General features: G+C 32.6%; 1 protein-coding gene and 3 long non-coding RNA genes across 5 annotated transcripts; all 4 read right to left on the bottom strand.

The window, feature by feature from the left end:
• Positions 1 to 29,397: 29,397 nt before the first annotated feature.
• LOC126888093 (uncharacterized) lies at positions 29,398 to 33,367 on the bottom strand. Its single transcript, XR_007699383.1, has 2 exons — positions 31,212 to 33,367; positions 29,398 to 30,583 (listed from the first exon to the last, which is right to left on the bottom strand). It is a non-coding gene; the product is annotated as an uncharacterized LOC126888093 (long non-coding RNA).
• A 5,923-nt stretch (positions 33,368 to 39,290) lies between these two features.
• LOC126888094 (uncharacterized) lies at positions 39,291 to 41,307 on the bottom strand. Its single transcript, XR_007699384.1, has 2 exons — positions 41,107 to 41,307; positions 39,291 to 40,476 (listed from the first exon to the last, which is right to left on the bottom strand). It is a non-coding gene; the product is annotated as an uncharacterized LOC126888094 (long non-coding RNA).
• Positions 41,308 to 41,878: 571 nt separating this feature from the next.
• On the bottom strand, positions 41,879 to 43,665 carry LOC126888092 (uncharacterized). Its single transcript, XR_007699382.1, has 3 exons — positions 43,400 to 43,665; positions 42,908 to 43,312; positions 41,879 to 42,198 (listed from the first exon to the last, which is right to left on the bottom strand). It is a non-coding gene; the product is annotated as an uncharacterized LOC126888092 (long non-coding RNA).
• A 29,971-nt stretch (positions 43,666 to 73,636) lies between these two features.
• On the bottom strand, positions 73,637 to 131,568 carry LOC114340991 (alpha-tocopherol transfer protein-like). Of its 2 annotated transcripts, XM_028291772.1 has the most exons (6): positions 131,383 to 131,568; positions 121,038 to 121,197; positions 113,741 to 113,993; positions 100,743 to 100,853; positions 83,183 to 83,285; positions 73,637 to 73,846 (listed from the first exon to the last, which is right to left on the bottom strand). In XM_028291772.1, exons 1-6 carry the CDS (start codon positions 131,522 to 131,524, stop codon positions 73,701 to 73,703), a joined length of 915 nt encoding a protein of 304 aa, XP_028147573.1. In that variant the 5' UTR covers positions 131,525 to 131,568; the 3' UTR covers positions 73,637 to 73,700. The 2 variants fall into 2 exon arrangements, with proteins under 2 accessions (XP_028147573.1, XP_028147575.1); XM_028291774.1 differs by lacking the exon at positions 100,743 to 100,853.
• Positions 131,569 to 141,980: the final 10,412 nt, after the last annotated feature.

The raw sequence follows: 141,980 nt of genomic DNA, 5'->3' as shown, positions 1-141,980 counted from the left end.
TTTTAATACATAAATAACTACTTATTCATACAATTTATTATGATTTTAACATTCCCATGCTATTATTAATCTATTTTTGACCTTTCTCCCCACTATAAAACTTAGAAACTTAAGCATAAATAGAAAAGGCATAAGAAGTTGTTTGAGGACAAATTCGCCGGTCCAGAAGAAGAATGACGCAACCGAAAAATGCAAGATTCCTCAAAAAAGCAAAAAAAAAAACGATTTTTAAATATTTAAAATATGGATTAAATGAAGAGTAATCGTCCAGGAGCATCGGTATGGCGTTTGTTTTTTGACAACGATGGCTTTTATTTTCATCGATATTGGTTCAAATTTCATTATATTACTTTAATCGCCCCATTTTCAAACCTATCTACAGTTGCGTCATTATGCATCTGATAGGCTATTGATTATGTACTATAAAAAGGAACTACAACGTTAACGGGGTTTCATTATTTGATATGGTCAATGAATCTTTATATATGAAAAAAGCGCGGAGTGCTACCATTTAAAGGGGTGCGTTTTTGCGAAATGGGTGAAGTAGTCCCTGGGCACAGGTTACATTAGGGTGAGTTCTATGCACTTTTGGTACAAATACGTCTACACAAAAATTGTTCCTGGTTAAATTTCCTATCCAAATATAACTTTTGAAAGTCAAAGATACTTTTTTTTACAAAAATATATTCAAAAGAAAAAGCACAAAGAAACCCAAAAGAAAGAAATTTTGTTTGTTGTCCCATAACTTTTGTCCACGGGGATATAGGTATAGACATTGCTTCACAGAAAAAAAGTTACATATTTTCTCTTTAAAATGATGTTTGGTAGAGGTCATTAGGATTTACAGTTTTCGAAATATAATTTTTCAAAATTCGCCACTCACAGCAATTTTGGGCAATTTTCCTTGTTATTTCGCAAATATTGTTCTGTAACTGTTTTCTACGCAACTTTAGGCATATGAAATGGTACATGTAAGAGGAATAGAAATCAATTACCTTTAAAATGTTCTACTGTATAATGTTGTACGACTTCTTTTAAAGAGGTTATCATTTTCAAGATTTTATACTTTTAAGGAGTTTTTATATTTTTTAAGATTATTTTTTAACTTTCCCATTATAACTTTTTTTTCTACATTTAGGTATATATTACATGTATAATAAAAATGAAAGCTTATTTTGTTTTATAAGTATTATCAAAAATTCCAGGATTATTTTTGAATAAGATATGCTTTTTCAAAATGTAATAAGTAGGTACTTGCAACGATTTTTGATTTTTGGATTATTTTTTAAATTTCTCATTATAACTTTTTTATGTGATTGTGTGTTATGATTGAATCTTATTTTTTATAGGTAATACTTTCGATCCACTTGACTCGGCCGGGAAAACTTCAAAATATGGATTAATTTCAATATTTGCTGTCAAAGCTCCTGCACCACAAGCTTTGCTTGAAAAAATAGCATGTAAATGTACCAAAGGATGTACAAAAATCTGCGGTTGTAGGAAGATAGGAATTAGTTGTTCAATATTCTGCAAAGGGTGCATGTGCATGGGTACTAATTGTGGGAACTCTAAGATAACTGAGGTGTCAGAGGAAGATATTGAAGCTAATGCTAACGAAGAGATGGACTTTGATTTTGAAAATTTTTTAAATGTCAACATTTAAATAATTTTAACTAAAGTGATGTTTTCTAAGAATAATGATTATGTAATTTTTGTAAAAGAAATAATTTTAAATAATACAGGTAAAAAATATCAAAGAATCACTCGGTTTCCATTATTTAAATATAGATGATACACCATTTTAAAGAACAGAAAGCAAGCTCTCTCTATTGAGCAATATATAGTATATTCATGTACAAGAAAAAAAAGTTATAATGAGAAATTTAAAAAATAATACTAAAATCAAAAATCGTTGGAAGTACTTATTACATTTTGAAAAATAATATCTTATTCAAAAATAATCCTAGAATGTTTTGTAATACACCATTTTAAAGTAAACAAAATAAGCTTTTATTATTATATAATATAATATATACCTAAATGTAGAAGAAAAAAAGTTATAATGGGAAATTTTAAAAATAATCGTAAAAAATAATATTTTTTATATTAGGTATCATATAGTATATAATATAATAATATATTATATATACTATAATATATAATGTATTATTACATAATATGTAATATATTATAATATAATATTATTTTATTTTTATATTATATTATAAAAATCGGTAAAAGTATAAAAGTTTGAAAAACCATAATCTCTTTAAAAAAAATCGTACAACGATACACAATAAACCATTTTAAAGGTAATTGATTTCTATTTCTATTACGTGTACCATTGCATATACCTAAAGTTACGTAGAAAAAAGTTACAGCACAATATTTGCGAAATAACAAGGAAAATTGCCCAAAATTGCTGTGAGTGGCGAAATTTGAAAAATCATATTTCGAAAACTATAAATTCAAATTACCTCTACTAAACAACATTTTAAAGAAGAAATATGTAGGTTTTTTTTCTGTAAAGCAATGTATATACCTATATTATCGTGGACAAAAGTTATGGGACAAAAAACAAAGTTTCTTTCTTTTGGGTTTCTTTGTACTTTTTCTTTTGAATATATTTTTGTAAAAAAAAGTATCATTGACTTTAAAAAGTGATATTTAGATAAGAAATTTAACCAGGAACAATTTTTATGTAGGTATGTTTGTACCAAAAGTGCATGGAACTCACCCTAATGTAACATGTGCCCAGGGACTATTTCAGCCATTTCTCAAAAACGCACCGCTTTAAATGGTAGCACTCCGCGGTTTTTTCATATATAGATGTCCATTGACGATATGAAATAATAAAACCCCGTTAACGTTGTAGTTCCTTTTAGCTATCTTATTTTGAATATAATCAATAGCCTATGACTGAAACAAGGTTTAACATAGCGCGTATTTCAGTAACAACGCAACTACCCTATAGTGGCTCAGCACATTTTTACAGTTCGGTCGTTTTTGTATCATCTGTACAAAGTATTTTAGAAGTTAATTTCGCAATAAACAGGAATTGACAAAATTTGCAGTTACGTCGTTCTTCTTCCGTACCGGACTGAATATCTGCCTGCTATTACTGTTATTATTATAATTTAACCTAGGTGGCACAGCAGTCGGTTCCCCTCTACTTAACTTATTCTTACAGTTGTGCTACCTATTTTTCCACGTGCAGTCGTATTAAAAATTGTGAAAAGCATTTTGAGTTTTATAGATATACTATTTTTGTGATTGGATAAGCATTTTGTGTTTTTTGTAAGCGCGCATCGTCAGTGGTGGGTATTTTATTTGTAAGAAACCTCTGGGGAAAATTATTTGTCAGTGGGAAAGTCAAGCCATCTTTACCCACTGTTGTCGGCGAACGTTTTTCGTCTCTTTATATGGCGGAAATAAAGATGATTCTCTGGAAACCCTGAGATACAAATAATTCGCTAAAACAATGACAATAATGCATTTAATCTATTCTAGTCTAAGAGCTAGAGCCGAAAAATCATCGTCATAAGTAGACTTAGGGCCTAAGTCTTAGGCAAATATACAAATAAAAACAAATGAAATATGCGCATAAATATGCAGCATTTTACACAAAAATATGCATGTTTATCTAGAAAATATGCATAGAAATAAAAAAAATAGAAGACCTACAGTAAAACCTGTGTTACCGGCCACCTGTACTAACGGCCAGTTTAAAAATTCTCCAAACCAATTATATGTAGACTACAAAAACTGACAATACCGGCCACCTTTCTATATCGGCCAATTACTCTTTCATTTTTAGTGGCCGTTACTGACAGATTTTACTGTATATATAAATAACTCATATTGTAGTATACGTTTTATTTACAAAAATATTTAAAATATTTTAATTATATCATAATTTACAGTAATTAACATTTATTTATTTTACAAACTAAGCTTATAGGTCTGGATCCCGCGTATGAAAAAAAAGTTGATTAATAGCAAGCTGAAAATTTGTTAATAGCTTAAGGGTGTCTAGTCGAATAAACTTTGATATGTGTGAACACTGGAACAGGGGTAGTTTTAACTGTGAAACAGGTTAAAAATTTGGAACGGTCACAGCACGAAAACGGCACATTTATTTTGTCCGACAGAACAGACTTAAACTCTTCGAACAGAGATTAAACTCTCATGCAAAAATCAGACTGCTATTTATCACCAAATGGGCGTTTTAATGAGTGGAACATGTAGAATATGTCAAATGACAGGAATTATGACAGGTAATAAATAGCCGTCTGATTTTTTCATGAGAGTTTAATCTCTGTTCGGAGAGTTTAAGTCTGTTCTGTCGGACAAAATAAATGTGTCGTTTTCGTGCTGTGACCGTTCCAAATTTTTAACCTGTTCCACAATTAAAACTACCCCTGTTTCAGTGTTCCCATATATCAAAGTTTATTCGACTAGACACCCTTAAGCTATTAACAAATTTTCAGCTTGCTATTAATCAACTTTTTTTTCATACGCGGGATCCAGACCTATTAGGTATTTAACCATTTAAGTATTTTAACAAATAAATGATATTACTTTGAATTGTGCTAACACTAAATCATTAACGGCTGTTTAAATTTTTCTAACAAAAACTTATGGTTTCTGATTAGGTACAATATATTTGTACATGAAAAAACTTCTTTCCACATCAACTGATGTAACTGGGGCATTTTTCAAATACCTATACGGTAATCTTTGCTTTCAAATTAAATGGTTCCTAATAATGTCCCATCTAGTACTTGAACTAAGTAATTCAAAAAGGACCTGGTAACTATTTGCATAACAATTAAAATCAGGAATCTTGAAAATATCAAGCTAATATGACTATGAAAGCAGGAAGATCCCCCAAATATTTACAGGAGATTCTTGGTTTTTTTCTCTTTATCTTAGAAAAAATACTATGAGCCTAAATTAGAAGCACGCAACTGGCTATTGTACGAGAAAACACAGCGTTTATTTTCGGCAGTTTCAAATTGCAATTCACAATAATATTACAAGGACATGTGATACCGGTATCAAGTTTACAACATAATAATTGATTTCTAAAACTGACCATCCCAATAAAAAATTTTTACCTAGAGGTATAAACTAGCAGATTTTGGAACCCTTATTCAAGGACAAAATTACAATAAATATCTAGAAATATGGAAACAAAATATATTCGGATTTCCAAGCTCTTCGTTGATTTTATTTCATGAATATATCTATACACCTGAAATTTCAAGTTATATGCACTTTATGCATACTTTTATAGAAATATGCAAAATTTGACATTTTTGCATATTTTATGCATAATATGCAAAATATGCAATTTGCATATTTGCCTAAGTCTAGTCATAAGTAATTTGGAGTTTGGCATGTGAAATGTGTCTCTTGTATACTGACAATTATGACCCCTTTTAGGCTGACACCTCAGTAGACACAGGAAGTAGCAATAAGGGATGAAAGGGGAAAGTTAGTGCAGTCATTAAAGGTTTTCACCTCCTATTTTGTTAAACCTCCATCGATTTGCATGAAAATTGGTGACTAGTTAGAGCATACCTCAAGAAACAAAACTGATTTGGTGCCAACTTAAAATTTTACCCTGGGGGTGGATACCACCCCTTCTCGGAGGTGAAAACTATTTTATTAAAAATAACCCCACAAATCGATAAAGGGATAAATTTTAAGTACAATTTGTTATATCATTTTATTAAAATAAATCAACACTTTTTGAGTTATTAAAGGTCAAAGATTTGAATTTTTCGTGAAAAAAATGCACGGTGTAAAGCTGTTTTTCATAAATAACTAAAATACAACCATCTCAGTCTGAGCTATACCAACATCACTTCCGAGCAAGATATATTACAAGTTTGTGGTTGAATGCCTATAAAAAAATCCAACAGAGCTGGTTATTGAACAAAATGGTTGGGAACTTGCTGAAGATAACATATATAAATTCAAATGGTTTGAAGGGTCTCAAATGCCAGAGATTGTTAGAGATATTATTTTTGAGAATGAAACAGACGATGAGATGGATGATCAGCAAGCTGATGATGAAATTTATAATAGCGAAAGTGATGGAAATAAGTATGATAGCGATTTTAGTGAATGTGACAGCGAAAGTGAAAAATACATAGTATTTTCAACGAAAATTTTGATTTCGTTTATAAATTCACAAAGTCTGTTCGTTCCTTCGTTCGTGGGTTCGTGCGTTGCCGCCCCTGAAATATCTGGAATCTCATGATTGTATATATTAATAATATAGGTGTATGCAAAGTCCGCAGATAGTGTGCTACTTTTTTTATAAACAAAATGGCGCCCGAAAATCGTGTTTTTCAATTTTTGCTCTATAACTCAAAAGATTTTAACTTTATATTAAAAACACCCAAATAAAAATTTACCCTAATTAAATTCTGCATAGAGACGCGCTTTTCGCGATTTACTTTGACGAAAATTTTCCTCGGAAAATGCAGGTTTTTCCAACAAATATTTAATTTTCAACTAAAATTTTAGGTAAGTAATTGTCTACCAATAATTAAATATCTTATTAGTATAAAAGCTCCTTACGTATAGATTATAATTCCAGAAGTCGATGAAAATTGAATGAACAGTTTAGCAACAATTGAATTGTTAATTAAAAATTTACGGTCGCTATAATAACCACAATAATTACGACACATAAGAATAACTATGATTTTTGTATAAAAGGATACTGTACCTATCTAATGTACATTACAGAATTGAAATTGGGCTATTTAAGCGGCCTCAGATATATTTTAAAATTATAGACAATTTTTTGGCCTAAAAACAAATAGAATATCTCGGGAAATGTTAAATTAAATTAAATTATGAAAACTGTATTGGAAAAAATGTGGCAGGACACTTCTTCTAAAAGAAAAAATGTTTAATTTTGATAAAAGGTTCCTGAGATACAACCGATCAAATTTGACTGGCATTTACGGCAAAGATATAAAAAATAGGATCATAATTTTCCAACCATCACCTTTTTAATTTTGTCCTCTTTCTCCACACCAACTTTCATACATCTTTAAAATACCCATAACATATTATTATAATAAAAACTATCAATATTACGAGTGAAAATTGCCAAAAATAGCAATAGACCGGGCAGTATCGTCGCCCCCGCTAGCGCAATTATTCCGATTCGATTTTTTTGCAAAAACTTACTCAAAACGAGGTCCTTATAACATATCCACAGGGTGCAGGGCGGTGCCGTGGTCGAAAAATTTTTTAAACATTTTTTTTAAACAAATTCACAAAAATAATTTTTTATTGCCAACAATTTTTTTTAGATATTTTGGGTCATTCTGAGCATAAAAGGTCTCTTGTTATTTTTCTCTAAAATTGACTGTTCTCTAGTTATACGCGATTAAAAATTTGAAAAATGCGAAAATGGCCATTTTCAAGGCTTCATAACTCGATCAAAAATGATTATTATGAAATTCAAAAAGTGACAAAATCAAGATTCAAATACCTTATTCAGCGTTCTGAAGAGATTTTTGTCATTATTTATTACAAAGCTGTTATTTTTAGTTATTAACAATTAGCGCTATAGTCCAACTGTATGACGATACATGTGTGGTGACGATACAGTTGGACTATAGCTACGGTGACCATATGTACTTATTTAAGTAGGACAGTACTTATTTTTAAATATTGTCCTAATGTACTTTAAAACCTTTCTAAGGACACGCAAATGTACTTATTTTTTCTAAAAAATGAATTTTTTATCTTTTACTATTTTTAAACAAATTTCTTTGTATATTGTATACTGTTCCAGGTATTGCAGCTTTTGTGTCTTGATGGCTTTCAATATTTCCATTCTTTTGTTGACTCTTCTCATGACTTCGTTGTTTGTTACATGCTCGGTCCATGCTATCTTCAGGTTACCTTCACCCACAGTTCAAATGCTTCTAACTTTTTAGTAGTCGACGCGTTAATTGACCATGTTCTATCCCGTAAAAGCAGAGTCGAGAAAATATAACACCTTGCCATTCTAACTCTAAAGTCTAATTATTTCAGTTCTCTTGTCTTGCACAATGTACCTTTCTCATTTTATTGAAGTTTGTTGTGGCTTTCTCTATTGGAACTTTGATTTCTTTGGAGTAATCGTTTGTGTGATTAATTATTGTGCAAAGATAGTTGTAGTTTTCAACTTGTTCTAAAGTTTTACTTTTAATTGTCAGGCTTTCATCATTATTTTGGGTTTTTGATATCCTCATAAATTTAGTTTTCTTGATGTTTATTGATAATCCATATTCTTCTTCATACTCACTATTTTGTTCATTAGCTTTTAGAGGTCTTGGAGGTTGTCCGCTATTATGGCAGTATCTAATGTTGTTAATTGGCGTTCCATTACCATATAGGTACCTTTATTCCTGCTGTTTCTCCCTCAAAAGATTTTTTCATAATTTCGTCAGAGCATCCATTGAATAGTAGTAGTGACAATACACACCCCTGTCGCACTTCTCTTTTAATTTCGAACTCTTGTGATGTGTGTTCGTTAATGCGTATGTGTACCTGCTGTTAATAATATAGATTTGTTATAATTCAAAGGTCATTTGTATTGTAATTGTTTTGCTTTGAGGACGTCCATTAGCTCTTTGTGACGGACTTTATCGAAAGCCTTGTTGCAATCTATGAAACAGACGTACATCTCCTGGTTCACATGTTCACATCCAAGCATCTCTGGATTAGTACGTTGAATGCAAACAGAGCTTCACGGGTAATTACGTGTTTGGTAAATGCGTTTATGAATGATCTTTAAAAACATTTTTAACACCTTGATGGACAGAGACGCTGTGCAGCGTCTTTTTTTAAAATTGTGTTGTGGCAGAACGCTGTGAAGCGTCCTTAACAAAATCTAATATCGTGGCAGAACGCTGTACCGCGTTATAATTATAATATAAATACATGGTAACACGTAAGCCACTGTCATAGAATACCTATCTATACCTTCCAATCTGTTACCCGTCTGGTAAATTCCACCTCTCTATTTCACCCCACCCATTTAAAGTATCTAACCGGCTAAGTCACACGCGAAGCTGTACAGCGTCGCCAGTTATATTGAAGTATGCGGTGTGTGTTGTACTGTGCCGCAGATAGTAAAACACGTGGTTAGGTTAGGTTGAATACGAGTTTTACTCGAAAAATGTAAGTAAAAAATAAATTTATTTAGTGTGATATTTTTGTGCCTAATATTTTATGTTATTATAGTAGGATGTATAATTTAAAATATATTATTTTGCTTTCAGATGGCGGACCGTGACCCGTATAAGAGAGAACAGCAGCGGTTGATTCAGCTGTATGACGATATTACGTCGGATGAAGAGAACTCAGATGCTGCTTATGAGGGAGAGTTCAGCTCAGATGAAAACTATGTACCCAGTGAGTCGTCTGCCTCGCAGTCAGATGAAAGTGAAGACTCTGATTTAAACGAACTCCCCGAGCTCTCCAATGTAGAGACGTCTAATAATACTCTTCACAATCCCCAGCAATATAATCTGCCAGAGGAAAGTGAAGTAGAAGAGCCCGACGCATTGGACCAGGATTCCCAGAAAATTATTCAGAAATCTCAAGACAGTATACCCCTACAAGCACTGCAGAATCAAAATTCTGATTCTTCAGATGACATAGATACAGAATGGGAGTTTACAACTGCAGATATACCAGATTTCAACTTTGATGAATCCACTAATCGTCTGAAAATTAATTTAAATGCAGAAGATAGTCCAAAAGATGTTTTTGAATACCTATTTACCGATGACATAATGAGCTATTTGGTGGAATGTACCAACAATTATGGAGAAGATTTAACAAGATCTAATAGACCCAAAACAAGGAATGCTCGAGATAATAGTTTTAGACCTGTGACTATCGACGAAATGAAGAAATTTTTGGCACTGTGTTTATTGCAGGGTCAAATTACAACTTCAAACATGCGCAGGTTGTTTTCATATGGAGATGTATTGTACTTTCATCCAATTTTTAGTTACATTATGTCAGGAAGAAGGTTTGAAAAAATATTGAGAACTTTAAATTGCTCTTCGAGAACCGCAAAACATAAAGAAAAGATTCAAGCATTCTTAGACATGCTTATAGCCAAATTCCACAATGCTTATGGACCGTCTAAAGAGTTGTCTTTAGATGAATCCCTCTTACATTTTCGTGGCAGGCTTGGATTTAGAGTTTACCTCAAAAATAAAAAGGCACGTTACGGCATTAAGTTTTATGAACTGACAACCTCCGATGGGTATCTTTTAAATACTGAAATGTATAGTGGGGATATTCAAAACGCTTCCGATGTGGGAACTACAAAAGTAGAAGCTATAGTTATGAGGTTGATGAAGCCTTACCTCATGAAAGGACACGAACTGTTTATGGACAACTTTTATAATAGTTCTATATTATCTGAAAAGTTATTAAGCTTAAAAACTCATACTAATGGAACTCTCCGGTCAAATCGCAGGAATAACCCCAAGGAACTTATAAAGAAAAAACTCAAGAAGGGTGAACATTTCTGGATGCGTAAAAAGAATGTCTACGTTTCCAAATGGCGTGATAAGCGCGATGTTCTTGTTATCACCACAAGAAATCACCCACGATTGATACAAGTGAAAAACAGATATGGCCATGAGAAAATAAAACCTGAAGAAGTTGATGTTTATAATCGTCATATGTCAGGCATCGACAGGTGTGATCAGATGACCTCAACTTATTCAACGCCAAGGAAAACGATACGTTGGTATAAGAAGGTAATTTTCCATTTATTAGATGTAACTGTATGGAACTCTTTCTACTTATACCGAAAATATTGTAAAAATAATTCCAAGACGTACAGATATTTAGAGTTCCGTGACAGTCTCATTAAATCCTATTTGAAGTTACCACCAGGTTTAGAAGCAAAGAATTTAGTTCGTCGAGAAAAACATGATAACAGGTTACCGGAAAATTCAAACTACGAGCCTGAATGTTTCACAAATGAAACAAACTTAGCAAATCATTGGCCTGAAAGAAATCCAGGCATTCCAAGTGCAAAATCGAATAAGAAAAAAGTGTTTTTGAAGTGTAGACTGTGTGCCAAAAAAGGTCAACGGAAAGAATCAGGATATAGATGTAAAGGATGTCCCCAGAAGCCTCCGTTATGTCCAGACTGTTTTGAAGAGTGGCACGAAATAACAAAAAATCAAGAATAATTTTTTAGATATCTTTGTATAAGTTAGCTTTATGCGTAAACTATGTTGATATAAATTAATATTTTTGACTTCTGAATACGTTTTAAGAATCATTATGTCTTTTTGGTTTCTTTAAATAAATATTGCTTTATTTAAATACGTTTTCTTAATGAAAAATATTTCGCTGATAGACGTCGAGTCACTGCATGTATTAGGTTGAAAACGACAATAGGCACAACGCTGTATGACGTCGAACGCATATCAGCGTTCCGCCAAGATAGACTTAATACTAGTCTTATATTGTGGCAGAACGCTGATAAGCGTTAAAACTTAAACAATATTTTCTGTAAAATTTTAATACTTGGAGTAAAATTTCAGGTCGCCCTAGTTATATTTCATCCTTTTGAATAATAATATCGACAAAAAGGGCACTGTACAAATTGACCATTTTTGAAAAACTTAGGTGTCCGTCAAGGTGTTAAGTGTGTGAGACATCAGGCTTATGGTGCGGTGGTCGTGCACAAAACTGCACTGCACAAGTGCACAAGTCACAAGTGAAACATTTTTACACAAAATGTGTAACCTACCTAGAAAATTGGAGTACAAATTTTCATGAATTTAAACTATTCAAAAGGATAGATCTAAGAAGTGAAATAACATGGAACGATGTTTGTTATTCTCTCGAAGTGTGTGAGACATCAGGCTTATGGTGCGGTGGTCGTGCAAAAAACTGCACTGCACAAGTGCACAAGTCACAAGTGAAACATTTTTACACAAAATGTGTAACCTACCTAGAAAATTGGAGTACAAATTTTCATGAATTTAAACTATTCAAAAGGATAGATCTAAGAAGTGAAATAACATGGAACGATGTTTGTTATTCTCTCGAAGCTTTTATATTGTAATATTGTATATCAAGGCAACCGTGTTAAATGAAGATCAACTCTTTGACGAACTGGGAGTTTTGAAAGACGTGGCCTACAAGTGAAAAAATTGCTGAGTGGAACAGAAAAGAAAAAAATAGGATCGATGGCTTGAAGTTTTTAAGTGTGTAGATCAATTCAAACTGAAAAACTTACAAATATTATGCGAATTTATTTTTTGTCTTCCGGGTACTAGTGCGGCTATCGAGCGTTTATTTTCTGTAATAAATAATTATTGGACGTCGGGAAAGTCACAAATGTCCATATCCACCCTCAAGGCAGCGATGCATGTGTTCGCAAATTTTGATGAGACTTGTATGAAATGTTTCATTTACTTCAGTCGAAGCCGGACCTTCTTAAATTAATTTTAAGTTCAGAAAAATATGAATGATGCAAAAAACCGGAAGAAGATGAGGCTATTCCAGGTCCCTCTGCCTCATGTAAAAACTCTTAGTCACAGGCTTGTAAATTTTTCAAAGTTAATATAATGTGTTAAGTGTTATGTTTAATTTAATTGATATAATTTTTTATGTTTAGCTACACAGTTTATTTATTTTTAATGCCAAAAAGTTATGTTTGTCCAACAACAAGATACATTTTGCGATTTTAATACATTTTTGTTTTTTGTACTTTTTTTTCTTTAAAAAGATATGGTCACCGTAACTATAGCGCTAATTGTTAATAACTAAAAGTAACAACTTTGTAATAAAATAATGCCAAAAATCTCTTCAAGACGTTGAAGAAGATATTTGAATCTTGATTTTGTCACTTTTTGAATTTCATAATAATAATTTTTAATCGAGTTATGAAGCCTTGAATATTGCCATTTTCGCATTTTTCAAATTTTTAATCGCGTATACCTCGACAACAGTCAATTTTAGAGAAAAATGACAAGAAAACTTTTTTCCCCAGAATGACCCAAATTATCTAAAAAAAATTGTTGGAAATAAAAAAATTATTTTTGTGAATTTGTTTAAAAAAAATTGTTTAAAAAATTTTCCGACCACGGCACCGCCCGGCACCCTGTGGATATGTTATAAGGACCTCTTTTTGAGTAAGTTTGTGCAAAAAAATCTAATCGAAATAGTTCCGTTAACGGGGGCGACGATACAGTTGGACTATAGCGCTAATTGTTAATAACTAAAAATAACAGCTTTGTAATAAATTGATGACAAAAATCTCTTCAGGACGCTGAAGAAGGTATTTGAATCTTGATTTTGCAACTTTTTTAATTTCATAATAATCATTTTTGATCGAGTTATGAAGCCTTGAAAATGGCCATTTTCGCATTTTTCAAATTTTTAATCGCGTATAACTCGACAACAGTCAATTTTAGAGAAAAATGACAAGAGACCTTTTATGCTCAGAATGACCCAAATTATCTAAAAAAAATTTTGGAAATAAAAAATTATTTTTGTGAATTTGTTTAAAAAAAATTGTTTAAAAAATTTTTCGACCATGGCACCGCTCGGCACCCTGTGGATATATTATAAGGACCTCTTCTTGAGTAAGTTTGTGCAAAAAAATCGAATCGGAATAATTGCGTTAGCGGGGGCGACGATACTGCCCGGTCTACAAAATTCCAATCAAAAATTATGTTGGAGAAAATGTAATCTTAAAGTTCAAAATCGATATACCTACGTTAAAAAATGCATTTTCTCGGCTTCCCATGGAGCAATTTTCTTCATTATTTTTTTTTCTTCCCAAGTGACTCGAGTAGAGCCATCTAACTAACGTATTATTAAATGTAAACTTTTATTTATTTATTTATTATAACAATAGTACATTGATTACCGGGTAGGAAAAGCTTAACATTCCTGGACGACTGTGAAGATTGCTAAGTCGAGGCGCAAGCCGAGACTTAGCAACACAGAGTCCAGGAATGTAGCTTTTCCTACGAGGTAAACATACTATTTTTCCGCAAATCGTTTAAAATTCGACAGATATTGATTGATTTAAAAAAAAACGCGATAATTTTATTCCCAAATAAATGGTGCTTTGAAATTCCTAATAAAATTACTTGGGTTACTATGGAAACGTATTGAGGTTGAATTGTCAAACTTGACGCTTATAAATTTAATTGCTGGTGTTCTCGAAAGTAAAATGATAAGTGATGATGAAATTTCCATTCCTGGGACTCCTCCAGAGCTGGTTGAGGCAGTGAATACTGCTTCATTAGAATTATTGCCAAAGAAATCAAGAGAAAAGTACGAAAATGCATACAGACGTTTTATGGATTATTAATAATTTTCTATCATTTATGTAGAACACTAACAACTGTACGGAAATATCATTTCCTTACAGTAAGGAAATGACATTTCCTTACAGTAAGGAAGTCCTGACTTTTTCTTCAAGAAATTTGGACAGGAATGTCAAAATTTCCTGGCGATTTGCGGAAAAAATGTTTAATTTGTTTAAATAAAGATTGTTTAAATAATTATACTTACAGCTATCAAATAAGAATATTTGTGTTTTTAACGTTAAAACGTACACTTCTAGTAAGTTTATCTAAAAAAAGTCTACAACTGGAAAAAATATGTAGTTTTCTTTTCTTATAAATAAATTAATCTACTATAACAAAACAAAAGCAAGTTTGACCTTTAATAATACGTTAGTTAGATGGCGCTAATCGAGTTACTTGGGAACAAAAAAAGAATGAAGAAAATTGCTCCATGGGAAGCCGAGAAAATGCATTTTTTTTAACGTATACCGATTTTCAACTTTGAGATTACATTTCCTCCAACCTAATTGTTGATTGGAATTTTGCTATTTTTGGCAATTTTCACTAGTAATATCGATAGTTTTTATTATAATAATATATATTATGAGTATTTTAAAGATATGACAATTCTTGTGAAGAAAGAGGACAAAAATAAAAAGGTGATGGTTCGAAAATTATTATCCTATTGTTTATATCTTTGCCATAAATGCCGGTCAAATTTTTTGATCAGTTGTACATCAGGAACCACTCATCACAATTAAACGTATTTCTTTTAAAAGAAGCGCCCTGCCACATTTTTTCCAATACTGTTTTCATGATTTAATTTAATTTAATATTTCCCGAGATATTTTATTTGTTTATAAGCTAAAAAATTGTTTAAAATTTTAAAATATTTCTGAGGCCGCTTAAATAGTCCAATGTTAATTCTGTAAAGTACATTAGATAGGTACAGTGTCTTTTTATACAAAAATCATAGTTATTATTATGTATCATAATTATTGTGGTTATTATAGCGACCGTGAATTTTTAATTAACAGTTCAATTGTTGCTAAAGTGTTCATTCAATTTCCATCGCTTTCTGGAATTTTAATCTATACGTAAAGAGCTTTTATATTACCAAGACAATTAATTATTGATAGATAGATAGATAGATAGATAGATAGATAGATAGATATGTTTATTGTTTCTAATGAAAAATCATATAACAAGAGGTTGAGTACAAATTATTACACATAAATAGTCGACGCTTAATGGAGATTTAGTTACAATTATTCATTTAATATAAATGAACGCAATCTGAGTGCATTAATAAAAAATGTACACAGTTCCTTAATCTCAGTGGGAGAATCGGTTGTATTTAAAAACAGAAAAAAGCTCTCGGTATTCTCTACAAATGATCGAATAAGGGGTGATCTAAAACACGAGTATAATGGACATTCCAACAAAATGTGGGAAAGAGTCTCTAATTTGTGTAAATTACATATTGAACAATTTTCAGTTTGGTCGATGTGATACGAAATCCCTTTATAATAAAATTTTATGTAAAGTTTAGAGCAAAGTCTGATTTGTGAATAAAGTCTTGTAATATATATGGGAGTTTTTATTTGTAAATAGCTTTGCGGTTGCCTATTGTGTGAGAAATGTTTATAGTACAAAGAATAGCGAGAACTTGTTAATGCTGATAAGTCATCTTGGAAGAGTTTTTCTTTCATTTTTAATAACAAACCGTTTCTTTGATGCCTCAGTAACCCCCATGATAAATGTTCCCAAGTTTCTTTTGCATCAATTTCAGAAAAATAATTTTTTAGCTGAACTACCCAGTTATAATTCTCATTATTGTCATTATTGTTACATAGCTGACGAAGCCGGTTATAACAAATTCTTGGATACCTAGAGGAGTCCATAAGTAAAATTCTCTCAAGCCAATTAAGTGATATTTTAAAAATTAAGTATTTTAAGTGAACTTGGCCAACTTCTAGCCTAACATAAGTATTGGGGGTATTTTTTGGTAGATGCAGCAGTCTCTTAAAGAAATTGGTTTGAATTTGTTCTAGAGTATTTGAGTAGCGCAGACCCCAGACAGATATACACTGAGAAAGACAGTTTAAAATAATGGAATTATATAATGTAATTCTCGTCTCCCATGAATTTACTATTGCATTAGACAAGAGGTTCATTACTGCTCCTATAGACTGCTTGGCTCTAGCAATCGTAGTAACGGCCATCTCTCGAAATAACGAGGAACCACTAAACGTTACACCCAGATAATTAAATTTATTAACGCTTTCAAGTTTTTGACCATTTAGTAGGAATCCTCGCTCTTTGGAGAAATGGCCACCCCTCGAGAAGACTAAGATTTTGCCTTTGGAAGTGTTTATAGTCAGTTTATTCTGTGAGGTGTAGGTTTCCAATATTCGTAATTTGCGGGTCATGTCAACTTCTGATTCTCCTAATATTATCAAATCGTCGGCATAGAGTAATAGAAGGATATCAGTATTACCATTAATATTAATTCCCTTTGCCCCTGCCTCCCTAAAAAAGGCCTCCACATCTGAAAGAAAAATTGAGAACAAAGTCGGGCTTAAGCATTCTCCTTGAAGAACACCTTCCGTTATTTTATATTGTCGTGACAATTGTGAATTTGAGCGAACCTGGAAAGTAGCCGATGCGTACAGGAATCTAATTAATCTAATATCTAATAAATTTAGCGCTAATGCCACACTGAAAAAGTTTGTTCCATAACAAGATATGTTCGACTGAGCAAATGCTCTTTGGAGGTCTATAAAAGCAGCGAAGACTTTTCTTTTCTTAAGTCGCAGTTGTAGCTGAACAGCTGAAGTGAGGGTAAATATATTAGCTAGACATCCCCTGCCTTGACGAAACCCATTTTGACATTCTGGAATAACGGAAGTATTGTCCAGCCATATCGTTAATCGATTAGATAATATCTGCGTGAATAGTTTAGTTAAACAGTTTACTAGAGCAATTCTTCTGTAATTCTCTGGATCTTCACGGGAACCTTTCTTGTGCAACATTGTTAATATAATATTAGACCAGGCTGAAGGCATAGTTTCGGTATCTAGAATACGATTGTACAAGCAATTTAAATATGATAGCCAATTATTTGGGAGGTGTTTCAAGAACTCAAATGTAATATTATCTAGTCCGGGGGCTTTGCCATTTTTGCATTGTTTTAGAGTATTGCTAATTTCTTTAAGAGATATAGGGGCGTCCAAAATAGGACAACGAACGTCAAAAAAAAAGAGTATTATCGACAATTTTCTCTTGCGAAATATTATTTAAAAATAATTCCCACGTGTGAATATCTAGATTAGTTTAAACTGTATTTCCCTTAAAATACTGGATCGTTTTCCAAAAGTTTTTTTGATCGCGAACGTTACTTAAAGCCTGCGTAAAATTGTTTATATAAGATTTTTTCTTGTTATCAATCATTCTCTTATACTGCTTTTTACTAATAGTCCAAGTAATGAAGCTTAAAATGGGACAAAACCTCGCAATTTTTACAGAATGGATCGATTTGCTTAAAAATTTGAGAATAAGTAGTGGATAGTCCAAGGATCAAAATCTATATGAGGCCGAAAGGCGCTTTAACCATGGGGGTGGTTGCCACCCCATGTCGGGGGTGGAAAGTTTTTATTTTATTTTTGACCACCAAAGTTGTTAAAAACATTCATTCTAAGCAAAAAACGTTCTATACATTTTTTGATAAAATTAATAGTTTTCGATTTATTCGCTATCGAAAGTCTTAGTTTTATAGCGAAAAAATCAATGTTTTTAATCAGTTTTCTGCTAATAACTCAAAAAGTTTTCGTTTTATCAAAAGAACTTTGCTTAACAAAAATGTACCTTTAAAAAAATAGACAAAACGGTTTTTTTTATTTTCTTTAAGACCAATAGTAATCGAGCTATACTTTATTATATGTTAGCTCTTCTTCGTCAAATGCTAAATATTGTATTTTCAAAGTCAAAAGACGAGAAAACTATGCATTTTTCGAGGATAACTTGTTTAAACTAATTTAAAGCATTTAGAAATATCTATCTCCTGAAATAAAAAGGTAATCTCTAGCTCAAAAATTAAGTGACTTATAATAAAAATAATGTCAGTCCCTATTTTTTTCAGCGAAAAAGTGATCGGAAACTTCACTCTACTCACCACCCTAATTAAAATTAGCCATTGGCCTTATTTGGTCTTCTTTATTTATGTATTATTAATAGGTTTTAGGGGTTTGACCGGCTTATAATAATTAGTTTTAAAAAAATGGAGTTAAAAGCGAATAACGAATTTTTGTAGTTTGGCAAAAAATGCCTTTTCTTCATAGTAGAAAGATTATCATCAGAGATACGAAAAAATATTTCAATATAAAATTATAGATTATTTAATTTCTAAGAAAACGGTGTAAAAATTTTTTTATACGGAAAAAATTGAGGGAGCTATTGATAATTAAAACTTATAATAACATGCAAAAACCACCTTTACCAACCCTTTCAAGGTCACCTCTTTTTGCGACTGATGATTTTAAAAGGATTTATTATTAATATCCTTATATACCTTACAAAAACCTACAAAATTCTTTTTTAAAAAACTTTCTAGGATAAAAAATAAAAAAGCTACGGTTAAAAAATCAATATATTTTTTTGAAAAAAAAAAAGGAGAATTATAATTGGAAGCATAATAATGTAAGTTAGCGATATTTTTAGTCATTGGCCTTATCTATTCTTCTTTATTTATGCACTATTAATAGATTCCAGAAGTTTGACTGGCTTAGAATGATTAGTTTTAAAAAAACTGGAGTTAAAAACGAATAACCAATTTTTGTAGTTTTGTAAAAAACGCCATTTTCTTCAGAATAGAAAGATTAGCATCAGAGATACGAAAAAATGTTTAAATATGAAATTGTAGGTTATTTAATTCCTGAGAATTTGGTTTAAAAAACTTTTTTCTACGACAAAAATTGAGTGAAACGTAAATGAGTATATTATCGGAAAACATTGAATTTTGCGATATTAAACTAACACTTTCGATAGCGAATAAATCGAAAACTATTAATTCTATCAAAAAAATGTATAGAACATTTTTTGCTTAAAATAAATGTTTTTATCAACTTTTGCGGTCAAAATATAATAAAAAATTTCCACTCCCTAGATGGGGTGGCAACCACCCCATGGTAAAGGCGCCTTTTAGCATGATATAGATTTTGATCCTTGGACCATCCACTACTTATTTTCAAATTTTCAAGAAAATCGATCCATTCTGTAAAAATTGCGAGGTGAAAAGCTTCAGTTCCTGGACTATAACCAAATAAGCATTTTTATAATTTGGTAGAAAGTTGTTGATTTTTGCTATTTTCAAATTTTGCTGAACAAATTTTTGTGAGTTGTAACATTCCTGATCAAACCAAGGTTTTTTATTTTTTCTGGAGTTTTTTGGAGTATTAAATAATTTTTTCGATAAGCCAAGAAGCAAAGAGGTGTTAGTAATTGTTTCAACAAGCTTTTGGTATGAGTTTTTTAAGTCTGGCTCAAGCATACAGTTTAGTGAGTTTTTTAAAGTATGATAAAATGCTAATGCGTAGTTTTCATTCCAAGATGGAATTAATGTGTATTCTGGATTGTTGGACTGCTGTGTACATTTTTTACTTATAGCTGACGGTAAATTTAATATCAGCCTTAAAGGGAAGTGACTTCCAGAGGAGGCAAAATATTCCAAAACCTGGAGACTTTCTACTAAAGAAATTTGAATATTCTGCATCCATAGCAAGTCGACAACACTATTACCTGCAGAAGCACAGTAAGTAAATTGACCCGGTATGTCACCTTTAGTTCTCCCATTCAAGAGAGTGAATGAATTTTCGTCCATAAAGTTGAGAAGAATTTCACCTTTGCGATTAAAAATACCGTCACTACTTATTCTATTAGCGAAAATATTACTGTAAGAAATTAGTTCTAGTGGTACTTCACCAGAAGACCCCATTCGGCAATTAAAGTCTCCACCTGTCAAAACAGGAGTGTTTGGATACGCATTGTTTACTTCTTGCAAAGAAAAATTGAAAAGTTCTAAAATGCTATCAATGTCTAAGTTAGGCTTAAAGTAAACATTGCTTATAATTATCTCCCAACTGTTACAGGATATTAAACAAGTTAACCAGTACAGTGACTTATCTAAAACACACACATTTAAAGGTTTTTTCACAAAAGTTATTAAACCTCCACTGGCCCTGCCGCGAGATTTATCACGAACGGCGTTAGAAAAACAAACATTGTAATTGTCCAAAAATATGGATGATGGCTGATACAACAACCATGTTTCAGATATGCAAAAAACCGAGATGTCCCTAGAAAAATTAGAATTCACGAAATCTTCAATATGGGAAAAGCCAGTAGAATTCCAAAAAGCAATTTGTAATGATTGCTATTTTTCCTGTGAAGTTGGGGTATTTTTTGATGATTTTGATCCTCGGTCTCTTGGTGGTGATATTTCTTCATCCCTGCTTCTTTTGGAGCTGTTAACGTTTTCATTGGCTGCGACAATTTTTGGAACATTGTTAATGTAGCGTATGGTAACAGATTTTCCACCTCGCTTGAGAGAATCCAGTTCTTTTCTTAAATTGTTCAGTTCCTGCATTTGTAAAGGTGTTTGGTCTGCTTTAATAGATATATTTGGGTATGTTTTACGACAGAGGTTATTTTTATTGCGTAGTATGTCCCTAACAATATATTTTTTACTCATTTCGGCTCGAATTGGTCGATTTTTACCATGCACTGGTTTTCCAATTCTACTAACTGATGAAATGTGTACTTCTTTGCCGATATTTAACAAATTTAAAATTTCTAGAGTGTTAGCCATATCTGAATGTGAAGTTGCATTAAGCTCTGGTAGTCCGATAACTCTTATGTTGTTTTCTCGCTTAATCCTTTCACAAGTTTCAGCATACATTTCAGGCAGAGAAAACCCCTCGGGAGAACCACTATTGGCTATTTTTTCAACTTTTGTAGCTAGATGATCGTGTTCGATTTTTAATTCAGATATATTATTGATACATAAAGCAATTTGGCTGGCATGTGTTGCAATTTGTTCATTTAGATTCGAGATAGATCGTTGGCAAGCACTAATATTTTGTTTACATTCCGAAATTCCATTTTTTAGATCATCAAGTCTCCCCATAAGTGCATTAAAATTAAAATGGGATATATTGAGTGATTGTGTACAATCAACTTTACAATGATTGCAAATATGCTCCTGTACGAGTTTATTTGACGGATTTTCGCTAAGCGATGTACACTTTCTGTGAGCGACGCTTTTACATACTGAACATGAGACTTCATCGGGGCCTGTTAGAATCGAGTTCGAGCAAACAGAACAAGTGGGAGGCATTGTGGTTGACCGTGAATTGATAATAATGGCAATGAATGATTGATATCAGTATAAAATGTCAACAATTTTGATTTGGCTAAATTAAATCCAGGTTTCCTTTTTGGTATTCGAATGGTTTTCACTTGTAGTAAGAAAAGTGTAACTTACAGTTTGTAGTGCAGCACACTGAGTGGCCTTTTTTCACTTTTAAATACAGAACTGTTAAATTTCTTGACTTTACGCACTATACTTAACAACATACATGTGTTCACGTCTGCGGTCGGCACTCAACTCCCCCAATTAATTATTGATAAACAATTACTTCTCTAAAATTTTAGTTGAAAATTAAAGATTTTGTTGGAAAAACCCGCATTTTCCGGGGAAAATTTTCGTCGAAGTAAATCGGGAAAAACACGTCTCTATGCAAAATTTATTTACGGTGAGTTTTTATTTGAGTGTTTTTGGTGTAAAGTTAAAATCTTTGGAGTTATAGAGCAAAAATTGAAAAAAACACAATTGTCAGGCGCCATTTTGTTAATAAAAAAGTAGCACACTGTCTGTGGACTTTGCACACATATATTATTAATATATGCAATCATGAGACTCTTCTGGTAAATAACTTTTCCTTGTATTTTGCTAATTAACCCAGAGTAATTGTAATGTTTTAAATAATACGAGCGGTTCGTATTTATATACGGCTTTATTTATATAAATGTACAGACGAATTTATCTTATAGACTAAATACTCCTAAAAATTTACATGCCTATATATTTAATACAAAAATACCAGCCATGTTCTTGAACGTTCCAGAAAAACGGAACCGCCCATCCCTAGTAGCGAGTAGCCTTGACTATCGAACTTGTTTACTTGTTTACTTGTTCACCGAACATCAGGCAGTTTGGTGTCTGACCTGTAGTTTCATTCACTGCCGAGCGCTAGGCCATCAGGAATAAATGAATGTGCTGGTCTTAATCTCGCTGATGTTCTGATACAACTTTGGACAAGTGTTTACTCATCGTTCGGTTCATCCTCTCGACCATTCCATCTGATTGAGGATGCAGGATGTTTTGGAAAAGGGCTGACTCAAAGTTTCGCCCTTGGTCGGAGTGGATCTCCAAGAGAACACCAAATCGGCTGAAGAATTCTTTAACAAGTACCTCTGCAACGGTAGCAGCTTCTTGATTTAGTAATGCATAGGCCTCGGTCCATTTCGTAAAATAATCCATGGCTATCAGGATGTATTTTCTTCCATCATCGGTTTCTGGAAATGGACCTGCAATGCTGATTGCTACTCTTTCCATAGGACTGCTGACGTTGAACTGTCTCACGGGTACTTTCTTTTTACTAACGGGACCATTACTGGATGCACACAGTTCAAATTTCCTGCACTATCGTCTTATATAATCTTTACAGTTCACCCAATAGAACCGTTCACGAACCTTTTGCAGAGTCTTCGCAATACCAAAGTGTCCACCTGATTTACTCATGCAACTGACGCAATGCTTCTGATACTTTACTTTTAGGTACAATCAACTGAAGCTTAGATTCTGTACCATCATCATTCTCAAAGGTTCTGTACAGAAGATCATCTTTTAGTACCAGGCAATTCCACTGGCTCCAGTAGGCCTTGACTTCCGGACTACATGCACTATTGTTTTGCCAACTAGGTCTCTCACGTTGACGCATCCAATCTAATACTCTTTTTATACATGGATCGTCTTCTTGGGCGTCTTGTAACTGTTGGTGCTGCCATTGCTCATTACCTACGGTTGTTCATCTCACTGGGCAAAATCGTTGCTCTAATTTGGCACAGTGATTACAATTTGCACTGCATGGTCATCTCGAAAGGGTATCAGCATTTGAATGAACTTTTCCGGCCCTGTGTTCTATCTCGTAATCATATTCTTGTAATCGTTCTAACCATCTTGACATCTGGCCCTCTAGATTACAGAATTGTATGAGACATTTTAGAGCAGCGTGATCTGTTCGAAGAAGGAACTTTCTGCCATAAAAGTATTTATGGAAATGTTCGCAAGCCTTAACTACGCCCAGCAGTTCTCTTCTGGCAACGCAATAGTTTCTTTCTGGTTTCGACAGGACTTTGCTGAAATAAGCGATGACTTTTTCCTGTCCATCCTGGATTTGTGAGAGAACAGCTCCTATGGCACTGTTGCTAGCGTCGGTATCTAAAAAAAAATTCCTGCCTGTCCCGGGTAGATTCATATCGGTGCACTGATCAGAGCCGTTTGTATTTGTTCGAAAGCTTTTTGACACTCTTCTCTCCATGTAGTATATTCTTTGTTCTCCTTCGTCAAATTTGTTATGGGCTTTGAGATATTGGCAAATCCTTTGACAAATCGTCGGTAATATGTACATAGGCCAAGGAAACTTCTAGTTTCATGTTTATCTTTTGGTACTGGCCAATCTTTAATTGATTCAATCTTTTCAAGATCAACTGTTACACCGGTACTCGATACAATACATATTAAATGTCCCAAGTACTTAACTTCTCGTCAAAACATGTGACATTTCTTCGGATTTAACTTCAAGTTCGCTACCCTCAATTGTTGAAAGACTTTTCTGGCATGTTCATCAAAGAACATTCCAACCACAATAATTACATCATCCAAATAAACCAGGCATGTTTTTCATGTTAGACCTCTTAAAAATGTCTCCATTAATCTTTCAAATGTGTCAGGAGCATTACATAAACCAAAAGGCATAGCCGTAAACTGCCAAGGCCCTGATCATATCGAAAATCCGGTTTTCCCCGATCGGCTGGCTCCATATCTACTTGCCAATATCCACTCTTCAAGTCGAGTGTTGAGAACCAAGGACCGGAGAGAGTATCCAATGTATCGTCTATTCTGGGCAAAGGATAACTATATTTCTTTGTTACCGCATTGAGCTGGCGGTAGTCAATAAAAAAACGCGTTGAACCATCTTTCTTCTTTACCAGAACTACTGGTGATGTCCATGGACTGTTTGATGGTTCAATTGCCCCTTGTTTGTCCATATCCTTGATAATCTCTTCGGCTTCATTTATTTTCTCAAATGGGAGTCGTCTAGGCCGTTGTTTCATTGGCTGAGCGTCTCCGGTATTTATTGTATGCGTTACTATGCTTGTTTTGCCATTATTTTTCTTATCGACAGCAAGAATATCTTATATTCTATCAGCGTTGACCTCACTTTTTTCGTTCCTTCATGATCAAGATCTTGGCACCTTTCAATGACCATCTCAACAAGCTCCTTTGGATATTTCGATTTTGATGATTTCTCATTGGCATTCAGAGAGCAAATTGAAGTCACAGGAACACACTGTCAGATAAAAGCTCCTTTACTCAACTTGATAGCAGTTTCCTTTAAATTCATAACTCTTACAGGGACGACATCTCGAACTCTCACCCAAGTTTTTACCGTTAGGAACTCGACCTTGTCCACATTTTCGACCATCCTTAAACTTCCTTCTCGGCAGTGTTCACCAAGTTTGGTCATTAGAATTTTCTCACTATTACCGGGTATGGTTACGTCGCATGTAGTTAGTAAGCGGATGACATCTTTTGTCGTCGTGAAAGGGCAACCCTTCACCATTGATCCTAAGAACTCCATTTTGAACATCCAGTATTGCCCCAAATTTTCTTAATGTTGTTCTGAAACTATTTTCTTGTGGCATTTTCGCAATTAACTATTTTTAATGGGAAATAAGCCACAATTTTACTAAAAAAATGATTTTATTAACGTTTCGACGTCCAAATTGGATGCCGTTATCAAAATACAAAAAATATTAATACTAAACAAAAATGTTGTTGCTTGGTAAAAAATTCTTCTAATAATTTTTTTAATCTGACTTATTTATATCGGCAATTCAGACATATATTTTACATTTTAAAGTACAAGACTTTAAAATTATATTGCCAATATTTATGAGTTGCCTTCCTGGGACGACTTTACTGAAAGATAGTTCATTCGATTACATTAAATTTTCTTAGTACGTCCATCCCCAATATTAACTTGTCGGAGAATTCGGCAATTAATACTTGGTGTTTAACTGTGGTCTGGCCAATGGATACTGACATATTAGCCTCGCCATATGTATCAATTAGCTCACCAGTCTCTGTTCTAAGCCTTACTGTTGCAGGTGATAATTTAGGATGGCCTCAAACCTCTTCTGGATCTGCGATAGTTCTTGTTGCACCTGTATCCACCAAAAACCATCTACATCTATTATTGATACGACCTTCGATGTATAAGGTGTGAATTCCACCGGAGGACGTAAGGTTGACAGTTGCTATGGGGGATCTATTTAGTTCTTGATGTCGGCAGTTGCCCCTTGGTTTCGGTGTCGACCCGCTCTAGTTTTCCGACTGTTGTACGATTTTCTTTCAATTACGAGGAATATGGCCTACGTCGCCGCAATTCCAAACCTAGGGTCGCCTCTCTTTGGCATCTCGTTACGAACTACTCTCCGTATCATTTCCTCCAGAGGTTCATCGTTGTGTTCGTCACTTTCTTCAATGGTTCTTACTCTATGGCTTCGTGAAATTTGACTAGCCGTTTCGTGTTCCAGTGCAACAGTAAGTGCTTCGTCTAAAACTCTCGGTCTTGCTAGTGGTAAAGCTTTCTGTAGTTCACTCTCTTTCAACCCATTGACGAAGGTATCTACCGCAATTTCTTCTAAATCGCTGTCTGGTACCTACGAATAAGCCAACTTCACCACACGAGCAACATCTGCTTCAAATTCTTTCAGATTCTCACTTGCTCGTTGACTTCTACTTCGCAGTTGTGCTTTGTATAATTGTCGTAGATGGGCATCTCCATAGCGTTTTTCTAAACGAGTGAACAAGTTGGTAACATTTTTCTTGACCCTTAGGAATTGACCTTAACATATCTGCAGCATGACCTCGTAAAACAGGCGGGTTTGACGGCGGCAATTACTTCAAATTGTCTAAGGTATATGGACCAAGAAGACTTTCCATCAAAATGTGGTAATTTAAACCTCATATGATGCGACGTTTCGTCTCTCGGTGATTCTTCTTTCACTACAGGATCTAACACTACTGCAGTAACTAGTGGTTACAACTTCGTATTGGTTATTATGCTCTCTAATTCTTTGATCTTTTCTTCTACGGTCTCCAATTGTTTGATCTTCTCTTCTTCTAACATTTCTTTATTGTCTAAAACATCTATTAACTTATTATTTAATAAGGAAATTTGGCCACCTGGTGTTAATATTGAATGGTCTATAGAATCTTCCAATTCTGAACCAACGCTTTCATCTCAGTCACATAAGGATCCAAAGAATCTCAGAAGCCCTGTCACCTTGGAAAATCCAATTACCAATTCTCGTAAGAACAAAGATGAAGTAGAAAACACAAACATACGTACAGACAAGCAAGCCATCGAAGTTTGAAGATCTAAGAATCCGTTCCATACGCCAATAAATTTCGTTAAGAAGGATACTTTAGAACCATCGATAAATCTGGGTCCTTTGACCCCACCAAGAGTTCGGTTAACCAATAACTCTAATAGTCGATATCTTCTAGCCAGATTAAGGAAACCGGATATCTTAAAAGCGATTAAACTTCATCTTTCTTATCTACATGACCAACCAGCTTCAGTGTTTTACGATGGATTTACCAACACAAGCGTTAAACTTTTTGGCTTCCGAGGGACTTCCCACTAAGACAGAAGATCTACGACAAATTCTGCTAGACTTCAACAATGCCTATGGAATTGGTCCAGATGAGGTGGAAGCTGATCTTAATGCTTATTGGTCCTTTCTCACTTCTGAAAGAATTATACACCTGCAAAAATCAAGGGAATGTCACCGAAATTACTATTCCGCTGCCTCTCCAAAACGAAATTTTTAAACATCACGACGTGTTCTGAGGGACTAGAATCCTAGAAAGCAGTTTATACGAAGTTTAATATCTCCAGCAAACCCTCCTCGAAAACCCGACATTTAGGCAGGATTTTTTCCACCCGGAACTTTCGTAAATTCCAAAATTTATGCTTAGCCTCTGAGTGGCGCTTTCCTACCATGGACGTGGATAATAATTTCAGTGAATGCTTATATAAGCTTGTCTGTATCTTCAATAAAGCATTTCCTTTAATTGCAATTAAGCCAAAACATCACAAATCCTTGACTACTGAAGGTATCCAAATATCTTCCAAGAATATGCGTTCTCTTCTCTATATCAAGAAATTTACTACCAACGTCTCTATCACTGAATATATCACCAAATACAGGGCAACCTATCTTAAACTTATAAAATCAGCTAAAAAAGTCTACTACCAGAACCGTCTGGGAAGCTCCAAAAGTGTTGCAAAAGAAACTTGGTCCATAATAAACGATCTTCGAAATAAAACCCACACTGCTCAAACATTTTCCCTTCCAGACCCTGAAAATCTAAATGAATGCTTTGTTAATGTGAGCAAAAATATTACATCAACTATTTTGCCACAACAAGATCCCATTTCCTATCTCCCTAATTCAAGAAAGGTCTCGAATTCATTCTTGATAAAACCAGTCGATAAATCTGAACTGATCCAAACAATCAATAGTATCAAAAGCAAATCTTCCTGTAGTACTGATGGTTTATCGATAAAAATTTTTTCTAATCTTCCAGAAAATGTGTTCCAGAAAATGTGAAAAGTCCTCATCTCACTAATTAATGATTCTTTTGAGAAAGGTAAATTTCCAGAGTGCCTGAAGACAGCCGTCATTATTCCTCTTCATAAGGGTGGTGAAATATCTAATACCTGCAATTATAGACCTATTGCACTACTACCGGTACCCTCCAAAATTATTGAGAGACTCATAAAAGCCCGACTTATGTCCTTTCTAGTTGAAAACAACATTTTATCACAAAATCAGTTCGGCTTTTTAAATAATAAATGCACCACTGATGCTATGTTTTCTGTACTACATGAGGTTTATCAAGCACTGAACAATAATCTTCACACTGCCACCGTTTTTTGTGACTACGCCAAAGCTTTTGATTGTGTAAATCACAACATTTTGATAAAAAAACTAAATTTCTACGGAATTCGAGGCATTTCTTTAGATTGGTTCCAATCTTACTTGGATGATAAGAAACAACTGGTTAGAGCAAATGATACAGACTCTAGTCTCAAAAACATTGTATGTGGGGTACCTCAAGGTTCAGTATTGGGTCCTCTTGTAACAAAAATACTACTTTGCGGTAGTATTTGTTGAACTAAAATGATAAGAAGAAATGAGTGAAGGAAAGTGGAAAGATGTAGAAATGAAGAGAAGGGGATAACAGTATAGAAGAAGTATGGAGAGACAGAGGCAAACTAAATAGAATTGGCTAGCGCAAGAGATACAAGAGAACAACTTGACACTCAAGGATGGATACGGCTCGTTTGCATGCCTGTCGAAGAACAGTAGATCAAAGTAGAGAGTGATGATAACTAAGAAGGGAAATATTAAGAGAAGAATATATGCTCAGAAAATAGATTAAATAAATATAATAATATAATAAAAATAGAAGAATATAAGAGATAAATACAATAGACTGAATTATGGGCGCCAGAAGTTTGGATAGACCAAACTTCCAGGTATCTTACACTGCTGTTAAATATTAAATATATTAAATAATTAAATTCAAAAATGGGAAAAAAAATAATTGGTATACAAAAACAAATAAATATTTATTAAATATAACTACTTAGATTTTTGACAACCTCTGAGTTAGAAAAATACAAATTATGTAACTATAAAATGACAATGGGAAATAATTACCTATCTAAGTATAAATATAATTACCTATTAAATTAGTATTGGAGTAGCTTTTCTAGGAAGCATACCCCCAACTTACATATACTAGGTTAAATAACAACCTTCACCAAATAATTGTACGATTAAAATACGTACAGCAACGCTAAACTACAAACGAATGAACAATAATATAAACTCTCAAAGAGTTAAATAGGCACCAGCCTCCTTAATGTGATCTACGGTCTACTTGATATATAAAAATCAGTTGCTTCGACGCGTAGTCACTAAAAATTTATCACAAGTAAAATGGATAGCTATTCAAAGGGAATAGCGTCCAGGGATATAATTAAAAGTTAAAAAAATGAATTTAAGTAAAAAGTTAAGCAAATAAGTTTAATTAATTAGAATGATTGGCTAAAGTACGTTAAAGTTATATAAGTTAATAAATTAGCAATAAAGAATAAAATATATAAATTTAAATTGATAAGTGGAGACTAGCAAGGTTAGTAACAAAAAAAATATAAAGTTAATTAAATAAATAAATGGTACAAGTAAATTTCAGGTAATATAATACAAAGGTAAAGAGAATCTCATATGAGGGAAAAGATGATCTGAGCTCAAACCTCCTTGACCAGAGAGTTTACTGGTTTGGGAAACACTATCAAAAATTATAGATATAATAATATGAAAAAAAAAATGCAACCTAAATCTTGAAACAAAAATATGTGTGATTAAACTATAAAACTTAGTTTGAACTAAATGTCCTGATTATTACACAAAAATATTAACGTGTTGTGATGGTAGAGTAATAATCACTTGCAAATAAGTACCAAGTGTCCCCAAAACAAACCCTATATTATGGTTCCCAAAAGTGTCCTTGTTATGGATACCGAAATCCCTGGTAGAAGAATTAGCACAGGGATGGTGCTAGCGTGTACTAATTATTCAAGGTGCCCTTCGGGGCGAAGTGCAGAATTCAACGCTACGTGGGAGGAGATTCTCCAGGCTGGTCTCCAAGTGACCTGGCTTGGCCTAGAACGGTTGCTCCCGGTTGTTAGGGGAGCTGATGGACTGGTTACTTTATAATTTCACCCAAACGGCTGAAACAAACATTTCCCGTTTTACTTTCAATGTAAAATCTCCGGAAAGGCAAAAAGAGAAAAAAAAAAAGAAAAAGAAATGAGATATCTTTTTGTAGAATGCACAACAAAAAAGATCATTAGTAAAAACACTGATGGATTTGACCTTGATTCACACTACGGACACAATAATTTGGAATTTAACTTTAAATTCAATATTTAATACAGAATATGATTTGTATCTGAAAGCAATATTTCTATAAAGGGTATTTTTTATTAATAAAAATGATATGGGATAATGTAATATGTTGTAAAATTTAGGAAAAATGATGGGAACGAAATTTAAGGTGGCTAAAATGCACGCAATTTAGTAGACTTTAGATAATAATGAATGTAATCTGTAAAATTTGAATTGAAGTTTATGAGGTTAGCATAACCCCACAAATTAAATAGATACAGGATATGTGACAAGATAATCCTTCATCTGAGTGTATATTTTCGAACCATGGATAGAATTAAAGATACTAAATTCAAATAACAACTTTGGTTCATAAATGTACAGAAATAAATTCGATAGGAATTTAATATGACACGATGGCGGCCATATTCGTTCTTTTTTCTCAAACCTTTTAAAAGTAAAAAAAATTACCAGATGGTGTGACTTCAATTTCTACGGGATCTTCCAAACTTTGTCTCCTAGCTCTTCCAAACAACAACACTATTAATTTTTCCACTAAATACTTATAGAAGCTTGAAACTCCGTATTAAAATTCCCGTAATTTCCGATCAACCATCTGCCGTTCCGTTCTAGCTAACCAAGCGAAGTGTCAATTATTTCCCGTCGTTAGACGAGGAGCCTCACAGAACAAACTTACATGACAGCGAATGGTGTCTAATACCAACTGAAGAACTCGTGCCAACTACTAGTTAAGTATGACGTCAGTCAAAGATTTATTTTAATTAGATCTTATTGATTTTGAGTATAACTTAATGACATAATGACAAACCGTTATTAAATTTTAAATAAAATAACTATAAAGATAATTAGAAATTAACGGAATGTTATATTCCTCTTCTACTCGGAGAAAAAAATTTTAAGCAAAAAAATTTTTTTTTAATTCAAAATATTAATAACCAAGTGGTAATAATCTATCATTCTACGTTGATCCGCAAGATTACAAGTAACCACAAATTAAGGATCAGGGAAAGAAGGATGATCACTACACCAAAACTATGAATCGCCAAAGATGACTCGAAGTCATATTAAAATGTCATCGACATTTTGTCTGTAAACCAAAACATAAGCTAAATAATATACTAAAGTTCGTAATGATAAATAAATATCGAACAGGCACTAAATCCAAAATTGAACTATCCATGGACATCAAATTTAAAAAGGGTATATCCAAGGACGAACAACCAGGCAAAGGTATGAGTCAATTCGCACCATAACCCAAATAAATATACTAAAGTAAGACAAAAGAAATCAAAACTAAAATCAGTGACGAATCGAACACTTAATCCAAAATTGAACTACCAATGGACACCAGATTCATAATAGCATGTCCAGAGCAGAACAATCAGGAATATTTATGGAACAATTCTCACCAGTGCCAAATAATACAAAGAGTAAGCATATCAAAGTTATCCAAAAACTCATTAATCAAAATAAATGTGGAATCGGACCAAAATCGGACTATCAATGGACACCAGATTTATATGAGCATATCCAAAGAAGAACGATCAGGAAGATTTGTGTACCAATTCTCACTAATACTAAATAAACTAAATTAGGTCTATCGACTAAAGTAAGTCGTTGACTAACTAAAATTGGTCCGTGCTGTTGTTCACTAGCTATAGCATGTAGCTACAATAGATGCATGGGAATAAGAAATACAGATAACGTACCAATTGTAATAATAAAATCTAAATGGTGAACTTACAAGTTCTATGACACCATAATAAATGATAGAAAAAAATAATATGACGGGAACGAGCAACCAATTTTGAATAAAACTGTAGATTCATACGTTCTCGCATACATAGAATTATCCAGGAAATATTCCTGAATCTCAACAACAAAACTAATGCCTCAGGAAAGAAGAGGGAATCTACTAAAATAAGCAATTCATTTGTCCAAACACCTCAAATACTAAAAGGAACCTACTACCTATAAAGTACGGGACATAATATAAACTAAATATTCCCTATCAAATGCTAAAAAATGTAACTGGAATAATTACACAAGGATGGTCAGGACATGTGGCCAACATTTCCTGACCAGAAATATTTTGATGGATAAACATCTGCGTACTCTGCTATGAAAACATAGGTTACGAAATCGGATAGCAGTGATCAGTTGCTGAATTTCGAACCCACGCATTCACTAGGTTACCTAGGAACCCACATTACAGAGCATTGGCAGACTAGTTCTTAAGAAGAAATCCATACATACATCAGAATTCCAAACTAATTCCAGAATCATACTGTGTAGGGCATAAGGATATAAATTATTATAAAGTATTTAGGATATCTGTGACAAATGTTGATAAAGTAAACCAATATCTAATTAAGAACCACCCCATCTTTCCAATATGACAAATCTCATAACCAGATAATAAAAGATACGTATAAAAAAAAATAGTATGTACCTAATCAAATATCAAAAATACAACACACAACCTGAGATAAGTAGTGTCTAATATTGTTAGTTCCATAGTTCCATACCAAATATCAACATTAAACCAACGTACTTGTATGAGCTTACATATTCAAATATATAAATATACAATAATCAACAACCCTTCTTTGCTAAGGGGGTAAGTGCACACTCTAAAAATTACAAGTAGGTTTTTATTAACTGGATATTCCTACTAGTCCTGTCGCCAGGGGGGGTACAACGGCCTCGTTAATTCAGATGGACTTACCCAAATTTTTTTTATGTATTTTGACTCGTAGAACACGAATTTTTTGGGTAACAGTTGATCCGGATGTCGATAAGATTGTTATAGACCAAGAACTTGAGGAATCAAATAACAGCGATTTTTGGCAAAACAAAACAATATTTTGTATTTTTTGGGTCATTTTAAGCAAAAAATATTTCTACAAGTTTTTTAGTAGGATGCACAGTTTTCGAGATAAACGCGGTTGAACTTTCAAAAAATCGAAAAACTGCAATTTTTAAACCCGAATAACTTTTGATTAAAAAATAAAATAGCAATTCTGCTTAGCGCCTTTGAAAGTTCAAGTCAAATTATGTCGGTTTTGATTATTTGCATTGCTAAAAATTTATTGTGTTATTGCTAAACAAAGCTACAAACAACTAGTGCGTGAGTGATGTTTCTATGATTTCTCATTTAAAATCGAACGAGTAGGTAGAATAGGTACTAGTGCAATCAAGACTATTTCTACGTTACATGCGTTAAAACGCATGTAAAAGCACGGGAAACCCTACGTGTTTATAGCTTTGTTAAACAATAAAAAAATAAATTTTTACCAATGCAAATAATCAAAACCGATATAATTTGACTTAAACTTTCAAATGCGGTAAGCAGACTTGCTATTTTATTTTTTAATCAAAAGTTATTCGGGTTCAAAAATTGCAATTTTTCGATTTTTTTAAAGTTCAACCGCGTTTATCTCGAAAACTGTGCATCCTACGAAAAAACTTGTAGAAATATTTTTTACTTAAAATGGCCCAAAAAATACAAAATATTGTTTTGTTTTGCCAAAAATCGCTGTTATTTGATTCCTCAAGTTCTTGGTCTATAACAATCTTATCGACATCCGGATCAACTGTTACCCAAAAAATTCGTGTTCTACGGGTCAAAATACATAAAAAAAACTTGAGTAAGTCCATCTGAATTAACGAGGCCGTTGTACCCCCCCTGGCGACAGGACTATACTAACAGCATTAGTAATTAATAATGTTGATTCATAATAATTGAAGTGCATCATTAATAGTAAAAAAGAAAATGATAAGCTCGTATATAAGCGTACTAAAAAAATAATTAACCTAATGATTCATAAATTGGAAGTCATCTAACAACCATGCCAAAAGATAAAAATGGAGATATGTACCTGCTCTATCTGGTGAATAAAATATTAAACTAAAATACTGAATCTTAATAAGGATCGAGCTAAAGAAAAATAGAGGAAGAAGTTAGCTCAAACAACCCTATAAAGTAAATCTTCTTCCGAAGATGATGAATCAACCTCATCCATGGTGTTATCAGGCAGTAAATCCTTTATGTGAAATTGTCCAATTCGTTTGTTAGTCGAATTGTCCTTCAATTCATATACTAACGGAGATATTACCTTTACGACCGTACAGGGAATATATTTCTGGCAAAATTTTGCTGTAATAGCATCACCCTTATTGGACTTCACAAAGTTTCGCTTCAACACTCTATCTCCAATGAAGAATCGCAGATCTCTTTTTCTCAAATTATACTGCTGCTGGTTCCTTAAATAGGAAGTTTTTAACTTCTTCCGAATGTCAGAAAAAATTTGAGGTAGAGTCTGGAGATCATCTAGGCGATGAAGGTTATCGGATATCTGAGGGAGATTTGTGGAAGTGTCTGAAATTGCACCAAAATAGTCACCAGATAAAGCAACATTTCTACCAAAATTGAGATATGCAGGAGAACATTGGGTAACCTCATGGACAGAGGTCCTTATTGCTTGAGCTATGGAATGGATATATTGATCCCAAGCTCTGTGATCTGGGAATGTATAGGACCTTAGGGCTGTGACAATACTGCGATTCACTCTCTCAGTATGATTGGCTTGAGGATGGTAGGCAGCATTATAAAAGGTCTTCTGAACCTTATATTTAGTTAGAAGGTCTTTAAAAGCCTTTGACACAAACTGAGGACCATTGTCACATGACACAATTTGGGGAACACCAAACAGCAAAAAGACTTGTTCCTCTAAATATTTCAGAATGGCTGGAGTTGTGGCCTGACGAAGAGGACAAACTACAGGAAATTTGGTGAAATAATCCACAACTACCAAGCAGTAAGTATTACCCTTATAACTACGAGGATAGGGTCCAATGAGATCCAACGAGATCATCTGCCAAGGAAAATTAATGTTCCTAAAGGAACCCATGAGTCCAGCTTGTGGTAAATTACTGGGTTTACAAGTCGCACAAACTAAACACTTAGAAATATACTTTTTGATAGACTTGCGCATGCCAGGCCAATAATATAATTCGGCAATACGATGAAAAGTTTTATAAAAACCAAAATGTCCAGCAGTAACTTCATCATGAAACATACGTAATATGTTCTCCCTATTTGGCGTAGGTACAACTATTTTCCAATCTCACATATTGGATAAGGCCTCTATAGGACTTAAGATATGTTTGTACAGTATATTGTTCTCTACCTTAAAATCAGGATAATTTTGTGGGTCTTGAGTAACCCTATCAATCATATTCTGATACCACTCGTCAGGAGTTAAGGTGGACAAATCGAATACATTAAGGTCATGGACACGGGAAAGAGCATCAGCAACCACTACACCGTTGGCCTTTCGATGAACAATTTTATATGAATAGGCAGCCAGTTCGCATATCCATCGGAAAAGTCTCTGAGATGGGTTTTTCATACTATGAAGCCATACCAAGGAACCATGGTCCGTAATTATAGTGAAATTACGACCCTCTAAATAATAACGGAATGCTTCTAACCCATGTATGATAGCTAAGAGTTCTTTCTCCGTGGTGGAATAGTTTTTCTGTGCCTTATTCAATTTCTTACTCGTGTAAGCTATGAGATGTTCCGAGCCATCTTTCAACTGGAACAATACGCCACCAGAAGCAGTATTAGAGCAATCAGTCATCAAATAAAAATGCTCATTAAAATTAGGTGACATCATGACTGGTGCGCTAGTTAAAGCATCTCTAACGCGCCTAAAAGCTTCATCGGCCTCAGGAGTCCAAGTAATGGTCTGCCGCTTTTTCCTGTTCTTCAAAAGATCAATAAGAGGTGACAACAAGGTAGAGTATGAAGGTACAAACCGGCGATAATATCCACACATTCCCAATATCCTACGGACTTGGGTGGTGGTCTTAGGTATAGGAAAATTCTTAATAGCAACTATTTTCTCAGGATCAGTCCTTAGACCCTGATTATCAACAACATAACCCAAAAACTTAAGACTAGGACGACAAAATTGACACTTATCCAAATTAATCGTTAGATTAGCTTCCTTAAGACGTAAAAACAATTTATCTAAAATTTCCATATGAAGGGAAAAATCAGGAGTGACTACTAAAATATCGTCCAAATAATAGAAAACATAGGGCTCTAACTGTGGACCAATGACTAAATCCATCAGACGACACATTGTCTGAGGAGCAGAAACAAGACCGAAAGGCATGGTGACAAACTGGAATAATCCTTTACCACTGACAGCGAAAGCAGTATATTTCTTGCTCTCTTCACTCAATGGGATCTGTAAAAAGGCCTTAGACAAATCAATCGAAGAGATGTATTTGGCATTCTGAAGTTTGCTCAAAATCACGTCGATTCGGGGAATTGGATAAGCATCCCTGTTAGTGGTGATACTGTTTAGTTTTCGACCATCAAAGCAGATCCTGAAGGATCCATCCTTCTTCTTCGTTAACCAGAGCGGGGAACAGTAGGACGACGTTGAATGTTCTATGATATTTAAAGCAAGCATCGAATCTACTTCTTTTTCTAAATCTGCCTGCCAGGCTTGAGGTATGGGATACTGATATAATCTGAAAGGAGTAGGATTTCCCACCTCAATAGTGTGAGATATTAATGAAGTACGACCTAGTTTGTCATTTGAAGGAATAGTAGTAAACTGAGAGATCATATTCTCCAATTGCCTTTGTTCAGAACTAGATAAACTGGAAAAATCATGAATAGCACTAAGGGTAGACAGATTAAATTCAGATATGGAAAAAGAAAAATCAGAACAACTTAAGGTGCTATTAAAAGCATTGAAGAAGTCCATACCTAAAATTATAGAATTCTGTACAGAAGGAATAACATAAAATGTAATTTGCCTACATAAATTTGCCACTGTAATTTCAATTTGGAGTTTGCCTGTAATAGACTGAACTGTACCATCTGCTGTAGATACTTGCAAGGATGAAATGGGCATAATGGGGATATTAGCATTTTTCAATAAATTTAACGAATGTGCTCCTATCAACGAAATGTTAGAGCCACTATCTAATAAAGCTAAACACGATTGTCCTAAAATTTGAATAGGTAAATATGGCCTATTATCATTTTGTTTCCTAACCAATAAAGAATTAATATCTAAATCTAAAGTATTTGGTTGGCTACAGCCATTATATGGAACTACTTCACTATCAAACTCATTATTATAATTAACACTACTAATTAAAGAAGAATTTGTGGCTTTGCAACCCTGTGAATCATGCGCGTTCAACGTATCATGACTAAAAGTTAATTTCTGGACTGATTTTGATTTGTGGTGTGTGCTTGTTTCCTGAACGATGCTTTCTTCCCTTTCCGATTGGAAGATGGGTTTGAGTTGCTGGGTGTGCTTGGGCCAGCAATCTCGTTTTCTGATGGGGTTTGATTCCCTGATTGGGAGGTGGGCGGAGAAACGCTCAGGGGACGGACCTCCGACATTTCGTTTCCCGAACACTTGAAACAATTTCTTTTGAGGGTATTTTCCCTACCACAACCGTGGCAGAAAATACGAGTTTGAGGGATATCACAATCATTGAACTTATGATTAGACTGGTGACAATTCCAGCAAACAACGGAACTAAAAACAGAAACATTACGTTCAGGGCCCTTATTTTGCCAAGAACGTTGTCTAAAGGAAGTTGGCTGAGAAGAAAAATTAGAAGAGGGTCGAGATGTGAACGGAGGCTGAGAAGACCAGGATAACGTTTCCTCCAAACGTCTGCACTTTACAGTGAGGTCATCAATACTCTGGATGTCCATAAGAGCTAACTGTTGATGGTAAAAAGGCAATAAACATTTTAAGATGATTTTTATTTTGGACAAATCAGATAAAGGAGTGTCTAAACGGCTACACATGCCTAAAATAGTGTTAATGAACATAGTGACAGACTCCCCTGGCTTCTGCTTACGGTTTTTGATTTCATCCAAGAGATCATCCTGGTATGAGTAAGGAAGAAAATCTGACTTCAACTTGCGAACCAGATCAGACCAACAAGATAAATTACCTCTATTATTTGGCGCCCCACGCATTGGCGCCCCACGTTGGGCGCCAATGTAACAAAAATACTACTTTGCGGTAGTATTTGTTGAACTAAAATGATAAGAAGAAATGAGTGAAGGAAAGTGGAAAGATGTAGAATTGAAGAGAAGGGGATAACAGTATAGAAGAAGTATGGAGAGACAGAGGCAAACTAAATAGAATTGGCTAGCAAGAGATACAAGAGAACAACTTGACACTCAAGGATGGATACGGCTCGTTTGCATGCCTGTCGAAGAACAGTAGATCAAAGTAGAGAGTGATGATAACTAAGAAGGGAAATATTAAGAGAAGAATATATGCTCAGAAAATATATTAAATAAATATAATAATATAATAAAAATAGAAGAATATAAGAGATAAATACAATAGACTGAATTATGGGCGCCAGAAGTTTGGATAGACCAAACTTCCAGGTATCTTACACTGCTGTTAAATATTAAATATAATAAATTATTAAATTCAAAAATGGGAAAAAAAATAATTGGTATACAAAAACAAATAAATATTTATTAAATATAACTACTTAGATTTTTGACAACCTCTGAGTTAGAAAAATACAAATTATGTAACTATAAAATGACAATGGGAAATAATTACCTATCTAAGTATAAATATAATTACCTATTAAATTAGTATTGGAGTAGCTTTTCTAGGAAGCGTACCCCCAACTTACATATACTAGGTTAAATAACAACCTTCACCAAATAATTGTACGATTAAAATACGTACATCAACGCTAAACTACAAACAAATGAACAATAATATAAACTCTCAAAGAGTTAAATAGGCACCAGCCTCCTTAATGTGAATCTACGGTCTACTTGATATATAAAAATCAGTTGCTTCGACGCGTAGTCACTAAAAATTTATCACAAGTAAAATGGATAGCTATTCAAAGGGAATAGCGTCCAGGGATATAATTAAAAGTTAAATAAATGAATTTAAGTAAAAAGTTAAGCAAATAAGTTTAATTAATTAGAATGATTGGCTAAAGTACGTTAAAGTTATATAAGTTAATAAATTAGCAATAAAGAGTAAAATATATAAATTTAAATTGATAAGTGGAGACTAGCAAGGTTAGTAACAAAAGAAATATAAAGTTAATTAAATAAATAAATGGTACAAGTAAATTTCAGGTAATATAATACAAAGGTAAAGAGAATCTCATATGAGGGAAAAGATGATCTGAGCTCAAACCTCCTTGACCAGAGAGTTTACTGGTTTGGGAAACACTATCAAAAATTATAGATATAATAATATGAAAAAAACATGCAACCTTAATCTTGAAACAAAAATATGTGTGATTAGACTATAAAACTTAGTTTGAACTAAATGTCCTGATTATTACACAAAAATATTAACGTGTTGTGATGGTAGAGTAATAATCACTTGCAAATAAGTACCAAGTGTCCCCAAAACAAACCCTATATTATGGTTCCCAAAAGTGTCCTTGTTATGGATACCAAAATCCCTGGTAGTAGAATTAGCACAGGGATGGTGCTAGCTTGTACCAATTATTCAAGGTGCCCTTCGGGGCGAAGTGCAGAATTCAACGCTACGTGGGAGGAGATTCTCCAGGCTGGTCTCCAAGTGACCTGGCTTGGCCTAGAACGGTTGCTCCCGGTTGTTAGGGGAGCTGATGGACTGGTTACTTTATAATTTCACCCAAACGGCTAAAACAAACATTTCCCGTTTTACTTTCAATGTAAAATCTCCGGAAAGGCAAAAAGAGAAAAAAAAAAAAGAAAAAGAAATGAGATATCTTTTTGTAGAATGCACAACAAAAAAGATCATTAGTAAAAACAGTGATGGATTTGACCTTGATTCACACTACGGACACAATAATTTGGAATTTAACTTTAAATTCAATATTTAATACAGAATATGATTTGTATCTGAAAGCAATATTTCTATAAAGGGTATTTTTTATTAATAAAAATGATATGGGATAATGTAATATGTTGTAAAATTTAGGAAAAATGATGGGAACGAAATTTAAGGTGGCTAAAATGCACGCAATTTAGTAGACTTTAGATAATAATGAATGTAATCTGTAAAATTTGAATTGAATTTTATGAGGTTAGCATAACCCCACAAATTAAATAGATACAGGATATGTGACAAGATAATCCTTCATCTGAGTGTATATTTTCGAACCATGGATAGAATTAAAGATACTAAATTCAAATAACAACTTTGGTTCATAAATGTACAGAAATAAATTCGATAGGAATTTAATATGACACGATGGCGGCCGTATTCGTTCTTTTTTTCTCAAACCTTTTAAAAGTAAAAAAAATTACCAGATGGTGTGACTTCAATTTCTACGGGATCTTCCAAACTTTGTCTCCTAGCTCTTCCAAACAACAACGCTATTAATTTTTCCACTAAATACTTATAGGAGCTTGAAACTCCGTATTAAAATTCCCGTAATTTCCGATCAACCATCTGCCGTTCCGTTCTAGCTAACCAAGCGAAGTGTCAATTATTTCCCGTCGTTAGACGAGGAGCCTCACAGAACAAACTTACATGACAGCGAATGGTGTCTAATACCAACTCAAGAACTCGTGCCAACTACTAGTTAAGTATGACGTCAGTCAAAGATTTATTTTAATTAGATCTTATTGATTTTGAGTATAACTTAATGACAAACCGTTATTAAATTTTAAATAAAATAACTATAAAGATAATTAGAAATTAACGGAATGTTATACTCTACTTTTCCTTATTTATCTTTATTAATGACATCACTAATTTAAAAATCGATGGAAAAATCTTTCTTTTTGCTGATGATACCAGTATCACTTGGAGCAACTCAAATATTGCAACTTTTCATGCTACTATAACTTCTGATCTACTGTCATGATTTTAAATAGTTATTATGATTTTTTAAGATACTCAAACCATAGAATAGTTAAAAATAATAGATAATTTAGTAATTTTAATAAAGCCCAAAGTATATGGATAATTTTTTATTATTGCCACTTTTGAGGGGTATCGTTGATTGGAAGGTTGAGAAGAATGAGAATTATAAAAAGAACTAAAGTTAGGAGAGCACTTAGTAATAATTAAATAGTTATAAGATGGTTTTATTTAAGTGTATAAAGGTAGAATTACATAAGAAATCAAAATAGGTAATCCTATATCAAAGATGATATTTCAATGACATATAAATTAGAAATTAGTAAATAGAATATATAATAATTTGAATTTTGAGTTTTACCTGAGAATTACTTCTATTTTTATCATACAATAGCCTTATTTGTTCGTAAGAATCATCAAAAGGTTCCATGTTTCCAAAAGTCACTTCGAAAGGAACTTCGTTAAGGTGATACGTCTTGCATCATTTAGCTGCATGTATAGATTTGTGAAATTATGTTGAAATAGACATTAATCTAAAATTTGAGAACAATAGTTAGTTCAATATTAATAGTTTTAGTATAAATTTTAAAGAAAAATGTGGAAAATAGTTCAATAGAATAATAGCTTTGACAAGTGTCGAAAGTATAGGTCAAATTAACGTATAAGAATGATATTTTGAGGAAATGGCTTATGCATATTCAATTGCTGATTTATTTTGTGTAAATTGAAAGTTATTTCAATCCTTTGTATGTAGTAATTGTGTAAATATTTGAATTTTAATATGTGAGTGTAAGTGATAAAGAAACTAAAAATGAAGTGTCGGACGTTGAAATGAACCCTAATAGAACTTTAATAAGGGCACCTAGCAAGAAGGAAATTATATCAAAATGAACTAGAAAGTTTAATCTATTCAAATCCCAGATTAGATTATACCCAAAGATTAGGATAGAATCACAATTTGGGTTCATATTTCCAAAATTTTCATCAAAATTATTATTTTGATGAAATGTCAAATTTATTGGAATTTTTTGATTGGTGAATTCAAATTTTCATAGCAAGGATTGTTATTAATAATTAATTTCCATTGGCTGTGAAGGGACGCCAAGCCAAAAGGAATCCATTTTAGAGAGACTTCTGCAGGCTTTTGAACAAGCAACACCTGTTTATAAGGAGCTCCGCAATTTTTGAGAAAAATGCGGTAAATCGTAAAAATTTTAAATTAAAAACTTTTATTATACTAACCTGTATAAATAATCTTCATGGTGAAGAAAAAATTTTCAAAAATGACCCTCAACTTTATAAGAAAAGTGAAAAAGTATTGTGATGCGGGTATCTACCAGATTTAGAACATTGTTCCAGTGAAATAGAAGGAGTTGGTTTCGTCTTGGATCCGAAGAGACTTCATAGCAGTTTGGTTTATCTTCATATTACATCGTGAAAGGTTGTACTGAACAGTTTATATTTTTAATTGATCATGATCTAAAGTTCAATGTTTTTCATTTTCTAGCTTTAATATAACAAATTTTGAATATTCAAGATAATTTTGGGTTATCTTCGACTTAAATTTTTGTCAAATACTTTTATTTTTTTTTATATAGTTAAATTCATTGCATCATATTTCTTCCTTCAGACTTTCGACTAGATAACCTAAAATAAATAATTTAGCGTTAGATAGATCAGCAAATATTTCAAGTTGATATCATATTGATCTGATCTATATTATTGTATAATTACCTTGTATTTTTGATGTTGCATAACAAAGCCTTTATTTTCAATATATTTCCAAATTCGTGTACAATATTCGACAGTCTTTTGTTATTTATCAACCATTTCATATAGCTGTATTTTTGTGTCGTTTGTTTAGTTGATATTTCAGAAATCTTTTCTCACACCTCCACAGATAGGAGATCTCATGCAGAATTCACTTTATAACTGAGCTAGTAAGGTAAGTGATTAATAGATGGCGCCGGGCAAAATCAATATTAAAATCAATTATTAAATCAGTATATATTTAAAAAAATTCTATAATTAAATTAATATTATAATAAATAAAAATAATTCTATAATAAAAAAATATAATAAAAATATAAATAAATTAAATAATTAAATAAAATAATATAATTAATAATAAAAATTTTAAATAAATAATAATAAAATAAATAAATAAAAAAAAAAAAAATAACTTCTATAATAATTGGCCCCACGAAATATATAATAATCGGCGCAACCAACGTGGAACGATAAGATAAATATAGGGCAAAATAGTCACATATTAAATAATCAATATTAAAATTTTGAGTCTGATATATTTTACAAAATGGCAGATGGACGTAGATCTGTTTCGAAGACGACAAAGGAAGAAGAGGAACAGAAACAAGAAAAGTCTGACCTTGAAAAATTCATGGAGTTAATATTAACAAAAATAGAAGAAAATAATAATAAAATAGAAAGAAAATTAATTCACTTAGATGAAAACAACAAGAAAATGGGAAATAAATTAGAGGGAAATAGTAAATCATTAGAAGAAAAATTAGTAGAAAATAGTCAAAAAGTAGAACAAAAATTAGAAGAAAATAGTCAAAGGGTAGAAGAAAAATTAGAAGAAAATAGTCAAAAGATGGAAGACAAGTTAGAAGAAAATAACAGAAAAGCAGAAGAAAATAGTCAGAGGTTGGAAAAGAAACTTGAAGAGAACATTAAAAGAATAGAAGAACAAATGGAACAGAGAATAAATAAGAGTATTGGAGAAGTGAAAATGTTGTACGGAGAGATCATGAATAAACATGAAAATTTAGAAACTAAATTAACTGTTGAAAATCAAGAGATTAAAACACAGATACAACAGCATAAAGAAAGAATAAATATAGTAGAAGAAGATATAGAAAAGGAAGCAGAGTGGACGAACAGAAGATTCATCATGGTAGATGAAAACATAAATCAAATCAAGAAAGATCAGAAAACATCCAAGGAAAAGGAGGATCAATTGGAGAATAAATTAAATTTTGAAGTAAAAGAAGTTAAACAAGAGATAGAAAAGATGGAGAAGAAGATTAGGAATACAACAAAAGGAACAATAGTCCATACTATAGAAACATCGGAGAACAGAATTTATTTTAATGGGGACTATAAATCTCAACATCCAGTACCATTTATTCGTATACTCACAACCAAATATTTGCAATACAATGACTTTGACGAATTTCGTGAAGTCATTAGAAATCAGCTGAAGGGTGAAGCGTTGATTTGGTATACGAATGTGGAGAATGAGATCCAAGATTTTGATGGTTTTAAAGTGAAGTTTTTGGAATTTTTCTGGGGACAGTCCAGACAACAAGTTGTGAGAGCAGAATTGTTTGGAGGAAGATATAACTCCAACTCTAGAACAAGCATGCATCTGTATGCTATGAGATTATATAGTGCTGCCCAGTATCTGGATGGAAAACTCACAGAGAAGGAACTGGTGAACCACATAATAGTCCATTTTGAAAGTCAGATAGAGAATATCCGACTAAATTTCCATTTTACCGACTTCAACATGCTCTGCAATTTTCTTATTGAAAAGGAAAAAGCTTTTCAAAGTTATAGAAGCAGAAATAATAATAATGGCAATTTTCAAAATTTTATTGATAGTAATAATTACAATGACAACAGATATGATAATAATAATAACAATAATCAAACTTGGAATAATAAAAATAACAATAATAATAACAATAACTATAACAATCAAAACAGAAGTCAAAATAATAGATCAAATTATAATTATAATAATAATAGAAATAACAAGGGACGTGGAGGTTATAATAATTATAACCAAAATAATAATAATAATAGGGGATATAATAATTACAGAGATAATAATTATAGAAATAATGGTGATAGAAATAACTCTAATGGTAATAATAATTTTTACAATAATAATGACAATAATGGTGATAGCAGACGATCACCAAGACGAGATATGGGTAATTCGAGTTCGAATCAGCCTTCCAACCAAAATGGTAGAAATAGTGATAATAGGGCACAATTTAGTGTAAATAATATAGTCATGGATGGTGAAATTTCTGATCAACCATCAACGTCATCAGGTGTTCAAATGGAGTCATTTGAACAGAATTTTGTAGATCGCACCTGCTAGGCAATATAGCAACCAAACTGTACGAGCATCATAGGGAATTTTTGGACATGGGAGCTAATGTTGTATCGAAAAAGTTCAGGGGATTAATTTTTATTAAAGTTCAATTTTGTGGTAAATATTTTAAAGTTTTATTGGATACAGGGTCAGAGATTTCCTTAATTAGTGAAAATGTCATTAAAAATTTGAATTTAGAAGATTCATGTTTTAAAATTCCTAAGTTAAGTTTAGTAGGTGCAAATAATAAAACGATTACACATGTTAATAAAAGTATTGTTGGTCATATTAAATTAATTAAAAAAGATTATATTCTACAACTGATTGTCATTGATAAGATGAGATATGATATTATGATTGGATCGGATATGTTAGACAAAATGGGTATGGTAATCAATTATGAGAAAGGTTTGGTACAAGTAGAGGAGGAGTATGTGAAATTTGAGGAAGAATTATGTCCAGAAAAGGGCAAGGAATTGATGAATATGAGGAGAATGTATATGGAGGATAATGAAATATTTAATGAATTAAGTCCAGAAAAGGGCAATGAATTGATAAATAATGATTATATAGATATTAATAATGTATTATATGAAGATGTTGATGATGAGGTGTGTAAAAGTAGTATGGATATAATGGAGGAGGAAGTGATATGTAAGAAAGAGTGGATAGGAGAAGTGAAGAAAATATTATTAAAGTATGAAGGACTCATAAATGAGGAAAATAGATTTGCTAGTGATTATGTTCACAAAATAGAAGTTAGAAATATCCAAGATTTTAGACCGAAAACATATCCGATACCATATAGATACCGAAGTGAGGTAAATAGAGAAGTAGAAAAGATGTTAGAAAATGGAATAATAGAAAAATGTAATTCAAGAATAATAAATCCAATTGTTGTAGTCAAAAAGAACAGTGGAGAATTAAGACTTTGTCTAGATGCAAGAAATTTAAATAATCACACCATACCGCAATACGAAGCACCTGCTACAACGGAAACTATTTTCGGGAGAATAACGGGGGCAAAATATTATAGCAAAGTAGATTTGAGACATAGTTTTTGGTTAATTCCTTTAGCCCATGAATCCAGAGATTATACAGCTTTCATGATAGATGGTGTTCTGTACAGATTTTGTGTTGTGCCTTATGGTTTGCAAAGTTCATGTAGTGCTTTAGTTCGTGCTCTTCATAATATTTTAGATAAATATGATGATTTTGTTCTTCATTATATAGACGATATCCTTATACTTTCAAAAGACGAATTTTCACACCTAAAACATATTGAAATATTATTAAGAGAATTAGATTTAGCGGGTCTTAAAATAAATATAAAGAAATGCCAATTTTTTCAAGATAGTGTTACATTTTTGGGATATAAAATAGATAATTTGGGAGTTTCAATGGACGAGGAGAGAGTAGAAAGAATAAAGGAGTACCCTACTCCTAAAAATATTAAAAATTTGCGTGGTTTTCTTGGTTTGATCAACTATTTTAAAAGGCTTGTGCCTGATTTGAGCCAAAAGATAGTTCCTTTAAATCATTTACTCAAGAAGGGAGTGAAATGGTATTTTTCATTGTTTTAATTTGCGTTTGAAAATATTTTCTTAATACATATAAATGATTTGTATAAATATTACCAAGGATAGATTAAAGTTTATAGGATAAGTAATTTTTTTTAAATAAATATAATTTATATAATAGTTAAAATTTTAAATGAAAAATTTAAATTTTACTTAAGAAAAATTATCAATTTTTCATTTAGGGCAATTGTCATGATTTTAAATAGTTATTATGATTTTTTAAGATACTCAAACCATAGAATAGTTAAAAATAATAGATAATTTAGTAATTTTAATAAAGCCCAAAGTATATGGATAATTTTTTATTATTGCCACTTTTGAGGGGTATCGTTGATTGGAAGGTTGAGAAGAATGAGAATTATAAAAAGAACTAAAGTTAGGAGAGCACTTAGTAATAATTAAATAGTTATAAGATGGTTTTATTTAAGTGTATAAAGGTAGAATTACATAAGAAATCAAAATAGGTAATCCTATATCAAAGATGATATTTCAATGACATATAAATTAGAAATTAGTAAATAGAATATATAATAATTTGAATTTTGAGTTTTACCTGAGAATTACTTCTATTTTTATCATACAATAGCCTTATTTGTTCGTAAGAATCATCAAAAGGTTCCATGTTTCCAAAAGTCACTTCGAAAGGAACTTCGTTAAGGTGATACGTCTTGCATCATTTAGCTGCATGTATAGATTTGTGAAATTATGTTGAAATAGACATTAATCTAAAATTTGAGAACAATAGTTAGTTCAATATTAATAGTTTTAGTATAAATTTTAAAGAAAAATGTGGAAAATAGTTCAATAGAATAATAGCTTTGACAAGTGTCGAAAGTATAGGTCAAATTAACGTATAAGAATGATATTTTGAGGAAATGGCTTATGCATATTCAATTGCTGATTTATTTTGTGTAAATTGAAAGTTATTTTAATCCTTTGTATGTAGTAATTGTGTAAATATTTGAATTTTAATATGTGAGTGTAAGTGATAAAGAAACTAAAAATGAAGTGTCGGACGTTGAAATGAACCCTAATAGAACTTTAATAAGGGCACCTAGCAAGAAGGAAATTATATCAAAATGAACTAGAAAGTTTAATCTATTCAAATCCCAGATTAGATTATACCCAAAGATTAGGATAGAATCACAATTTGGGTTCATATTTCCAAAATTTTCATCAAAATTATTATTTTGATGAAATGTCAAATTTATTGGAATTTTTTGATTGGTGAATTCAAATTTTCATAGCAAGGATTGTTATTAATAATTAATTTCCATTGGCTGTGAAGGGACGCCAAGCCAAAAGGAATCCATTTTAGAGAGACTTCTGCAGGCTTTTGAACAAGCAACACCTGTTTATAAGGAGCTCCGCAATTTTTGAGAAAAATGCGGTAAATCGTAAAAATTTTAAATTAAAAACTTTTATTATACTAACCTGTATAAATAATCTTCATGGTGAAGAAAAAATTTTCAAAAATGACCCTCAACTTTATAAGAAAAGTGAAAAAGTATTGTGATGCGGGTATCTACCAGATTTAGAACATTGTTCCAGTGAAATAGAAGGAGTTGGTTTCGTCTTGGATCCGAAGAGACTTCATAGCAGTTTGGTTTATCTTCATATTACATCGTGAAAGGTTGTACTGAACAGTTTATATTTTTAATTGATCATGATCTAAAGTCAATGTTTTTCATTTTCTAGCTTTAATATAACAAATTTTGAATATTCAAGATAATTTTGGGTTATCTTCGACTTAAATTTTTGTCAAATACTTTTATTTTTTTTTTATATAGTTAAATTCATTGCATCATATTTCTTCCTTCAGACTTTCGACTAGATAACCTAAAATAAATAATTTAGCGTTAGATAGATCAGCAAATATTTCAAGTTGATATCATATTGATCTGATCTATATTATTGTATAATTACCTTGTATTTTTGATGTTGCATAACAAAGCCTTTATTTTCAATATATTTCCAAATTCGTGTACAATATTCGACAGTCTTTTGTTATTTATCAACCATTTCATATAGCTGTATTTTTGTGTCGTTTGTTTAGTTGATATTTCAGAAATCTTTTCTCACACCTCCACAGATAGGAGATCTCATGCAGAATTCACTTTATAACTGAGCTAGTAAGGTAAGTGATTAATAGATGGCGCCGGGCAAAATCAATATTAAAATCAATTATTAAATCAGTATATATTTAAAAAAATTCTATAATTAAATTAATATTATAATAAATAAAAATAATTCTATAATAAAAAAATATAATAAAAATATAAATAAATTAAATAATTAAATAAAATAATATAATTAATAATAAAAATTTTAAATAAATAATAATAAAATAAATAAATAAAAAAAAAAAAAAATAACTTCTATAATAAATTAACCCACACGTATATATATAAAAATATATAATACTACTTACAATAAAAACCTAGTCTGACTCAAATTTACTCTCGTTTAACGTAGATAAAACAGTAGCATTGTAGCCAGATCAGTACCATTGATTCTGTAAAATTTCTTGGTATTTTTTTAGACAGCAACCTTAAATGGTCCCTCCATATCGATTTGTTACGGAAGAAACTCTCTTCAGCTTGCTATGCTCTAAGATCTGTTTCGAATGAACTAAATTTAGCATCTTCCAAAATAACATATTTTTCTTTGTTCGAGTCACATCTTCATTATGGTCTTCCTTTTTGGGGTTCTGGTACAGCTGCCCAATTCGATGTTATTTTCAAATTTTACAAAAAAGAGCAATAAGATATCTGTTTGGCCTCAGAAGAACAACACATTGCAGGAGTTATTTTAAAGATCACGGAATTTTAACCCTTCCATCTTTGTATATTTTAGAAACTGTTTGCTTAATTCGTAAACATCTACATGTCTTTCCACCAAGACCTAATCATGACTACTTCACGAGAAATTCTACGTTTGACGTCTATTTGCCGACCCCGTCCTCGGAGTTAGTAAAGAAATCGATATTATATTCCGCAAAAAAAATGTACAACCCTCTCCCCCTACAACTAAAATCTGCACCATCTTTCCACAAATTCCGTAAACTGACGAAAGCCTACCTGTCTGAAAGAACATATTATTCAGTAGAAGATTTTTTTATTCAATAACTAAGAAATTACAGTACCCTTTGCACAAGTAGTATTTTTATTATTTTTTATCTATATTTGGGTGTCATATGCAGCAGCTTAACTTTTTAACTTTTAAACCTTTTTCATTAATTATTAGGACACTATGTATTTGCAATTTATTTAAATTTTTGCAATTGATTATTTCTGTTTTAACTTCATTATTATTATTATTATTTAAATATATTGACGATTTATGTAATTTTAGTAAATTGGATTGTTACTGTTTTGTTTTTTTGACTATTTATAAGTTTTGTCGATAAAATTGTAAAATTTTTCATGGCAATAAAGCATATTTCTATTCTATTCTATTCTATTATTGTCGTCTACACTTTACTGTATCTTATCGGTTGTTCTGTCTACAAACTTCTTTAATTACTTGAGAAGTCTCGTCAATTTTTTTAGCAACGTTTTCGAATTTCTCTTTGCTTTTTCTAGGAGTTCCATCAATCTTTTGAGAAGTCTGGTCCAGAGCATTGGTATGGCCTGTATTCTTATAATGATTTTCATCCCTTAGCTCTTAGTTGGATTAGAGCTTAAATTTGGGTTTGTAAAACATTTCGTTTTACAAACCAAATATAGTTATTTTTGTGTTGTTAGAATTTTTAATTTAAATTTATGATAAAGTTAGAAGAGCTAATTTTTATATTAAAAACCTAGACAAAAATTTTGTAATAAATGGAATTTATTCTTAAAAATCTAGCCGACTATGAATCAAATTTATTTAATGACTTTTATTAAAAAATCTGTAATAGTTAACAAGAATAAAAAACCGCTAAACGCCAAAAAATTCGTTCGTCTTTGGCAGATGCCGCCACGGCATTCATATATCATCATAGTTTTTCGTTTGTAGGTCCAAGCTGCCAACCAGAATTTTAGTGGTTCAGGGAAAATCAAACATGTGCTCTCTGAAGAGACTCTAACAAGAGTCGAAACTAGCTAGAGCACTTTTGGCGCTTAACTAAAATAAGATGGCTTTTGTTTCGATTCACAACGAAATGAATATTTATTTTTTTTATAGTTCTACTCCTATTCTGAGTATTGGGAACTATCTTTGTTGGAATTGTATCGTGCTGAACAGGCGGGTAGTGAGATGCAACTTAGTTGGCGTTGATTTTAAGAAGTGTTGCTGGCTAAATGGGCGCAGTCCCCAAATGCCATAAAAGAAGAAAAAAAACTTAATAGATCTCCCTGGGCCTTCTTTGCTCCGGCGATTCGTTGGCTTGCAAATTTTAGAAGCCACCAATGGTGTAACTAAAAGATTAGTTCTGATAAAGTTTTATTGAAGTGAAAACTTCTTTAGGGACGTTGTGCACCTTTTTGGATGGGGAAAAAGCATTAAATTCGCGACCGTCATTGCGACCGTCATCGCGACCGTCATCGCGACTGTCATCTCGACCGTCATCGCGACTGTCATCTCGACCGTCATCGCGATAGTCAAATAAATTTTCGTCGCTTCGGCAAAATAAATTTTGTACGTATATAATATGTATGTATATATAAATTATGTAGAAGTATTTAGAATTAAAATAAATGTAAAACAATGTAAAACAAATGTAAAACAAGTCATCGTTTAGTCAAAATAAATTGTGTATATATGTATATTATGTGTATGTATATATAAATAGTGTAGGACGCCAGGGGCGGCCCGTCGGGGTAGGCAAGGTAGGCGCCGCCTACCCTCTTCAAATGTAGTACAATAATATAAATTATTAATATAAATTACTTATTTAAAAATTGTAATTTATAAATTTTGACACAATACCTACAATAAAATAGCAAAAATTATCCAAATTATTTGTAAAAATATCCAAAAAATTTTCTCCGTAGTTATAATTATTGTACGCTCCTTGTAGTATCAGTAGTACTAAGATTCTATATTCTTCCTGGGTCAGGCACTTGAAAACGTAGCCTGAAATAGAACGACGCCAATACCGAATTGACGTGCGATCTCTCTCTGTTTACGCGAGCAGGCCTGCTGCAGGTCTCGCGTATTCTACGATTTTGAAAGGGCGCATAGGCACAGAGTCTTATAGCCGGACCTCCAAAATTTTATCAGTTGCTTCTCTTGTGTCTTGTGAAACTGTTTTAAATAATTTTGTTTTTTGATTTTGGCTGTTATTAGTAGGTTAAGTATTGAATAAAACTAGGTAGGAAAAATTAAATTTGTTTATGAAAACTGAATAATAAACAGGTAAATTTGAGATCGGTCTAGTGAAGGGCATTTTAATTTTATATTAATTTAGTAATAATTCACTAACGACAAATAAATCTGTGAATAGTTATTTGTCAGTCCTCCATTATATTTTATAGATATAGATATAAGTGTTATTAGAATTTATAGATAATTAAAAATTTAAAGCGAGGTTAATTGTTAACTTATCAATTTATTCGAAGAGTAAATTATTATTTGATACAAAAATAAAATAAGTAATATTTGACGTTGTTGAAACGTAGGTGTGTTAGTTTTATTGGTGGAAAAACTTTAGTCATCGAATATGAATATTTTAAACGATGTAATATGCAGTTTGATCGAGACGCCAAAATCAAGAAAGGTCAGAAATTATTTCAATGGGCCGGCCTTTACAAAATTTAACAATTTTATCCACAGATAAGACAAAAGACAATCAACCATTTTCGAGATCGTTTAAAACAATATGGTATGAAAATCATAAATGGCTAAGCGGAAGTTATTTTAAAAATTCACTTTTCTGTTGGCCTTGTCTGTTGCTCTCAAATTTGAAGCAAAATGTTTGGGTGAGTCAGGGATATTCAGATTTGAAAAATTTATCAGCTAGTGTAAAAAAACATGAATCTTCGAAAGAACATTTAAACAATTGCTTAGGTTTAAAACGGTTAGAAAAAAATAAACAAACTATTGACAGTGCTTTAGCTGGACAAATTTCTCTATCTAATTAGATATATAATGAAGAAGTTGAAAAAGATTGAAGAAGTTGAAGAAATTGATGTTACAATTCTGTTAGTAAAACAATAACCTGCATTTTGCGGTCGTGATGAGAGCCATAATTCTTCAAACATGGGTAATTTTAAAGAAATTTTTAATTTAGTAGTTAAACGCGATCAGGAAATCCAGGACCATGTTAAAAAATAGAAGGGGTGTTCACGGGTTTGTCAAAAACAATACAAAATCATTTAATAGATTGCCTTGCCGATTACGTAAAAAATGAAATTTCAACAGAAATTAATGAAAGTAAATTTTTTTCTATACTAGCGGACGATACTACTGATATAACCGAAAAATCACAGTGTACTTTAACAATCCGTTTTGTTAAAAAAGTTGGTCAGGTAACAAAAAGATTTTTAGGGTTTTTTGATGTTAGCGAGAATAGATCTGCAGACGCTCTATATAGTTTAATTTCAAACGTGCTTGAGCCATATGATCACAAAAATAAATAAATTGCTCAATTTTACGATGGTGCAAGTGGCTGGCTCTTTAAACGGATTATAATCAAAAATTAAAGTAGATGCTCCAAAAGCAATTTTTACACATTGTTGCGCTCATAGATTGCATTTAGTATTGCAAGACGGCTCAAAATGTATTACAAATTGTAGGATATTTTTTGTCGCCTACCCGAAGTATATGTGTAGCCTACCCGCATACTGAGGTCGCGAGCCGCCACTGTAGGACGCTCGCAATGCGTATATAATATAGGTAAAACACTTCTTTTTGGATTGGGAAAAGCACTGAATTAGCGACCGTCATCGCTACGGCGAGATATTAGTAATTTATATATACTATAAATTGAATTGCGTATAAGTTCGACGAGTTATAATGGTTGGAGGAGAGATAGACTGTGTACCCGAAGGAGCTTGCGAAGCATGAGGCAACACTATCCCTACTCCAATCATTATAACTGATTAGTGTTTAAATTATTTTTGAAGAGAAAACTATTTTAGCGACTTTGTGCACTTTTTGGATAGGAAAAAAGCATTGAATTCGCGACCTTCATCGCTACGGTGAGATATGAGTAATTTATATAGGTTGAATTGCATATAAATTTGAACAAAGTTATAATAATTGTAGGAGAGATAGATTGTATACCGGCTGAGCTTGTGAAACAAGCGCATAAGGGGTCACACTTTCCCTACTGCAATTAATTATTATAACTGATTAGTGTTTAAAGTATTTTTGAAATGATAACTTCTTCAGCGACGTTGTGCACTTTTTTGGTTGGGAAAAAAGCATTAAATTTGCGACCGTCATCGCTACGGCGAGATATTAGTATTTTATATACTATATGTTGAATTGTGTATAAGTTCGAACGAAGTTATAATGGTTGGAGGAGGGATCGACTGTGTACCAGAGGGAGATTGCGAAGCATGCGCATCAGTGGCGACTCGTGATTTTTACCATAGGGGAGGTTATACCTAACTGTAAAATATCTAGACAAATTTGCACTAGCAAAAAAAAAAAATCCGCCAAAAAAATCTAATTTAAGGCCCCATTTTTTTGACCATTTTTTATTTAGGTACATTTTATAATATCATCATAATTCATAATTTCATAATAGCATATCATTTTAAAAATGGTTAGCCATACAGGTTGAAGGTTCATATTTTTTAAGATACTCAACTGAATTTTTTAATTCTAAAAGAGGCCTACTGCGAATCCAAAAACACGGTAAATTACCGATATTTTGCTTTGCATTACAGATATAGGAAAAAGTTATTTGAACAAGTTGTTCCAAATATTATTCTAACCTCACGTACCAAATTTCATCACAAAATTCGCACTTTTAGTTTTTTCATTATTTGTAGTCGTCAGGATCCTAAAATTGCAGAGGAGGCTGCTGGCCGATTAGCCGCCCTTGCCCAATCTCCGGGCAGCGTGTGCGTTAAACTATAATGCAGCTCTAAGGAGACCGGGTGTCCGTAAACGCTGCTAGGCTGCGCGGAGCATTAGCAAGTGAGATTTTCCGGCCCGCAGCCTCCTCTCCAGTTTTAGGATCCTGACTACAAATAATGAAAAAACTAAAAGTGCGAATTTTGTGATGAAAGTTGGTATGTTAGTAGAGGATACGATATAAGGTCGAACTGCACCGATCTGTTTAATGGAAAAAAATTATTTTATATGTAAATTAGTATGTTCAACATTATAAAAAACAAGGGGTGCCTGATATAATCCTGTTCTGACTATAATTAATTAATAATTAAAAAATGATTTTTTTTTTATAAATTTGACTGACGTGTTTAACAAAAAAAATTAACACTATCGGTAAGTGCAAAGCCTATAGGATATATGTAAAAATAGGGGTGCCTGTAAAAAGCCTGTTCTAAATGGGGGTTGCCTAATTTTTAAAATTTTACAGCGTCTACTTATGGATAATTGAACATGTGTAAAACTTTGTTATTACTAATTTTACGAAAAAAAGTTGTTCTTTATAAAAAGTTCTGCATGATGTAAATCCTACGATTCAACCATCAGATGTCAAATTTTGTCAATCTTATACGAGTTATGTCAAAAAACGTTAATTTCGGCCAAGAGTGACTTCGAACTTTCGAAAATTGTTATTATAAAACGGTATTAATAATCAAAAAATATGTTTTAGTGCGGAATTACATCATTATACAGTCAAACCCGCTTATTAGAATACCTCTTAAAGGAATATCCCGGTTTAAGGAATAAAAATTTGAGGTCCCGAAACATTTCTACTAGCGACCAATGATCGGTTATTAGAATATCCCGGTTATAGGAATACTTTTGATTGGCACGAAGGCTATTCCAATAAGCGGGTTCGACTGTAATTAAAAAAAAATTGCAATTTTTTCTGAAATTGGATTCTAAACTTCATTTTTATTTCTTACAAATAGGATAACTCTTTTATTATCAATTTTGCGAAAAAAAGCAATTGTTCATAAATAGCTTTGAATTGTCTAAAACCTAAGGTGCAGCCATCATCAATTTTATATACTTTATACGAGGTATATAAAAAATTTTGAATTTCGCTCCAGAGAAAAGTTATTCAGTATTCAGTGTATGTTGCAATATAGAAGAATATCCTTATAATTTGAAATATTCTGAAATATATAAAGGTATAAAAAATCTCTTAAGCGAAATTCATTGGCAAAATCGGCAAACTTGGCAAAAAGGGAAAATCGCTGCCAAAAACTCGCAATATATTTATACAGTGATGAACGTACTAATAACCGGCAAAATAGCGCAAAAGATGGAAAACATATTAAATTATGAGATAAAAGGGAACAAAACTAGTAGAGTTGTTAAATTTAGCGATAGTTACTTATAGATTGACATTATATCGATTTTTTCCCACCTTTAGACGTATCAGAAGAGTATGTCAACTAAAGCTGTCACTGTGACAGTGGCATTTCTCAAACTCGTCCGATACGTCTAAAGGTGGGAAACAATCAATATAATGTCAATCTATAAGTTACTATCGCTAAATTTAACACCTCCACTAGGTTCATCTTTTTTTATCTTACAACTTAATATGTTTTTTATCTTTTGCGTTATTTTGCCGGTTATAAGTGCGCTCATATATTATTCATTATAAATAAAGCATTTAAATATCGTTATAAATTGCAACCAGAAATCAACCCATAATTACTTGAAACGTTTATCTTTTTCAAGGATGTAAATATAAATGAACAATGTCAGCTGTCAAAAATTTCAAATTAAAAAATAAAAAATAATTATTTTAAAGATATTTTATTCAGTACAGAATTTTATTATTCAAAACCATAAGTTATGGACTATGGACGTTAAATGTGGAGACAATGAGACGACTTAACGCCTTTTAAATGTGGGCCTATAGAAGAATTCTGAGGATTTGCTGGGTAGATAGATTTACGGACAATGAAGTACTGAGAAGAATAGGTAAAGAAAAGGAAGTTGAACTTACAATTAAAGAAAGAAGGCTACAGTAAGTCGGAAATGACATGATTTAATTTCAATTTATGCATATAATATACCTAAAAGCACATAAACTATTAACTTTTGAAGTTTGAACTCTTGACAAAACCGCATCCATTGAAAAAGTACAGTGTACAACACATGAGAAAATTACTTATTTCTCCCTCGTTTGATTTGCGGCCCTCGCCTAGTTCCTCGGCTCGTGCCAACAAATGTCTGCGCTCGTGAGAAATATGTCGTTTTTTCTCATTTGTTGTACAGTATACTATTCCTTACAGAAAATTCCTGTAAGGAAATAAGATTTCCATACAGATATTTTTCGTTTTCAGGCAACAGCTAAATATATGGAAATATCGAACGTTCCTTTCAAAAAGTTGTCAAAAATGTCTAAATTCCTGACCGATTTTTGGATTTGTATTGAAAAATATATTATAATATATTTCAATATTTAATGTTTACAGTTTTTTTAATTAATCTAATGTAAATAGATTTCCAAATTATTGGATATTTCATAGTACTTGTAATTATATAAGTACCTACATATATTGCGAGCTTTTGCCAGTGATTTTCCTTTTTTGCCAATGAATTTCGCTCAAGAGTTGTTTCATACTTTTATATTTCAGAATATTCCAATTTTAAGGATATAATTCTATATTGCAACATACTTTTAATGCTGAATAATTTTTTTCCGAGCGAAATTCATATTTTTTGACATACCCCGTATAAAATTTATAAAATTGATGATGGCTGCACCTTAGGTTTTAGACAATTCAAAGCTCTTTATGAACAATTGCTTTTTTTTCGCAAAATTGATAATAAAAGAGTTATCCTACTTGTAAGAAATAAAAATGAAGTTTAGAATCTAATTTCAGAAAAATTTGCATTTTTTTTTTAATTATAATGATATGATTGGGCACTAATACATATTTTTTGATTATTAATACCGTTTCATAATAACAATTTTCGAAAGGTCGAAGTCACTATTGACCGAAATTAACATTTTTTGATGTAACTCGTATAAGATTGACAAAATTTAATATCTGATGGTTGAATCATAGGATTTACATCATGCAGAACTTTTTATAAAGAATAACTTTTTTTCGTAAAATTAGTAATAACAAAGTTTTACACATGTTCAATTATTCATAAGTAGACGCTGTAAAATTTTAAAAATTAGGCAACCCCCATTTAGAACAGGCTTTTTACAGGCACCCCTATTTTTACATATCCTACAGGCTTTGCACTTACCGATAGTGTTAATTTTTTTTGTTAAACACGTCAGTCAAATTTATAAAAAAAAAAATCATTTTTTAATTATTAATTAATTATAGTCAGAACAGGATTATATCAGAACAGGATTATATGTTTAACATACTAATTTACATATAAAATAATTTTTTTCCATTAAACAGATCGGTGCAGTTCGACCTTATATCGGATCTTAGACTATGTGGGATAAGAACATTATTTGGAATAACTTATTCAAATAACTTTTTCCGATATCTCTAACGCGAAGCAAAATAGCAAAGTAAACCAAACAGTGTAGCATGTGTAAAAAATTATTGTGGAGGCTGAGCCTCCCTTGCCTCCTCTGACCAGCCACCACTGATGCGCATGACGGGCCACACTATCCGTTCTCCAATCAATATAACTGTTTAAGTATTTTTGAAGAAAAAACTTCTTTGCGACGTTAAGAACTTTTTGCATGGGGAAAAAGCATTGAATTCGCGACCGTCATCACTACGGCGAGATATTAGTAATTTATATACTATAGGTTGAATTACCTATATTTCGAACGAAGTTATAATGGATGGAGAAGGGATAGAGTGTGTATAGGAGGAGCTTCCGAAGCAAGCGCATAAGGGGCCACACTGTCCCTACTCCAATCATTATAAGTGATTAGTGTTTAAAAAATTTTTGAAGCGAAATCTTTTTTAACGATATTGTGCACTCTCTGGATGGGGAAAAAGCATTGATCGACCGTCATCGCTTCGCCGAGATTAATTCTGTACGTTTTTGTATTATGCGTATGTATATATAACGTAACACACCCAATGCGTATATAATAAAAGTATAGCACTTCTCTTTGGTTGGGGAAAAATCGTTGATCTCGCGATCGTTATCGACACGGCGAAATATTAGTAATTTATATCCTATAGGTTGAATTGCGTATAAGTTCGACCGAAGTTATAATGGTTGGAGATGGGATAGAGTGTGTACCCGTAGACGCTTGCTTCGCAAGAAAATTTCACTTCTGTCGGCACTCCCCCGAGTGCCTTAATTTTTTTATATTGTTCTTATTAAAATTAAAACTTTCTTTCGTTAGTTAGAATGCAATATTTACTACACAAGCTTTTTGGCTTAAGTAATAGCCAAAGTAATACTATTAGGTCAGGGAAGTAACTATTTTGCCAAGACTCTCTTTAATACATACAGGTATTTAATAACTGCTTTTGAGAAAGGATACCCCAAAATCTTATGAAAAATGTAATGTGGTTCAAATGAAATAAAATTTCCATAAGTAGATTCGTCTCGAAATTACAATCATTTTATATCATTGCGCTAATTCTAAATTTAGATTAATAACGGCTTAAATTTATATAACAGATATAACTCTGCCTGGGGTAGGGTGAGGAAGGGGTGGATTGAGTAGCTCGGAAGTCACCTTACTAAGACCGGATAAAAGAGGAGGGTTAACTACCCACCCTCGGAAAAAGAAGCTAGTTATGAAAACTGCAGCTTTGCCTCGGAACCGAATGGATAAACACAAAAAACGGCCAATGCAATGTAAAAGGGCTGTGAATATCGGAACTTGGAACGTCCAGAGTTGGTACCTACAGACCTGGAGCTGTCACAAATGCTGTGGAACAACTGGAAAAATAGGAATGGATATAACAGCAGTCCAAGAAATAAGATGGCCAGGCGATGGAAATATAAAAATAAGTAAATCCACCATCTTCTTCAGCGGTAACAAAAACGGAAGACATGAATTTGGAACCGGCTTTTTGATTAGAGACAGCCTAGTACAGAATATACTAAAGGTAAAATCTATAAACCGAAAGGATATGCTATACCAGAATGAATAGAGAACTATACAACATTTCGATCATCTCAGCGCATCCACCAACGGAAGAGAAGGATGAAGATATAAAGGATGACTTCTACGACGCCCTATAAAGAGTGATATATGTGATGCCCAAACAAGATATGCGCATGACAATGGCTGAAGACTAACAGAAACTGCAACAGCTAATGCTAATAAAGTCCACCACGTTTCCGCATAAAGACATTCATAAGCAAACCTGCGTCTCAAACTACCATATTACGCGAAACCAAATTGACCACATCAATGTAGATGCCCGACATGGGAACAACATCATAGACGTAAGAAGCCTCAGAGAAATAGTCGGAGACATGCACCATTACTTAGTCAGAGCAAAAGTTAAATCCAGAATATCTAGCCACAAATACAATAAAACAACAATGAACCCACAATGGAACATGGACGAAATGCAGAATACAGAGAAACAACAAAAATATGTAGAACAACTTGAACAAACTTTGAACTCTAAAACAGTTTACAATGATATAGAAGATCTGTGGGAAACTACTGCCGAAGCAATAACCAAGACCGCTGACAAGATCTTTGGAAGGAGTAAGCAGAAGAGAGCAAAAACATGGTATGACCAGGAATATCTGAAACAGCTGGAAAAAAGATCAACAGTAAGAGAGATATGCATACAACTAGTTAAAAACAGACAAAAGTAAAAATAAATGTCGACTGCTGAAAAGGAACAAGAAAAATAGTACGCACAAAGAAAAGAAACTATGAATAACAAAAATATGACGTTATGTAGAGAGACCGACCTAAACCAGGCTCCGGAGCATTCTATAAAGCAATTTCCACTGAGAAAAATGGACATAGAACCAATTATATCCCTACACTGCAGCGTTTAAAAATCAGTATGTTTTTTAAACCTACAATTATCTCTTGTATTTTGTGTTGGTAATATCATTCATTTGAATTTTCTTGAATTTATTTAATTTGTTGAATATTGCTTAAGTTTTTAGTTGACCCTGTAGGCCAGTTTTTATGATTCCATCCTTTAAGCTAGTTTTGATAGATATCAGCTTAAATTAACGCGCAAAACCATTCACCACCTGCGTAAGCAATAGTCGACGGAATTTTAAATAACTTCTTGTAAAATTTTGTCGTAGTCTTTTTCTTTTGAGCTCGAAGCGTTCTATACGACTGTTGGAGTAGGTTTTGAAAGATCCCTTGAGTATTTTAACCTGATTGTATGCAGAGATCATACAACAGCCGTTTTCGACCGAAGACGTAAGCTTCGGGTTGACACGCGAAGAAAAACGCGGGTGAATTTAATTGCTTTCATGATGACTATAATGGTATTCTAAACAAATAAAAGGTTGTAAAAAAAGATTGCTTATGTTGTTCTTTGTCGTATTCTATTAGCTGTCTAGATAATTTTTTTAAAAATAATAATATATGTAAAATTAAATAATATGAACTGACAACTGACAGCTAGATATTTTTGAAACTAGGTCATGTACAAAGTTAAGTTAAAAAGAATTTTGATAAATATTGATAAAGTTATGTTTTTTGTCATAATGTTAAAAGTAAATTGTATTGTGTTGTATGTTACAAGTACAAAGATCATTTTGGTTCAGTAAAAGGTTAGATTTTTTTGTTTTGTCACTCCTATAGCAAAAGCCATATATTTCTTGTTTGTTAAATATGTTTTTGAAATAATAAAAGTTTTTGAAGTTGTAATAAACGTTTTGACCATATACATACTTTTTATTTGTGCAACCCTCTGGAAAAATGTTGACAACATTTCTAATACAAATGTAATGTGAGTTTTAGTAAAAAAAGAGAAGAGAAAAGTGGCATTGAACCCTAAGAGGATGTTTAAATGTAGCCAAATTAGACCCCAAAGAATCTCCTATGAATGTCACCCAATTTGGTACCCGTAAGTAGAAAGATATGCACAGTAAGTACCCAGTAGTGAATTGGAGGATTTTTCCAAACAGCGTCTTTTCTTTTAAATAGTAGGAAGGTCCTCCAATCAGTGTAAATATCCTTTCTCACTTGGTAATGGTAGTTTAGCTTTTTATCAAACCCGTCCATTCCTTAAAACGAATCCCTGCCTATCACCGAACCAAAAACTTAGCCGCCGGATTGCATCGAACGGTTTGAGTGCTTCTGCTCCTTCTTCTTTAGTCCCATTTCGACCTTTGGCATCCAAGTAGTTCATTTTAGCCCTGCCGCCACCTGAGCAAGCATTCAAAACGCTTCAACTCTTATGGATGAAATGGTATGTTTTCTATGCAAACAACACTGTCACACAGCAAATAATTGTCAAAATCCTCCTAGAAATTCTTCCCTAAGTGAACAAGCGTTTCCTACTGAACCCATCCCCACTTCTCCAATATCAAATAATGACACACTATCAAACCCAACAAATAATCTAGATCTTAGTCAACAAATAAATACAGTCGATATTCCCATTACTTCCATAACCCCAAATAATGATTTTCTTCCTCCATCCACCAGTCAGAAACGAAGTCGTTCTGATATCAGTGACACAAGCTCTTTAGAAACACAAACTTCTAAAATACACCCACTAAAATCAATGAAATGCCCACACCAGATGTAATTGTTCCCAATAAGCATAAAGTCAAAAGATCTAAGAAAGACTCCCCCGATAAGTCTAAATTAACTAATTCCACAATTCACACTATTCAAAATCTTTTTCAAGAAAATCCAGACTCATTTTCCCTTCCTGTTGAAAATTTCCTAGCCTTCCTTGAAAATACATTCGGCAGTGATAACCCCTTGCACGAAACACCCACTTTTGTTCACTCAAAATGTCCAGACACTCCTTGACGACATGTCAAAAATATACCCCTCACTTGAAGACAGAACAGCGAAAAATAGATTCACAAGAGTCACTAAGAAAATTTAAAAAGAGTTAAATATAGACAACACAGAAATAGAAAGTACAACATCTCAATCAATCAATAATGATAACGATTATCTCTCAGACTCTTTCTTGATTACCTAAAGCCATTATTTTCACTCTAGTTCAATGGGATTGCGATGGGTTCTACCCTCGCTTAGAACGCATACAACAGTTAATCAACAATACACAAGCCAATATCATTTGCTTTCAAGAAACTAATTCTAAATACTCTCAAAAACGAGAGCTTAAAAACTTTGAAGGTTACCATTTTCTTCGAACATCATTTAATAGAGCATGTGAAGGAACCTCTTTTTTCGTGTCTAACGATTTATTTTTTTTACATCATATCCTAACCACTAATTTGGAGGCTATAGCATTTTTATGGATGGTATAATATATATAAAAGGTATAATATGTACCTATGTTGTGTCCTGAAACAGTAACTATATGCAGTATTTATATTCCACCTAACTATAACCTCACTGAAACCGAGTTAAATGATTTAGTCCGCCAACTACCTAGCCCATTTATACAAGCTTTACAAGCTATTTATAAGATATCACAAGCTTTTAAATCCTTATAAATCGATAGTTAAAACCAAGCAATATGCACAGATTCCTTATCATCACTCTTCTCCATAAAAAGTTTATATGTTCAACATCCTTTAAATCACGAAATCCATAACATCTATAGTACACTTGCTTCTCAAGGCCTAGTTGTTACTATCATCTGGATACCATCCCATATCGGCATCCCCGGTAATGAAAAAGCAGATCACGTCACCAAACTAGCTTCTACCCTAAATGGTGAGCACTCAAAAGTCCGTGGTCAAATCTGTAGTGATTTGAAGCAGATGTTTAAGCAGCAACAACATATCTCTTGGCAAATCCACTGCACCAATCAAAAGCACATTACACGAGATCCGGCAGACTGACAATATATTTCAAATTCCAATTATGACTAGAAAAGAAAAAGCAGTCATTCGAAGGTTGAGAATTGGACATACCCGATACACACACGAATACTTCATGAAGTCTGAACCGGAGCCTAATTGCCAAATTTACTTTAGTGTTTTAAGTGTGAAACACATCCTTACTGAGTGTCCTCAGTATGTGACGCAAAGAAATCGACATAAACTTAAGCCAAATATTAAAGATATTTTAAACTCGTCCGATCAACTTCATAACCTAATTAGTTCCTTAAATTCACGATATGATCTTTTGTCTTTATAATCTCTATATATCACTACCTGTTACTCAAAATTCAGTGATTAATAATTAATCATTAAAATTAATTATTAATGATTATTGTAATAATTAGTTTTAAGTCTCTATAGTATCTAATGATTGTATATCCAATATTTTTGTCATAATATTTACCTAATGTTATTTAAGATTCCAAATCAACTGTTATAATAATTAGTTTTAAGTCCTCATTTTAATTAATTATTGTATAGCCAATATTGTTTGTGTCAATGGTCATTGCAGCCGAGACATATAAATTTAAATAAAAAAAAATACAATTTACACCATTATTCATCGAAATTCAGAGTTGGTGCAATGATATGAAGTGATTGTAATTTCAAGACGAATTTCGAGAGAAATTCATGTAAATTTTATTTCATTTGAGTGACATTACATTTTCCATAAGATGTGGGCGGTGTGCTTTGGTGATAAAAATATTTAATAAACATAATATGCAAAAGATTAAACGTCATTTTTACTACTTATAAACAATACGTAAACAATGTAAGATTACTATTCGATATTAATACTAATGGTAGGGGAGCCCAAGCGGGGATTTTTGCAGTTACTCGAGCGGGTCAAATTATCACATGTGACCCTGTAAATGTACCTCTACCATATTGGCTCTTAATACAGGGAAGTTCGTTAAGAGGGGTCCGAAAAAAAATCTATCCTTAACAAAACTCGAAATCGTCAGATTAAGATAAGGTAAGTTAAGTACATGCAAAAGAGTGTATATCTAAAAAATCTGACGATTTGAGCCGGGCGTAAGAAAATGGGTGAGTCACAAAATTTCACACAAAAAAGCGAATATTTTACGAAATGAACGTCAGATCGAAGAACTAAAAAATACGTGTTCAATATTTTTCAAAAATCTACCGAATAATAATAAACACGACCCCCACGGGGAGGGGTGGGTTTAAATTTAAAATTTTAAATACGAACGCGATATTTCGCGAAATGGACATCAGATTGAAAAACTGCAAAAAGCACGTATTCAATATTGTTGAAAAATCTATCGAATGGCACCAAATACGAGTCCCCACGGAAGTGGGGTGGGGGGTTACTTTAAAATCTTAAATAGAAGCCCCCAATTTTTATTACAGATTTGGATTTTTTGCGTAAAAATAAGCAACATTTATTCGAGACATTTTTAGAATTATGGATTGATGGCGCTATAACCGGAAAAAAAGATTGCTGGAAATGGAAAATTAAATTAAAAATGGAAAGTCTCCCACTTTATGGAAAACCTAACTTAACTTTTTTTGGTTATAGGACCTACTCTTCACAACCCAATAGGTCCCCATAACGCTCGAGTAACTGCAAATTTAGCACACTTTCTTCCCCTACTATAAAGGTGAAACCGGAAAACTATATGGAAAAGTGATACAATTTTACTTAAAACGCATAGAAAATTCATAAATATTAGAGTTTGTGAAGTTATTATTGTCAATTTGTTGCTTAATTACATTTTTTTACAAAAATAGCTTCAAAAGTCGGCTTTTGAAAATGATAAGTAACTTTCTGAAAATGCACAAAAGTCTTTAATTTCTCGAGAAAATAAGAATACTATAACAATAACATGTATCTATAGTCACATCTTGGACGATTTCTTTTTTTGCTAATTACATAGTCTATTTCGTTTTCGGTTTTGCTATCCGGGCTTTGCCAAGTACATCTTTATTGCGGTTTTTTTTTGTAGAACAAGCTGTTCATTTGGAATAAGTTCCTGAAGAAGAAAACCATCCAGGGTGTCTCCCATTTTATTTCGTTAGTCTGGCTCGAATTTTCCGATAGATATTTTTTCAACAAATTAAACTCTGCTATACTGCCAGTTTTAGTATTAAAATCACCACATATACAGTGCTAGCCAAAAGTCCGGTCCACCCGTCGTATCTTTTGAACGGTTATATCTATAATAGTGAAATTTGGAGGAGGAAATAAACTAAAGTTGGCTTCTCAACTAGTTATAACAGGTGACGTAATAATGTCAGATGACGTTACAGCGCCAATGTGACAGATTAAATGGGACCTTATGGCAAGTGATATCTCGCTTTAAAGGTATTAAAAATACCTATTTAGGCATACCAATTTGGTTTGAGTTTAAGCTCGTGTTGATGAATAAATTAAATAAATATAAAATTGTAGTTTCGCATTTAATTAATAAAAATTCAAACGTCCGCCTATGGTTACTTTTCAAAAAGGTTGACGTTGACGTAAAACAATTAGAGAATTGAAAAACGTCAACTTTTTTTTGACAAATAACCATAGGCGAACGTGTATATTTTTATTAGGTAAATACGAAACTTCAATTTTATATTTATTTAATTTATTAATCAAAATCAAAATCAACTTAATCCAAACAAAATTAGCAGGATTGAATAGGTATATTAAAATAATTGTAATTTCGAATATAATTAATAAATATTCAAACGTCCGCCTATGGGTATTTGTCAAAAAAGTTGACGTTTTTCAATTCTGTTTTCAATTTTTACGTCAACATCAACATTTTTAACAAGTAACCATGGGCGGACGTTTGAATTTTTATTAATTAAATGCGAAACTACAATTTAATATTTATTTAATTTATTCATCAAAATGAGATTAAACTCAAACAAAGTTAGTATGACTGAATAGGTATTTTCCATACCTTTCAAACGAGGTATTACTTGCCATAAGGACCCATGTTAAATTATCTGTCACAGTGGCGCTGTAACGTCATCTGTCACTATTACGTCACCTGTTATGACTAGTTGAGAAGCCTACGTTCGTTTATTTCCTCCCTCCAAATTTCACTATTATAAGTATAAACGTTCAAAAGATAAGAGTGGGGGGTACGGACGGACTTTTGACATAGCACTATATAATTTTGTCCTTTTCATGAGCATTTTTCAGTGCGTAACAAATGATAGGAAAAAGGGTAAGTCCGTGATAATACACATTTATGACATTTATTCTAACATGACATTTTAGTTAAATCTGACAGTTGTCACATTTGAAAATGACAAAAACAAATCAAATGTGTTTCTTGCATTTATAAAATGGTATTTTCTTTGATTTGTATATAGTCTGGGCTGATTATCGGAGAATAGGCCATTTTTGGGAAAAGTTATTTACCAGCAATTTTATTGCTGGAATCGAATCTTATGATTTTATATATTAATAATATAAGTATGCAAAGTCCGCAGATAGTGTGCTACTTTTTTTATAAACAAAATGGCGCCCGAAAATCGTGTTGTTTTCAATTTTTGCTCTATAACTCCAAAGATTTTAACTGTACACCAAAAATACTCAAATAAAAATTCACCGCAATTAAATTCTGCATAGAGACGTGTTTTTTCCGATTTGCTTCGATGAAAACTTTCCCCGGAAAAAGCGGGTTTTTCCAACAAAATCTTTAATTTTCAACTAAACTTTTAGATCAGTAATTGTTAATCAATATTTAAATAACTTGGTACTGTAAAAGCCCTTTTCATATAGATTACAATTCCAGAAGTCCATGGAAATTGAATAAACGGTTTAGCAGCAATTGAATTGTTAATTAAAAATTTACGGTCGCTATAATAACGACAATAATTATGATGCATAAGAATAACTACGATTTTTTCATAAAAAGACACTATACCTATCTAATGTACTTTACAGAATTGAAATTAGACTATTTAAGCGGCTTCAGGAATATTTTAAAATTATAAACAATTTTTTGGCTTATAAACAAATAGAATATCTCGGGAAATATTAAACTAAATTAAATTATGAACACGGTATTCGAAAAACAGCGGCAAATCTTTTAAAAGAAGAAACGTTTAATTATGATGAGTAGTTCCTGAGATACAACCGGTCAAAGTTGACCGGAATTTACGGCCAAGATATAAACAATAGGATCATAACTTTCAAACCATCACCTTTTTATTTATATCCTCTTTCTCCACACCAATTTTCATATCCTTAAAATACTCATAACATATTATTATAATAAAAACTATCGATAATACGTGTGAAAATTGCCAAAAATAGCAAAATTCCAATCAAAAATTAGGTTGGAGAAAATGCAACCCTCAAAGTTCAAAATCGGTATACGTTAAAAAAATGCATTTTCTCGGCTTCTCATGGAGCAATTTCTTTCATTCTTTTTTTGTTTCCAAGTTATTCGAGTAGAGCCATCGAACTAACGCATTATTAAATGTCAAACTTGCTTTTTTTTGTTATAATAAATTAATTTATTTATTATAACACAAAATTTTAATTTGTTTAAATAAAAATTGTTTAAATAATTATACAGCTTTCAAATGAGAATATTTATGTTTTTAACTTTAAAAGGTACACTTGTAGTAAGTTTATCTAAAAAAAAAGCCTACAACTGGAAAAAATATGTAGTTTTCTGTTCTTATAAATAAATTAATATATTATAACAAAACAAAAGCAAGTTTGACATTTAATAATGCGTTAGTTCGATGGCTCTACTCGAGTTAGTAGGGAACAAAAAAAGAATGAAGGAAGTTGCTCCATGTGAAGCCGAGAAAATGCATTTTTTTAACGTATACCGATTTTGAACTTTGAGGGTTACATTTGCTCCAACCTAATTTTTGATTGGAATTTTGCTATTTTTGGCAATTTTCACACGTATTATCGATAGTTTTTATTATAATAATATATATGAGTATTTTAAAGACATGAAAATTGGTGTGGAGAAAGAGGACAAAAATAAAAAGGTGATGGTTTGAAAATTATGATCCTATTGTTTATATCTTTGCCGTCAATTCCGGTCAACTTTGACTGGTTGTATCTCAGGAATCACTCGTCATAATTAATCGTTTTTTCTTTTAAAAGGAGCGTCCTGCCACTGTTTTTCGAATACCGTTTTCATAATTTAATTTAGTTTAATATTTCCCGAGATATTCTATTTGTTTATAAGCCAAAAAATTGTTTATAATTTTAAAATATTCCTGAAGCCGCTTAAATAGTCCAATTTTAATTCTGTTAAGTACATTAGATAGGTATAGTGTCTTTTTATGAAAAAATCGTAGTTATTCTTATGCATCATAATTATTGTCGTTATTATAGTGACCGTAAATTTTTAATTAACAATTCAATTGCTGCTAAACAGTTTACTCAATTTTCATGAATTTCTGAAATTGTAATCTATACGAAAAGAGCTTTTACAGTACCAAGCTATTTAAATATTGATTAAAAATAACTTATCTAAAATTTTAGTTGAAAATTAAAGAATTTGTTGGAAAAACCCGCTTTTTCCGGGAAAATTTTTCGTCGAACTGAATCGAGAGAAACACGTCTCTATGCAGAATTTAATTGCGGTCAATTTTTATTTGGGTATTTTTGGTGTAAAGTTAAAATCTTTGGAGTTATAGAGCAAAAATTGGAAAAAACACGATTTTCGGGCGCCATTTTGTTTATAAAAAAAGTAGCACACTATCTGCGGACTTTACATACCTATATTATTAATACATACAATAATAAGATGCGATTCCAGCAATAAAATTGCTGGTAAATAACTTTTCCTTGTATTTTGCTAATTAAACCAGAGTAATAGTCTTATAAATTACACTGATTATATTTGTAATACTATTATCTAATTAATAAAAAATATTTTTTATTATGGCGCCATCTATCGACAACTAGAATAACTAGAATAAATTTTGTAAACGTCTGTAATCACGGACGTGCCTTTTTTTCTCTCACATACAATTTAATGCGTTAGAAAGAAATCGAAAAACTGTGACGCACTGAAAGATGATCATGAGAAAAAAATATCATGTGTAGGTGTTTCGTTTAGCGCTATTATTATTTCATCATCAAACTCCTCATCTCCCTTAACTTGTGTGTTAAAAGGACTGACAATAGGTTTTGTTGGTCTATTCAGGTTTCCAACTGTCAATTGTAAGTGCATTCGTTTCTTTATACGCCTGTGATTGTTCGCCCTGTATTTCGACTTTGCAAACAACTTTACGCATTGTAGCCTTAACCAATCTTATCAGTTTATCAGGAATGTGGAATTCATCCATGGCTTCATACAATTTATTTCTTAGAACATTGTTATAGGCCGATTAAAATTCTACGAAAAGATGGTATGTGTCGATATTGAATTCATTGGTTTTTGATCGACCAGGCCTAAAACCACTTTGATGTTCTCCAAGAAGCTTCTCTAAATGTGCGCTTAGGCGACTATATAGGATACTCGAAAAAAAATACGTTTTTCTATGGATGCTTTACAATGTGCAACTTCTCTCACTACTTACATACATTCAAAACGAACAATTTCTCAGGGTGTGAGAAAAGTCGGCCATTGCAGCGAGAAATATTTTTTCTCACGGGTTCCATACGTAGAATCGCCGTTTCCATTGTAACATGCACAATACAAACACAAATATTTTTTTCAAATAAAATGTGTCAAATCAAAACTTCAGTTTTGGCATATAATCTACATAATAGCACCTAAATTATTTAATTTTGAAGATTGAACTCTTGACAAAAGCGCATCCATAGAAAAAGTACAGTATACAACACGTGAGAAAACGACATATTTCTCCCTCGCTTGATTTGCGGCACTCGCCTCGTACCTGCGCTCGTGAGAAATATGTCTATTTTCTCTCTTGTTGTACAATATACTATTTATACAGTTAGAAAACATGTACATAAATAAAATGATAAACATATAGATATCATTTACCACTTTTGTAATACGTTTTTAATTCGTTCTTTCCGTATTGGTTAACATACAAAGTTTAAAATTATAAATAAAATAAACAACTGTTTCTATGGATGCTATACAATGTGCATCTTCTATTACTACTTACATACATTCAAAACGAAAAATTTCTCACGCAGTGAGAAAAGTCAACCATTCCAGTGAGAAATAATTTCTCACTGATTCTCCGCCGGTTTTACATATGTAATTGCTTAGAATTTCTATATGTATAATCGCCTTCTCCATGGTAAAATGCACAATACAAATACAAATATTAGTGTCAACTTTCCAAGCGTGAATATAATTAGTACTTTTTAAAAATAATACATACCTACTAAAAAAGAGAAAGTTAATTCATTTTTTGAAATTACCTTGTTTGTGTACTTTGAAGGGTTGTCAAGAAAATTAAAATCTTCTATATTATGATCCCAGCATTCCATTATGAGGAGTAAAATAACTAGTAAAAACTTAAAATGTGTTGAAGCAAAACTTAAGCACCTAAATTATTTAATTTTGAAGTTTGAAATCTTAACAACAACGCATCCATAGAAAAAGTACAGTGTACAATACGTGAGAAAATGACATATTTCTCCCTCGCTTGATTTGCGGCACTTGCCTCGTGCCTCGGCTCGTACCAACAAACTTCTGCGCTTGTGAGGGATATGTCTTTTTTCTCACTTGTTGTACAATATACTATTCTTACACCAACGACAAATAGTATCTAGTTTATTTGAGATTATTTTTTATTCGACCGATAAAGTTTTTATTCGACCGATAAATCTGACACATTTACGTTTCACCAACGCCAAATACGACTTCTTTTATTGATTTATCAAATAAATATTTACTATTAGAATAAATTGAAAAATTGAAAAGTTGATCTCATTGTAAATATCTCTCATTGTAAATATCTATAACAAAGGAAAGGCGTCAGTTTATCTTTAAATAAATTATCAAAATTGTATTGAAACACAGTGACAATATCATCATCCAACCAATTCACGTCCACTGCTGGACATAGGTCTCCCCCAATTGTTTCCACACTTCACGGTTTTGTGCTGATTTTTGCCAGTTTTTACTAATCTGCCTGATATCATCTGTCCATCGTGTAGGCGGCCTTTCTCTACTTCGTTTATCTTCTCGTGGTCTCCACTCCATCAGCTTTCGTGCCCATCTTGAATTTTTCAGCCTGGCGACGTGTCCATCTTGAATCTTTCAGCCTGGCGACGTGTCCTGCCCAGTTCCATTTGAGCCTGGTGATACGTTCTACAACATCTGCGATACCGGTTGTTTGTCTGAGATCTTCATTTCTTATTTTATCCCGTAGAGTTACGCCCAGCATGGATCTTTCCATGCGCCTTTGAGCAACCCGCATTTTCGACGCTGTTGCCTTGGTTAGAGTCAGTGTCTCTGCTCCATATGTCATTACCGGTAGCACACATTGGTCAAACACTTGTCTTTTTAAACCGATCGGTATACTGCTCCTAAATATGTCCCAAGACAGAGCTCCGTAGGCTGCCCAAGCAAGAGATTAGCCCAAGAAGATTAACTCTTGCTTGGGCAGTGACAATATAATCGACTAATAAATTTTATTCGACGAATTATTCACTGAATTATTTGTTGTTAGTGAAACCGGTCCTAAGGGAGCGTTCAAGTATTACGTAACGCGATTTTTGAAGATTTTTGACCCCTGCCCCCCTCGTAACGCACTTTAATGGGCGTTTAACTATTGCGTAATGCAATTTTCGAAGATTTTTGACCCTCTTCCCCAACCTGCCTTACGTAATACTTGAACGGCCCCTAATATGCGCAATAAAATATGTCACCTTAGGTTGCAATTAAAAAAAATGCAGAAAAATGCGCTGGACAGTTGCGTGTACGGTATGTAGCGTGTCCATTTTTGCAGTACCTATAGCAAAAGTAGAAACACACCTTAATAATTAGGCATAGTGTTTTTGGTGTCCGTTGTACACATTAATTTTTTAATCCAGTAAAGGATACTTACATCTTTTTGTACGGAATTCGTATTTCATTGTGGTAAATTTTAATTTTTCAATTTATTTTAACACTAATAAAGAAAGAATTTTCCTTTTAAAATAGTTCTCTGGGATACAGAAATTCTGAGCCATACAAGTTTCTAAGTAAAGTTTTATATTTTGTCAGATAGTTTGGTCAGGACGTGTACAGATCTGACCCTGACAAGAATGGTCGTGGAATTCTGTCGTGTTAGGAGGTTAGGTCAGGACGTGTGTAGACGGTTTAAGAGTGGTCATACAAAAGAACTATATAAAGTTTAATAATATATTATCGTCTTAAATTATGTAATTACCATAATATAGATTAGAAATGGATTATTCCACGTCGATTTTCATATAATTACCATAATATTCGGCAAGGTTATTGGTACCAAATTCCGGTCTATTAGCGTTGAATATATCCATATTTTCAAGTGCTGCAAAGCGGTCTTTATATTGCCTTAATTTTTTTAACCATCCATCTAAAAATTAATAAAACTATGAGATATAAATATACCAAACGGTGGACTAATTAAACATCTAAGATCTAACAACATCACGAGAAAAACCAAATGCAAAATATACAAAACCCTGATAAAACCGGTCTTTATATATGGATCAGAGACATGGAAACTGTCAAAAAGCGATGAGAACTTATTAGGTACGGTTGAACGACAAATCCTTAGACATATAAAGGGGTGAAAGAAAATGACGTATGACGCAGAAGATATAATTTTGAACTATACGCAGCATACAACGAACCCGACGTCATAACATCCATAAAGATCGGACGTCTGCGCTGGATGGGCCATGTTGAACGGATGTTGGAGACTAAAACACCAAAACGTAATGAAGCAGTCACCAGTAGGGAGAACGTCCGAGGAAAGACCCAAAATTAGATAAATGAAACAAGTGGAACAAGATATGAAAACACTTGAGATTACCAACTGGAAGAAGAAAGCAAGGAAAAGAACAGAATGGCGGAAAATCCTAGAACAAGCCAGGACGCAAAAAGGGTTATCGAGCTACTGATGATGATGATATACGTACGGTATTAGGAAAATTACGGTTATAATACAACTATGTGAAAATCGTGTACTTGTTGTTTATTAGATGTTAGTACTGTCTGAACTTTGTGATAGACGATATGCTATCTGTCAGTTAGAACTGACTTTAGAGTCAGTGTTTCCCAACCTTTTTTTACCATGCCCCACCTAAGCCGTCTTAAAATTCTGATGTCCCCCTATGTAATATACATAATTTTTATTATTAGAAAATAAAATTGTTCAAATCCATCAGGAAAAATTTCCCGTAACTGGCTGTATACTAGTCCATTCTTTTACGGTTTTTGCTCTAAATGTTAAAGAACCGCTTGGATTGACATGAAATTTGGCATACATATAGCTTACATGTCGAAGAAAAAAAATGATATTGTGCCAATGTGTGCTTTGTCCCTGGGGGTGACTTTCACCCCCTCTTGGGGGTGAAAAAATATATGTCCAAAATTAGTCCGGAAATGGGTAAACTGACTAATTTTAAGTAACTTTTGTTCTATAGAGCTTTTTCGCCAAGTCAACACTTTTCGAGTTATTTGTGAGTGAATATGTTCATTTTTCAACAAAATAACCACATTTTTAGACGGTTCTTCGCAAGTAACTCAAAAACTAACTATTTTGTCGAAAAAAACGTTCTTAGCAAAAATATAGCCTTCTTCTTCTTCTTATGGTGCCTATCCGTTACGGATGTTGGACACTAACATGGCTATTCTGACTTTGTTGACTGCTGCCCTGAAAAGTCCGGTAGTGGTTAAGTTAAACCATTTTCGCAGGTTATGCAGCCAGGATATTCTTCTTCGTCCTGGACCTCTTTTCCCATGCACTTTACCTTGAAGTATGGTCCGAAGTAGGTCATATCGTTGTTCATTGCGCATTACATGGCCCAGGTATTCCAGTTTGCGACGTTTTATGGTTACGACTAGTTTGCGCTTTTTACCCATTCTATGTAAATATAGCCTATAAAGAAGTAAAAAAAATGGTTTACACGTTAGGTCTCTGGATCGCGTAGAACCAGAGTTATATCCAATGAAAAATAGATCCATATTCACCAAATTTCAAATAGAATATTTCGACTTGAAATATCCAAAAAATTAAGCACTTTTTGGGAAAAACCCATTATAACTTTTTTAAAGTGTTTAAAAAAAGCTTTATTTTGGTTTTTACAAAAAGTTGCTAGCATTAAATTTAAGCAAGTTACGCTCAAAATAAAGTTGGTCCCTTTTGTATTGGCAAAAAAAAATCGGGAAGACCACCCCCTAATTAGTAACTTAAATGAAATTAATCGTTACCGCTCCACAAATTATTTTAATTATGTTGTGTTTATATGATCTGTAAGTTTCATCGATTTAAAGTGCTTATTTTTGAAAAAATTTGGTTTCAAAGTAAAATTTTTCAAAATTTAAATTTTTAAAAATATGCTTTTTTTCAAAATAACTTAAAAATTGTTAGAGATACCAAAAATCTCAAAAAACAAAAAAAGTCAGATTTCCTTTGCTGAACATCATGTATTTTTTTGTTTTTCTGTTAGACAAAAATTGATTGAGATTTGGTGTTTCTAAATTTGCATACATTCGTGATCAGTGACTCGTTCAACCCCTTTTAACTACAGCCCTTTCAATAATAGGGACTTTGAACCGATGAAACCTACAGATCATATAAACAATATATGTATACACGAGTCAAGAAACTTGTGAAGTCGTAACGATTAAGTTCATTTAAAATATTAATTAGGGGGTGATTTTCTAGTTTTTTTACAAAAACCAAAAGGAACTAACTTTATTTTGAGCGTAACTTGTTTAATTTTGATGCTAGAATTTTTCTTTATAAAACAAAAATGAAGCTTTTTTAAACACTTTAAATAAGTTGTAATGAGTTTTTCCCGAAATGTGCTTGGTTTTTGGTTATTTCACGTTAAAATATTCCATTTGGAATTTGACGAATATGAACCTATTTTTCATTAGCTATAACTCTGCTTCTACTAGGTGTAGAGACGTAATATATACACCATTTGTTTTAAATTTTTTACAGGCTTTATTTTTGCTAACAAAGTTTTTTCGACAAAATACTTACTATTTGATTTATTTGCGAAAAACCGTCTAAAAGCGTGGTTATTTTGTTGAAAAAATGAACATATTCCCTGCCAAATAACTCGAAAAGTATTGACTTAGTGAAAAAACTCTATAGAACAAAAGTTACTTAAAATTAGCCAGTTTATCCATGTCCTGACTTTCTTTGGACGAATATTTTTTCACCCCCAAAAGGGGATGAAAACCACCCCCAGGGCAAAATCATATATCGGCACAATATCACTTTTTTTCTTTGACTTGTTAGCTATGTGTATGCCAAATTTCATGTCAATCCAAGCGGTTCTTTAAAATTTAGAGGTTTTGAAATATTTTACCGTTAAAGAACGGACTATACCATTAATTACAAAAATTGAAGAAAGACTTCTGTGTAAAAGGTATATTTATTAAAACCCCAATAAAGGGCTACATTAAAAGACAGAACGTTTTCGCTCTAAAGAGAGCATCATCAGTGTTCTAAGCAAGCTCTACATGCTAAGCCACCAAAAATACATAGGTTAAAATCCTTAAAAACCCCCTTTGGTCGGCGTTTTAAGGGTTTTAACCTATGTATTTTTGGTGGCTTAGCATGTAGAGCTTGCTTAGAACACTGATGATGCTCTCTTTAGAGCGAAAACTTTCTGTCTTTTAATGTAGCCGTTTATTGGGGTTTTAGTAAATATACCTTTTACACAGAAGTCTTTCTTCAATGTTTTTAAAATTGTTTACTTACAAAACTTAATTGTTTTTCAAAACAATAAATAACTCAAATTCAAATTCCAAACAATTAGAAAGATTTTTCTATACTAATTTATTATTTTAACCCAGAAGCAGTCACGCCGTTAGAAAAAAATCTCACATTTTATCCTTTTCCGTGATAACTTGATGAAAATTTTTTTAACATTGCTTTCCACTCGTAAGTATAATAATAATAATTTATTCAACAATAATAGGTACAATCTTTTTAGATATTTACAGCTAAAGTGAATAAATTAACCCGAAGTTCTCCGAGAGGTGTGGATACACCTGTTTCGGTAAATTTGATATAAAATAATAAATAATAACATATTAACGTAAATAACATAAATAGCAACATAATACAATATAATATAATACAATAAATAGATAGGTACGTTTTTTTTAATTGTAAATACACAGTTACGTTTTAGTAAATATGATACGTAGAATAAATAATATAATAAAAACAATAAAATAAATACTTAAACACACGCTCAACAATAAAGCACGAATAATTAATTTTTTTTTAAACAATTATGTGTGGCTCAATTAGTTAGTAATATTTTTGAAGAATGGTGTATATACGCATGTTTTATTAAATATGATAAAAATAATAAGCAAAATAAATCAGTTTAAAACAATATAAAATTTGAAATATAGGTATAAAAATTGGTAGTGACTCTAGAGTTTCATTTATTTTTTTTTGTTTTTTAATTTATGTAAATTTAAGCTACTATAATGATGTCACAAAAATTACTTGTTTGTTCCATCAGAAATGATTTTAATTTCTTTTTAAATAGAAGAACATTCTTAGTATTTTTGATATCATTGGGGATATGATTATATATTTTTGGGGCTAGAAATAGAAAACTTCTTTGACAGAAGGACTTTGTCATTTTCGGAATCATATAAAGGTGTTTGCCTCTTGTATCATGCTCATTTGATGGTAAATTGTTGTCTGTTTTCATGGTGTGATATTTTAAAGACACACAAAGAAAGTATAACTGTTTCAAGTCAAATATATTACTATCCTTATATAATCTATCTGTAGAGTAGGTGTATGGTTTAGACATAATAATTTTCAGAAATCTTCTTTGTATGATTTCCAGTGGGAGAATGTGTGTTTTTAGGGCTCTTCCCCAAGCCAGTATACCATAACGGAGATGACTTTCTACTAGTCCGTAATATAGTGTGCGAAGGTATATATTAGGTATGTGTTTTTAAGATGTTTAAACTTATAAAGGATAAACTGTAGCTTTTTAATGATATATTAAATGTGAAAGTCCCATTTTAGATGTCTATCTATAAAAACTCCTAGATATTTAACATTTGTTACGGGTTTAATATAAAAATTTTGTTTATTATGTGATATTTGAAGGGGTTTGAAAAGATCAGTGGTCAAGTTATCAAGTTAGAGTTAAATATTGGTAGATATACAGTTTTCTTAAAATTGATTGTTAGTATTTTGTAGTCAAACCATTCTTTTATTAATTGTAGATCACATTCTGCTTTTGTTTTTAATTCATACCAATTCTCAGCATCATAAATAATAGCTGTATCATCAGCAAACCCAATTATGTGCCCTGTACTCTGTAATGAAAATAATCCATTTATAAATAGATTAAACAGGACAGGACCTAATACTGTTCCCTGTGGCACTCCATATGTTATACTTCTTTGTCCGCTTATTACTTCGAAGACCCTTACTACCTGTTGTCTCTCAGAGAGGTAACTTCTAAATAATTGTAAACAGTTGTCTCTTATACCAATTTTCTCTAAGGTTTGTAAGAGGTTATTGTGACTAACAGTGTCAAAAGCTTTGGCCAAATCAAGAAATACGCATAAGCAAACTTTATTTTTGTTAAGTGCTTCATATGCTTTAGATGTTAAATTCAAAATGGCATCTTGGGTGGAAGTATTTTGCTTAAAACCAAATTGGTGAGGGGAAATTAAATTATATTTTTTGATATATGCTGTAAGCCTATTTTTCAATAATAATTCAAATATTTTAGAAATATGCGGAATAAGAGATATAGGTCGATAGTTTGCAGCAAGAGTTTTGTCTTAATTTTTGTATATTGGTATGACTACTGTTGTTTTGAAGGCTTTAAAACAACAGTAGTCATACCAATATACAAAAATGAAGACAAAACAACAAAACAAAAGTGCCTCGAGGAAGATCGTAGTACTGCGTAGAAATGTTTTTTTTAATTTTTTTTTATTTTTTATTTGTTTTTTGTGGAATTTATGGCTTTGGTAAGAACTAATTAGCTTTAAAATTGTTAGAAATAGACATTTTTAACATAACAAGTAAATAAAAATATAATAAAATAAGAAATTTGATTTAAATTCATATTTAAATCTATATTGTGAGATTTTTTCTCTACGCGCGACTACTTACGTTACAGAAGTGAGCGCTACTGCTCCCGGGTTAATTTAGTGAGATCCTTGCGCGTCATTCTTGCTGCACAGAAATTTTATATTAAGTTCCAATTTAGTTCAAAAGTCTCGGCGTTATGTTATATCCAGCCGATTTCTTTTTTACCATTAAATCATTTACAGCACTAAATTCACATTCAGCTAAAAATGAAGATGGAAAAGCTACCAACAGATTTCTAGCACATTTGGTTGGATTTGGGTATTTGTTTTCTGTTAGGTCACAAAGCCATGCCATCGCTCCTTTTATATTAAATAAAGTTTTAACTGACTCATCATTTTACAACTCTGTGAGTCCTTTGATATACCTATCAGACAAATCCACTAAAATTAGCTGCATCATCCATTTTGGCTTTACAGATCTTAAGCCTACAGACTTAATAAACAGATTTAAATAAAATTAATCAACATTTACCGCTACATTATTAACTTTGTTAAATATATGTTAAAGGAAGCCTCTCACTGGAGAGAATTCGTAAAGTCATTTTTTCTTCTAATTATTTTCATAAAATTTACTTATTGTTACGAGTGATAAGAGATTGTAAATTAAATGGAGGTAAATAAAAAAAATCCATTTTGGAAAATCAATTTGTTCGAAATCAGAAAATATTTCTTTTAAATCAGCCAATAGAATATTCAGGTGATTAACAATAACAAGAAGTAAAGCAGTATCAGTTAAAAAGAAGTGTTTGTTGTCAATATGTTTCTGACGTAATTCAATATTGGTAATGGAACCAAATACCTTCTCTTTTACATCGACAAGAGTTTTATTTGTTTCTCGAAGTTGTTGATTTAATACCTATATTTATTTTTTCAAAGGTATCGGCTAAATAATTTACAAATACTGTACTATTGATTGTTAACGGTTACTTCATTTCATCTTTTTTGCTGAAACTAACAGTGCCAAACAGTTCAATAGATACATATTTTCAAGCAGTCCTTTTTATTTACGGCATTTATTAGGTCAGTACTTACTTCACCATCAACAGCACAAGATGTTATATTTTTAGATCTACTTAGATCTTTTTAGATCTTATTATGGTAGATCTACTTTTTAATCTTTTACAGAAACACATTTCTTCAGCAAAATGCCTTGTATCAATATGTCTTAAAGCAATCAACATTGCATAGTCCCTCAAAGTTGGTTCATCCATTTGCACAAAGTTGGTTCATCCATTTGCACTGAGAAATTTCTTGTTTCCAGCTTTTCAATAACCTTAAAAATGTGTTTTTCAATACCTTCACTAATTTCATTTATTCTTCTGCGAACAGTATTCCTACTGTATGACATAGCTGTTACATTTTTGTCATTTTTTTCAAGAATCGTTTTAAGAAATGCTGATATTGACGGTCTTATTAAATTCTCTCCTATATGCAGTATAATTTTTTCCAGTTTTAGCGATGAATAAAGAAATTTGATAAATAGCCTCAAGAACACAAATCTAGCATTGCAATTAATTGGCCCTGAGTTAAAGGGTTAAACTCGTGTCAAGTTCATATTCGAATTGCCCCCCTTAACAATCAAATTGCCCCGGTGGGGCGTGGGACCTACGTTGGGAAACACTGATAGAGGTCCAAAGAAGTAGGTACCTACGAAAATATCGATGGAGCTTGAAACTGAAAAATGCTGCTAGACAAATCATTCTAACGTCTTGCCGGTAACCGTGACCGCACGTCTCGTAACGCGACAGTTCGTAACCACACAAATGGTAACGGACAATTCGTAACGGCCACAGTTCTTAACGGCGACAGTTCGTAACTGGACATATTCGTAATAGAACTGGATCCCGCGTATCAAGAAAAAGTTGATTAATAGCAAGCTGAAAATTTGTTAATAGCTTAACGGTGTCTAGTCGGACAAACTATGATGTACGGGAACACTGGAACACGGGAAGTTTTAATTGTGGAACAGTTTAAAAATTTAGAACGTCAGATTACGAAAACGTCCCATGTATTTTGTTGGACATAACCTCCAATTTATTTGTTCCCCTTTCATTAAACTCTCATGCAAAAATCAGACTGCTATTACTAACCGACATGATTCCTGTCATTTGACATATTCTTCGTGTTCCACTTATTAAAATGCCCAGTTGATGATAAACACCAGTCTGATTTTGCATGAGAGTATAATGAAATGGTAAGAAATAAATTGGAAAATCTGTCCGACAAAATACATGAAACGTTTTCGTAGTCCGACCTTCCAAATTCTTAACACCACAATTTACTCCACATTTAAAACTTCCCCCGTTCTAGTGTTCCCATATATCAAAGTTTGTCCGACTAGACACCGTTAAGATATTAACAAATTTTTAGCTTGCTATTAATCAACTTTTTTTTGGTACGAGGGATCCAGGTATATATGACCTTGGTTTGAACCAATTGGCCAGCTCAAAATTTTCTTTTATTATCCTTTTCATAGACACAATTTCCTAATTTTAACTGATATACATTATATTTTAATAAATATATACATATATTACATACATTACATTAAAAATACATACTTATATTAAAGACTATTACTAAATACTTATAATAAATCACTAATGGGTATTAAATTTTTTTTTTCAGCGCTAAACCTAAAAGAATTTTGTTTTGCATCAAAATGAAAATATATTTTCGCGCCACATAATATTCATATCAGATCTTTTGTAGCTGGAATATTGTATGCGCCACTCATTTTTACGGCGTTTAGCGGTTTTTTTATTCTTGTATATACAGGGTGTCCCGAAAAGATTGGTCATAAATTATACCACACATTCTGGGGTCAAAAATGGACCGATTCAACCTAACTTACCTTAGTACAAAAGTGCTCACAAAAAAAGTTACAGCCCTTTGAAGTTACAAAATAAAAATCGATTTTTTTCAATATATCGAAAACTATTAGAGATTTTTTATTGAAAATGAACATGTATCATTCTTATGGCACGATCATCTTAAAACAAAACCCGATTCAATACCTCGGAGATTTAGGCTTTCTTTGTGATTGTTTTTTTTGTTTTTTTTTATTGTTTTTTAATATTTATTTCTTTTTTTTTTATTTAAAATTGTATGCTAATTAAAGGGTGCCATACCCGTACCAGGTATGTAACAGACTCACTAATAGCTTAGCGAGGTGCTATTGTTGGAGGTGTGAAATTACATAAACAAGGGATCATTTCATACAACAGGTAAATCTCTCGTTTATGAAATTTCATACCTCGAACAAGAGCACCCCGCTGAGCTGAATATTAATGAGCCTCTTAGGCAAGCCGCACACCAAAAAAACATGAAACGAAAAACATGAAATATGAAACTTAAAACATGTTTCATGAAAATAAAACACTGCTGAACAAATCTCAAAGTCAATCAAACGAGTGTGATTCATGCTCATGACACATTTTTATTTTCGAAGAGTTTCATAAATGGCCGGATGTATATTTGTTTAGCAGTGTTTTATTTCCATGAAACGTAATTTACGTTTCATGTTTCTTTGATGTAAGGTCTTTGTGATGCCTTAGTTGCTACTACTGTACTCCATACTTACCATTAAGTTCTGATAACGACTTTTGACTACCTCCATATTCTTTTGGTAAAATTTCTTTTGGAATAAACTTGTGCAGATCTTCAATTGATTTATGAGTAAATATCTAAAATGCATTAAATTTTATTTTTGTATTAAACTTACAATAATTTTTCATAGATATATATCTATGCAAGCAGTAAACAATAGGTTAATGCCAGTAAAAAATAAAATTAAACGTAAAAAGTATTGGCATATCTCGCAACCAGGAAAAAAACTAAAATGGCATTTAAACCTTGTTGTTACATGAAAAATAACAATATTTTACAAAAAAAAAAGTTTTTACAACAAATATTAGGAGACTAGATAGTATGTTTTTTTTAATCGCCACTATTATAGCATGGTATAACTTAGACCCAAACCCAGACATCCAAAGTGAAAGTTATCCTCCAACACCAAATTGTTCTATATGGTCCACATAATGTTCAGAAAAAAGTCACACCATTTTGAGCGTCGGGTTTGGGGGGGGGGGAGGGAGAAATCGGTAAATTCGTAGTTTTTTAAGTTTTTCGTCAATATTTCTAAAACTATGCGGTATAGCATGAATAACCTTCTATACAAAAATGTTTAATATTAAATTTGAAATAAAAAAAGATCCTATGCATAATCCTTCTAAAATAAACGGTTCAAAAGTTACGGAGGTAGTATCATATAATTGGTCCAAAAAAAGACCTAACCCAGACATCCAAAGTAAAAGTTTTCCTTCAACACCAAATTGTTCTATAGGGTCCACATATTGTTCAGTAAAAAGTTACACCATTTTGAGCGTCCGGTTTGAAGGGGAGATGGGGGAAAAGTCGGTAAATTAGCAGTTTTTTTAAGTTTTTCGTCAATATTTCTAAAACTATGCTTTAGCAAAAACAATGTTGTATGCAAAAATGTTCTACGTGAAATTTAAAACAAAAAAGGTCCTATACATAATTGTTATAAAATCAACGGTTCCAGAGTTACGGAGGGTAAAAGTGGAGGTTTTCGATACTTTTTATATTTTTTGGGCAATTTATAGAAATTTTTTTTAACAGGATTGTGTTTTGTAAATAAAATTTGCTATTTCAGTGGCCGATAATATGTTAGTTATAAGCCCTTGAAGAAACGTCAACCTCACCACCCAAAATCATCATCAATTGCCCAGATAAATATAAAAAGTATCGAAAACTTCCAATTTTCACTCTCCGTAACTCTGAAACAGTTGATTTTATAACAATTATGTATAGAACCTTTTTTTTTTTAATTTTATGTAGAACATTTTTGTATAGACCATTGTTTACGCTAAAGCATAGTTTTAGAAATATTGACGAAAAACATAAAAAACTATCAATTTACCGACTTCTCCCCCATCTCCCCCATCTCCCCCCCCCCCCAAACCGGACGCTCAAAATGGTGTAACTTTTTACTGACCAATATGTGAACCGTATAGAATATAGAACAATTTGGTGTTGAAGGAAAACTTTTACTTTAGATGTCTGGGTTAGGCCTTTTTTGCACCAATTATACTATACTACCTCCCTAACTTTGGAACCGTTCATTTTAGAAGGATTATGCGTAGGAACTTTTTTATTGCAAATTTAATGTAGAACATATTGGTATAGAAGGTTTTTCATGCTAAACCGCATAATTTTAGAAATATTGACGAAAAACCTAAAAACTACGAATTTACCGATTTCTCCCCCCTCTCCCCCTCCCCCAAACCCGACGCTCAAAATGGTGTGACTTTTTTCTGAACATTATGTGCACCCTATAGAACAATTTGGTGTTGGAGGATAACTTTCACCTTGGATGTCTGGGATATGCCATTATTTGGATCAATTATATCATACTACTACTTATAATAATTGGGAAACGGAATCAGCTGCATTTGATACTGGCTGAGGTACATATTATTTTCATCAATAAAACACGCTATTTTTCATCAAAAATTATCACTTTTGTCAATAGTTATCAATTTCACCAAGCCTAGCATACTCGATCTTTATTTTTAATGAAATACCCTATATTATATTTTTATGTCTTTAAAAGCTCTTAACAACCTGATCTTAACAAACTACATTACGCAGTGGCGGCCGGTGGGGTAGTGCCATGGAGCCATGGCACTACCTTATTTTTATGCAGAAACATATCTTTTTTATCTTTAAACCGTGTTAATGCCCGTTCATTTGTTTGTGCGTATTTCTTTTCTCTTTATAAATTATATAAAATCTGGCAACTGTGTAGTGTAATACAACCCTCGCCACTCACAGCGGACGGGATGATCGTGCCAGAATCTTAGATGGCTCGCCTGAAAAGAGAAAGATTTTACGGGCATTCTATGTAAGTGACAGAGATAGAGCTATATTGCACTTTTAATATACGTTTAAATGAGACTATTAGTGCCTGGCTCGACAAGGAAGATCTAATATTTTTTACTATGATCATAGTAAATAGTGGATTGTAGATGCAAAAAGATTCTCGTACAGGGTAGTACATTATATTTTCGAGTTTCTTTACGCGCTCGCTCGCTCGTTTTTGTATTTATAATTATTACATTTTTAATTATTAAACTTTTTATTATAAATTATTATATTTTTAAAGAACTTAAAAAAATTTTAATTTGTAATCAAACCTCAGTTAAATCCAGCTTATCGTTATAGTCTAATTAAACACAATGAACAAGAAGTGGATAAGAATCGATATGTTTTGAATCGAATTAAAAATTTTATCTATAGAATAGAATAGAAATATGCTTTATTGTCATGAAAAATTTAACAATTTTATAGACAAAGCTTACAAGAATCATAAATAAGAACAATAACAAATAAAATTTACTAAAATGATATAAATCGTCTATGTAAATAAAAATAATGAAGAGAAACACAAAAACAGTAAAAATCTATTGCAAAATTTTAAAAAAAAATTGCAAATTGCATAATCTACCTTAAGAAATTTAATAAGTTAACTTAAGCTGCTGCACATGACACAAATATAGATTAAGATTATACTTATAAATAAGAATACTGTACTTTCTCAGTTATTGGTTAAGAAACTCTGCTGTTAAATAATAGTCTTTCAGATAAATAGGCTTTAGTCATTTTACGGAACTTGGGGAAAGATGTTGGAGATTTAAGTTGTAGAGGGAGATGGTTGTAAAGCTTTTTTGCAGAATATAATATAAATTTCTTTACTAACTCACTGGAAGGGATCGGTAAATAGATGCCAAAGGTACAATTTCTGGTGGAATAGTCATGTCTATTTCTTGCTGGAAAGACATGTAGATGTTTACGAATTAAGCAAACAGTTTCTAAAATATGTAAAGAAGGTAGTGTTAGAATCCTGTGATCTTTTAAGTAGCTTCTGCAATGTGTTGTTCTTCTGAGGCCAAACAGATATCGTATTGCTCTTTTTTGTAATTTAAAAATACCATCAGATTGGGCAGCCGTACCAGAACCTCAAAAAGGGAGACCATATCGAAGATGTGACTCGAACAAAGAAAAATATGTTATTTTGGAAGAGGCTAAATTCATTTCCTTCGAAACAGATCTTATTGCAAAGCAAGCTGAGGATAGTTTCTTGCTTAACACATCAATATGAAGGGACCATTTCAGATTGCTCTCTAAAAAAATACCAAGACACTTTACAGAATCAACGATACTGATCTCGCTGTTATGAAGAGGTAAGGGTTGAAGAGCTCCTTTATAGGACAATGCTACTGTTTTATTTACGTTAAAAGAGAGTAAATTTGAATCGGACCAAGATTTTATTGTAAGTAGATCAGAAGTTATAGTAGCATGAAGAGTTGCGATATTTGAGTTGCTCCAAGTGATACTGGTATCATCAGCAAAAAGAAAAACTTTTCCATCGATTTTTAAGCTAGTGATGTCATTAATAAAGATAAGGAAAAGGGAAAAGTAGAGGACCCAATAGTGAACCTTGTGGTACCCCACATTTAACATTTTGAGACTAGAGTCTCTATCATTTGCTCTAACCAGTTGTTTCCTATTATCCAAGTAAGATTGAAACCAGTTCGAAGAAATAACTCGAATTCCGTAGAAATCTAGTTTTTTTTATCAAAATGTCGTGATTCACACAATCAAAAGCTTTGGCATAATCACAAAAAACAGTGGCAGTGTACAGATTATTGTTTAATGCTTGATAAACCTCATGTAGTACAGAAAACATGGCATATGTGGTACATTTATTATTTAAAAAGCCGAACTGATTTTGTGATAAAATATTGCTATCAACGGGAAGTGAAGTGAAAACTCGTCGTTTATACTCCGTTTAGGCTTAAGCCTCTTCAGGGTGAAGGATCCTCCTTTTCAGGAGTGTGGGAGATTGCGTCGATGGTATGTGGAGAAGCAGAATTGCTAGTGGATTGGGTTAAGAAGGTGGTTTTAGCGCACAAGCTGTAGAAGCGAAAGATAGAAATTGCCATGCTCAGCAAGCGACCAGTCAGTGAGGGGGTTCCAAATCTGTCACCTTAGAGGAACGGCTCTTAGATCAGCGTGTGGGGATGCAGTTGTTTATCTGCGATACATTAAGGGAGTTTGTTCAAGTATTTCTTAGTACTCATCGGGAAGTTCGTTTCTGGCCAATTGTAGAAGATTGGCCGGAGGGAATGGAACTTTGTTTTTGGGAGTCCCGGTGAGTATATGCCCTCACCGATTGCAAGGGGTAATTAGGACATTTTTAGCCCTTTGGTTGTTACCATTAATCGTTCGTATGACATATTTGTTGCTGAGAGAACGGATTCTCTCATTTATGGGGGGTAGTTTAGCGAGTGGATGTACCAATACCGACGGATATCTCCAGTGTTTCCTGAGGCACTTTCTGAGAATTCTACGCTCGCATCCGAGGATTATTAGTATATACTTGATTTAGCGAAGCATAAAGGAGCGCTCTGTAGTCGATAATGGGCCTTATGAAGGTTTTATAGGTGTGCAGGAGAGTCTTGCTAGATGTGCCTCCAAACGTTCCAGATAACGCCCCAAGGAGTTTAGCTCTGTTTCTTACGTTTTAGCTATCAACGGGAAAAGACATAAGTCGGGCTTTTATGAGTCTCTCAATAATTTTGGAGAGTACCGGTAGTAATGCAATAGGTCTATAATTGCAGGCATTTGCTTTTTCACCACCCTTATAAAGAGGAATAATGATGGCCGTCTTTAGGCACTCTGGAAATTTACCTTTCTCAAAAGAATCATTAATTAGAGAGATGAGGACTCCCAACACACTGTTTGGGAGATTTGAGAAAATTTTTATGGATAATTCATCGGTAATACAGGAAGATTTGCTTTTGATACTATTGATTGTCTGAATCAGTTCAGATTTATCAACCGGTCTTATAAATAATGAATCCGAGACCTTTTCTGAATTAGGGTGATAGGAAATGGGATCTTGTTGTGACACAATAGTTGATGTTATATTTTTACTTACATTAACAAAGTATTCATTTAGATTGTCTGGGTCTGAAGGGGAAAATATTTGAGCTGTGTGAGTTTTATTACGAAGATCGTTTATTATGGACCAAGTTTCTTTTGCAACACTTTTAGAGCTTCTCAGACGATTTTGATAGTACAATTTTTTAGCTGATTTTATAAGATTTTATATGGTTTTGTGGAGCTTTGGAGTTTTTGAGAAATCACGACGAAAGGGAAAATTCAGAAAATAGAGGCATCTTTAGGGAACTGTTCAATGTTAGCCGAACTAAACAACGACTTAGGTTCATATTCAGAGTTCCAAATCTTTTAAAAGTATGTACCTCAAAACAACACAAAATGAACTCCTTCAGTGCATGTTAGATGTTTATCACGAGGAAATAAGGAAATAAGGAATTGAAAATTATCTTTGTGTTGCAGTGATTGCCGATGAAACGACAGACGTCGCGTCGCTGGTGAATTTAAGTTAGTTACAGTTTTCCGATATTTGTGTAAAGGGCGACAAGTTGAGAGATTTTGGAGATTTTACTTGCTGAACGGACATTATGTCAAATCAATCACTGAATGCATTTTAAATGTTTAAATTTCTTGACACCCCAGAAATGGTATAATATATACCTACATAATGTAAAAGTATCCGTGCCTATTTTTTTTTAATTTCTATTTTATACCTTTTTTGACAATATCGTGAACCCGTCACTAAAAATTACTGATACTACTGATAAAATCACTGATATTACGTAGAATTTAGTATGAATGTACAAGGTGAAATTTTGAAATTATTTATGAATTCCGTCAAGATATAAAATACAAACCCAACATATTGATACTTGGTTTAGAAAATTGATGTAGTTATTTAGATAATTTAAAAAATAATACCCTTATTTATTTGTGCTTACTGACAACTTATTGATTTATTTTAAGAAATTTATTAACAAATTTTGCTTAGAATTTGCCCCTATATCGATTTCTGGGATTACTTTTAATAAAATAATTTTCATTCTATCTATTCAGTATCCTCTAACCACTTACCAATTTTCATGAAAATCGATGGAGGTTCACCGAAATCAGAGGTAATAGCTCATATCAACGTTCAGTGACTGCACATACATACATGCACTAAATATTTAATAATATCTGCTGAGCTGCAGGTGAACTATGAGCGCAAATTATTTCAAGACTATGCTCTATAGCAGGGGTGGCCAAATTGTGGCTCGCGAGCCACATGTGGCTCTTTGAAGGGTTATTGGTGGCTCTCGATAAATGTACCTGAATTACTTTTAATTTTTCTATTTCAAAATGTCTTAAATTACTAACAATAAACATAAAAGACTGCATAGTTACAAGAAGACCCCTTCACTGTTGCTATTCAATTTGGCTTTAGAATATGTAATAAGTAAAATATCATCTGAGCTAACACTGCTGACAGGGGAACCAAAACTGTTGTTGGCCTTTGCGCATGATCTAGGTGCAGTCGCTCATTCTACAAGAGACGTGAGAGAGATGTTTCCACAACTCGAGGAAGAAACAGGCAGTCTTGAGTCTGGACCTTTAAATAAATGAAAAAAAGACGAAATACATGCTAGTAATTAAAAATCCAAGGCCAAGAGTTAGGCAGAACATATACATAACTATTAATGACCACAACTTAGAAGTAGTAAAAGAGTTTAAATATCTATAGCGGCGATAATCACAGATGACAACCACATATAAAAAAAGGTCTCAGCAAGGATAGCTGCGTGCAATAGAGCTTTATAATTCCTATCATCATTATTAAGATTTAAGCTGCTAAAAAGACAATCTAAATTAAGACTGTACGTGCCAATTATTCGACCAATTGTTACACATGGAAGTGTAACATGGACTCTACATCAGCGGGAAATAAATAAGCTGCTGGTATTTGAAAGGAAAGTTCTCAGAATGATATTTGTCCGTCAAAGAGATGAATTGACAGGAGAGTAGAGAAGGCGCCGCACAGCTAAATTGGTGACTGTATATGTTACTGAAAGTGAAAATATCCTCAGACATATAAAAGCTAAGATAAAATGGGCCGGTCATGTGGTAATATCAGAGGAAGACTAAGGCCAGTGCTTTTTGAGAAATGGTAGAAGAACAGGTTACCGTCCCGGAAAAAGATGGAAGGATGAGAATAATCTAAGTATCCTGAATTAGTCAAGGCTGCTTGTAGAATTATTTGCATATTTGAAACAATGATGTGAATAATTGTTTAATTGCGGCTCGCGAAAAATTTCAAATTTTGAAAAATGGCTCGGACTATCAAGGAGCTTGGCCACCCCTGCTCTATAGTCTGAAAATCGATGAGTCTATACATCATCTACTTTTTTCTTACACTACTGGAGTGTGATGTGTCTATTTACATAATACGTTAAGAAAAAATAATGGCAAAGTTCAAATAAGAAAGACACTTTCTGAATTCGCATTCTACACCTTCATTTAATGGTAAAATTTTGTTACCTATAGATAGGTTACGGAACAATTGTTGCATCAACAAATTTTAAGCTCCAGCTTAGCCTAGCTCAGCTTATATAGACGAGCGGCAGCAACCCCTAAAACGACGTTATACCGATCACGAAAATCAACTTTCAGGTGAATTACCAATTGTGGTCATTCTTTATGTTTTCGAGGTCGCTGAATCCGAATATGAAGTTTATTTTTATCTAGAATTGGTGGAATACGTTCAAAAATTAAATTTTATGCAAAAATGCGAAATAGTTATTTATGAAACAGTTCGTGAAGTATGCTTTTTGCGAACGCACGTGATGTTTAGAGCACGAGCGACAGCGGAGAGAGTGCTATGCATCGCGTAAGTTCGCAAAAAGTACTTCACGCACAGTTTCATACAATATTTTATCTACTCTACCATAAACAAATAAAAAAACTGTAACTCTTCGTCACTGGAATTCATTTCTATTCTACAATTTTTAGAACTTTGACATTTAAAAATTCTAACTTCTTTCAAACCACAAAACTGTCAAAACTTTTGTTGTAATTTATTGCTCACATGTCATCACCATGACAACGCAAAAGTTAAGGATACTTGATTATACGAAAGTGTGCCAAAAAAACAGTGCGAAAAAGTAAATCCCATTTAAAATACATTGTTACTTCACGTACACTTTAAATCCTTCACGCACTGGTATCTATAATGACAGTTTTCACAAACTAAAAACTTATAGGTACATAATATGAGATAGAGTAGATAAAATCAATTTAGATAATTTTTTAACTTTAAATCGCTGTATCTTTGGCCACTGTAAATATTTCCTGTTGAAAGTTTTACAGTGTTCTAATTTACATGTTTGAAGTATTTAGATGACAATGAGATTTGTCTGAAATGTTTAAACAAATTAAAGGAGGAGTTGTTAATTTTTAAACATTTTGTCGTCAGATTGCGTTAATTTCGTGTGTACTTAAAATAGTTTCGTGACAAACTTTTTAGTTTATAATTTTAAGCAACGCAGCATTAAAATATGAGCTAAAGAAGTTTTCTGAAAAAATTCAAGTAAAAATATGCCGTAGGAAAAAAGTTATATGATTTTAGAGACCAGCATCGGCCGCGCGCTTGTTGCTCGCATAGAGTCCAACACAGTCGGCAATGCGGCAAATCGAAACACAATGCTCTTATATATTAGGAATGTTATGCTGTTTTTAAAACTTTTTTCTTGAGACATTTTTAAAAAATATACGCATCCTAAATGACGGTGTATGAATGAATATACAGGGTGTAACAAAAATACAGGTCATAAATTAAACCACATATTCTGGGACCACAAATAGTTCGAATGAACCTAACTTACCTTAGTACAAATATGCACACAAAAGAAGTTACAGCCCTTTGAAGTTACAAAATGAAAATCGATTTTTTTTAATATATCGAAAACCACTAGAGATTTTTTGTTGAAAATGGATATGTGGCATTCTTATGAAAAGAACATGTTAAAGAAAAATTATAGTGAAATTTGAGCACCCCATAAAAATTTTATGGGGGTTTTGTTCCCTTAAACCTCCCCAAACTTTTGTGTCCGTTCCAAATAAATTATTATTGTGGTGCCATTAGTTAAATTCAATATTTTTAAAACTTTTTTGCCCTTAGTCTTTTTTCGATAAGGCAGTTTTTATCGAGTTGCGGCTTCTTTTTTAATATGTTTACATAAAAATTTTATGAGGGTTTTGTTCCTTTAAACCCCCCAAATGTTTGTGTACGTTCCAATTAAACTATTACTGCGGTACCATTAGTTAAACACAGTGTGTAAAACTTTTTTGCCTCTTTGTATTTTTTTGTTAAAGCATCTTTTATCGAGATGTGGCTTCTTTTTTAATATGGTTCAAAATATACTTAAAAATGTAAATCATAAATAAATTTTCATATTATTACCAAGTCTCCATAATCGTACTTTACCATATACAAATATGTTGTGGATTTGACAAATATTCAAATATCTCGATAAAAACTGACTTTTGGAAAAAGTACTAAGAGACAAAAAAGTTTTTAAAAACTTGTGTTTAACTAATGGCGCTACAATAATAATTAAATTGGAACGTACACAAAAGTTTGGGGGGGTTTAAAAGAACCAAACCCCCATAAAATTTTTATGGGGTGTCCAAATTTCATTATCATTTTTTCTTAAAATACTACTGCCATAAGAATACCACATGTCCATTTTCAATAAAAAATCTCTAATAGTTTTCGATATATTGGAAAAAATCGATTTTCATTTTGTAACTTCAAAGGGCTGTAACTTTTTTTCCGTGCACATTTGTACTAAGGTAAGTTAGGTTCAATCGAAATATTTTTGGTCCGAGAATATGCGATTAAATTTATGACCTGTATTTTTGTTACACCCTGTATAATAATATAATTATTAAATTAAATGTGTAATTACCAAAAAATTGTCCATATAAAAGTTTTATTTTTCAACTTCTACATCGTTTGTTACTTCTACATCTTGTGATTCAAGTTTGTTATGGCACGAATTATTACAATTACAGATATCACATTTTAACTTAAATTCTAGCAAGGACAGACATCATGTTCACACATATTTTTTCCTTGCACGAACAAAAATATTTCTGCAGCAGTTTCATTGCTGTACATCCATCGTAGTAGTCAGAAGAGATAATTGCATCATTGATAAACCATGCACATTCATTTAAATCTTTACTAAGTATATTGGAATGTGTAGCTTGATTCCATTCATTAATTTGGCAAAGAGCACTTAAAATATGTTTTTTAAAGCTGGTTTTGAAGGAGGCAGACTGGCCGTCCGATCCTGCGAAAATACCAGACGCTATCGACATCTTCATCGTAAAAGGTATTAACACAATCTACATAAAAATTAAAAGCAGCTATGATCTTTCATCAGATCATTCTCCTATAATATTGACGTTACATGCCAAAGTAATAAGAAAATGCCAAGAATCTCAATTATGCAACCTAAAAACCAACTGGGAGCTATTCCGACAAAAACTTGATGAGAACATTGAACTAAACGTTCCACTCAAGACACCATAGAACATTGATGAAGCCGTCGCAAATCTAACAAAAGGAATTCAAACAGCAGCCTGGCACGCGACTCCCAATGTTGCCGATAATAAATCCAAAGGTGATAATCCAATTATTGTAAAAGAAAAAATCCTAATGAAACCAAGACTTCGTAAAAAGTGGCAAAACCATAGAACTGAAATCAATAAAACGAATTATAACAGAGCAGCATCTGAATTAAAAAGACTGCTACACACAATAAGCAATCAGAACGTACAAGAGTACCTCGAAAAACTAACACCTACGGCAGCAACAGATTATTCTCTATGGCGTGCTACACGGAAAATGAAAAGACCAATACAACAAATACCTCCGCTTAGGGACTCTGCGGGAACATGGGCCAGAAGTAATAATGAAATTGCAAAGGCCTTTGCTGAACACCTAAGCAACGTCTTTAAACTTTACAACATGGACCAAAACGACGAAGACAATAATGAAATCTTAAATTTTCTTGATATACGTTTTCAAATGGATCTCCCAATCAAAAAATTTAAACCTAAAGTCATCATAAATAAATCAATCCAAAAAATGTTCCTGGATATGACCTCGTCACCGGAAAAATCCTGCAAAACGTAACTTAGAAAACAATCATGTCAATAATACATATATTTAATGCAATATTTATGTATGCACATTTTCCCAATCAGTGGAAAGTAGCAGAGATCATAATGTTACAAAAAACAGGAAAAAAGCCCAAAGAACTGAACTATTATAGACCCATTAGCCTCTTACCTATATTATCTAAGCTATTTGAAAAAATGTTTCTACGTCGATTAGAACCAATAATAGAAGAAACAACATTAATTCCAAAACACCAATTTGGTTTTCGTAGCAAACATGGAACAAGAGAACAAACACATCGTATAGTCAAACAAATCAGCAACGATTTAGAAAACAAGAGGTACTGTAGTGCAGCTTTTCTAGATATCAGCAAATCATTCGACAAAATGTGGCACAGAGGACTCTTCCATAAGCTGAAGAAAAATCTTCCCTATCAATATTATTTAATTATAAAATCGTACCTGACAGATCGCTTTTCATTAGTAAAACAAAAAGATTCTCGCTCAGAACTATTTAAAATAAAATCCGGTGTCCCACAAGGTAGTGTACTCGGTCCCTTACTATACCTGTTATTTACTGCTGACCTCATTCAGTCGCAACATTCGCAGATGACACAGGTATTATCGCATCTCACACAGACCCCCAAAGAGCTTCACATAACTTAAAAGCCCACTTAAATAAAATAGAAAAATGGTTAAAAAATGGAAACTAAAAGTTAATGAAAAAAAATCGACCCCATGACATTTACCATGCGAAGAGAGAGCTGTCCACCAGTGTACATAAACAACAAACAATTAAAACAAGTAGATACAACCAAATACCAGGGCATACATCTAGATAAAAGACTAACATGGAGAAAACACATGTTCATTAAAAGAAAACAACTTGGACTTAAACTTCAACAAATGACTGGATTCTGGGCAGACATTCAAGACTGTCAATTGAAAATAAATTGGTGGTATACAAAGCCATACTTAAACCCATATGGACCTCTGGCATACAGCTATGGGGCTCAACCAGCAACTTGGAAGACAAAAAAAAATAATTCAATTGTGATTAATGTTAACAGTACATTATCTTTGTTGTATAAGCGCCGATTTCTCAGTTATGAATGCAGTTAACAGGTTGTAATTTGCAAATAAACCCACGAGTACAGAAACTTGTTCAAATCTGAATTCCCATGAACCAAAATTCACCTTTTCCCATTTCAAAATTCCCATGAACAACAATTCTATTTAATTTGTCTTTATTTACATTAAATATTTTATACATATTAATGCAATTATTTTTTATTAAAAACATAAAATACAAAATAAATAGAAAATTTTACAGAATTCATACTTATATAATGAAATATATTTATAGATATTTTAAACATAGCAGAGAGTTTTATGAGATAAAAAATATTACAAAAATTTATAATTGAAGCGCTCAGAGCAACAGTGGCCTAACCCACATCCTATAATTTTACCAAAAGGCTTTAATTACATTAAAGTTATCCCTTATTTAAATATTTTCAGATGCAGAGTAGATCAACCAATAGTTGCTTGAGCCAATCTGCATCTGAAAATACTTAACTAATGCATAACTTTAATGTAGTAAAAGCGTTTTGGTAAAATTGTGTGATGTGGGTTATACCACTGTTGATCTGAGCGCCTCAATTATGAATAATGTTAATTTATCTTCATTTGCGATTATAAATATAATTGTTGTAAAAACACGTTTAAAGTCCATATAGACCGGGAGATATTAACAGAACTTCAACCACGACTTTCTGAGTCCTGCCCTTTGCAATACTGGAAGGTTAGAAAAGGTACTTACTATTTATGGAAAAATCCACGGGTTTCCTGTGACATTTTCCTGTGGAAATTAGATTTTCCATGAGGAATAAAATTGGGATTTGCGATGAATTTCTGAGTCCTGCCATATCCATAGAATGACAGGATAATTTTATGAAGAATTTTTTTTGGGCAGGAGGGTTGCAAAAGGACTAAGGGAGTATATAGATTCCTGTCAACTTAATAAATTAAACATAATTATTTGAACATGTTCGAAAAAAATGTTGGCATGACGTCTCTTAATGTTTAACTGCACTTGTCCCTTGGAAAATTCTGTGGAAAATTTTCACGCTGGTTCCGTGATTCTCTGTCTCACAAAATAAATTTTATTATTCAAAATAAATCTTATATAAAATTTAAGTAGACATTATTTAAAATGGCAGGATGTTTAGTTACAGCTTTTTTACTATACGTAGTTAAAAAATGTGTAAGAAAATTCGTGGAAAGTTACACGATCTTCTGAGTCATGCCATTCTGCACATATCTCAAGAATGTTAATATAAAGCTATTTACAAAGAGGCAGGATGGTTGTGTAGATATTTCTTATATAAAAATAAAATTTTAAATTTGTAAAATTATTGCAGGTTGTTATACAAACATATTCATATCACCACAATTTTCTGAATCATGTCATGCCAAATATGCTTAAAAATCACTAATCTAAAACCGTTTACAACGTGGCAGGATAACGGCAAAGATATTTAATACATAAAAATTAATTTTTATATCGTTAAAACAATCGTACGGTAATAAATATTATTTTTCTGAGTAATGTCTCGAATTTTTACAAACCTTTCAAATTTAATACCAAACTGTAACATCTTTATTTTAAGCGATTAGATCATATTTGTGTCTAAGTAAACGTAATAAAAGTAATAGGAAGAAAATCAATAATTTTACAATTATTTGGTTAGAGTAGACATTGCACCTATTATACAGGGTGGCCAGAAACTCTTCTAATAAACGAAGCCCGGAGATTCCTCAGATAATTTTAAGAAAATTTAACCTTTAACTACACGCGCTGACGTATTTTGTACGCCAGATATAAGAATTCTACTGCAAAAATGTTTAAAAATTTAATGTTTGACCTTGTATATCTCTCTAACCTATCACTGGAATGTGCTTTACAATTTGGTCTTAGTTTCGTTATAATCGGCGTTCTGGGAAGATCGTAATTTACAGTTTATTATTTGTTGTTTCCGGTGGTGGACAATGTACGCCACGATTATATTAATATAAGTCGTAATATAAGTACATATTTCAATTGTTTTTTAGTCATTATGGCACAAAATATATTTTTCTTTATAAACAATACTTTTCTCCTGTAAAAAATCACATTTCAAAAAATGTTTTATTAGTAATTTTATTTATCATGGAATCCAGTTATTCCATGATTCCAGTTATAAATCCCAATTGGCTTACTGAGAAGGAACTCCAAGTATTCACTGATGCCGTATAAGGTCAAACAACTAAGTGTATTTTTTCAAAAAAAAAAAATAAACAAATCCGCTGTTTTTAAGTGTATTTTCTTATGGCGTATTCACGCCACGCGTGTAGTTATGTTATAATTTGATGCGCGGGTAGTTAAAGGTTAACTCAATTCACCTATTCCGAAAATGCTTCCTAAGGAAGCTAGAGCTCTTTAAGAATGGCGTATTGTAACTAGTTTTTTTTTTTAAATAGCTCCAGAACACTTCTATTTAGAAAAACGAAAACTGGTACACCTATTTATCTTCCATAGATAAATCGATTCCATCAATTTTCAATTTTTAGTACCGGTCATAGGCGTACGTTTGGGGTAGGGAAACTGATATTTTATCGCATAACTTTTCTGTGTTTAACTTTTAAGCATTTTTGACAGTGGATTGTTAAACTATGGTGTATTCTTGTATTGAAAGGTAAAAAATTTTCGGTTTTTGAATTTGAAAAAATAAAAATAAAAAACATGAAGAGAAGTATCCATAAAAATAAAAAAAAAATATATAGAAAAACGAAAACTGGTACGTTTATTTCTCTTCCAGAGATGAATCGATTTTATCAATTGTAAATTTCTAGTATCGGTCATAGGCGTCCGTCTTGGGTAGATCAGCGAAATCTCATAACTTGCTTTAATCTTGAAGCATTTTTGACAGTAGAGTATTAACTTATGAGGTATTCTAGTACTAAAAGTTACTCTTGCTTTAAGTCGGTAAATACACCGATTTTTTTATTTTTTTTATTTTTCTTATATTCAAAACACGAAAAATTTTCAAATTGATTTTTCTAGAAACCGGTGTATCCTACCGACTTAAAGCAAGAGTAGCTTTTAGTACTAGAATACATACCTTACAGTTTAATAATATAGTGTCAAAAATGCTTAAAAGTTAAAGACAAAAAAGTAATGCGATAAAATAACCGTTGCCTTACCCAAAACGGACTCCTATGACCGGTACTAGAGATTTGCAATTGATGGAATCGATTTATCTTTGGAAGATAAAAAGGCGGACCAGTTTTTGTCTATTGAAATGGAAGCGTTCTGGAGATATAAAAAAACTAATTATAAGGCTCCATCTTTAAAGAGCTCTAGCCCCTTTAGGAAACATTGGGTTAGGCGAATTGTGTTAAAATGTCTTAAAATGATCTTGGAAAGCTTAAAAGTATATACAGGGTGCTCCATTAAAAAAAAAACATAAGTTTGTGTCACCCTGTCAATACGGGTATCCCTGTACATTAGAAAATATTTTTAAATCATGATCTTATCTTTGCCCCACGTTTTACCTAAATAACTTTTTTTCGTATCTCTTAAGACAAACGAGTAATTGGACTTTGTCACACTAACGCCCCAAACTGTATAAGCCCCATCCTACGAAATAACTATTAAACCATCCTGCCTCTTTGTAAATAGACTTCCATTAAGATTCTTGAAACATATGCAAAATGGCATGACTCAGAACATCGTGGAATTTTTCAGGAATTTTCTTACAAATCTATGACTCCTGCCGTCTTACAAGAACCGGTTAACCTTCCTGCCGAGTACTGAAAAAGTATTGATTGCATTTGAGTATTATAACTTTTTAAAGGAAAGACTCAGAAAATCACGGATTCAGGGTGAAAATTTTCCGCAGAATTTTCCAAGGGACAAGTATACTTAAACAGTAGGAGACGTCATGCCAACATTTTTTTTAATCATTTTGAAATAAATATGTTTAATTTATTTAGTTGGCAGGACCCAGAAAATCATGAAAATTTCATTATTTTCCTTACATATTTGTATACACATAATATACTCCGTTAGCCCTTTTGCAACCCTCCTGCCCAAAAAGTTTTCTTCATAAAATCCATAGTATCCTGTCATTCTACGGATATGTCAGGACTCAGAAATTCATCGCAAAACCCTATTTTCAGTTTTTGGGAAAATCTAATTTTTACAGGAAAATGTCACAGGAAATTTGTGGATATTTCCACAAATTGTAAGCACCTACCTCGTCTACCCTTCCACTATCGCAAAAGGCAGGACTCAGAAAATCGTGGCTGAACTTCTGTATAATATCTCTTAGTCTAACACTGTAAGTATTGAAAATAACAAAAAATTCGTTTATATAGAGCATTGAGTTTCGATTTAATGCGTTACCGTGTGCGTTGCACGCAGTCGATGCCGATCTCTAAAGTCACGTAACTTTTTCCCTATTGCATATTTTAACTTGAAATTTTCCAGAAAACTGTTTCATGACTTATATTTTAAAGCTGTGTTGGTTAAATATAAACTAAAAATTTTGTCACTAAACTTTTTTAAGCAAACATGAAACTAACGAAATCTGACGAAAAAATGTTTAAAAATTTTGCATAAAATTTGATTTTTGAACATGTTCCACTAACTCTAGATAAAAATAAACTTTATATTCGGAGTCAGCGACCGCGAAACATAAAGAATGATAAAAATTTGCCATTCACCTATCATGCTCGCTTTTTCGATTTCTAAGTCTCAAATTCTGAACTGATAAGTTTAAGATAAAATCCACGTGGAAATCCTTTGTGGCAAACTAAAAATTGATCTAAGACTTAATGGTGCAACGCGTATGTTTCGTAAGCGGAGCTTAAGGCACGTCTTAAGCCTAAGATCTGTTGGTGCAACCAGGCATTAGAGGCCTTATCTTATAACTAAAATGTGTACTTACTTTTTCGCTTAAAGTGTTTTTAAACACTGCTTTACAAATTTGAACCACCTTTTCCGCATATGTAGATACATTTATACAGTGAATCTCTTTAAGATGTAAATTCCAAACTTTCTGAAACATACTACCTAACATTAGTTATTATGAAACTGCGAAAACGTTATAAAACCTGCAAAGTGTATATTACATGGCTTTCAATAGTAAATGTACAATTAAGCAAATAGACCAGGGCGGATCTGTGAAAAAACGACTACATTTGGATGTAAGAGCCATCCGCATCCTTTTGCTCGCAAAAACAAAGACGTGTCACTTGTGGAGTGCCAACAGAAGTGATTAGTTCTTATAGATTTAATTATATTCAATTCGATCCAATTCCATTTATTTTATTACATTTTATGTCATTATTACATTATAAAACCTGCAAAGTGTATATTACATGGCTTTCAATAGTAAATGTACAATTAAGCAAATAGACCAGGGCGGATCTGTGAAAAAATGACTACATTTGGATGTAAGAGGCATCAGCATCCTTTTGTTCGCAAAAACAAAGACGTGTCACTTGTGGAGTGCCAACAGAAGTGATTAGTTCTTATAGATTTAATTATATTCAATTCGATCCAATTCGATTTATTTTATTACATTTTATGTCATTTTATTTATTTTGATTTAGGTAATTTTATTTAATTGTACTTAATTTTATTTATTTTATTTAGTTTTGTTTAATTTTATTTACCTTTTTTAGTCTTATTGAATTTTATTAATTTTAATTAATTTTAATTTAATTTAGTTTTATTAAGTCAACACCTACCTATAAGTTTGAAACCACCCCGAATCTTTGGTAAAAACTTAACAGATCAACTCTTTTAAGGTTAAAACTATCCCGAAGCCAGTCAAGGATTGAAAATTTGGAATCTATAAGTTTTAGTATAAAAACATATGCCGCACCATATTTTTTGAAGAAACTGAACAAATCAACCTCTGTAGGCTTAAAACCACCTCGAACCCATCAACATTAAATTGGGATGCACACTTAGTTTTCCCATTGAAACATAAGTCGCGCTATATCTTTTGGATATAGTAAAACCCCTCTAAGGGGTTGATATCTTTTTATTATTAACCCTTAACGCCCAAGGGTGGGTAAAAAATGTCCACCTAATGCGTATTCCCTTGTAACATGTTTATTACGTGTTTAAATTTTTTTTTTAAATTATTTATTGTTAAAAAGACAGCCCATTATCGAATGTTAATTTGGTTCTACCAATATTTTTGAAAATAAAAGCAGCACCTTGAGTTAAATATGGATGGGCATAAAAAGTACACCCTTGGCAAAACTTGTTACTAAAGGTTTCTATATAATTTCTCGTTGGTAGGAAGATAATCCATATAATTATCGATGTATAATTACATAATCTACATAATTATCCGCAAATGAGGAGGCTGAAAGAAAAAATATGGAGAAAATCGACAAATCTGAATTACTGGTATGTTAATTTTGATGTATATTGTAATTTTGTTGTAAGGTTTGTAAATTGTTTATATTAATATTTTAGAAGATGCTGTATTTATTAAGCATAAGATTCTTAAGTTTAATCCATTTTCAACAACTCTCAATAAAAATATATTAGCTATTTTCGAGGTGGACATTTTTTACCCACCCTTGGGCGTACATGGAACCTAAAAAAGGTTGGGCGTTTAAGGGTTAAATATTATATTGTGAATCTATTTTACCATAAAAAAATATGAAGCATAATATTTTTTCAAAAAACTGAATAAAGCGACCCCTGTAGGGTTAAAAACCAGTCCAAAGCCAGCCATAAATAGGAAATTTGGAAGCTGCATTTAGTTTTATTATAAACATGTGCCGTACTTTTTGAAAAATTTTAACTAATCACCCCTATAAGGCTGAAACCTACCCAAACCCAATCAGTATTTCAATCGGGATCTGTATTTAGTTTACTAAAAAAGTTAAAATAAGTGCATAGTCTCGAGTGGCGATTTTTCGAGTGACGCCAAATAGGATTTTAGACTGTCCAAAACACCACACCGGGCATAAGAAGTCATCATCATCAGTGGCGTTACAGCTCATTATGAGCCAAAGCCTTCTTCAGAACAATCCTCCATTCGCCCCTGTCTCTGGTAACTCATCTCCATGCTCTAATTCCAATAGATTTCAAAACATTTTCTAGGTTGTTTTGGTACCTAAGTCTCGGTCTTCCTTTTGCTCGTAGTCCTATCGGCCCTCTTCGGTCAAAAACTTTTCTGACTATGGCACAGGGCCCCCGTAAGAACTACTGGCGCCTGTGTGCAAAGAAGGATTTTGGCGCCCCTTAAGGCATTTTGACAATGTTTTTTTATATATTTTTTTAAGGTAGGTAGGTAGGTGCATGAAATAAAGCAAAATAGGAACAAATAACACCATTGCAATACCATAGCAAACCTTAATTGAATAAAGTTTAAGGGGCTTTTCTTCTTCTTCATGTGTCTTGTCCATTGCGAACGTTGGTTATCATCATAGCAATTTTAATTTTGTTTGCGGCGTTTCTGAATAACTCGATCGATGTTAGTCCAAACCATTGACGTAAGTTTTGAAGCCATGAGTGTCATCTTCTTCCGGGTCCGTATTTGCTTTCTATTTTACCCTGTATTATCAGTTGGAGTATATGATATTTATCATGTCTCATAATATGACCGAGGTATTCAAGTTTCCGTTTCTTAATTGTGAAAGAGATTTCTTTTTGTTTTCCCATTGGGAGCAATACCTCTACGTTGGTGGTGTGAGTCGTCCAGGATATTTTGAGGATACGTCAATACACCCACATTTCGAATGCTTCCAGTTTCCTCATTAATAATTCCGTTAGTGTCCATGCCTCTGCGCCATACAGCAAGACTGACAAAAAAATAGCATTTTAGAAGCCGTATTTTTAGTGGAAGAGATATGTCGGAATGGCTAAATATATTTCACATGTTGTTAAATATTGCTCCGGCCTTTTCAATTCTAGATCGTATTTCGGTTGTTTGATCCCATTTAGAGTTGACGACTGTTCCAAGGTATAGGTAGGTATATACGAGTCAACGTGTTCAATTAATTAGTTTTTTATTTTCAATCGTCTGGCAGGTTTTTGAGGTTTGCTGACCTGCATCCATTTTGTTTTATTTATGTTGAGGTTAAGTTCTCTTTCTTCACTCGCTCTTTGTACTTTGTACATAAGATATTGAAGTTCATCGATACTACTGGCAAGTACGACTGTATCGTCCGCATATCGGATGTTATTTGTCAGTTCTCCATTGATTTTTATGCCTTCGTTTGCTGCATCCAGTACTTTTTTAAAAATTTGTTCGGAATAAATCTTAAAAAGGAGAGGGGAGGGAACACATCCCTGTCGCACACCTTTTCTGATATCAATGCTCTCTATGGACGCATTGCCGACTTTTACCCTGGCTGTCTGATTCCAGTAGAGACTTGTCACAATTCGGATGTCCTTATCATCAATTCCTATGTTTTGCAGAATTTCAATTAGTTGGTCATGTCTTACATTGTCAAAGGCCTTCGAGTAATCTACAAAGCACCTGTAGACATCCTTGTTCATATCTCTACACCTCTGTACTAATACTTGCAGACAAAACATTGCCTCCCTTGTGCCCAAAGCGTTCCTAAAATCAAATTGTGACTCGTTGATTTCCGCTTCACACTTGTAGATTCTGTTATATATGATTTTTGTGAAGACTTTGGTGATATGAAGGGGCTTTATTGAATTAATTCTGCTGGACCATCTTGTCGCACTTAGAGGGTTTAAACTTAACCCGAGAACATTTTTTCTCACAACATGCCACCTTTTTGTGGATGACGAACCCAGAGTAACGCGATTTTCAAATTTTGTCCATTTAGATGGGGCTCTATCGTCGCCCCCATTGGCGAAATTATTCAGATTAGATTTTTTTGCACAAACTTACTCAAAAAGAGGTCCTTATGACAAATCCACAGAACGCCAGGTGGTGCCGTGGTCGAAAAATTGTTTAAACAATTTTTTTAAACAAATTCACAAAAAGATTTTTTTTATTTCGAACAAATTTTTTTTGATAACTTGGGTCATTCTTAGTAAAAAGGTCCCTTGTCATTTTTCTAAAATTGCTTGTTGTCAAGTTTGCGCGATTTAAGATTTGAAAAATGCGAAAATGGCCCTATAACTCGACAACAATCAATTTTAGAGACCTTTTTTGCTCATAAATTATCTAAAAAAAAATTGTTCGAAGTGAAAAAATTATTTTAGTGAATTTGTTTAAAAAAATTGTTTAAACAATTTTTTTGATTTGTTATAAGGACCGCTTTTTGAGTAAGTCTTTGCAAAAAAATCGAATCGAAATAATTTCGCTAGCGTGGGCAACGATACAGGCGATAATTGTTAATAATTAAAAACAACAGCTTGGTAATAAAATAATGTTAAAAATTTCTTCAGAATCTTGAAGGAGGGGTTTTAATCTTTGATTTGGTCACTTTTTGACTTTCATAATAATAATTTTTAATCGAGTTATTAGGCCTTTGAAATGACCATTTTCGCATTTTTTAAATTTTAAATCGCGTATAATTCGATAACAATCAATTTTAGTAAAAAATAGAAAGAGACCTTTTTTACTCAAAATGATCCAAGTGATCTAAAAAAAATTGTACGAAATGAAAAAATTATTTTTGTGAATTTGTTTTAAAAATATTGTTTTGACAATTTTTCGACCACGGCACCGCCTGGCACCCTGTGGATTTGTTATAAGAACCTCTTTTTGAGTAAGTTTGTGCAAAAAAATCGAATCGAATAATTTCGCTAACGGGGGCGACGATGAAGCCCTGTCTAATTAGTTATTTGATAGGTATGCGATTTTCAAATCTTGCCGATTCATCATTTAAGCTCCACACAACACACAATCGTTATTGATGAGATATAATTACCGCCCACGGCCCACACACTATTGCTAAACCAATGTAACCTACATCTTTGAAATTTTTCCACGAAGTCAGGGCATAGTTAGGTATTTCTTATCTACAGTTTTGTCTACGGCATGGGTGTTTGTTATTTTTATAGCCGGATTTTTTATTTCATATCTATAGAAAGACCAATAATGTCATCCAAACAAAATAGAACTGAACTATTTAATTTCTCAACTTTTATTTTAAAATTAATTTTTGCTTTTTGATCTTTTTTGTAAATATTTTTGCAATTTTTGACCCTCGGTTTTGGCGCCCCTAAAGGATGGCGCCCGTGTGCATTGCACACTTTACACATATGGTAGCGGGGGCCCTGCTATGGTATCTTCCTCTCATCTGACTACATGACCTATCCATCTAATGCGTGCTATCTTAATTAATTTTACAACGTCAGGTTCTCCAAAACTTCTATACAACTCAAAGTTGTAACGCCTGCGCCACAAACCTTGTTCTTTTATGCCTCCATATATTCGTCTTAGGATTTTTCGCTCAAAACGTTTGAGCAGTTCTTGGTAATTCTGTGTAAGTTACCAAGTTTCTGCACCATATGTTAGCACTGGTCTTATTAGTGTTTTGTGTACAGTCAATTTAATTTTTCTATGTATTTTTGAGGCCATCTGTCTTCTTATAGACCGGTCTAGTTAGACTCAAAAATAGGAGTGAGGCTACAATAATTACCATCAAGCTGAAAATTGGCAGGATTGTTCAAAATACCATCATAAATGAAATCTAAAAAGTCCTCATAAATCCGACCCGTGCTAAAAAATTTACGCGGGGTCAAAGGTCACCAAATATGGTTTTTAGCGATTTTCAGCGAAACGGTAAGTTTTATCGTAAAATTAGTTCTAACAAAAAATGTAAGTTAGATAATTATCTGTAAAAAATGTCTTAATAGTTTTTTCCCTAAGAGCTACTGTTTTTGAGATACAACGATTCAAAGAGTTGAAAGACTTCTAATCGTCATAATACATAATATATGTATGTATTAGTACACCAGGTATAAACATCACTGAAACTGTAATACAAGTAAACATAATATTCTATCGGTCAACTGAAATTATATTACACATAATAATATAAGATTATAAATATGATAATGTTTCTACTATACATCTTGCGGTCTACGGAGGGATGCAATGTATAAGCTGTATTATATTACAGTGCCAACAAAAAAATCTTTACAAAGTTATTGTAACGCGAAAATAATAAGAATTATTTGAATTTTACGGCTTAATCCCAACAAAAATAGTAAATTGATATGTACGGCGTCATTTTGGTCCCAGAATTACTGTCGTATTTGATGGCTACAATGATTGTACGAGAAATATTAAAGCTGCAGAACAACGTCGTAGAACTTCAGCAACATCTTCATCTTTTAATATTTTATTTGATCAATCTATGACAGTATCTACCACTCAACAGAAATTTCTTGCAAATACTTACCAGAAATCTCGGTTCATTTCAATGCTGAAAGATAAGTTTATATACTATTTTTAGATGCAATAACTGGCTGTGATACGACATCTGTATTTTTCAGGAGGGGTAAAACGACTGTTTTTAAAATGTTTGAAAAACAAGATTTATTTGAATGCGCTGAAGTTTTTAAAAAAACTAATAGGGATGTTCACAAAAAAATAAAAAGTCATTTCAAACATGTAAAACGATTAAGAAACACCCTAGGAATAATTGTCCAAAATTTCAACAAAATTGAAAAAGCCTTTCTATAAAAAATCTTGATTAGAAATCTAGCATTATTTTAAATTTCAAGAACGCTTCTCTATTGGCCTGACGTCACTAGTTGCATACCCCAAGCGCGCGCCATTCTCATAGTGTTACTGTTTACCTGTTTGACGTCTCAGGTCATTTTATTTTGTTCTCTTCTTGTTTTATCAGGGTTAAAGTGGACTTTTATGGTGAATTTGTTTAGTTTAAAGTGGATAGACTGTTTGTAAGGACATATTTTGAGTTTTACAAAAATAAACAAATAAAACGGAAGAAGGTTTTCAGAAAGCCGATTCGTATAAACTACCGACTGCAGTGTAGATGTAACAATGGTGTATGATTTATTGGCATCTTGTAAAAAAATAAATCTACCACAGCTTTACTGAGCGTATATTCCATATAATTTTCCATGTCTTCTTTAAGCTAAAAAAATAAATGCTTAATACTCCACAAAAAAAAATAGAGAAAGTTGTATGCATGCATTGTACGCATGCATATTGTATACATACATTGGCTGGTTATTACTTTACCTTGGTTAGGTGTATTAAAAATATTTTTTTTCTTCTTCATGTGCCTTGTCCGTTGTGGACGTTGGCTATCATCATGGCAATTTTAATTTCATTTGAGGCGTTTCTGAATAACTCGATCGATTTTTGTCCAAATCATTGGCGTAAGTTTTTAAGTCATGAGTGTCTTTTCTTCCGGGTCCTCGTTTGCTCTCTATTTTACCTTGCGTTATTAGTTGGAGTATATGATATTTATCATGCCTCATGATATGACCGAAATATTTAAGATTTCGTTTCTTAATTGTAAAAGAGATTTCTTTTTGTTTTCCCATTCGACGCAATACCTGTACGTTGGTGTGGGTCACCCAGGATATTTTGAAGATACGTGGGTACACCCACATCTCGAATGCCTCTAGCTTTTTCATTCATGTTTCCAATATTGTCCAGGCCTCTGCGCCATATAGCAAGACCGGAAATAATAACATTTTAGCAGCCGCATTTTTAGTGGGAGAGATATGATATCGCAATGGGTGAAAATATTTCTCATTCATGTTGTTAAATGTTGCTATGTCCTTTTCAACTCTAGATCTTATTTCGGTTGTTTCGTATTTCGAGTTGACAACTGTTCCAAGGTAAAAAATATTTTTGAACTTGGGTATTATACATTTTCATTTCAACCAATCTTTTCACTAAATTATTATTGATTTTAATATAATATAAAGTCATACCTACATCCAATGTAGTTATTTCAAGGTTTACTTTTACTGTATGTATTATTAGAATCCCGTTTTTAGGAATATCCCAGTTTAAGGAATACAAATTTGAGGTCCCGAAACTTTTTCATTTACTCTTTAAGGGGGTAGGTAAATCTTGGTCCAATGCTATTTAAATTCATTCATTTTTTTCGAATCCTGAGAAAACTAATAAGTATTTTTGAAAAATGTAAATGCAGAAAGAACAATTACATTATTACCGAGGGCCGAAAGTCTCTGGAAAACTTCCATAATGTTTATTTTATTAAGTTATTTCTTTAGTTATTTTAAGTTCTAGCTGCAACAAACCATTTCTTTTTCTGTTTTAAATTGGCTGGAACGGTAATAAAAATCTTGTCAGAACTGTTTTTTGATGTATTTACACACCCAGGAACAAAACACCACTTATTTGGCTTTATTTTTAATAATTAAATACGTAAAAAACTGCGCACATTCAAATACACTGAGTAAATAAGTATACAAAACTAGTCGTCGATCAAAGACGACTGTGCTGACGTCACAGAGCGTAGCCTCGCTGCAGGGTACCGTTTTTCTAGCCTCCAAGAAAATCAACATTATGAACTCTTTATCTTAAAAAATATACATTTTTAAACAGTTTTATGATTGTTTAGTTTTTATATACCTTGTAATCTATTGAATTTAACTATATTTAAAAATTAGTGAACATCCCTATTCAACTTCACAAGAAGTTATTTCCAACGGAATTAGATTTCTTCTCTCTATGTATGGAGCGCCTAAGAAAACTACGTGCTTAGATAAGTTTCGATATGCATGTTTTTTAAAAGTACTCGAAACAAAAACAAGTGCAACTTTCTTGTCTTCCTCCAACCTCAGCGGCTGCTCATCAACATCTTTTTCGGGTATATTACCAAGTTCAAGTGTGGCTTGGTTATCAGCTAGATCCAAAAGATTGGGTATGGAAATTAGTCGACAGTTTATTAGAACCAATTCAAACTTTACTCCCCCTGCGCCGAAAAAACTCCTGAACACAATTTTTTGCAACTGTAAAAAGAGATGTAGCGCTAATTGTGGTTGAAAAAAAGTTTGTTCGGTAGCATGCACTAATTATCAAAACGGGTCGTGCTCCAATGGTGAATCACCAACAATTGAGGATTCATTTGATTCTGTCGAGGAGCCATGCGATGTGTTATTTTTGGGACAATTTACTTGTACCCAGGATGAACAAGAAGAAAAAGAAGAAGAAGAAGAAGAAGAAGAAGAAGAAGAAGAAGAAGAAGAAGAAGAAGAAGAAGAAGAAGAAGAAGAAGAAGAAGCACAAGAAGAATAAGAAGAAGAACTAGAAGATGAAGAAGAGGAAGAAGAACAATGAGAAGAAGAACAAGTGAAGCAGAAATATAAGAAAATTATAGACCAGTTTGATAAATTTCCCTTTTTTTTTTAATTTATACCGCTTTATATACCTTTTATCATTTTTAACCCTTGCCAATATCAATTATTAAATAGCTTTAGATTAAACAGAATCATAACAGATCCGTGGAATAGGCCTACTGGGGAAACCACGTTAAAAAAACGAGCTAAGTACATTACCTCAAAGGTGGTGTGGAAACGTGTGCGCATATTATGACGATTACCACTTTTTGAATCGTTATATCTCAAAAACGGTGGCTCTCAGGAAAAAAAGTAATAAGGAATTTTTTATAGCAAATTATCTAATCTACATTTTTTGTTAGAACTAATTTTACAATAAAATTTACCGTTTCGCTCAAAATCGCTAAAAAATATATTTGATGACCTTTGACCCCGCGTAACATTTTTAGCAGGGGTCGGACTTATGAGGACTTTTAGATTTCATTTACAATCTCTCATTTACAATTTCTCAACAATCCTGCCAATTTTCAGTTTATGGTAATTTTTGTAGCCTCGGATGCGTAAGTTGACCGGAGTATTAAGCCATAGTAGCACTTATTAGCGAGCACTATTCTTCTTTTAATTTCTTAACTGAAATTGTTATCTTTAGTGCAACACATATATTTGGTATTTTGAACATTTATATTTAGTGCCATTCTCTGTGCAGATGCTCTTAACGACCGAAATGCTTCAGTCAGAGATTCTGTGGACCTACCTATGATGTCTATGTCATCTGCGTATCCGACAATTTGTACTGATTTGTTAAAGATAGTAACATTCGTAGTAATCTGGGACTCTCAAATTATTTTTTATAATGCCAGGTTAAATAAGAGACACGATAGTCCATCACACTTATATTGGTTCTACATCATCTGGACCATCTCAGAGTGGTTGGGGGTAGTTACCCCCTACGATAGGGGTTGATGAAGTAAACACTACTCACAGTATATTCATTTATTATCAACTCGGAGTACGACTGTAAAGAGTTGGTGTGCTAATGTACGTTCACCCTCTGGTGTATCTCAATTATCAATGATGATTGATCACGCAATGGAATTAGAACGCCTCCCGATGTTTTCTGTGTATATAAATAAAAGAGAAAGTGTTGATATTATTTGTGCTGAGTCAGCTTTGGCCATGAATTAGGAATATGTAATATTGATTCGCTGACACCGCAGGATTGACAACTGGTACACTTGTGTGGAGTAATCTGGGTCACGTAATATGTATAATAAACAAACGTGTGTTTGTTTACCAAGGACATTTAAATTTTAAAAGAATGTGTCTTGCTCTTAATTGGATGCCTAATAATGGATGCTGTGAATCCCACTACGCTATCCCAATGTCTTAGTCGATTTTTGCAATGGAAGGGTTTTGAGAGCTCGTTTTGGATTTTTACCATGCTCTCTGCTCCTGTCAGTGTAAGTTCAGTTAATTGGATAAGATGAAGCGGTATTTGAAATTCTACCATAGGAAGTAGAAGTTTACCTCAATTAACTGAATCGTATGCGGCTTTAAAGTCCACGAATATGTGGTGGGTGTCGACGCCGAACTCTAGGGCTTTTTCAAGGATCTGCCTCACTGTAAATATCTGGTTCGTTGTTGATTTATTAGGACGGAAACCGCACTGATATCCTCCCACTATTTGTTCGGCATAGGGAAGGAGTATTTTGTACAATACGTTGGACAACACTTTATATGCCATATTGAGTAGAGTGATGCCTCTATAATTATCACACACCATCATGTCTCCCTTTTGGTGTAGAGGACACAGTACACCTAGCTTCCAGTCTGTGGGTGTTTCTTTCTGTTACCAGATTGCAGTTATCCGTTTATGCATGTATTTCAGGAGGGTGTCGCTGCCGTTTGTGAAATGTTCGGCAGGGAGATTATCCGAACCGAGGGTTTTATTACTTTTCAGTGTTACGATGACTTCTCTAATTTCTTCTTCGGTGGGGAGTGGTTGCCGAAAAAGTGGGCATAAGAAGTATTCACTTCAAAAAGTTGTGCGATGACTTCAATAGAAATAGTATTTGATCTTCCCTCCCTCTAAAATAGGTCAGAAATAACAGTAAAAATACTGTAACTGTTATGTATCACTCGCTGGGGAACTGTCCTTTTTTTTTTCAAGCAGGTACGTCTTACTTACTTACTTAGTCCTAAGCCTTTCTACCTTTAGGTGTAAGGGACATCTATTTTCGCTTAAAGTGAATCTTTTCATCGACCTAGTGTCATGTTACATGTAACTTAAAATCCACAAAGAAGAATTTTCTATAGCTGGCTGTATACCATTAATTACAAAAAAAATTGATGAAAAATCTTTTGCATAAAAGGTATATCTATTTTAAAAACCCTAAAAAGGGCTACAAATACAACACAACGTTTTTGCTCGAAAAAAAGCATCATCAGTGTTCTTGTAGGCATTAAATGCTAAGCCACCAAAAATACATCGGTTAAAACCGTTTAAATGTCGACTTAATGTCTTACATTAGAATGTTAAATGTGAAATCCAAATGATTTATGAAATCCCTCAGGATCTGCCCTAAGGCATCCTTATGGAGGATATACATAACCTCAAAGATCAGGTTGTAAGGATTTTCCCAGAACTGTCTGACCTAATTTTCTTTTTAAATTTCTGAGGACGATTTCAGGAGTGGAAATCTAAACGTCAAACAATATTTCCTTTAAGAATTCCTTTTCATTACACCAACAATTGTGGCCAATCCCATAAACCCAATACTAAAGTTAACCTGCCACAAGGAAAGAGTTTTCGTACCTTAATAATTAAATAATTAAAAAAGATTGTGTCAAAATTATAGTCGTAAATAAAGGAAAAGATGGAAAACACAATACGTTGTAAAGTAAAAGGAGATGAAACTAGTGGAGCTGAGAAATTATCAACAAAAACTTATAAATCTACATTATATTGATAGTTTCTCACCGTTAGACGTATTGGAGTCAAACTGTCACAGGAGAATTTTATAAAATTCTCCTGTCACAGTAGCACATGCCAAACTCCTCCGATACGTCTAAAGGTGGGAAACTATCAATATAATATAAATTTATAGGTTTCTATTGATAATTTCCCAACTCTACTAGTTTCATATCTTTTTACACATACAACATACACCTGTTGCCGTTTTGACTCATCCCTTTTTATTTTACAACGTATTATGGTTTCGGTGTTTTGCGTTATTTTGCCGGTCTTAATGCTCTCGTCACAATATATAAATTTATTTAAAACTTTTAATAGTTATTTATGATATAAGTGTTAAAAGTACACGTTTAAGACACACATGTGAAAGTTTGCAGTATGAGCGATAGCGAGTTCTGCAATTCACATGAGTGCCTTAAAAATGTACTTTTTAACACGCATATCATACAATATTTTTTCTACAAACGTAATTACAGGACAATATCTACAAAAACTTTTACTTGAACTTGACTGACATTCCATTTTCATATTTTTTTGACATTACATCAAAATTGCCTATACGGTCAATACGAACTGCAGCACTGCCTTAAAAAATTTTTAAAGCACTAGTGCCTTAAAGTAGCATTTTTACCGCTCGTATGGAGTGCTAAAAATTGCATTTTTAATACGGTTGTAGAAAAAATACATTATCCGCAAATAACTAGTACTAAAGATATTCTTACTTCCAAAATAAATTCGATCCTTCTAAAGACTTTGGGACCTAGTGCAGCAGCTTGGCCAATTTTCATATTTTTAAAATCCACAACTATTTTTTCTCCCAAACAAAGATCTTCCCACATTTTGACTTCAAACGTATTGACATATGTCAAAGCTGTTGCTTTGGTAACATCAAACATATCCAGTTCTACATCATTCATTTTAAATATTATAATTCTTTCTAAATTTTTAGTAAGATCAGGTAGCGGGCAACAAGTCCTGAAAGATAAAGATTTTCGTCGAAGGAAATCGGAAAAAAATATCTCTATGTAAAATTAAATTACGGCGAATTTTTATTTGGATGTTTTTGGTTTAAAGTTAAAATCTTCGGACTTATGTACAGAGCAGTAATTGAAAAAAAAAGAAGATTTCTGATCGCTAATTTGTTTATAAACAAAATAGCACAGTTTCTGCGGACTTTTCATACCTATGTATATTACCAATTTATTATGCAATCTTAAGATTCGATTCCAGCAATAAAATAGCATAAATACCTTTTTCCCAAAAATAGGTTATTGATCATGTTCAAAATAAGAGAGCTAACAGGAACTACAACGTTAATGGGGTTTTATTGTTTCGTATGGCCAATGGACCTCTAAATATGAAAAAAGCGCGGAGTGCTACCATTTGAAGGGGTGTGTTTTTGAGAAAGGGGTGAATTAGTCCATTTTTTTACAAAAATATTATTGTGTTTTCAATTTATCAATCAAAGGCAAAATGAAAATTAAATTAAATTTTTTTATTTTATAACGCGGGCACATAAATTTGATACACCCTGTATATTGATCTGTAAATATTTATTAGAATTTAGTTTGGATGTAAGTGGATTTCTTTTTTAATGAGTTTTCCGATGAACCATTAAAGACTTTTGTGAATAATTAAAGTGAAAAGGACGATGTATTTAGGTTTAAAATGGAGAAAGTTTGTTTACTACGGAAACTATAGAATCCACAGCTGGATGTAATTATCATTTTCGAGAAAAGGTGATTTAAAAGAAAGTTTGGAATGTTAATATCTTTGTTTCAACCCGAGTAAATTTTGTAGGGTTCCACGAAAGTAATTAGGATGGTCGGAATAATTTTGAAAAAGACTGTTTGTTTGTCGAATGGAAAATATTGTTTATGATTCTTGGCAAGTTGGAAGGGGAAAAGTGGTTTGAATGATTGAGAGAGTTTGAAAAAGAAGTCATTATGTTTTTGGCATCGCTAAGGAGCAGTTCGACGTTTTCGTGGATAGATAGTTAGCAGATACCAGTGGCTGTTTGATAGTGGAGAATAGTGTTGAAAAGTGGAACGAGAGACAGATCAAATTGAGACGAAATACCTCTTTGATTCTGTATTATTGTGAGAAGGAGAGCAGAGAATTTTTGGAGTTTTGTTTGAATCGACTACGTGTCAAAAGAGGCCCGGCTTGTTGGAGAATTGGTGCTGGTATGCTGATAGTTTTGAAGCTGGAGAACGGAGAGGGCTTTGATGAGTAGCCTTTAACATAGTCAACAAACCGATAAATTGTTTTTTTTTAACTATAATAATATTTAATTGGTAAGAATTTCATTCGGACATCTGTGTCCACAGGTTCTAGATTTGATAGATTTTAGAGTATTGATTTTGATAAATAAAAGACAATTCTGTATGTTCATTTTAATATTTTGCTTTATTTCTTTTCCCTATTTTATCCCGATTAGGATCAACTAAGAGATACTGAACCCACGAGAGAAGATAAGTATAACGTGAGATAATTTAGTTTTTTTAATAGTATAAAAAGGCACCCTGAGATTTTTTATTCATTTTTATGTATGATTTGCGACAATTAAATAATTAATCAAATAAATAATAATTAATATAAAATTAATAAGAAGCAGATCATAACAATATATTAAAAAAAAAGCAAAAAACATACGAAAGAAAGCAATTTTGTTTTTTGCCCCATAACTTTTTTCCACGGGGATAGGTATAGCTTTTGCTTTACAGAAAAAAACTTCTATCATTTCTCTTTAAAATGACGTTTGGTAGAAGTCTTTAGTAGGAGTTTTGATTTCCGAAATGTGATTTTTCAAATTTCGCAACTTACAGCATTTTTGGGTCAGTTTTGGGTCGTGGGTAAAATGGATTACCCACGTCGGGTTATGGGTATTTTGATTTTGCTCAATCTCCGGTAACCGTTTTTATTTCGGCAATTTAGTACTTTCGTTTTCCCGCAACGCGCTCTGGGTATTTTGCTTCGGCCAATGTCAGAATAAAACGCTCACTCCGCGACGTGAGTAATTCACGTTTTCCACATCGCAAAGTGAATAAAAATTTCGGACATTGTCCGAATTCGGCATTTGAGCGTAACATATATAAATACAACGCTCCGTTTACTGTTTTCCCAAATAAGAAAGAGCATACCCAAGATACCAAACATTTAACGACCATCTAGTTTGACTCTTCGTAATTTCCTCTTCTTTAAGTATCGTACCCGCTACCGGCGGTAGCGGGTAGGAACTCCTTTGGATAGTCCTATCAGGGAAAATGAATCAGTCCCTGCCCTCCGTAGATTCCGGGGGTTTCCTGGCCCGGGAAACTAGTACCCGTTTCGGGTCCCTTGTCGAGGGATACGGATGAAGTCCATAACGGCAGACATAGCGGAGAAGAATACCTTCGGTACGGAATGGATGGCGGACGTGGCAACCCCTTGATCTTAGGGTTTGTATGGGATCAAAGCAGCGCAGCGTCTGACTCAGAGTGAGCGGCTGGAAACAGCGTCTGACCCACAATGGGCGGCTGAATGAAAACTCGCCAACTCGCCTGACAAGCGTGGCGTTTTAATGTAAAAGAACCCTCTTCAATAAACATGTCGAATCACAAAACAAACGGAGTATTACCCCAGGTGGGTAGAGATAACAACTCCCAGTCCCACACCGACAAACCGGTCTGCCTCTAGGATTCTGGGGGAGGCAAACATTCGACTAAACTAAACGTAGGGACATAAAACATCAGATCCATGAATGAAGACACTAAACTCCACGAATTAGAAGAAGAACTAACTCATATACAATGGGATGTCATAAAAAAGGAAAAGTATATTTCCTAGGAAACAAAAAACCTCATGACCAAAATAAAAACAATAATAAACGAAGATAAGAGAAACACAGCAGATTACAAAGAAGTAAACAAAGCTGTCAGAAGGAACATTTAGGTAAGTCAAAGGAGAGTACAGGAAGAAAAAATAGAAAAAACCGTTGAACAAAATAAAAATATGAAATGCTTAAAACCACAGCTTGGAAGCATACATATTAATAGTGTAAAGAACAAAGAAGGCATAGAGACCAAAAATATAGAAGAAATTATACAGATAACACAAGAATATTATAAAAACCTGTACAATACAAAACAGAAACCAACACAAGAAATCCTTAAGCAACTACAAATAAAACAAAAAAATGTCAATTCCGACTTACAACCAGAAATCAGTAAGAATGAGATAAAAAGAGCACTCAAGGAGACGAAGAATAATAAATCGCCAGGAAAAGACGGGATAACTGTGGAAATGCTAAAAAATGGTGGGAAAACAACTAGAGACGTTCTGTACATACTTATGAATAAAATTTTAATGACCAAACAAATACCCAACACTTGGAACGAAGCAGTAACACTGTTACTATTTAAAAAAGGAGATAAAAATGGTCAAAACAATTACAGACCCATAACTTTACTAAATGTGATGTACAAACTATTAACCAAGATATTAACAAACAGATTAACAACTAAATTAGATGGATAACAGGCAAGAGAACAAGCCGGATTTAGAAAAAACTTTAGTAAAATTGACCACCTTTTAACGATGAAGATATTAATCGAAAAAGCTAACGAATATCATATCCCACTATACATGGTATTTATTGGCTTCGAAAAATCATTTGATAGTGTGGAACACTGGGCAGTAAAGAATTCCCTACAAAACAGCAGAATAGACTACAGAGATACCGACTTAATTACAAATATATATAATAAGGCAACAACAACTATTAAGCTAATGAAACAAACGGAGCCTATTAAAATATACCGAGGAGTAAGACAAGGAGATACCATCTCGCCCAAGCTATTTAACCAAGCTCTAGAAGATGTGTTCAAACAACTACACTGGGATGGCTTGGGTAAAAACATAAACAGGCAATATCTGAATCACTTACGATATGCTGATGATATTGTATTAATAACAGAAAGAAGTGAAGAACTACAAAAGATGATGGAAGATCTAGATAGAGAATCCACAAAGATAGGACTAAAGATGAATTACATTAAAACAAAAACCATGACCAATCAACAAGAAGAACTAATAATTACAGTGGCACAAACAAGAATAGAACAAGTAAAAGAGTATATATATCTAGGACAAATCACTAGATTAAATAAAGAAAATCAGACCGAAGAAATAAAGAGAAGAATAAGATTGGCCTGGGCATCATTCGGAAAACTGTCTTACCGCAATATCTAAAAAAAAAGAGTCTTCAATCAATGTATACTCCCTGTTCTAATATTTGGCTCTCAGGCATGGACGTTTACAAATGAAAATATAAAAAAAGTAGCAAAGACAGAAAGATCCATGGAAAGAAAAATGCTGAACATTAAACTATCAGACAGGAAAAGAAACGAATGGATCCGTAACAAAACAAAAGTGAAGGATGTCTCAACCCAAGTAGCAAAGCTTAAATGGAAGTTCGCCGGACACACCCTACGGCAGAAGGATGAAAGATGGACTAAGACGATTATACATTGGAGACCGTGGAACCACAAACAAAAAGGGGGAGGCCACAAATGCGATGGTCAGATGACCTGAAGAAGCACACTGGGTCAAAATGGATGCAAATTGTCCAAGATAGAGAGGCATGGAAGAAGGACGAGGAGGCCTATATCCAAGGATGGATGTTTAGGGCTGATTAGATAGATAGATAGACCCAAATTTTAGGCGTGGGTAGCTTCCATGATAATTTGCCGATATCGTTCTCGATCTTGTGCGGCATGTAATAGTTGATCGGCTGATAAGCCAGTCCATTGAATAAGATTTCTGAGCCATGAATATTTCTTCCTGCCAACTCATCTTCTCCGTCGATCTTTCCGTTGAGTATTAACTGCAGCATCCTGTATCTGCTACCTCTCACTATGTGCCCCAGATATTCAAGTTTTCTCTTTTTTATCATCTTGATTAAGTCACCTTCGCCTTGACCTACTCTCTTTAAGACCTGTCTGTTTGAAATGCGTCGAACTCAAGATATTTTGAGCATTCTACGATATGACCATATCTCGAAGGCTTCTAATTTGTTCATCATGTTAACCGTCACGATCCAGGTTTCACATCCATATAATAATACAGGATACACATAACATTTTACGAACTTGATTCTTAGTTGTAAATTCAGCTGAGAGTTGCTCAGAATAGATCTAAGTTTCAAAAATGCTCCTCGAGTTTTGCAATTTGTATACGAGTTTTAATTTCTTCATCTGGATTTAGTGTCTCGTTTATCCAACATCCTAGTTATTTAAAATGATTAACTTTTGTTATCGGTTCAATACTGACAATTAGTTGCATAGGGCTGGTGTCTTCTTTGCTAACCACAACTAACTTTGTCTTTGTTGTATTTATGATAAGTCCGTTATTGGAGCATTCTCTAGTGACTCGATCTATGAGGAATTGAAGATCTTTGATACTTTCAGCCTTGATCGCGGTGTTGTCTGCATATCTGATTTTGTTAATAGTTTCTCCCCCGATTCTAACTCCACATTGCCCTTCCAAGGCTTCGTTAAAAATTATTTCTGAGTATACGTTAAACAAGGAGATAACACACAACCCTCTCTGACACCTCTTTGAATGCAAATTTTGTCTGTCTCTTTGCCATCTACCAGAATAGAAGCTTCTTGATTCCAATACAGATGTTGTAAAACCTACCATTTTGAACCCTATCAAACGCCTTCTCAAAATATATAAAGCAGACGTAAATTGGTTTCTGTATTTCCCATGATCGTTGAGGTAATGTTAGCATTGAGAACAAAGCTTCCCTCGTTCCAAATTCTTCTCTGAAACCGAATTGTTGGTTTGCCATTGTCTAATCACATTTCTGCTTGATTATATTAAAAACTATCTTAGAAAGTAGCTTGAGAGAGTGGCTCATGAGACTAATTAGTCTAAATTCTTTACATGATGATTTATTAGGTTTCTGTGGCATCATTTCAGTTTCGTATATGTGGTTTAAAATGTTTGTTAGTTCTGAGACATGGTCGTCATCTAGAAGTTTGAACCAGTCTGATGATATTTGGTCAGGGCCTGGAGATTTCCCTTTTTTTAAGTTATTGTATGGCTTTCTATATTTCGGCTTTTAAAATACTAGGACCAGTATTTGAATACTTTGTGGCGTTAAGTGGTGGTCTTATATCCAGAAAGAGCTCTTTTATATAGTTAGTCCATTTTTCCTTTTTTTTTTGTTTAAGTCGAGAATTATTTTACCTTTGGCGTTTCTCATAAAGTAAGTTCTTTTTCTCTGAGCGCAGATAATTTCTTTTAAGTGTTTTGTGTATATTAAACTCGTCATTTGTAGTTCTTCCATTTCACAACATTTTTGTTCCATCCAGGCCTCTTTTGCTCTCTTAACTTGGTCTTGATTTTTTCAATTTCTTCTTTGTTGAACAAGGTCTAGTATTTTATCGGTCATCCAATCCTTTTTTTTTTCTTGGGTCTTTTTCTGGTTTCAAAACTTCATTTGCTGTGGTGACCATGGCGGAATTCATTATATCTAGAATTTGACAGATATTTTCTTGTTCAGATCTTTCTAACTGTTTTTTAATTTCACGATTTATCTTATTTCTTCATAATTACATGGTACGAATTTGTTGTGTAGTAGTAGCAGAAGTTCTGCTGAATGACACATAAGTTTTTGTGAAACGTGGCTTTATTTCCTAATAGAAAAAATCGAAAAAATTTCCTTTTGTACTATTAGTTTTTTGTTGTGTCGATTCACATAAAGCTACCTTTATTTAAACATCCCCCTTGGGCAACCCAAGTGAAAAGAACCCCCTTTTCACTTGGTCGTACCAACTTAGAAACCTTCGCTGGCTCATGCACAACAACTTTGCTTAAGATCATCACATGATCAAATTTACGATTCTATAAAGGACAGACAGACATGCATTCATTTATATTTATATAGATAGATTAACAGATTATATTCATCTAACTAGATAGTGGTAGAGATATTTATATGTATTTGTCTGATCAAGAAAGAATACTTACATTTGTTCATACGTTGACTCCATACCGATAGATGTTGGACTCGTATTCGTAAAGAGTTCTGGAGTAACTGTTCTAACTGCGTAATACATATCCAAACATTGTTTTGCTCTTTCAATACTAAAGTTACAGATCGTCAAAAAATATTGAATCATAATATCATCTACAAATTAATTTAAACCATATTAATTAAGACATCCTTAAAATAGGTATGATCGATAAATAATAAAGCTATTTACCATCATTTAATAAGCATTTTACAATGAGAATGTAAATGTTGAAATAAATTTATTTTTAGTGAAACAGATCAGAAATATGCTTTATTGTCATGGAAAATTTTACAATTTTATAGACGAAGCTTACACAGATAAGAGTCATAAATAAAAACAATAACAAACACAATTTACTAAAATTATATAAATCGTCAATATAAATAAAAAAATAATGAAGTAAAATAAACAACAATAACAATATACTGCAAAATTAAAAAAAAATTGCAAATTGCATAGTCTATCTTAATAAAATTAATAAGGTCAGTTAATCTGCTGCATCTGACACTCAAATATAGATTAGAATTCCACTTATATGTATATAAGAATACTGTAATTTCTTAGTTATTGGTTAAGAAACTCTGCTACTGAATAATATAGTCTTTAAGATAGATAGGTTTTGTCATTTTACGGAACTTGGGGAAAGATGTTGCAGATTTAAGTTGTAGAGGAGATGGTCGTATAGTTTTTTGCGGAATATAATATAGATTCCTTTATTAACTCAGTGGACGGAATCGGTAAATATGTAGATATCAAAGGTAGAATTTCTGGTGGACTAGTCATGACTAGGTCTTGCTGGTAAGACATGTAGAATGTAGATGTTCACGAATAAGGCAAACAGTTTCTAACATATATAAAGAAGGTAGTGTTAAAAATCCTGTGATCTTTGAAGTAGATTCTGCAATCTGTTGTTCTTCTGAGGCCAAACATATATCTTATTGCTCTTTTTTGTAATTTAAAAATAACATCGGATTGGGCAGCTCTACCAGAACCCCAAAAAGGAAGACCATATCGAAAATGCTACTCGAACAAAGAAAACTATGTTATTTTGGAAGAGGCTAAATTGATTTCCTTCGAAGCAGATCTTACTGCATGGCAAGCTGAGGACATGGTTTCTTGCTTAACACATCGATATGAAGGGACAATTTAACGTTGCTATCTAAAATAATACCAAGAAATTTTACAGTATCAACGATACTGATCTGCCTGTTATTAAGAGGTAAGAGTTAAAGAGCTCCTTTATAGGATAATGCTAATGTTTTATCTACGCTGAAAGAGAGTAAATTTGAATCGGACCAGGTTTTTATGGTAAGTAGATCAGAAGTTAAAGTACCATGAAAAGTTGTGATATTTGAGTTGCTCCAAGTGATACTGGTATCATCAGCAAAAAGAAAACATTTTCCATCGATTTTTAAATTGGTGATATCATTAAAAAAATAAGGAAAAGTAGAGGACCCAATACTGAACCTTGTGGTACCACACGTCCCCACATACAATGTTTTTGAGATTCCAGACTGTCATTTGCTCTAACCAGTTGTTTCCTATTATTATCCAAGTAAAATTGAAACCAATTCAAGGAAATGCCTCGAATTCCGTAGAAATTTACACAATCAAAAGCTTTGGCATAATCACAAAAAACAGTACATTTATTATTTAAAAAGCCGAACTGATTTTGTGATAAAATATTGTTTTCAACGAGAAAGGACGTAAGTCGGACTTTTATGAGTCTCGCAATAATTTTGGAGAGTACCGGTAGTAATGCAATAGGTCTATAAATGCAAGCATTAGATTTTTCACCACCCTTATGAAGGGGAATAATGATGACTTCTTTAGGCACTCCGGAAATTTACCTTTCTCAAAAGAATCACTAATTAGTGAGATGAGGACTCCACACATTTTCTGTGAGATTTGAGAAAAATTTTATGGATAGTCCATCAGTACTACAGGAAGATTTGCTTTTGATATTATTTATTGTTTCGATTAGTTCATATTTATCAACTGGTCTTATAAAAAATGATGAATTCGAGACCTTTCTTGAATTAGGGTGATAGGAAATGGGATCTTACTGTGAAAAAATAGTTGATGTTATATTTTTACTCACATTAATAAAGTATTCATTTAGATTTTCTGGGTCTGGAAGAAAAAATGTTTGAGCTGTGTGAGTTTTATTTCGAAGATCGTTTATTATGGACCAAGTTTCTTTTGCAACACTTTTAGAGCTTCTCAGACAATTTTGATAGTACAGTTTTTAGCTGATTTTAGGAGCATTAAATAGGTACTTAATGATATATTCAGTAACAGAGACGTTGGTAGTAAATTTGTTGATGTACAATATTAAACGCATATTCCTGGCTCATATGCAGACACCTTTGGTTGCCCACGATTTGTGATGTATTGGCTTAATTGTAATTAAAGGAAATGCTTTATTGAAGATACAGACAAGCTTATTCAAACAATCACTGAAATTATGATCGTCTCCATAGAAGGAAAGTGCAACTCAGAGGTCAAGTATAAATTTTGGAATTTACGAAAGTTCCGAGAGGAAAAAATCCTGCCTAAACGTCGAGTTTTCAAAGAGGGCTTGCTGAAGATGTTAAACTTCGTATAAACCGCTTCATGATCAAAGAGTCCTGCATTAACAATTATTGTAGAGCAGACATGACGGGGTTATAAATCTGAGACAATATAATTAATTATGGTAGATGTAGTTTTTGTAATCCTTGTAGGAGAAATAACGTACATTGAGAGAACATACGATTAAAATATGTTAACTAAGGATATTTGTGTAGCACAAGTATCCGCATAATTAATGTTGAAGTCCCCGCATAAAATTTTTCTGCTTTTATGAGGCAAATCATCTAACAAAATAATCAGGTTTTGAAAAAATAGTTCCACGGAAGAGTCAGGTGATTTATAATTGCCAATAATAAAAAGATTAAAGTTCTTACTGTAAACTAAAGAAAACTCAAAAAAGGCTTCACTTAACAGAAAGCCATATTTTGTTACCAGAGAAAAACCATTATTTGTAGAAAGAATTATGGTGCCCCCATGAGCTGAATTTGAATGATCATACCTATAGTCCTGTCGCCAGGGGGGGTACAACGGCCTCCTTAATTCAGATGGACTTTCCCAAGTTTTTTTTATATATTTTGACCCGCAGAATACGAATTTTTTGGGTAACAGTTGATCCGGACGTCGATAACATTGTTATAGACAAAGAACTTGAGGAATTACATAACAGTGATTTCTTGCAAAACAAAACATCTTTTTGTATTTTTTGGGTCATTCTAGGCAAAAAATGCTCTGACAAGTTTTTTCGTAGGATGCATAGTTTTCGAGATAACCGCGGTTGAACTTTCAAAAAATCGAAAATGTGCAATTTTTGAACTCGAATAACTTTTGATTAAAAAATAAAGTAGCAATTCTGCTTACCGCATTTGAAAGTTTAAGTCAAATTATATCGGTATTGAATATTTGCATTGCATTATTTTATTGTTAAACAAAGCTATAAAAACCTAGTTCGCGAGTGATGTTTTCAATGATTTCTCATTTAAAATCGAACGAGTAGATAGAGTAGCTACAAGTGCAAGCGAGGCAATTTCTACGTAGCATGCGTTAAAACGCATGTATTAGGCACGGGAAACACTATGTGTTTATAGCTTTGTTAACCAATAAAAAAATTAATTTTTAGCAATGCAAATAATCAAAACCGATATAATTTGACTTAAACTTTCAAATGCGGTAAGCAGAATTGCTACTTTATTTTTTAATCAAAAGTTATTCGGGTTCAAAAATTGCAATTTTTAGATTTTTTGAAAGTTCAACCGCGGTTATATCGAAAACTATGCATTCTACGAAAAAACTTGTAGACATATTTTTTGCTTAAAATGACCCAAAAAATACAAAAAGATGTTTTGTTTTGCGAGAAATCGCTGTTATGTAATTCCTCAAGTTCTTTGTCTATAACAATCTTATTGACATCCGGATCAACTGTTACCCAAAAAATTCGTATTCTACGGGTCAAAATATATAAAAAAAACTTGGGTAAGTCCATCTGAATTAAGGAATCCGTTGTACCCCCCCTGGCGACAGGACTACTAGCAATAGTGGAATATTTTTCTAAAAAAAAGGCTCGTTGACTTCAACCTAGTGCTCAGTGACCGCAACTATCGGGAAAAATCCTAATTCCTCTAGAAACAGAAATAATTCAGAATTTTTATATCTTATAGAACATATATTAACCAGAACCACGCATCAGTGGTTATCATTAAAATAATTTGAGGATTCTAGTCCTTCAGAAAACGTTGTGATGTTTAAAAATTTCGTCTTGCAGAGACAGCGGGATTGTAGTTTGGGTGGCCCTTGATTTTTGCAGTTGAATAATTCTTTTCGAAGCAAGAAAGGACCTCAAGGCAGCAAGATCAGGTGTACCTGATCTGGACCAATTCCATAGGCATCGTTAAATTCTAGGAGAATTTTTCGTAGATCTTCAGGCTTAGTAGGAAGTCCTTCGGAAGCCAGAAACAGTTTAATACGGGTGTTGGTAAATTAATCATAAAACACTGAAGCAGCTTGGTCGTGTAGAAAAGCAAGATGAAGTTTATTGGCTTTTAAGATATCCGGTTCCCTTAATCTGGCTAGAAGATATCGACTATTAGAGTTATTGGTTAATCTAACTTTTGGTGGGGTCAATGGATCCAGATTATCGACGGTTCTAAAGTATCTTTCTTAATGAAATTTATATACGTATGGAAAGGATTTTTATATGTATTTGCAAATTTCGATGGCCTGTTTGTCTGTACGTATGTTTGTGCTCTGTACTTTATCATTGTTGTTGCTAAAACTGGTATTAGAAATTTCCAGGCTAATGGGACTTCTGATATTCTTCGGATTCTTATGTGACTCAGATGAAAGCCTTAGTTCGAAATATGAAGATTCAATAGACCCTTTAATCTTTACACCAGGTGGCCAAATGTCCTTATTACTTAATAGGTTAATAGGTTCTAGATTTTATACCTATTTTGAACGAAGAACCAGTTGCTGTGTCGGCATCTTTAAATAGTGCATAACATCTTATATACTCCTTGATACCTAGCTTCTCTGTAATATAGTACACCACTTGTATAGGGGTGTATCTTGGGCTCAAGTTACTAATAACTACAAAGTAACATTTATCTTCTGTAGTTTTTGATTTTTCCTCTGGACTTGCTTCGAAATGTTGAGGCTCTTCAGTGTGGGTACTCGAGATGGCATAACGTCTGTATTTTTCTTCAATACCTCTTTTTTCGTTGCAATGGTAGATAGAATTTTGGTAAGATTGCTCACTTGATTCGGTATTTCATTGATATTTGAAGAGAACTTTTCTAATCCCGGCTTAATCTCAGTTAAATTTGAGTCTTGGATTTGAACCTTAATATTTTCATTTGAACCTCCGAAAAAACTGACGATATATTGAAAATATTATGTTCCATCTGCCTAACAGGTTTTAAAACCTTTTCAGGATTCAACAGGTTATTTAGTTTATGGATCTCGTCAATTTTCTTACACTCAACGAAAAAGGTACGTAATATCAATAAAAATGTTAATTCAGACAATAACAAACGCAATACTTAAAATTTATCCAATTCTTGGTTTTATTGGGACAACAAAACGATGGTCATCAATTCATTATTTTCGTTCGTTGAGCCAATGTATTACGTTTATTGAATGCATGAACATTCATTATGTATACCATAATATCACTTTATTGGTATTACGAACTCTGTTCACTGAGTCAACGAACACTATTTATTGTTATTACGAACTCTGATCACTGAGTCAACGAACACTATTTATTGAAACAACAACGTCGTTAATTGACCGACGAAGACTATTCGTTGTGTCAATAACAGTGTTATTTCTCCTAACGTATTCCGTTTATTTCTACAATTATTTCCGTTTATTGTTACAATTAATTCCGTTAATTCCCACAATAAATACGGTTTTTCTGAAAGCAATTATATTCATTCTTACAATCAGTTTCGTTCATTCCTACTATGAACTTTTTTTATATTAATAATTACTGAATGCAATCGCCCAATGTATGATATTAATTGATTAATAATAATTTTTTAAATCCCCCTATTTTATCCTTAACTTAAAGGACTTTACACTGTGTGATTTTTCATATGATTTCACTTATACAGTGTACTGGAATAAGTGATACACTCCCCCCACCCCCTTATTAACTTATTTATTTTTAGCACATAAGCAAAACGCTCGGACAGGTCGATTTTTAAAATAATCAAAGTATATTATAACATCAATGTTTCGAACTTTACACGATCCCTCTTTAGGTGACAGGCGCGGCGTAACTTTGATTTTTTTTTAATGGGAAAGTACGTCATGTGACAGCTTATTTAAAACCGTTTGAAATAGTGATTCCAAAAATGTATAACACTTTAATCCCTTTTGAGAGCGCAGGTGCAAAATTTCGATCAAATTCATTTTAAACGCATTCATTTTTTTTTGGAATTCTGAGAAAACTAAGTATTTGTGAAAAATTTAAACGCAGAATAAAATATTATATTATTACCGAGGGCAGAAAGTCCCTTAGAATAAACAAAAAGTTTCTGTTGAATGGTATGCCTATTTGAAATTAAAAATCATACTAAATTTTCTCTTTTTCACCCCTGTGACTTATTAAAATAATCATTATAGAGGTTCTCAGGGACTTCAGACCCTCGATAATACTGTAATATTTTATTTTGCATTTAAATTTTCAAAAATAATAATTAGTTTTCTCAGGATTCGAAAAAAATTAATACATTTAAAAAGAATTCCACCGAAATTTCACGATAATAGACACACAAAAACTTCCTTCTACTACGGACTACACTTGAAAATGAAATGCAATTATTATTCGGCACTTCGGTAACACAGAGAAGCTAGGGGTATCACGATAAGGAAAAGCCGTTAACTTTCAAATGGTCAAGCAAAACATTTATTGTCTCAACAACTACGATAATTGTCAGAATGAACGCATTGATTGTGGGTATTAAATGCAGTAGTAGATTGATTAATGCATTCGTTATCACAACAATCAATTTACATCTATTCAATAATCATATATTACTCTATATTAACAACATTTGTACATTGTTTTAATGAAATCTGTACATTGTCACGATAAACCAAGGTAATTGCTTGTCATCTACGAAATCAATAACGTGAGTTGCTGCCAGAATTAACAGTATTTATTAAATATACGAAACTACGTTATTGGCTGAATAAATTGAGTGTTATTGATTAATGTACCTACTCTAGTTATTCTCACAATTATTATTCAATCATTGTGACAATAACCAAATACATGCGTCAATGTCTAAAAGTTCGTTGAAACAACAAATTAAATTGTTGTGACAACGAAGTATTATTCAGTAATATTACGAACTAAATTTTTTTGAGTATAGTGAGAGAGTCCAGTTTGTAATCATTTTTTGTCAATAAATCGTATGTCTCAATGAAAACAGGCAAATTATCAGTAAGATTTTTAGCAACTTGAGTTAAGGCTTCGAAGTTCTCTAATGGTATTTGATTTTTTGATAAGTTGGTTATTTTTTCATTTAAATGTCTTAATCTAGGTGAGTCACATATCGTACAAAAGAAAATTGTTTTTTCCGATATGGCTTTCGTTGTCGTTTTATTTAGTCCAGTGCATTTCATACAAAAATTTCTGCGGCAATATCCATCACAACGCAATTGCTTATACTTATCGGAATCCTCAAATTTTGCAAGACAGTTGTCACAGTTGTAGGTCATGGTTTCAAGGTTAGATATGTAAATATTTATCTGGGTCGAATGAAAGTAAACAAAAATAGAAAAACTTACACTATTATTCACAACACACCGAAAAGTCGATTTTATTTTTAAATTATAATTTTTTGGCATGTATATCATACTAGTGGCGTCATCCATATGTGCGATTTTTTGGGCTAATCAATGATTTTTTAAAATGAGAATAGGGGTTCTGTGCTAGCTCATTTAAAAGGTATTCAATTATCTACATAGTAGTATACACATTAACATAATGATTTTTATCGCCAACTGTCACTGAAGTGATTCATTATTGTACTCATTTGCCCTCATACCGAGATTGAATGTAAGTGGTCGATGGCAGTAATCAATTATTTGTTTGAGTGAACTTAAAATGTACTTACTTTAATTATTATTAAAAATATGGTACAAAATTTACGTTATTATTAATTAAATTAATGTCAAAAATTGAAATTCTGTAGTATTTTGCAATATTATAGTCATACAACATAAATCAAAACTTTACAGATTTAGTAATTAGGAATTCAATATTGATAACAACTATCGACTAAGCATCGAAACCGGCCATCAGGCAAAAGCATTATGTCATTACAGTCATAAGAAATTTTTATTTCGTCTAAAATTAAAAAAAATCTTAAATCTTTTAAGTTAGTTATTAACGCAAATAAAGTGTCAAATGTTGTTTTTGTTAATTCGATTAAATAGGACGGTGATAGACAGTTACTGATAATTCGTTAGTTATTTATGTAGATTTTCTACGATTCATCAAGGGAAAAGTAACTGCGGGGAGGCTACAGTTCATAGGAAATGACATAACTATTAACGTTATTTTTAATTTCTGGTATTATTCTAAGTATTAATATTAGTTTAATATTTAAATAAAAATACAATTATTAAACTCTTTAAAATATATTTATTTCGTTGAAATAATAATAATTGAAGTTTAACCTCTTATGTGCCTACAAAGAAATATTGTTTCATTAGAAGGATGTAATTAACCCTCAACTCGCATGGTGGGTCAGTATTGACCCAACAACATTTTGTTTGACAATTTAAAAACGTTGACGGACAGTGCACCAAATGTATAAGCAAGTGTTTTGACGCTATATAAATTATCCAAAGTAGAATAGGGAAATTGCTAAGTTTGTTTTAGCTTGCTTTTAATATAAGGAAACAATGAGTTTTTTAACATTTTGTGTAAACATGTGGACGACGACCATGCATGTCGTGTCACATTTCATATACATCTATAGATGTATTTTGTAGATACACTGCTCGTTATTTTAAAAATGTCGTCTAGTCTATAGACGTTGTGTCCCATTACATCAATGGAAATTAGACGTCCGTAGACGTTCTGTCCGTCAACGTGTTAACCAATATTGCAATCTGCGTACGGCACTGGCCAGCTATGAATTCTCCTATTTTCTACAGTACTCTCAGTTGACCTACGACCATTGTGCGTGTAGGTGACTGTTTCTTTTTTAAGGTAAGTGTTAATGTTTTTTTATGATTGCCGCTAAAATTTTGTATGCACCACGTCAGTCACTACTCTTTATCGAACTCGTCTGTTACTCGCCTCGCTCGCTTCTATTCGCTCCCTCTGCTCATAATATCAGACTCGTTCGATAAAGAGTCACTTTTGTATTTTACAAAAATGACGGGTATTCAAAATGGCGACTATACATATGTGACTAATAGCACGATAAACGATAACGTTTGAAACAAAAGTTCGATTTCAACCTTTGGTATAAAGGTTCACTTTTTGATGTATAAGATCGAGGTCCTGAAAACGAAGAATCGGTTTACCAGAAGTTGTGTTTTTCCTGGTTTTTTATGTAAAAATATGTTGTCTTTTTTCAATTATTTTACCCTGTATATATTAGTTTTTCAAAAAGATCCTTGAAAACAGCGTAAAAATATTTTTTAGGAAATATTTTGAACTTCCACAATAAAAACTTCCCCTTTAGTTTGTCCGACTAGACACCGTTAAGTTATAAACAAATTTTCCAGGCCTAAATAGCCAGGTATTAGATTTTTCCGTTATTACATAAAGATGTACCTCTAGCTATACTAAGCAAACCTATATGTTTTCCAATAAAATGCTATCTATTTATTCGTAAATATGGGCATATCCATTAGAACAGAGGTCGGCAACGCGACGCACGCGGGCGCCACTGCGCCCTTCAATAAATTTTAATGCTCCCGTAAACTATTGTTAATTGAGACAAGAAATTCAAAACGTATATTTTTTATACGTTTATATTAATATATTTGTTAGGTCAAAAAATAGTTGGCGCCCGCCATGAATTTTTAATTTAGTATTTCACTCTATACATTAAAAATGTTGCCGACCTCTGCATTAGAATATAAAAAAAAATCTTTAAAAATGGAGTATTCTTAAAATTTATAAATAATTTTTTGGGATATTTTATTAATTGTGTAGAATAGTTGTAATAATAAAAGTTAGATAAGGAAATACTTACCTGGAATTTCAGGAAAATAATTATTACTTTTTATCCAATATTTGATACTAGTTATATCTCTAATAACGTTGTCTTTATTTTTTCCAAAATGTGCCCATATTTTATTTGGGTCTGTTATTAATACAATTCCAGAATCACTCATTTTTACAAACTCGAATATAGCTGAAGACAGTATAATAATATATGATATTTCTAATAAAAACGCATTATATAGTAAAACCAGTTTATTAAAAAATAGTTATTATTATAATTTACGCTAGCCCTGATTATTAAGCAAAACATTTCTTGTTTTGTTAATTAGGCAGTTTTACGGAATTGATTGGTTTTAGTTATTTTTTTTTCGTTTGCATATTTAATTTAGTAACATAATAATATATCCCACGTGCATGCAGTAATTTTCTAATGAGTTCGTTATTTTGATAATGTCTACATTAAAAATTACACGAGTTAGTTAATTTTTCCAAAACACAATACATGACCAACCTTGTAGGTACTGGCGAAAAACATCTCAACTTATGGCACACAAATTGAAAACGTGTATAGCTATAAATATCTGGGTCACGAATTTAAATTAGGAAGAGATAATCAAACAAAAGAGCTAAACAGGAGAATAGAAATGGCATGGGCGGCTTACGGAAAACTGAGAGAACTATTTAGATCAGATATTCCCATGTGCTTGAAAAGAAATGTCTTTGAGCAATGTGTACTCCCAGTAGGGCCGCGTTTAGGTCAATTGACGCCCTAGGCAATTCTCTAGTAGACGCCCTTCAAACATGTACCTACCATTTTTTGAGAAAAAAAATTGCAGAAATTTTTATTTAAATAAGAATACGCTAAAAATGGATGTAAACTACGATGTTTATATACATATAACTAGACTTAGGCAAATATGCAAATAAAAAAGTATGAAATATGCGCATAAATATGCAGTATTTTATGCAAAAATATGCAGTGTTTTATACAAAATCTGTATATTTATCTAGAAAATATGCATGTAATAAAAAATATTTACAATAATTTTTTATTTACAAAAATACTAACAATATTATAAATACATAACATATACAATTATTTTAACATATAAATATTATTTTGAATTGTGGTAACAATAGATTATCAAATGATGTTGAAAATTTTCTAATAAAAACTTATGGCTTCTATCTGAATACATATATTTGTAAATAGAAAAACTTCTTTCGACATCAACTGATGTAACTGGGGCATTTTTCAAATTTACTATAATAGATGGTTCTAATTTAAGTGGTTCGGAAAATGTCCCAGCTAGTACTTGAACCATTTCAGAAAGAACCTGGTAACCATTATTTTTTTCCATGGTTTCTTTAAATTTTTGAAAAATTTCCTTTCCATTAGTACCTTTAACGTTTTGACACAATGACTCAAATTCTTTTATTAAAACTGTACTCTCTAACAATGATAATTTGGAGGATTCTAATTGAGTTATAGTTTTCTGGACAAAACTATAATTTGATTTTATGAATGACATTTGCTGTTGGAGGATGTTATTTTGGAAGACTTGCTTAGCTTCCAATAAAGATTGGCAACTATCATCCGTTAAAAGGTTAATTATTTTTTTAAATCAACAAAATGATCAGCATAGAAATTAGCTGCTTCCAACCATGTTCCCCAGCGTGTTAAAACGGGTTGCGGTGGCAGTGGAACAGCAGAAAGCATATCTCTATAACATTGTATTCTTACAGGTGATTTCAGGAATACCTTTTTAACGCTCGCTATTAAACTGTTAACTAGTGGAAATATTTTTCTTACTTCCTCCGCAACTCTGTTTATTCCATGCTCTAAACAAGTGACATGTATTAAGTTTGGATAAAATATTTTTAAATTTTGTCCTGCTTTCACCATACATGGTGCGGCATCAGATAAAATAAGCAATAATTTATCATAAGGCACAGTAGCAGGAAGAAAAAAGTTTGCTAATGCTTCTTGTAGAAACCGTGATATTGTTAGAGCGTTGGTTTTTCCACTTGCTTACAGGAAATTAAATACGAATTTGGAAAGTTTCATCGCTAAGTACACCAATCAGTAAGTGCACAGTGTATCTTCCTGACGAGTCAGTGGTCTTGTCCACACATATGTAAAAGTAATTATTACCTATTTCGGCTTTTATGGTGTGGATAACTGAGGAGTATAAAAAATTGACATTATTTCTCTTTAGCATTCGTTCACTGGGAATGTTTTGTTTGCAATATTTTTTTAAAAAAGGACTAAAGTTTTCATTAAATAATTTTGAAAGCGGTATATTAGAAGATACTAATACACGACATAGTTAAAAGTTTCTTGTTCGGTTTGTGTTTTCGAACTTGACTGAAAGCACTTGGACACTGAAGGTTGATATTTTTCACCGGGTGTGATTTTTACTTTTTTAGCTAAATGTTTCGCGGTTCTGACATGCTGATCTATTTGAAATGTGTTTTCAGATGAAATCTAAAAAAGAATATAAATATTCTATAGTTGTCCCCATTTTTAAAATCTAAGATTGTAGAAATAAACTAAAAATGAACCGTTTTTGCATAACAATTAAAATATTTAAATTAAATCAAATAAAAATCGGTGTAGTAATCTTGAAAATGTCAAGAAATGACTGTGCAAGAAGGAAGAACCCCAAAATATTTACAAGAGGCTCTTGGTCTTTTCTGTTTACATTTAAAGAAAAAATACTCTGAGCATAAATTAAAAGCACTTAATTAATTAAGTCCAATATATGATATGTTTTTGTTTTTAGCAAAATTAAAGCAAACTATGCTATTGTTAGAGAAAAAAATGTTAGCGACCTTTCAATAGACTGTTAAATGATTTGAATTTTAAATAGGTATCCTATTTTTTATCACAAGGAGTTTAAAAAATGCTTGAAAAAAGAAAAAATACATCGATTTATTGCGAACTAGCCTTGTGTCGGTACTTTTCTAAAACATAATCTCCAATTTTAAAATCTTTGTTTGTGTAAATTTTTAAAATAAAATAAAAAATAATACGTATGTACTTACGGTTTTGCCACAACATGAGCAATAAACTTTATCCATATCCATAGCTCTTTGTAAGGTTTTATCCAAGTTGAGACATTGCTTATTTTTGTCATTTTCAAAGCACAATAATTATTCACAATTAGAAATACACGTTGTTTACGCCTCCAATTTTACAACAAAAGTGAAACCAAGTGAAACTGACCGTCAAAATAAAAATTTTTACCTAGAGACATAAACTGGCAAACACAAACCCTTAATTCCAGGACAAAACGTGACAAAACTATAAGCCGCTGTCTTTTATTAGTTACTATACCAAGAATTTAAATACCAAGTGATTATAAAACAAAATTAAATAAAACATTAAAAGGGTAAACCCTGTAGTTGGCTGTATACCTTTGTTAAGACAACGTAGAATGAAGTAAACACTTCTGTTTTATATAGGTATATTATAAATTTATTAAAAAATTTTTAAAATTCATCCACAAGGGAGTGGTTGTACAAAACGTTTTCGGTCAAACTGACCATCCTCAGTGTAAACGTCCAGTGTACAAGTAATTGAAACTAGCCACTTGAATAGATGTAAAACCTCAAAATAACATTATTGCTACATTATGAGCTGTATAGTAATCGACAATAAGTCGATGTCTTAAGATTAAAAATGTATCACATGTGGATGTATGTCATCCTTGCTCGGAATTAGCACAAGGTTGTGATCAGGTGAGTTGGTTGTTAACCTCTCACCTGATCACAACCTTGTGCTAATTCCGAGCAAGGATGACATACATCCACATGTGATACATTTTTAATCTTAAGACATCGACTTATTGTCGATTACTATACAGCTCATAATGTAGCAATAATGTTATTTTGAGGTTTTACACCTATTCAAGTGGCTAGTTTCAATTACTTGTACACTGGACGTTTACACTGAGGATGGTCAGTTTGACCGAAAACGTTTTGTACAACCACTCCCTTGTGGATGAATTTTAAAATTTTTTTAATAAATTTATAATATACCTATATACAACAGAAGTGTTTACTTCATTCTACGTTGACAAAATTAAATATTGGCATTTTCATGCTATCTGTAAGTTTGAATATAAAAATATATAGTTAACACCAAATTTTCAAATTAATATGCAGTTTATGCTCACTTTTATAAAAATATGCAAAATTTTACATTTTTGCATTTTTTATGCATTATATGCAAAATATGCAATTTGCATATTTGCCTAAGTCTACATATAACAGAAAAAATCGTCACTCCAGTTCGATCACATCAGAGAATTATTTTCAAAAGACTTTAAAAAAAATTTTCGAACAAAATCGACAAATTGTTAACGCGTTCTTGCGTCATACTTGATGGGAAATTATTTTTAATTCTTGACATTTTCGAAAATGACCTTTCAGCGGACACGTTGGCAACTGGGATGCACAAATAAATGTGCAAAGCAGTGTCAAAATTAGGGAAAATATCTTTCAGTCCACTTAGTGCAGTCACTGAAGGTTTTCACCTCCGATTTCGTTGAACCTCCATCGATTTTCATGAAAATTGGTGAGTAGTTAGAGGATAGCTCAAGAAACAAAGGTGGCATGATGCTAACTTGCGCTTTTACCGTGGTGGTGGATGCCACCCCTTTTCACGGGTGAAAATTATTATGTTTTAAATAATACCATAAATCGATAGAGAGACAAATTCTAAGCAAAATTTGTTATATAAAGTTATTAATATAAATCAATACTTTTTGATTTATTAAAGATCAAAGATTTTATTTTTTCGTAAAAAAATGCATGTTTTAAAGCTGTTTTTCACGTATAACTCAAAAATTATAAGCTTTTGTTATTATTACCGAAATTAAAGATAAGAAAAATTTGAACTAAATTTTAAAGAACTAAACTAATGTTAATTCAAAGTGAGTTATGGGTAATTGAATATATATTTTTTTCGACGAGTACGCAAATCTAAGTATTCAAGCTTAAATAACGGGAAAACGATGCATTTTATAAAATATACCTGTAAAATATAATGATTTCAACAATTTTGACCGGTTTAGAATTCATATTTTTGAAAAAAAGATATAATTTAAAAAAATCAGAATTTTTAAAATTATCGTAATTTTTATTTTCTTTTGATAATAACTCCAAAAATACTTAATATCCGTAAAAAGTGATATATGTATAACCAAATTTTAGTTTTTTCTGTATAAAATATTTTACCGTTTTACTATTTCTGTAGAGTAAAAAATAACCGAGATAGAAACGTTTAAAGCTGAAATTTTGCTGCGAGAACCATGTAACCGGGGCCATTCAACATTTTATTTTTAAAAAAGTAAGAGGTTTAAGAAATTAAATTCAACATGGTTTAATAGCCATTAAAATTAACTTTCAAATGGTTTTTAGGCAAACCTGATATCGTAAAAACTAACGGAGTTATTAAAAAAAAAAAACAATAACTTTTTTGGAAAAATTTTTAAAAGATATATTTTGAAAAATATTTGGTGCATAAATTTTAATGCTATCAACTTGTTCAAGGGCTCATTTTTAGATATTTCTAAGTACTTTGACAAATGTTTAATAAGGTTATGTTATAAAATGTATCATTTTCCCGTTATTTAAGCTTGAATAGGTACTTAGATTTGTGTACTCGCCGAAAAAAATATATATTCAATTACCTATTATAACTCACTTTTAGTTAACATTAAAAGGTTTTTCCAGTAAGGAGTTTATTGCATTTTTTATTAGCTTCAATTTTGGTAATAGTAACTTTTTGGTAAAATCTTATAGTTTCTAAGTTATTTATGAAAAATCGTCAAGGTTAAAAACATGCATTTTTCTCACGAAAAATTAAAATTTTTGATCTTTAATAACTCAAAAAGTTTTGATTTATTTTAATAACTTAATGTAACAAATTTTGCTTAGAGTTTGTCCCTCTATCTAATTTTGGGGACATTTTTAATAAAATAATTTTCACCCCCGAGAAGGGGTGGCATCCACCCCCAGGGTAAAAGCGCAAGTTGACACCATGTCACCTTTGTTCCTTGAGACATCCTCTAACCACTCACCAATTTAATGCAAATCGATGGAGGTTCAACGAAATCGGAGGTAATAGCTCATATCCAGATTGAGTGACTGCACTAACTCTTCTTATGTCAATTAGTAATTTTATTGTGATATCTAAATGACCCTTTAAGTGAATGCATTCATGTATGAATGATGTATCTTGGTCGTCTTTATTTTGTATCAGATTTTCAGCTTCTTTAATAATTTCTTCATTGCTTAATTTTTGCAAATCTGTTAATATATAACACGAAAACGTTGATCAATAAGTCCATAAGTTTCCAGACGTCTATTAAGGTATCTTAAAAGAGTGTCGATTATAATATAGAATGTGTTGATTTTCATCTCATCACTAGCTGAAAAGTTTAGTTCACCACGTCAATATGAATTTTTCTTTTTCTCTTTCTTATTTCTTTATACATATTATGTTTTATTTGACAAAAGTTGACAAAAACCAGATCCATAATTTTTATATACAAATATTTTTTGTACAGTATTCTTGCCGCCCTCTCATAATGTGCCGCCCTAGTCAACTGCCTATATTGCCTAATGGATAAAGCTGCCCTGACTCCCAGTTCTAACGTATGGAGCACAAACGCTACCAGAAAAATAATCAAGTAATAACCAAAAAATACAAGTGGCATAAGGTGTTTTCGTAGTGCACATCCTGAACGTGTTCAGAGGAAGAACGCTTGCGCATTAGAATTTTGGCTGTTCGCGGTGTTGAAAAATCCTCCTCTGAATAAAAATTCACTGTTCGCGGAGCGCAACAACTTGTCCTGAACGTATTCGGAATGCGTTCAACAAGTTCTGGGATTAAAGAGAGGATTTATTGTCCGCACATGTGCAGAAGTTGATTTGACGAATTTATTTATTTTGTTTAGAGATTCGAGATTCTATTTCTAACCTAACAGTTTTTAAATTGTTGTGTTATCATAGAAAATTTGTAAAAGGGAAGGTTTTTTAAATTGTGTATTTCAGTTTCTTATTTTTAAAACCTTTTTAGATGATGAACCTCAGTTCAAGTGATGAAGATTTGGAAGAGATTGTAAGACTTCTAAATGTTCCAAAAAATGCATTTTTTTAAATATGTAAAATTACTTTAGACCGGTCTAGTTAGACTCAAAAATAGGAGTGAGGCTACAATAATTACCATCAAGCTGAAAATTGGCAGGATTGTTCAAAATACCATCATAAATGAAATTTAAAAAGTCCTCATAAATCCGACCCCTGCTAAAAAATTTACGCGGGGTCAAAGGTCACCAAATATGGTTTTTAGCGATTTTCAGCGAAACGGTAAGTTTTATCGTAAAATTAGCTCTAACAAAAAATGTAGATTAGATAATTATCTATAAAAAACGTCTTAATAGTTTTTTCCTAAAAGGCACTGTTTTTGAGATACAACGATTCAAAGAGTTGAAAGACTTTTAATCGTCCTAATATATGTATTAGTACAGCAGGTGTATACATCACTCAAGCTGTAATACAAGTAAACATAATATTCTACGGTCAACTTAACTTATATTACACATAATAATATATGATTATAAATATGATAATGTTTCTACTATATAGCTTGCGGTCTACCGAGGGATGCAATGTATAAGCTGTATGCAGTTGTTGCAGCTGTTGCAGTGCCAACAAAAAAATCTTTACAAAGTGAATGTAAGGCGAAAATAATAAGAATTATTTGAATTTTACGGCTTAATCCCAACAAAAATACACAACAAAGTACAACAAATCACAAAGTATTAACTTATAATAATTCTTTTTATTTATGCGCCTTAGTTCAATTTGCAAAGATGGGTTTTGTCGGAATAAACACGTTCGTCAGCTAATCTAATCACCCTACCTATTCTCTTCTCAGAAGGGTTTGAACATAATAATGAAAGACAACTTTCTAGGCAAAATGTTTATTGCTAAGTACTAATAAATACTTATGCAAATTACACCGTAATTTTCCTGGGTGGCGAAATCCTTCAGGTAGATGACACCCTCGAGGTATTAATTAGTCTTGAGTACTATTCCGGAGTGAAAATACGTGTTAAACCTATATTTTTTTTATCGTGTATTTCGTGTTATTTTCATTGTTATAACAAAAATGTCAGAATATTGTTTTATTTGCGCTAAAATTTTAACTGAAGGTGAAATTGTTACCGTTGAACGTGGTATAAAAACATTAATCAATGCAAGTACTGAAAGAGCTGATGGATTTTTAGAATTTCTTTAACAGCAGGAATCTGTGACCATACATGTGGAGTGTCGTAAAAGTTATACTCGAAAGTGTTCTATTGCTGCAGCTATTAGAAGACAATATGAAAAACAAGAAGCCAGTGCATCGACCAAAAGTCCTCCTCTTACTAGAGCACGTGTAAGTGAACCAGCTTTTTGTTTTAACAAACAATGCTTATTTTGCGACCAGGAATGTAATGAAGAGCGTGAAAAAAACGCAGGATGAACAAGAAGAAGAAGAAGAAGAAAAACAAGAAGAAGAAGAAGAACTAGAAGATGAAGAAGAGGAAGAAGAACAATGAGAAGAAGAACAAGGGAAGCAGAAGTATAAGAAAATTATGAACCAGTTTGATAAATTTCCCTTTTTTTAATTTATACCGCTTTATATAAAGTTTTATCATTTTTAATCCTTGCCAATATCAATTATTAAATAGCTTTAAATTAAACAGAATCATAACAGATCCGTGGAATAGGCCTACTGGGGAAACCACGTTAAAAAACGCGCTAAGTACACTACCTCAAAGGTGGTGTGGAAACGTGTGCGCATATTATGACGATTACCACTTTTTGAATCGTTATATCTCAAAAACGGTGGCTCCGAGGAAAATAAGTAATAAGGCATTTTTTATAGATAATTATTTTTTGTTAGAACTAATTTTACGATAAAACTTACCGTTTCGCTGAAAATCGCTAAAAACCATATTTGGTGACCTTTGACCCCGCGTAAAATTTTTAGCAGGGGTCGGATTTATGACGACTTTTTAGATTTCATTTATGATCGTATTTGTAACAGTCCCGCCAATTTTCAGCTTGATGGTAATTTTTGTAGCCTCGGATGCGTAAGTTGACCGAAGTACGTTTCCTGTCTCAGAGGTGTCGATTGTCGATGCTATGTCGTAGATAAAGATAAAGAATTAGGCAATTGGCATAGGCAACCCAAAAAACCTCCGGAAATTTTTCGTGCAGAAACAAGTTCAGAATATATTCGGAGACACGCCTGCGCATATATTTGTATCCGGGTTAAGTTCAGAGTACATTCAGGATGTGCACCGCGAAAAGACCTATAGAGAGCGATGGAGAGGTCAATGCTGAATATATCCCTCGGAGACAGAGGTCAAAATACAATAGTGAGGAGAAAAACTGGTGTTCCGAATGCAGCTTAGAGAATTGCAACACTAAAATAGAACTAGGCGGGACATATTGACCGATTCAAAGATGGAAGATGGACAAAGAAAATTCTAGAATGAAGACCTAGACACGATGCTTATCGTAATCGAGCACGTCCTACTACAAGGTGGTCGGACGACATCGAGTGCATCGAGCATAACTGAATTCAGGGTGCTCATGATGATGTTGTTGATGATGATGATGACATTAGAAATTGCTCACCATGGTAAATGAAATATTCGTTACTCTTACGTTATTAATAATTTAAAAACGCTTAATCGTTATGGTACCAAGTGTAATATTTTAAATATTTTCGCTAAGTAGTCACAGCATTAAAATTTCATAATGTAAATATGCGTAATGCAAATAACTTAAGGAAGGAAAAAAAATTAAAGCACTCACGGGAGTGCCGACAGAAGTGAAAACTCCTTATAGTATATAAATTACGAGCTCAATGCTTTTCCCCATCCAAACAGAAGTGCAATACCTATATTATATAGGTACGCGTTTCGTACGTATTTATGTATACATATACATAATATATATACGTACGAAATTTAGTTCGGCAATGTGATGACGGTCGCAAACCCAATAATTTTTTCCTATCTAAAAAGTGCACAACGTCCCTAAAGAAGTTTTCATTTGAAAAAGGTATTTCGTCAAACAATGACGGTCGCTAATTTAATATTTTTCCCCATCTAAAAAGTGCACAACGTCCCTAAAGAAGTTTTCACTTCAAAAATTTATTTCGTCGAAGCAATAAAGGTCGCTAATTCAATACTTCTTCCCCATCCAAAAAATGCACGACGTGCCTAAGGAAGTTTTCATTTCAAAAATTTATTTCATCGTGGCAATGACAGTCGCTAATTTAATACATTTTTTCCAATCGAAAAAGTGCAAAACGTCCGTAAAGAAGTTTTCACTTCAAAAATTTATTTCGCCGAAGCGATGACGATCGCTAATTCAACACTTTTTCCCATTTAAAAAGTGCACAACGTCCCTAAAGAAGTTTTCACTTCAAAAATTTATTTCGTCGAAGCAATAAAGGTCGCTAATTCAATACTTCTTCCCCATCCAAAAAATGCACGACGTCCCTAAGGAAGTTTTCATTTCAAAAATGTATTTCATCGTAGCAATGACAGT

This window comes from Diabrotica virgifera, chromosome 7, assembly GCF_917563875.1.
Source record: "Diabrotica virgifera virgifera chromosome 7, PGI_DIABVI_V3a".
Taxonomy (NCBI): domain Eukaryota; kingdom Metazoa; phylum Arthropoda; class Insecta; order Coleoptera; family Chrysomelidae; genus Diabrotica; species Diabrotica virgifera.
This window is presented reverse-complemented; position numbering and strand designations above follow the sequence as displayed.

What these genes read in the sequence shown, in the direction of transcription:
- LOC114340991 (XM_028291772.1), bottom strand. Translation starts at nt 131,524, where the DNA reads ATGAGTGATTCTGGAATTGTATTAATAACAGACCCAAATAAAATATGG. An exon ending in TTATTTTCCTGAAATTCCAG is followed by an intron (nt 121,198 to 131,382) that starts GTAAGTATTTCC and finishes ATTAATTTGTAG; the next exon opens with ATGATATTATGATTCAATAT. An exon ending in GGATCGAATTTATTTTGGAA is followed by an intron (nt 100,854 to 113,740) that starts GTAAGAATATCT and finishes AGTATGTTTCAG; the next exon opens with AAAGTTTGGAATTTACATCT.